The sequence below is a fragment of the Epinephelus fuscoguttatus genome, linkage group LG2, assembly GCF_011397635.1.
Source record: "Epinephelus fuscoguttatus linkage group LG2, E.fuscoguttatus.final_Chr_v1".
Taxonomy (NCBI): domain Eukaryota; kingdom Metazoa; phylum Chordata; class Actinopteri; order Perciformes; family Serranidae; genus Epinephelus; species Epinephelus fuscoguttatus.
In genome coordinates, this window is record NC_064753.1 from 12,090,549 (window position 1) to 12,234,348 (window position 143,800).

At 40.7% G+C, this 143,800-nt stretch overlaps 7 protein-coding genes, 3 non-coding genes and 3 pseudogenes across 11 annotated transcripts; 6 read left to right on the plus strand and 7 right to left on the minus strand.

The window, feature by feature from the left end:
• Positions 1-8,725: 8,725 nt before the first annotated feature.
• On the minus strand, positions 8,726-41,616 carry LOC125881395 (solute carrier organic anion transporter family member 3A1-like). Its single transcript, XM_049564531.1, has 10 exons — positions 40,656-41,616; positions 35,794-36,253; positions 19,266-19,364; positions 18,102-18,371; positions 17,780-17,944; positions 17,425-17,623; positions 17,118-17,253; positions 16,751-16,923; positions 14,517-14,581; positions 8,726-14,242 (listed from the first exon to the last, which is right to left on the minus strand). The coding sequence occupies exons 1-10, from the start codon at positions 40,812-40,814 to the stop codon at positions 13,866-13,868; spliced, it is 2,103 nt and encodes a 700-aa protein (XP_049420488.1). The 5' UTR covers positions 40,815-41,616; the 3' UTR covers positions 8,726-13,865.
• A 4,950-nt stretch (positions 41,617-46,566) lies between these two features.
• LOC125881427 (high choriolytic enzyme 2-like) lies at positions 46,567-47,349 on the plus strand (annotated as a pseudogene).
• A 2,529-nt stretch (positions 47,350-49,878) lies between these two features.
• On the plus strand, positions 49,879-50,663 carry LOC125881474 (high choriolytic enzyme 2-like). Its single transcript, XM_049564540.1, is given in 2 exon segments — positions 49,879-50,218; positions 50,221-50,663. Coding segments are annotated over 2 exon segments (783 nt in total).
• Positions 50,664-53,640: 2,977 nt separating this feature from the next.
• LOC125881443 (high choriolytic enzyme 2-like) lies at positions 53,641-54,426 on the plus strand. The gene has a single exon (XM_049564533.1). It carries the CDS (start codon positions 53,641-53,643, stop codon positions 54,424-54,426), a length of 786 nt encoding a protein of 261 aa, XP_049420490.1.
• A 2,544-nt stretch (positions 54,427-56,970) lies between these two features.
• Positions 56,971-57,751, plus strand: LOC125881478 (high choriolytic enzyme 1-like; annotated as a pseudogene).
• A 2,520-nt stretch (positions 57,752-60,271) lies between these two features.
• Positions 60,272-61,053, plus strand: LOC125881485 (high choriolytic enzyme 2-like; annotated as a pseudogene).
• Positions 61,054-63,582: 2,529 nt separating this feature from the next.
• LOC125881459 (high choriolytic enzyme 2-like) lies at positions 63,583-64,368 on the plus strand. The gene has a single exon (XM_049564534.1). It carries the CDS (start codon positions 63,583-63,585, stop codon positions 64,366-64,368), a length of 786 nt encoding a protein of 261 aa, XP_049420491.1.
• Positions 64,369-79,761: 15,393 nt separating this feature from the next.
• On the minus strand, positions 79,762-85,727 carry LOC125881411 (gonadotropin-releasing hormone II receptor-like). Its single transcript, XM_049564532.1, has 4 exons — positions 85,488-85,727; positions 84,387-84,982; positions 82,321-82,525; positions 79,762-81,757 (listed from the first exon to the last, which is right to left on the minus strand). Exons 2-4 carry the CDS (start codon positions 84,933-84,935, stop codon positions 81,318-81,320), a joined length of 1,194 nt encoding a protein of 397 aa, XP_049420489.1. The 5' UTR covers positions 84,936-84,982; positions 85,488-85,727; the 3' UTR covers positions 79,762-81,317.
• Positions 85,728-106,377: 20,650 nt separating this feature from the next.
• On the minus strand, positions 106,378-106,451 carry trnat-agu (transfer RNA threonine (anticodon AGU)). The gene has a single exon. It is a non-coding gene; the product is annotated as a tRNA-Thr (tRNA).
• Positions 106,452-107,100: 649 nt separating this feature from the next.
• Positions 107,101-107,174, minus strand: trnat-agu (transfer RNA threonine (anticodon AGU)). The gene has a single exon. It is a non-coding gene; the product is annotated as a tRNA-Thr (tRNA).
• A 639-nt stretch (positions 107,175-107,813) lies between these two features.
• On the minus strand, positions 107,814-107,887 carry trnat-cgu (transfer RNA threonine (anticodon CGU)). Its single transcript has one exon. It is a non-coding gene; the product is annotated as a tRNA-Thr (tRNA).
• Positions 107,888-109,648: 1,761 nt separating this feature from the next.
• Positions 109,649-116,515, minus strand: glo1 (glyoxalase 1). Its single transcript, XM_049564572.1, has 6 exons — positions 116,372-116,515; positions 111,759-111,841; positions 111,422-111,562; positions 111,263-111,330; positions 110,809-110,898; positions 109,649-110,097 (listed from the first exon to the last, which is right to left on the minus strand). Exons 1-6 carry the CDS (start codon positions 116,438-116,440, stop codon positions 110,006-110,008), a joined length of 543 nt encoding a protein of 180 aa, XP_049420529.1. The 5' UTR covers positions 116,441-116,515; the 3' UTR covers positions 109,649-110,005.
• A 1,795-nt stretch (positions 116,516-118,310) lies between these two features.
• eprs1 (glutamyl-prolyl-tRNA synthetase 1) lies at positions 118,311-143,397 on the minus strand. Of its 2 annotated transcripts, XM_049564526.1 has the most exons (35): positions 143,216-143,397; positions 140,559-140,643; positions 140,305-140,404; positions 140,065-140,221; positions 139,829-139,965; positions 139,173-139,267; positions 138,945-139,071; positions 138,561-138,753; positions 138,286-138,457; positions 137,937-138,170; positions 137,647-137,731; positions 136,386-136,445; positions 130,871-130,981; positions 129,892-130,028; positions 129,590-129,797; positions 129,377-129,489; positions 129,151-129,268; positions 128,004-128,189; positions 127,749-127,916; positions 127,215-127,445; positions 125,701-125,925; positions 125,324-125,554; positions 124,985-125,247; positions 122,974-123,025; positions 122,627-122,836; positions 122,401-122,473; positions 122,141-122,220; positions 121,854-121,955; positions 121,482-121,637; positions 121,047-121,244; positions 120,623-120,796; positions 120,263-120,423; positions 119,774-119,852; positions 119,623-119,687; positions 118,311-119,402 (listed from the first exon to the last, which is right to left on the minus strand). In XM_049564526.1, the coding sequence occupies exons 1-35, from the start codon at positions 143,256-143,258 to the stop codon at positions 119,252-119,254; spliced, it is 4,980 nt and encodes a 1,659-aa protein (XP_049420483.1). In that variant the 5' UTR covers positions 143,259-143,397; the 3' UTR covers positions 118,311-119,251. The 2 variants fall into 2 exon arrangements, with proteins under 2 accessions (XP_049420483.1, XP_049420485.1); XM_049564528.1 differs by lacking the exon at positions 127,215-127,445.
• Between the last annotated feature and the right edge of the window lie 403 nt (positions 143,398-143,800).

The following is a 143,800-nucleotide window of genomic DNA, read 5'->3' on the forward strand; positions in this document are numbered from 1 at the left end:
CTTACATGTTCAGTACTTCCCAAACACATGCTTTTCACTGAAACCATAATATTTAAAACATTTAAACAGTTTCAAGATGAGTAGCACACCTAGACAATTGCATCAATCAGTTCAATGGAATACACAAGCCGAGTTTAAACACACCGCCCAGGTGCACAATTTATAATCAGAAGTGTTTCAAATAGTAAGGTTTTAGACAGAAAATGTTTGGGATGTACCGAGTCTACAACTGGATAAATGAGACTTGGATTATACTGCACAAGTTGTTTGAGAGTCAACAGATGTTGTTGTCAAACGTGGTTTCCATTAACTACAATCATCAAGACTTTTCCTTGTTTTGGATTCTTCGTTCAGCATGGAGGCATGCCTGAAAAATGTTTTCTAATGATCTCACTGTAACAAGGGATGAGTGGGCCTAATTGATATACACATTTTGTGGGAAAAGTATTCCTTTAATTCATTTATGATATTACTGTTAATCGTGTGGGTGGGGTTCTAGCAAAGATAATCTCTTTGACCCAGCAGACATAAATTACATTTGTCTAAATAACTTGGCAATGATGTCATTCTCCTTATGGGTTAAGAGGATTATGACACCCACACAGGTGCTTTCATTGACCCTGGCTGATGACACCTCTAGTCAGGTGGACATTGGATGGAGCAATTCTGGAATTTATATGATGTCACTAAATTAATCATTATTACTGACATTTCTGTCTCTCATCCACTTCAGTGTCCAGCTGGCTGCAACAGATTCATAGGTCAGAGTTTACCTTTGTTCTAATTTGATTGAGCAGATACAAAAACTGAGTGGTTGAAATTATTCTAGCATCTTTAATCATTTTATTTAGTATATTATTACACTACCACACACTTTCATACATTGTGTACAGTCTGTGATTGTTTTTCAAGGCTGAGTGCAGTTAAATGTCTTTGAATGGAAATGTAATGCAACCATTCCTCAAAGGAATACTCCCCCTCCTAAAGGACCATTTGTTACCTTGAATTTGTGAGGGAAACTTTGTTTTTCTTGCATGCATTCAGGCAATAAAGAATCCAAAACTGAGGATTCCTGATGACATAAAATCATGAGCCCCATTTCCACCGAGCAGTACGTTTTTTTTTTTCCGTTTCCATTTTGAAGTTGTGGATGGTACCAGTGCCCATTTTTGGTAGCCCCTCTGTTGGGGTACATAGCACACAGATCTGGTACTAAAAGGTGGAGCTGTGAACAATGCAGTCCGCTGTTCAGGGCTGAGTTGTGGCTGGTTTTGAGGCCACTGTTCATAATGTGGAGAGTCTTACATATATCAGTAAACTATAACTATAAAATGAAAAGATGTTTTGCTGCCTCTTGCAACAGCTGTAGTCTGAGAAAAAAAAAATTAATTCACTGAGCTGACTGCCGGCGACTTTTAAGGTGGAACGTTTACTTATAATGTAACTCAATGCATGAGCTGACGACGTGAATCCATCAGCATACCTTAAATTTCAATATGACAACTTTGACCATTACTTAGGGCGGCACGGTGGTGTGGTGGTTAGCACTGTCGTCTCACAGCAAGAGGGTTGCTAGTTCGATCCCAGGTGTGGGAGCCCTTCTGTGCATGTTCTCCCCGTGTCAGCGTGGGTTCTCTCCGGGCACTCCGGCTTCCTCCCACAGTCCAAAGACATGCAGATTGGGGCCTAGGTTAATTGATAACTCTAAATTGTCCGTAGGTGTGAATGTGAGCGTGAATGGTTGTCTGTCTCTATGTGTCAGCCCTGCGATAGTCTGGCGACCTGTCCAGGGTGCACCCTGCCTCTCGCCCGATGTCAGCTAGGATAGGCTCCAGCCCCCCCACGACCCTCAAGAGGATGAAGCAGTTAGAAAATGAATGAATGAATAAGTTTTTATTGTCTCTCATGGATGACATAGATAGTAATGAGTGTATCTTCAGTCATTTAAAAATATATATCAGTTTCGACCGGATTATGTTAACTGCATATATTCTAATCCTCACCAAAAAAAAGCACTGCGGAGTGACATTCCTGTGGGCTCCAGCCGGCTGCGCTTGCTTGAGGAGGACTGAATTCACAAACCCACTATTTCTGAATATCCCACGGAGAGAGAGTCTCACTGCAACCTGTTGTATTATGTTCTGACAATGTCTATGTGCAACCTCATTTTGCGGACAATAAAGGAGGAGCAGATGTTCCATCTGTGTCACCAGTGATGAGGAAATACAGCGAGTGCTGGATGGAGCAGCGCGTGACAACAACCCCGCCCACATTTAAGGGTACTGTTTGTGGTGAAAAGAATAAGGTCTAGGTACCATGTCTGAAGGGTTACTTCTGGTTCCCAAGGAACCATACCGAAAGTCTTTGGTGGAAACAGGGCTATAGGGGTGCTCATTTAACAACAACAAAACTGTATTAAAACATTGGTTTACAAATTGTTACACAACTCATGCAGTATAATGCAAGTCTCATTTATCCAGCTGTACATTCACAATAACATCATAACGTCATTTTACCTGCTGAACACGAGAGCTGTTGATCTACCGCCGCACTGATTCATCTTATCATGTTCAAAGATCTGACTTTGGCTGCTGAACAGTAAACAGAGCAGGTAGATTGTCTCCTTGTTTTTAACCTTGTCAGCCACTGAAACAAAGCTGGAATCTCTCAGGTTGCTCAGCAGGGTCAGAAAGGCAACAAGAAGTTCCACCTTGGCCACTGCTTCACCTGTGACCGCTGGACCTTCTCCCACCTGTCATTAACCCCAGACCACTGACCTCTGACTCTGCTGCCGCATTCACCATGAGGTGAATTACATGCTTGAGAGACACTGTGCGACGGGTCAGTGTGCAATGATAGCGCAATGCTAACAAACAGAACCATCCTGACAAAGTGCAGGGATCCTCATTAGGACTTGTACAAAGCCCTACTTAACCTTTGACCTCACTCGGACCAGAACTCATTATCTGGCACAAGATTAACCCACATAGCTGAGTCAATTATTAAAATACATACAGAACAACTCTAAGTAGAAGTGAGACAATCTGTAGACTGAAATCATGTTTGTACATATAGATACATAAACATGACAGACTTGTGTTGCCTCCTGTCTCTAATAAAGCATCAGCAGTAATTAAAATGTTTTTCTGTGTTAACAGTTTGTTAAACTTTTTTTCCTATCCAATAGTGTGTTGTATTTTTTTACTGATACAGTGGAGGAAATGTGTTAACGTTTTTTTCATTACACATTTCCGATACAGCTGTTTACATAAAAGTTGCATGCAGTAATGTGGAATGAAAGGAAAAGAGTACTAAACATGCCAACTGCGATGTATTTAATAATTGGTGGAGAAGCAGTTGTTTGCAATGCCAGCTTTTAAGATGTTTCCTGTATGCGGAAATGGGTCTCACAGTGTTCAGATGGGATTTCTGGTCCATTTTTCCACACAAACAGTCTTTAAATCTTGCATCTAAGATTCTGTGGGGCCCACTGGTGAATCTTAATGTCTTGGATTTTATCCTGCTGAAGTTCCATATGTGTCTCATCCTCACCGTTCTGGTGGATGGCAACAGATTCTTTTCAAGAACTTCCCAGTACATGGCTCCATTTACATGGCTCCATAATCTGCATTCTGCTGGTGCAGTGAGAAGAGAGACAAACCCATACCATAATGCTTCTACCTCCATACTACACTGTGAGTGTGGTGATTTTAAGATCATAAGCAGAGCCACTTCTCTGCCAAACATGACATGTTATTTGCAGAGAAGCACCTTTCAAAATGTTGTGTAACAAACTTAGAACAAGCTTTTGGGCAACAATACTGTGTGCCATGTTTGGAGGAGAAATGTCTCTGCATCTGACCTTAAAAATAATGGAGATGGGAGCATTATGGTATGGGGCTTTTATCTGCTGTGCTTACAGTGTGGACCACATTAGCGTCACCATTCACCTACATTATTTTATACAGCCAAAATTGCTTTTAAATACATTAATTATTACCTCAGAAAAAGTGATATTACAAAGGTGACAGCTACGTTTAAAATTACAACTTTTACAATTATGTGAAGGGGTATCTGCTGTTAAAATTAGCTTGACACCTCATTACTGTCGATGCGGATATACTGTTGTCATAACTGTTGTTTGGTAGCTTAGCTTGCTTAGTAGCTAAATACTGACTTAAGCAAGATAGATGATTTAGTAACAGAAATTACAAATAAACATTACAAAATTTGAATTATGCAGGTATTGAACTCAAATAATTACTTTGGGCAAAATTATTCAGATCTGTTTTATGAAAAAAAATCATAATAATTATTTTATTTTATACATGTAATTTTTGAGCAACCTAATAAAGTGTGGTTCCAATGGCCGGTGCATCTAAGGGGTTAACAGAGTGTTTCAACAATTGCTAAGTGTCATTTACTCCAGTGATTTTTCCTCCCTGGTTGGTGAGCAGCAGTGGAACTCTTTAAGTGTGACTGTAAGGGCTGAGGTCATGATTTGGTGCTTCCAGGAAGTTTCTGTGTCCTTGATCTGTTGGTCTGTGGCCACTGCGGGGAGGTGATGCTGGGAAGTTGTGATGTACTTGCTGTTACATTGGTTCAGACGGCTGTGTGAAGGCCAGGAGGGACGCAGACAGTTGGAGGCTTGTCTGAATGGCACGGAATCTCAAATCTCTTTCTCAGTGATTTTCAAGGTCAGGTGGCCAAAATGACTGCAATTCAGAGAGACTGTCACTTTACATCTGTCTGCATTTGGGAAACAGTTATTTTTTCAAGAGGATGGGAGGCAAGCTGCGTAAGAGCAGGTGTTATAAATGAAAATTTGAGTAAAATGTTTTTAATTTGGCATTTAAAGGATGAAATGGTGAGAATTTGCAAGCACTTTTCTTTGCACCGCCCTCGTAGCAGTGACTTGCTTTCACATTTTCACAGGCAAAAACACAACAAAGACACAAACCCTCCCTCTCACTTTCCTACCAAAGGACTAAATGTCATTCAAAGCAAATACACTTTTTTTGTCCTTCACAGAAGCACATTTCCTCAGACTGAGAACACTGCCCTGTATTTTGATTGATCATGTATTTGTATCTATTCATAGAGGCCAGATTCATCATTCCAATTTGTCAAGTTGCTGCAGTGGTGAGTTAATTATGTGCAGGAGAGCCAGAAAAAGAGGACAGCCTCCTGTATAGACTCATCTGAGGTTTCTCTGCCTCACCTCGGCTCCAAACGAGCAGCCAAAGCTTCACCGGGCTACAGGAGCTGCTTGGCACCATGGGTAATTAGTGTGATGAATGCTTTAGTGGAACAAATAGTGTCAGTCGCCTGTCTCGCTCATCGTGTGGCTGTGCTGTCGTAGCTCAGAGGCTGTGGGCTCATCAGGGTAATGGATGATTCTGCAACAGGACCATCCCTCAACCAACAGCACCGCTACTACTGAGCAGGAAACACTGAGGTTTACAGGTTTGTTTGTTTTTTACCCAGCTGAAATGGTGCTTCTTACTTTCCTAAAGGCATCTGGTTATGGATGTCAAATGCATGTTTGGAAGGTTACTGACAACCAGTGACAGTTTAGTTAGGAAATATGTGATGAAAATGTACCTTTTCAGCCTTGAACATATAAAATGCAAAGGGATGATGTGAGACGTTATTATAAACATGTTTTTATCATTTTTTTCCACACAGCCTCTCAGGACTGCATATATGGATATGCAAACATGCTCATACTAATCCTCTGTGGGATTCTTTTCCATGCCTGGGGTGTAGAGCCGGTGCTGCTGAAATGATGGATCACATTATTAGATTAGAGGAGAGCAAGGACAGCCAGCAGCTGGATTTGCAATTCACAGCCTCTTTTGTATATGGACTTTTTCTGCATGAAAGGGATAATTGGGCCGTTGTCACTGAGTCAGAGATTGTTTTTTAACAATGCAGGGAACCTTGCAATAAATTAGGTCAGCTGTCGGAGCCATGTCACAAGACAAGGCATTAGTCCAATATGTAGAATAATCCTTTTGCATACAATGTGAAGAGGAATATATCATCATTTATTCACGGCGAGGCAAGTCCAGATATCCTCATTCCTCCAACAAATGAAGGGCATATGGTGATTTTGTCTTGTGGATGAACCTGAGGGCAGTGGCAGCCATGAAGGTCTGGCTCTTTGAGCTGTCATTTCAGTACCAGCTAATGGCCTGTGCTTACTCTGTGCCTTGACTTTTCAACCCAGTGTGACAGCGAATAATATGCGGCACATAAGGCTGAATTGTCAGCCATGTCATCCATGTAGCGGAAGCTGAATAGGTTGACTGTCACAGACAGGTAATCCATAGCTATATCAGTAAAAAAAAAAAAAAAAAAAACCTAAAACACAAGTTCAGTGAATTGTTTGATAGCAGCCAGACCTACGGCTAACAGAGCGTGAAAGACAGGCGAGGTCGTGGAAAGGTTACTTGTGGGTCCAGGAGGTGAGACTTTGGGGATGTGGACACGTCAGTTCAGCAGAGTCCTCGGGTCAATGTGAAGACAAGTGGAAGACACATTTCTCTGTCAGCACGCAGAGAGCCCGCACGGGTTCAGGCTTTCGTCGTGAAGTCCCAAGTCATTGAGTCAATAGCCAAGGAACATGACACAACCTCTCACAGTCACTCGGCATCAAGCGGAACAGGGAATGGCATGCTTTCCATTTCACTGCACCGTGGCCCCGGCAAGACCCCGTCTGCACTCGAGAAACAGGAGAGCTCTCAGCCCCGGCTCTCGCACAAAAGCAACGCACCGACCTGGCCCCGAACACGTACATCGCTCCCTCAAAGCTGCGGTACAAGGTGATCCACCGGTCAATCCATAACCCCGGTTATTATCTCCACTGCTGCTCCGTAGCGCAGCAGGGAGGCCTGGGGATAACCACAGGGCTTGGATGACAGGAAATTAGATCATGGCAAAGCACAAGCACATTTCAATTAAACTGATGTCAGGATTTATCTTCTTCTGTCATTGCGTTTAGACGAGAGAATAAAATGTGACCTTTCACCCAATCTGAACAGGCATTCACCAAATGGATACAGCCCTTTATCACAAGCATGGCTCCACATGTCACACAGCGAACTATGTCATATTGTCCCGGCATGGAAAAATAAAACACAATGAGTATCTTTTATCTTCCATATCATCATCTCATACAGGGGTTCCAAACCTTTTCGCTTGAGACTTTTGTAGCCAATAAATTACTGCTAATGACTCCATGCCATGTCACAATGTGCATTATATACAATATACAAGCTGTGAGCCCTTGAGAGCTTTAGAAGGTGAATATATCAGTTTTCTTACAAGATAAAATTAATAATACAATTATATAGAAATATACATTAAAATCTCAAATTATAACAAATTGTACTTTTTTGTCTGGTTAATCATCTAATGACCCATCATATTTATGATGTAAACCCCTGTGTCAGGTTGCATTCCCCAACAGTGGGTGTAACAGAGCCCCTGACTGAAAACAGGCATTTATTTTGGTACAAATGTTAATGCCTGCCCCCAGGATGACAGGATGAATTGTGATAAAATTGGTAAAACCTGAAGATTTCATCTGGCACAAGCCAAAATTTTAATTTGTGCAATAACTTGGTTTATGAACAAATACCTGCAAAACTAATGACATTCCCATGTCAGCTGTACTTTGTGTTTAGTGCTTAGCAGCAAATGTTAGCATGCTAACATGCTGAACTAAAGGCCCTGACACACCAAGCCTATGGTTGGCCATCAGTCAATGTCGGGCCATCAGTGAACATCTGTTGGCCCTAGTTTTGGCGCTGTGTCCCGCACTGTTGGCACTAGTTCGCCCTTGTTGGCTTCTTTTTTGACTGATTCAGCATATTGAATCATGTCAGAAATGGCAGAGCCCATCAGTGAATGAAATCACTCTGATTGGCAGTTCAACTCAGTGGATGAGACGTGAAAAGGAAGTGAGGAAAGCAAACAAAAGATTAAAGTCAAGAGAGCATGAGATTGTTTGTAGTATTGATTGCCGCTGCATGGTAAATATCATTTGTCCTTTCAGCATCAAGTTGTGTTGTTAATATGCTAACTAGTTAAGTAGTGTCTTGAATCTGTCCTGTTGGTCTTCTGGTTTCCCTTTCTGAATGACAAATACAGATTACAGCTGCCTGCTGGTTTGGAGAGTTATTTCCTCTCACACAGGCACAGAACATTGTGGTAGCTGGATGTTGGCTGTAGTCTTTGCTGTGTGTTCATCTGCAACTTTTTGGCAGAGACACAAGCGGCATGAGGTGAAGCAACACTCAAACTTTGTTGCCACTAGTTCTTTGATATTGGTTTGTTGTAGCGTGTGTGGGCCTTAAGACGATGAACATAAACATATCTACACAACTAACTATTGTGGGATATATAAATTATCTGGTGAAAATATTTCTTTCTGGTGTCGAGGTGCAGGTGTTAGATGGATGAACAGTGGATGTGATTCTGGCAAATGAATATGAAAAGTGATATTTCAATGGTGTGAAAACCCCCTCACAGTGGCAGTGAGATCTGAATAACCAGGATATCATCATGGGTTTGTTGATAGTTGTTAGGCAGAAAATGTCATATTAAAAACAAAAATAGTATATTTAATATATTTACAATAAACATACAATCATGTAATCTTTTTCAAGAAATATACAGAACATAAAGCTTTTAAATATAAATTCATATAATCTAAAGAAAAAAAGAAAAGAAATTCAAAGAAGCAATAGAGCGTATCTAAAAATCTTCAGTGATGCTTTGAAAATATAGGTGATATTTTCTTATTTCAATGCCCTTTTCTTTTCAGAGGTCCCCTGCAAAGAGCCATGAAATTCACACATTGAATACCACCCACAATGTAAGCAAACACATCACTCTAAAACCGTCACTAACATGGTTAGCACATGGTTTCACTTTAATCAAAGGCAACATGCTGCCCAAAGGCTCAAACCAAAGGATTATCTATCTGCATACGAAGAGTTTGCTTCCAAAATAACAGCCATCATTTACAAAAAGTGACTATCTGTAAGAAATAATTAAGAGCAACAAAAACAAATGATGGGCCTATTTACAAGATAACTGTCCGTTAATGTCAAAATGTCTCTTAAATGATAAATCTCAGGACTATTTTTTCCCCAGAAATTGTGTATTTTGGTAGTAAACTCTTCATATGTTCATACTTCTAAAGATCCGCTATAAAAGTCAACCTGCTGTTACCACAAGGCAAGGTCATCAAAAGAGAAGAATGAGAAAAATAGGATGTAAAAAAACATTTATGCTCCAAAGTTATTTTCTCATCACAAGGCAAAACAGTCCTGTCGCCGCAGGTGAATACAAGGTCAAGCAAGCGCTGTCACACTTGCCAGCACATTAGACAGACCTAGAATATGTTGGCTTCTTCTTTGCGAGTGTTGAATGTTACAGTGCACGGGTTGATATGGCACAACATCAGGAAGTCTCAGAGTAGAGCTTAATATCCAGGCACAGGTGCAGGACTGCTATCAGTGAAGTTTGGCTGACTTTCTACGGTCAACCTTATCTACTGTACAATGTCAGGCTATAGCTCAACATTGGTGCCACTTATTTCAAGCAAAGTATTGTTTTTATTTGGACCAAAGCAACAAACAGTTATCAGCTTTGCCACTGATGGAAAGAGAGATTAATCTAAATTAGACAATACCTTCACTAGTAGAAAAGTTCTACATATTAACAGTTATTACATCCTAAATTATACTGTTTTCTAGACCCATATATAATATTTTATAGGCAATATGTTTTTGGGACACTTCTGTATGATATGGTGAAAGTAAGTGGAGGGATATCACAGAAAGGCTACATACAGCTGGAGGATCTGCTCTGAGCTCCAGCGTGGTGAGACAAAGTTCTCTGCAGGACATTACAGAACACTTCTATGGTGTCACTTTGGCACTTGTATGGCACTATTATGTACAGAGGAGTCAGCACTATGACACACTGGACATCACAGATATCAAAGACAGCGCCACCTGTTGGGGGTTACTGAGGAGGAGATAGTGGCCAGCTGGTAAAGTTAGTTAACACTCTCCTCCCCGTTAGAAGCTTCCTTTTTAATAGTTTGTACATCTTCGCATGATGCTGTCCTCAATGTCCTGCTAGGAGCCAATCTTCCCATCAGGGACGGTCAGATTTTGAGTTTAGAAACATTTTCAAACCCGACCTAATCAGTACCCAAAAATTCTTCCATTTTAAGGATCGAAGTCTCACTGATGTGCTAAAATCTGTGTTTATACTCTCTTAGTTCATGTTAAACCAACCAGACACATCAGTCTGGTCTGGCTCTGTGGTGAATATAGGTCCATTCTTTATCTCCGACATTCTCTAACAACTGTCTGTTTCCCCATCTGATATAATATTCTCTTTATTATTTATGATGCTGAGGCATCATCAATGTATACTTTAAATCTTATACTATTCGTTCACTGAAGTGCTAAACTAAATACATCATATGAACAGTGTGGATCCAAAATGAGCTCCACTATTTGCAAAAAATGTACTCATAAAACATGAGCGGCAGCATAAAATGAGACTGAAACATGGAACTTTAACTTAAAAGAACACTTCAACATTTTAGGGCTTTTGCTTATTTGCTTTCTTAGTGAGAGTTAGGTTAGATGATTGATACCACGTCCATGTCTGTACGGTAAATATAAAGCTACAACCGGCAGGTGGTTAGCTTAGCTTAGCCTAGCTTAGCACAAGGGAAGCTAGCCTGGCTTTGGTAACAAAATCCACCTTTAAGCACCTCTAAAGATAATCTATGAACACCTTATATCTTATTTGTTCAACCTGTAGAAAATTTTTATCTAGTCAGATCCAACTTTCACTCATCCACAACTCCACTGTCTTGTCTGAATAAATTCACTTGTGGCTCCGAAAATCCAAGATGGTGAAGGCCAAAATGCCAAACTCAAGTTTTCAAAACTGGAGTCCACAATCCAATGGATGACATCACAGTGGCTACATCCATTATTTTCATACAGACTATGAGATGTATATGTGATAAAATTCAATTGTCTTAGGGTGAACTGACTCCCTGGATTCTCATCACCACCAGTCTAATTTAAAAAAAAATACACACACGTAGCAGGTGGATTCTTCTTTACACCAGGACAGAGCCATGCTAGCTGTTTCTGTTTGGCCCTGTCTCCAGTCTTTATGCTAAGCTAAGCTAACCAGCCTCTGGCTCTAGCTTCATATTTGCCATACAAACATGAGAGACGTATCAAGCTTCTTGTCTAACTCTTGGCCAGAAAGTGAATAAGCTTATTTCCCAAAATGTTGAACTGCTCATTTAACCTCCATCTCTAAACATCAAAGGGATGAACTCTATTGCAATGGTGAGTGGCTGGACAAAGGTCCATATTTTTGATGCAAAACATATTAAATACTTACAAAGTAAGCCAGAAAAAAAAAAAAATATTCTCTATATAAACTGGATATGTCAGAAATCAGAATCCCATTGAATTCCCAAACACAAAATTATCATTTGGAAAAAAAAAAAAAATCTGTGTTCAGACAATCACTGCAGTGTGAGTGATTATGAGTCAGCTGAGGTTTGCTAAAAATCGTCAACATCACAATGCAGTATGCATTATAAAGCTTTTCCATGGTCTAAAATAGAATTTGGAGGCCACTGGTGTTAAATGTATATTTAACCATTACCATGGCAACCAAACCACAGAGCCTGTGCAGCTTAGTGACATACTGAATTCTTCTTTTTTATCATTGCATGCATTACTAGCATGCTTTTAAATGAACTAATTGTGGCCGAACACTGTGCGTCATGCTATGCTGTGTCTGCTGACAGCTAGCCCACCACAATCATCATGTCTCAGTGCCTTGACTTGGCGTTCTACTTAAATGCCTTCACACCCCACAGTGTGTTTGCTCATGTGAGCTTTGCTGCTGTTACTGACTCTGTTGGTGAAGGCCTCCTCCCCCACAGCCTCCACCTGCTTTGGCCTGACTACACACACGTACCCTGGAGAGTCTTATTTGCAATGTTCCCTGCTTGTTCTTTATCATGTTGCTGTGTGTTCCATGCATTACTGCTGCAGGGGGCGTCCCCAGGAGTGGAATTACACCACCAAGTCAAACTGTATTTCTGTCTCAATGCGCCATTGACGTGAGTGTTCCTGGCAGAATTATAATGGTGGTATAGTCAAATCAGAGGTTAGAGAGACAGTCATGTAACTGAAATGTTACAGGTTCAGTTACTGAATCAGCTCATATGTGTCTTGTCCAACTATTCATAGATGGGCCACCAAACTTGTTTATCCTCTTTAAAAGTCTATTGTTTTTTAGATCATCAGCTTAACATTAAGGACTTTTTTAAAATATACTTTTGGACATTGCACCTAATTTCTATAAATGTCAAAGAGAAAAGACTGAATATCAACAAATATAATGAAGTAAAAAACAAAACAGTTCTGCGACTCTGAAACAGGAAATCTGTGTCAGAATCTCGTCCAGCATTCGTAGCAAAACTCCACACTATGACACACTAAAGGGATAATTATTATATACTGGCTCAACACTCTACCGTCAACAAATGTTCTAAAATGCCCTCAAGAATGGGCCAATTACATTAAAAGCTACTGCTCCTTATTTTTAAAATCTGAGCAACATGTATGACTCAAACTTAAGAGTTTGGTTCCAAAATGGGAAAATATCCATCCTCTGAGGCACAGTGACCGCTGCTCTGGCAGAGTGACTGGTGGCACAAAATGAAAAATAAAACCAGTTTCTATCGCAGATATTGTTGTAATCTACACTCAAGTTTCATTTTTATAGGATATTGAACAATACATGTTTTAAAACTGTATCTTCCATTAATTTTCCACTGCTCACTGTATAATGATTAAAGAAAACACAGGTATTCTGTCATAGGTTAGAAATTAATTGGTTTGGTTTTGGGATAGATTGGTTTATATTTTTTCTACATATTTTATATTGTGACTCCGTATGTTCAGAGGCTTTAATGGTGCAGCCAGGAAATCAAGACCTCTGGGGTGGTGATGCAACATGTTGCTCACTACCTTACTTTTTATTATTAGATAAATTACTGGGATTATGCCTGATCCTGTAATATTTCTTGTTGCTGATTTGTTAGTTTTCCTTTGCTTCTTGTGTAATGTGCCTAAACAGGCCTCTGTAGTCAATGTCAGTCTGTTTTTCCCTATTTATTGTGTTAAAGTTATACAACTGAGAGAGGGGACATAAAAGTCTGTTAATAGGTCTCCAGCAGGATTACCTACAGTATGTTTGTCTGGAAAAATGCTCCAACCATGAGATCAAATATGCATCCATGAACAAGAGAAACTACCATGTTAACCGTCATCTTATCTATCTGGTCTGGACCTGAGAAGTACTTCCTTCTAAAGGAAAATAAACTGTCTAATAACGTTAATGAAAAACCAACACTTCAGATTTCTGCTTCTCAAAGAGCTCCGGTCTCCTAATAAATCCAAACATAAAGTGACTGCATTTTGAACTGTTAACACAGTTCAACTAAAGAGAATCATATCAGGGGATGATTGTTTCTTTGCTGCTAATCTCTGTTTGCTGACAAATAGGAAATGTAAGGAAATGTAAAAAAAAAAAAAAGTGCAGTGTGGATATGGAGCATTTGGGAAGCATCTCTTCAATTATTTTTCACTATGTCTGATGTTTTGGGAGAGAAGAAGATAAGACCCTTACTGAGAACATTCTTCTAAACTGATACGACACCAAAGATCACATCAGATCAGTTGCACATTAACAGCCTGGGCTCCAATCTGCAGTCCTGGTGCAGACCACCACTATAAAACTGACTCCATGTTGTCACACATCTCGTGGTCCTCCAGGTTGTATATGAACTTTGTCCTGTTGGCTGGGTTCTGAGTGATCTCCTTGCCCAGATTGTCCAGAGTCACATTGGAGGCGAAGAGTTCGGTGGGTGTGAGGTAACCCTCGCTGTTCTTGATGTATTTCCTGTAGTTCTTTCTCAAACACTGCCATGTGGTGGTGTACAGGATGAAGGCTGACGACTTGAGGACGATGGCGATGCTGACATACAGATGCCTGTAGGCCACGTTGTCGTAGAGCATGCAGGCTCCCTTCTCGCCGCAGACAGAGCTCCAGAACAGACAGGTGGAGTCGATGCCCATGCCAAAGATCAGAGGGGGGGGGATGAAGCCTGGAGCAGCGGGGGACAGACAGCAGGTCAGAAGTTCCAAAAGTATACCAGTTCAAGTTTAGTTTCCCTTTGTATCCACACAGACAGATGGGGCTCATTTCAACCAAGGTGAAAAATTGCTCTGACATTTACATCACAGAGCAAAACTACAGGCCAACAGTGGACATGTCACGCACAAACACAGCAGTGTGAGACTTATTACAGAATGTGTACATGAAGATTTTTTTCTTCTGTGGCTATGACAGTTAAGTTTACAAAAAGTTATATGTCTTACCTATCAGTCTCAGGAGCAGGAACAGAACTCCTAGGGCATACGATTTTAGCTCTGGACTCACAGTCCTAAAAACAAAGACAGAATTGGCATTAATGCTTTGTACTGGTCAGCTGAATACTTAGTTGCAGCACATAGGCAGTTCAATCTGGTGTATTAAATTGATTACTGTGACTTGGGCCATTACTGCTTTCAAATATGATAACATAATTCACACCAAAGTAGTTGCTGTGATCTGGGAACATGGCAAGAAAGCAACAAGGAGGATTGATAGTAACAAGTAGATAGATTGTAAACAGTTGACAGTTTATCTACCTCTTTATTTGGAGGTAAGATAGAAAGTGAGCACATCCAGAAAGTTGGTGATTTTTCCTCATCTCACAGGAAAACTGCACACAACTACTGCAAAGACAGAAGTTGTGTACAACAGACACTTTGGCATCTTTGCCATTTACTACAAACCTGGGTGTTTGATCAGTTTGACATTTTAGGGAAATATCTTTGTTTGCTTTCTTTTCATGAGTTAGATGAATAGATTGATATGGATCTCATAACTGTACAATAAACATGAAGATACAGCCAGCAGCCAAATTTTTTACAGAAGCATTAACATCCAAATATACTCAAAGTGCCAAAGTAAAAGAATTAATTATGCAGATGGCCCATTTCATAATCATATTAATGATACCACTGAATTATAGGTAGTGATGCATTAATGTGTTCATCACTTTAATTTTGCAGCTGATGAAGATGCGGACGATTTTATTTGCTTTATACACTGCTGGGTATCTTAAGGCAGTGGTTCTAAAGTGGTGTGCTGTGCTGCCAGTCCAGGTGGGCTGTGGGATTTTGTGAAAACCACACATTATTATTGCAATATTCAACTGGGCCGATACAAAAAGTGATGAATGGATTTTTAATTGACTGTACCACTGTGTTGTTCCTCATAAAGAGGCAAACCCTAGGTAAAAAAAAAAGTAATGTAATTTCATTTAAAAAAACATTCACCGGGAACCTATTTGTCGCCTTTCAGGCGTGGGAATTATAAGTGTGTGACACATCAAAAGCCCTGACTGGCAGCCAGCATGGGGGATGATAGCATTTAAGAGGGGTAAGCTGTGAGAGGGACAATGGATTGCTTTATTTGAAGGAGCAAATTAAAACAAAGCACCAGTGAAGACGATCTACCACCGAAAGAAAAGAGGAAAAAAAAAAAAACTACCTGTCTTATGTCATGATAAGAACAATGATACGGTATAGGAGCTACTGTGCACAGATGTAAAAACAGGTGTGCCTGAAGATTTGAGCTTGCCCTTTGGTGTGCCTTGGGTTAAAAAAAAAAAAAACATTAAAAACCACTGTCTTAAATGAACAGTGTATAGGATTTAGTGGCATCTAGTGGTGAGGACTGCAGATTGCAACCAGCTGAAACTTTATGTGCCAAGCATGAACTCCCAGTTAGTATTCCTATACTGTTGTCTGTTCAGGAGGTTTTTCCTGGGAGCTGAATTTTCAGCAGAGGTTTCTTCTTCTCCAAAACAGACCATGTGATCAAAACCAGTAAAAACACTGAATAAAGCAGTTTCATGTTAAAATAACTGTGTTTTTCTTATGCTCGCATCATGGAGGGTCTGCTAACTATGGTGACGGATGCGAAAATATGAAAACACAAATGGCCCCATCTAGAGCCAGTGACCGGGTTGTTTGTTGTGGGCTACTGAAACATGGCAGTGTGACTTTGCAATCTCCATGGATGACAACATACTTCCTATGTCGATATAAACGTCTCATTCTAAGGTGGCAAAAACACAATGATTCTTGTTTTCAGGTGATTATACACTCAAGAAAACATACTTATTATATTATATTCCATTTCTGCCAATATATCCTCCTAAATCCTACGTACTGGACCTTTAACCTATAATTATATATTATCATTTATTAGTTGAGTTATATTTTTTATCAAGTTGCTAAAGCTGCAAAGTAAGTAGTTACTAAATGTATCAAATAAATGGAGGAAAAAGTACGATATAACTTAGAGTATAAAGTAGGACAAAATGAAAATATTCAAGTAAAGTAAAAGTAGCTTGAAACTGTACTTAAGTACAGTACTTGGGTATAAGTTCTTCTTACTCCTCACATGACTGAAGTGATTCCATCATTTTGCCATTGAGCTGCCATATATGTCAACAGCTCCCTCTTGTGGGCGGTCTACATACAGCACCAGGCCTCCTTACCTGATAAGGATGATTACAGAGGGTGTCTGGGCCATAGCCCCGATCATGCTGCACACACAGATAACACACAGGAAGGTGAGGAAGGCCTGCTGACAGCCTGGACTGGGACACTTCCCCGGTAAAGCCACCGCGTCTTCACTGGTGCTGGATATACACGTGCAGCTGGTCAGGTTCTGACACAAAGACGAGACATGAGATCAAAATATTGTTATTCCAGAGTGAATATGGAGATCTAAAGCAGGACGGCTGCACTGTATGTCTGTATGCACATAAACACTTATAGTTTCTGCCATTTAGTTTGAGCTCTCTGGTGTCAAAGGTCACCATGATACAACTCGCTTCAGTCAGTGTTAACGTCTCCACTCACTGGTTTGGTGCAGCCAGCAAAGCAGGCTGAGAGGTAGGTGACTCCATTGGAACCACAGACAGGGCTCACTGATGCTGTGTAGCAGTTACAGTTATTGATGCACGCTGACTCAGGTCGCTGCCAGGAATGCAACGTCCTATGGAAGAGGTCAAAGGTCACGTTATAAAGGTCATACAGTGTATACTGTTTGGAAATGACAACAGGACAACTGTTAAAAGGACAATATTTTAGGCATTGAGTATGTCTGTAGTGCAAGTCATGCATTACTAGAAACTATTCCTAGAAATCAGTTGCTTTCCCTGCTTACTCGTTGCCGTAGGCTACAGTAACCCCAGCGACAGGTCCAGTGTCACAGCCCAAGAAGAGAAACGAGACGTAGCAGGCAGTGGACACAAGGTTGACCAGCATGGCCATGCGGACAGCGCCCAGAGCTGACAGGTTCAGCTTCTTCACCAGCAGCCCCCCGAGGAAGATACCCAGACAGGCACAGGGGATGGCTGTCATACCTGAAGAAGGAAAAGACCATTATTATTTCTCAAAGAAGCTTACTAGAATTTTCCTCAATAGAGGCGTCTGCACTGCATATATCTTTTTTTTTTTTTTTTTTTTTTTTTAATAAAACAATTTGATTTTAAAGCACTTTGAGACAATGATCCGCCTACCTAGCAGCTGATTGGCTGAGGAGGTGGTAAGGTTGAACTGCTGCTCCAGGTATTTTCCCAGGAAGGCAGCAAAGCCAGCAACAACAGCAATCTCCATACAGGCTGCCAGCGTAATGCAGCTGAACACCGGATTGGAGAGAAGGTGTCTGGTTACCCGCGGGATTACTGTGAGAAGAAAAGAGGTAGAAAGAGAGAAAAGATCAGAGAAAAGGGATAAAAGGGACATAAAAAATCATTTCTGAGATTTTTTAATAACCTAATCTTATGTTTTATTTTGAAATCTCTCCTTTCCTCAGTATCTTCTCCCCCCCATGCTCCTTACCTCTCAGGTGCTCACAAACTGAGAGCCCGCTGTTTATATCAAAGCCATGAATGGCTCCGTTGGGTTTAGAGCCCTGGTACTCCAGGGTCAGTGAAGAAGGCAGCATGGCCTGCTCACTCTCCCCTCCACCGTCCATGTCCTGCTCATCCAGTGCCTGGGGGAAGCCGAACATGAAAAGGGCCGACAGGAAGAGTAAGGCACCGCAGAGGAGGAAGCCACCCCACCACGCCCCGATCCAGCGAGGGTCATCTGGGGTGATGTCCAGCTTACCTGCACAGGAAGTAGGGGAATTTACCACAATGGATGCATTCAGGTGAAGTAAATTCTGGCTGTTAATTTTTTAGTTTCTCTGTTGTGGTATTCTTAAAGGTCCAGTGTGTGGGATTTAGGGGGATATATTAAGCAGAAATGGAATATATCATAATAAGTATGTTTTCTTTAGTGTATAATCACCTTAAAATAAGAATTGTTTACCACTACATAAGGAGCAGGTCCCTGTCTAAGAAGATCACCATGTTGCACCACCATGTTTCTACAGTAGCCCAGAACGTACAAACAAAACACTGGCTTCAGAAAGGGCCATTTTCATTTTCACGTCTGCTACCATAGAGCCATAGCAGCCCCCCCACAACAGGAGCCAAAAACACAGATTTTGTGAAGCTGCTCTGTTTGTCTGTGTTTCTGTTGTTTTGAATCACCAGGTCCATTTGTTTTTGAGAGGAAGGGATCTCTGTGGATAATCCAGCTCCCAGTAAAATCCTCCTGAACTGCTGGATCTGAAGTTATCAGACAAAAAAGGTGAGCACACATTCGCAGGTGTTTAGATTCATCTCTAATGTGCCACACAGCGCCAGAGAAACACTGATTTGTAACATGAAACTGCTTTAGTCTGCATTTTTACTGCTTTTTGAAGAAAAGGAGACCTCTGCAGATAATTCGGCTCCTGGTACAAATTTCCTGAACAATGAACACTGAAGGAATCCTAACTGGGAGAAGATTCAGCTGGTTAAAGTCTACAACCCTCACTGCTAGACACTCTAAATTTCACACACTGGACTTTTAATTTTCCAGTAAGGTCAATACAAATATAACTATTGCAATACAAATGAACAAAATTCAAGGATGCATCAGAAGAAATACAGAGAAAAGCAGCAGCCAACTCACTGGTGTCGATGAAGACAGCATCAACGTAGACTTTGGTACAGACAGAACCTAAGATGAAGCCACAGGCCGGGCCGAACACTAATGTTGAAAATAAAATACCTGCCAGACAAAGGGAGAGACAGAGAGAAAAAGACAGCATTAAAATAGTCAGTCGGTTAAAATGAAACAGTAGTATACTGAAGTATTTCATTTGGTTTATTTATGCTTAGCTTAGTTGTTAAGTGATAGGAATATTGCAGGAATAAAAATCTACCCTCTGTCCATCAACCAGACACTAGAAGCCAAGAAATAAGCTTCAGGGTGAATGCAGTAAGTGCATTTCACCTGCTCTTTCAGCAGAGGGCAGCACTGTATCAAGACTGTAAAGTGTCTCTCACTGAGGCCCTTTTATTAAATATGTGGACATGGACATTAAACATGGAGCTTCCTACCACACTTCTGTTGATTTGTCCACTGACTGACAATAAAATGTATTCTATTCAAGGAAAGATTAAGTACTGAATGCATGCCAAGGGACTTTAAATTTCATCAGATGTCTCCCACTGACAGATTTATTCACTGTCACTGTAATATGCAGCTCATAGGTTGCACAGCGTAATTGATCTAAGACTAGATTAACCAGCAGGATCATAAATAATGAAGCAGGAAATGGATTCTTAGTGTAAGAGCAGCGGGAAGCCACTGATGCAGGAGCTCTGGTTGATTTCCTTTTAAAAGCAGTGCGGCCCTGCTTTGGCCCACAGGCTGAGAGGTTTCCAGTAAGCAACAGCAGACTGTGTGGGACTCTGTGTGTGTGTGTGTGTGTGTGTGTGTGTGTGTGTGTGTGTGTGTGTGCGTGCAGCAATGAAACTCAGTTATCCATGCTGGTGGTAAATGGAACAATAGAAGTGAGCTCCAGTAGCCTGACTACTAATAAAAGAGCCCAGAGCAGAAGTGGCTGCTCCCCACTGACACAATGAGAGGGACAGTCAATTTTTCTGTGAGGGATGTAATGATTAGTGCTGTGCTTATCACCAGTGATAAATCTGAGAGTGAAATGGGGGCTTCATTTTTTCATGGTGCTATCAATGTATTTCTAAAGATAAAATCTCCATAATATAAGTCAAAGAAAAAATGTTTCAACCAGCCTTTTTGATTTCTGGTCTATAGCACAAAAACACATTTTGTCCATACTTCTTTTTAAAATATTTTGAGGCATTTTTATTCCCTTATACAAGACACACAGTGGGAAGGTGACAGTAAATGACGAGAGAGAAAGATGAGCAATACTTGAACCACCGACACTGCAATTCATGACGAGTGCCTTGAATACTCAGACCGGCACAGAGCCACATTCATAATTCTTTTGACAGATTTGGGGTCTTATAGGGGCACAGATGCCCAAATGTCTATAATAAGCAACACATCTCACTCCAGTCAGAAGCCTCAGTCCTAACCACAGAACACTTACATCTGTAGTCATTTAGTAAAGATTTCACAATATCATAGATTAAGAAAGTGTTTCTCGATTCAAGGATTTATTTTTGTCTTTATACAATATAGGAATACACAAGGAAATGTAGTTGTAGCTCCCTCCATGCTACACACATGGAAAATTTATTAACAGAAGATCAAAATACTTCAATTAGAATAAAATATATATATACTAAAATACAATAGAGAAACTATATTACTATATAAAGGTAGCATAAATAGAATTACTGCCTTGCGGTTGTATGTCCCCATAAACCAGTCAAGTTGCAGGTACAGTTTACATCCATGTCTATCCAGACACATGTGGTGTTTTGTTTTTTAAGTGTTTTTGCAGAACATTATGATGTCACAGTGAAGCTGACCTTTGACCTTTCGGATATACTATGACATCATCACTTGATAATTTTATCCTAATAGACATTTGTGGGAAATCTTGTCATAATAAACTTAAGAACTCTTGAGTTATGGCCAAAAACATGCTTTCTGAGGTCACAGTCACCTCTGACCACCAATTTCAAATCATTTCATCCTTGAATCCACGTGGATGTTTGTGCCAAATTTTGAAGAATTTTCCATAAAGTGTTTCTAAGATACTATGTTCACAAGAAGTCACAGTGACCTTAAACTTAGACCTTTGACCACCACAATCTAATCAGTTCATGTTTGACTAAGTGGACGTTTGTGCAAAATTTAAGTAAATACCCCCAAGGTCTTCTTGAGATATTGCTTTCACAAGAATGGGAACAGACTTATGGGCAACCCAAAAACATAATGTCTCCGGTAAATTATATTTACAAGGAATTTATAGTTTCATGTATATAAAATTTGCACTTAACACAAAGTACAGGTTTTGGTCATAAATCCAACTATGGGACAACTTTTAAAAATTGGGGCTAGAAAAACAGTGATTATAATACTTCCTTTGGACGGTACAGTCTGTACAAAACTCCATAACAATTCATCCAGTAGTTGTTGAGATATTGCAGTGTGGAACAAAGAGGTGGACCAGCTGACTGAGCTGACAGAGCCACGCCGCCAGTTAGTGTGGCTAAGCATGTACAGTATGTACAGCTCATAATGGAGGAGCCTATGGGCCTGATATGAACAATGTCAGTATTTCTTTGTAAGTGTAAGGCGAGAGTGTGACTCAGAGAAAAACTGAAGACATACTGTAGAAGTACTGACAATAGTTTTTACAGAATAATAGTAGATACTGACACGAAAGGTACAGAGCTGGGGGAAAAGACAATTCTTAAAATTACTGAGTAGATCAAAATCAAAAATAATTACATAGTATACTTTACATATGATGCACATTATGTTATGCTGCTGCACACAGATACATTAAACTGTGACTCCAGACTGTGGTCCACTCTGACCACCAGTCATCCCCCCCCCCCCCCACTCTCTCTCTGACTTTCTCTGTTGGTAAGATGCATTATGTTCATTTCAGCAGAGTCACAGATGCCAGAAGGACTGATGTCAGGTGACAGAGGAGGTCTGGGGTTACAGCAGGGACAGCTGAACCGCCCACCAATGAACAACCTCCCATCTCCTGCTCTGCCGTCCACTAGGATCAAATCACAGACAAATACAGGACAACACCGCTAATCCATAATGTATGTGATGCAGGGAGGCTGGCGCACATACACACACACACACACACACACACACACACACACACACACACACACACACACACACACACAGTGTTGGATCCCAGCCACTTTAAGTACACTATATAAAAGAAAAGCTCCATATTCCCTGAACTTCACTGTGGACACACCAGCTGCACTGTGTCCCCTACACATCAAAATAAGGTACAAGCCTGAAGTAGCCTTCAAAGTGAGACAACTGATGACAATAGCAGCAATAAGCATGATGACAGAGAATTACCAGTAAGCTTTGTTATGGCATGAGAACAGACAGGGAGCTCATAATCCTATAGCAACAGCTGCTAGACACCCATCAGGAGAAGCATTCAGGACTGATGCCAGTCTGTTGTTTGGACTCAACAGTTGGTATATCTAAGGCCATTTCCTTGGAGACAAGACTGGAGAGTCACAGCAGTAAAAGAATGGATGTCGTGAGGTACTGGAGCTTTAACTATACAGTAAAGCTTTTATTACAGTATAGTAAAAACTGAAACAGTATTTGAGTATTTTTTTAGATCCACATATCTGAAAGCAAGTGTGCTCAACTTTTGCACATTCCTGCACAGAGCTGTACAGCTCCTCCACTTCAAAAATAGATGTATTTTTATTAATTGTTTTTATTTTCCATATTTTCTATTGTACATTTTTCTATTCTATATTATGTCTCACGACTTTTGCACTGTGTTTACTGTCATGTACCAAAACACCACTATGTGCAGACCTACTAGACAATATAACTGTTTCTGAATCTGAACTGAAAGACAAATTGCATACTGAATAATAAAGTTATGTAAAATTATAGCAATTCGAGTAGTTTTCATTTTTAAAATACAGTCGATATGGACTGGTCTGACAGAATTTAAGAAATAATGGCACAAAAAAAAAGGCAGAGGACTCTGAGTTTAGTTTCTTTGCATAAAAGGTTGATTAATTTAATAGACTGTGACATTTTTTCCATGAAAACCTATTCTCATAATTTTGAGATGATAATCTTGTTGATTCAGAAAAACAGGTAAAAAAAAAAAAAGATTTTCTCAAGTGAATGACCTACACTTCCATACCAACACACACGTTTAATAAGAAAAACGGCAACACTTGTGCAAGAAGCTGAGTATGGAACGCCTAAATATGAATTTAAGACTCCCTTTCTAAAACAACTAAACACTACAGGGTGCAGTTTGGGAAAAATATACATTATTAAATGAAGTTCATCATTAAATAACAGTCTTGTCTAGTCTTGTCTTACTTGACTCGCCTATGATAAAACCCTCTCTTTTAAAATAAAGTACAGTATATACAATACAGTTGTTTTAAAAAATGGTAATCCTATCTTAAATCCAAATCCTTAACTTGTGATTGCAAACAGCAGTAACTAAATGCCACAGATGTTTTATGCATGTGTGTATTTTTTCTCAGAACTATTTTTTTTTTTTTAGCTCAAATCTTCATAGCCAAAATAATACAAGAAAAAAAAATGTTACAAAAGGTACTTGCAAAAGGTTTAAAAGGGCAGAGAAGAATGTTGGCTGACATGGGGGAATTAAATCTGACACCCATCTCAAACACACGCTGTGGGCTGTTTCAGCGGTACATGCTCTGCTCTGGAGATGCTCTGCTCGGTGAAATATTTCCAGAAAAAACTTTAATGGATTTCCATTGTTTCTATGCAAAAAAACAGACTGTGTTCTGTATCCTTCTTGACACTATTTTCTACCTGCTGTGTCTGAGGGCTGCAGCTATAAACACAGGCACAAGATAAAGTACAATAATACTAGTAATGCTGGACAACAAACCAACAGGAGATACGTTTAATTTTATTCCTTTCACAGTAACTTTGTGTCACATGAAGCAAATGACTGAAAGAATGAACTGTAAGAGAAATGCACAACTCACAGGCTCATTTATCAAAGCACAGACACTGAGGAAAGGCTTAGAGCTTTAGTGATGACTTAGATATCCATGTAAAACTCTGGCAGCTTGTCTGACCCAGCCATTTGGAAATGGCAGGTAGAGACACTCCACTTCAGCTGAGAGCTTGTAGCGGATCTGACAGCTCCTCCTCCTCCTGTGAGATTGTATAGCTAAGTGATTTAATAGGATGTAAAATACAGATGGAAATTTGGCCAGAACCTGACATGGGTAGGAGTAAATAATGCCACAGAAAACTTTTAGCTCTGTGGTTTTAAATGGTCATTCAGTTTGTGGTATAATCTATTGTGACAGATCACATGATACTATACACACAAAACATAAGAAACCCATTTGCATTACATTGAAATCCAAGCAGATACAATCCAAATATCTTACAATGCAGTCATATACAACATCAGCACAAACTCCAGCCTCAAAAATATCACAGTTACATCAACAACTCTTGGACACAATGTCAACAACACTTAAAGGTTTCACAGTTTTATTGTTTATACAGGACTTTTGCACTGGATTACATTACAATCGGGGCATAGCCAGCATTTTGGAAAGACTGGGGTTATAATTTCCCCCCAGTGCATCCCCCTCCCTCATAATCACAAAATACTAATTTTCACCATGGCTTATTTTCATTATTTGTATTTTTATGACATTTTTCATATTTTATATGTTAATTTGTTTGATCAGGTATATTTTTTGTAAATTTTATTTCCTATTCATTTCTAAATGTTGTAATACTGTTTCAAAGCCTTTAATTTCGTTAAATTTTCCCTCCTGGGATTGATCCATCTTGTCATATGTCTTGCTCTCTAACCTAATTTTCTTCACTGAGTCTAAAAATACTGCAATCAGCCTCAAAAAGACAATCATGTGTATGTTTTTAATTATAGAAGGTACAGTAAACTCCCCAGAGGGAGTTACATCCCTCAAAGTCCTAGAAAAATACTGAGGACATAATCTTAGTGTCCTTGATTGGCAGCTACAGACCTGATTACAATACATATGTGGCTCTATTTGCTGAGGACTGTTTTTAAACCCAGATAATGTAACACATAATGTAAATAGCTGTGCCAAACTGATTTGTATAAGGTTCCTTTGTAATAATAATACAAATCAATATAATGCTCTGCTTTAAGATGGTATTCACTTGGTCATTTTTACTGTAACTATTGATACATTTAATCTAATGATAACAGAGGCGATGGAAATCAGTAATGGTGGTTCTGCACCCGTGCTGTAATGAATGCAGCAGAGGCAAGGTCATACTGTATGAGACCGGCCTCCCCTACCTGGTCACACTGCCAGCACATGAATAATTTCTCACTCAGACTCACATTATGGCATGGTTCAATCACTGGCACTTTGTATCTTGGCAAAGGTGCTCCTAAAAGGTGCACGTATAAAACAACCTGGGCCGGTCTGAACAGACAGTGTGTGCTGAGTCAGCATCCATTCCTTCCTCTGCTGTCCTACGGTGGAAGAGTAATAACTCCACTGGAGTAAAAACATTTTGCTGCAGTGGACTCTTAGCCTTCACAGCGCTTCATTACACGCATTATAGCGATGAATAGGGGCTAAGATATGAGGCAGGAAGAGAGAAGCTGACCCAGCGGCTGCAGAGCTGGACCCCTCTGGCTCTCGCTGCTCTTTTATCTTGCTGTACTATAGGTTACTGTACTTTAAAGTCCTGTACTGTATTGCTGCTGCCATTTAGCACTCTGCTGCAGACCTTAAACATTCCTGTTGTGCTCCAGCCTAGTGTGAGGTACTTTGGGAAGGTTTTACTGGGATCTGCTGAACAGAAAGTCATATGTTGGTTTGTCAAAGATTTCATCAGCTTTACAATGTCCTTAAATCCAATGCTGAAACACGTATGTTTATCTGACTAACTAGCAGCATGCTAACACAATGACAATGCTAACATGCTTATGTCTGGCAAGTACGTTCACTATTTTCACCAAGTTAGTAAAGCATGTTTGCATGCCAACACTTGCTAACTAGTTTTGGAAGTATTGGTCTTAATAAAAGCATTGCACGAAATATAAAATGCTGTGATGATGGTGCTAGAAGAAAAGTTAAGGGATCACCAAAGTCATTACAATTCATCCTGAGGGGAATATGAATGTGTGTACCAAATGTCAAGGCAATCATACCAACGTTGCGACATTTCACACAAAATCACAAATGCGACCACACGGCGATGTTCGAGGAAAAGTCAGGGGATGACCAACATAAGTAGGATTCATCCTCTGGGGACCATGAATGTCTGCAGAAAATTTCATGGCAACCCATCAGATGACAAGCTATAGGGCAGCACTGAGAGGCATGCTGCTATCATGGCTAACAATCAGTGTGTTTAAATGTTAAAGGAACCTGCATTTATATTGCACCTTTCTAGTCATCCGACCACTCAAAGCGCTTTTTACACTATGAGTCACATTCACCCATTCACACACTGGTGGCTGAGACTACCATGCAAGGTGCCACCTGCTACTCAGTTTTAACACAGTCACACACCGACGGAACAGCCATCGGGAGCAATTTGGGGTTCAGTATCTTGCTCCTCCACTCTGCATGTCGAAGTATCCTTCGACATAGAGAATGGAGGAGCCGGGGATTGAACTGCTAATCTTCCAATTGGTAGACGACCTGCTCTACCTCTGAGCCATAGCCAATTCATTTGGACCTCACAGGGCAATTTCAAGGAGAAAATTTGCTTCTCTGACACAGCGGACAATGGAAACAGAGAAAACCTGGAGGCATTTGAGTAGCGTGTTGAGTCTACACCCTGTAGTGTCACCATGGTGCTTACAATGACTGACTGTATGTTGTAAAGCCAAACACTTAGATATTCCATTAGCGAGATACAAACATTTACACATACCACATACTGAGCTTCATTAGGATGTTAAGCAGAAACTATCTGGGGCTACATCAATGTATAAAAAGGCAATACTGTAACAGAACATCTGCTTCTCTGTCGGAGGCTCTGTGAGGAATACAATGGATAGGAAGATTGGTTGCCTCCGTTTGGGGTATCCGTCAAGCAGTAGACAGCAATCAATAATCTAATTACAATCTGGCTCAGACATTATACTGTAGTCAACAGAGCTCAGGAGCAGGTGAGTTGCTCTATGGGAATGCCATTCTCAGGTCACGTAAGCCAAGGGTCGAGACTTAAAATAGCCACGGACATACTGTAACCTATGTGGATGGATAAACATCAGCAAGGTAACATTATATCTGTGCTCATGTTAGCATGCTGACTTTAGCATTTAGATCAAAGCACTGCTGCTGTGCCTCTGTACAGCCTCATAGAACCACCAGCATGGCTGTAGACTCTGGACACTCTTCATCACACAGATCCCACTCTTTATTGCTTGTGCTGCAGTGTATCACTGCTGCATTACTACCATTTTGATTAAATCTATGGTTGTTTCCCTCTCATCTACCAGAAGGCACAATTATCCGATGGCCAGCTAACTGAGAAAACAGTTTCTGTTTTGTTTCACCAGCCTGCTGCCTGATCTGTTGCTCACAACGATTAGGACAAACACACACACACACACACACAGAAGGACTGGACACTAATCATTTGAGAGAGAACAGGCTGCAGCACTGACACAGAACAGATACAGGACAGGTGTACGCTGGGGGACATGTGCCATGACAACTGGGAAGTGTTTCCTGGTTTGCTCTTGAGTATTCCCACTGTCCTTAATCTCTCATTCAGGCAGTATTGATCCATGTGGGGTGAAGATGTGGCCACAATACAGCAGCCGCTCCTTCTATCATCTGGTTTGTTAGCGAGCCCGTGGAGAGCTGCTGCTTTAATATTTAATCATTTGGTTAGATGTTTGCTAAACAACTCCTAACTGCTTCTCTGTCACGCTGCATTATTCAGTGGCTTTCATACAACGTTACTGTGTCTTCACACGTCAGGCTCGTCAAACAGCGGCCTTGAGACGGGGAGAGGGAAGGGGCAGAAATACTAAGCAGCACATAACGTTCAGTACTGTGTAAAGACTGGGCTCTATGCAATTACAGAGCCACAACAGACGATGCAGCAGTCACACTGTAGGAGGTAACCATGGCAATCAATATGCTGGGATTGTAAGAGAGAGAAAAAAAAAAAAACGGAGAACAGAGAGGGGGTGGTGTAAAGGAAAAAATAATAGCCTATCTGTAAGTGTCAAAGGAAGAAGCTTGGGGGATGCTGTGAAAGAGACAATTCCTTATGGACTGGCAAATGTCACTGTGCTCTGAGCCAGGATGTAGAATAGTGGCCACCATACCAAATCACAGTCAGGATTTCAGTTCAAAATGCAATGTATGCAAATGTTCTCACTGACCGACATCTGAAGAGTGTTGAAAAAAAAACAACAAAGCAACAAATGGTGTTTTTTTTTTTAAGGATTGCAGTTAAGAGATGTCCTCGGCTGACTGACTGGACTGTCAGATCGAGTCCATCACAGGGCTAACATAAACAGACACACACAATCGGACTTACAGGCAGTTCTGACCCTTAAAGTCGAACTGAAATCACGGTAAGTCTTTCCTTTTGCTGTCAAAAATAATACTTTTAAATTGTTATATATGTGGCAATGTTGGTCATCTCGATTTGAGGGATCACCGTGAAATTTTCTTCACACATTCATGGCGCCGAGAAGAAAACTTTGGTCATCCCTTGCCCTTTTCCCTTGCACAACCAGCAGGTTTACATTTGTGTATTTGAATGAACTGTCCTGAAAGTTTCCCTGAGGATTACGAGCGTAACATTTTAGTTTGTCCACTATCTTAGTCTATGACCAAATACCTACAAAGCTAATTCAATTCCTGTCAATATCACCTTATACTTCCCATTTAGCATAAACTAATTTCAATATGTCTCAAGAGACAGCAGGACGTGTGATTTACAAATTTAGAAGGACTACATATTATAGCTTAAGAAAAAAAAACATTAAAAAAAGAATTTTAACTTTAATTTCAGATTCATCTAGAATTCAAGTTTGTAAAATTCAAACCCTCGATCTTGATAAGGCAACATTGATATTTTAGTTTTTTTTTATAAAGGGTGTACATAGGGAATTTTAGAGGTATTAGTTTCTTTTATCAGAATCTGTAAGGTGCAGTGAATTCCTTTCAATGTTCTGAAATTGCAAAGAAATATCAAGTGTAATGTGTAACATCTGGTATGAGTTGGCCTCTAGCCAAGCCGGGGGGTAGGGTGGGTTGTTGGGTTCTGTGCTAGCCTTGTTTGCTCTCCTTCCTCTCCTCCATCCTCTGTCCATCCCTCCTTCCCTCCCTCCTCCCTCATCTCCTCCACTCTGAGCGCTGCTGACAGAGACTGTACAGATCAAAGCATGTACAGAACAAACCGCAGGCCTTCTCACCCTGCAAGTGGTCTGCACTGAAACGCAAACGGGGACACCTAGCCAAGGACTAGCACATAAGCCTGAGAGGACAAGCAACTAGCCACATGGTAGCCAACAATACTGTATTTTTATCTTCAGTTAGTGCATTTGTTCCTCCCGTAGGGGCAACCTAATGAGGACTGAAGGAGAGGGTCTTACAGAATAACATCAACTACAGTATTGCTTTGACATATTGCTGCATCAGCTCTGAAGGGGTTAATGTAATGGTGATTCTACTGGTGTACATTATCATACAATAATTCAATGTCATACTCAGCTGTAAAACTTGCAACTGAGTATAAACCACAACAACAAGAGATGCATGGATTTGGAATTTCAGGGTTGATAACACCGACCAGTGATAACTGACACAAAACCATCACATTGTTTTTGCATTTGTAAAAATGTGAAGAGGACAATAACGGTAACTTTTTAGATTGACCAGTGTATTTTCTCACTGGCAGTGCATTTTTTTGTAAATAAACTGTTATCCAACCACAGTTGTATGTTATGTGCAAGTTTTTGCAGTCTGGTATCACTTGAATCAGAGCTTTTGTAAGAAATAACTCCACATTATCAGATTTCATTACTGGCTGAAATTCATTATTGACACAATATAAATGCAATCATTCTTACATTTTATTTTAGTACTGTAATAATTTTTCTCTTGTCCCTTGTTTCATTCTCTCCCCAGATGGAGCTGTGCTACTAGCAGGTTGCTGAGCGGTGAGACGAACAGGAATGGCACATAGCCTCAGTGCCTGTCTCTGTACTGTTGCCTTGGTAACTTTGGCAGACAAGCTGTAATGTGTGTGATGTCGACCTCTCGGTTTCTGCTGTAAGTATAACTGCAGTCATCTGCTGCTGGCCACTCAACACTTGCCGAAGTTGGGACTGAAGTGTTTTGCTCAAGGGCGCTTCTGTGAGAGAGGGCAGGATCAGGCCCACAATTTTCCCGTCAACCACGACCAGTACAGGAAATATCAGATCTTGAATTATTCGTCAGTAGTCTTCTGTTCAGAGAACTGCTTCACTAACCTAAAACACACAGTCCCTTTGTTGCGTAATGCCCATAGCATAAATCACACACTGAATACTTAGCAACATGGTGGTGTTACCATTCAGCACAGACGATAAAATAGCTTCAGCATCGATGGACTCATGCATCCCCTCACATATAACTAACATGTTTAATAGCCAGGAAAGTTTCCATCCACTGGCTAGACTCATTATCAGGGCAGGGCAAAACTACGTCAATACTGTGCAGTGCACTGTCATAGAAACATGTTGCTGGACTGGCCTCATCTACTATAATAACAAACAGAAAGAGAAGGGTATCTATCTTTTTTAAAATAAAGAAATAAAATCCACACTTGTTGTTTGACACTTAGAATGCATTTCTTTTTCTGTCTATATTAGATCAGCAGAAATATTAATACATAATCTGTCATGTGAGATGTTTATGTGCATTACAGTGGCACCATGACACATGAAAATGTATATTTATTGTAGCTATTAAAGATATTGCTTGTTAATCTGGATAGAAAACTATGAATAAATGCAGTGTCACCAAACCTGAGTCTGTGAGTCAGATTAACCGTAACAACACACACACACACACACACACACACACACACACACACACACACACACACACTATGACACACAGTATGTCTTGATGTTGGCCAGAGGAGAGGACAGGCTAGCCAGAAATTACTGTTGTTAGTGACCAAAATGGCCACTTCCTCATCCTGATTCAATCAGGCAGGCAGTTACTTTGTATCATTTCAGCCTCCGTTCATTCTTCAGACAAGGTTAACTTAAAATCATTTAAAAAATGTTAGGAATTGTAAAGGAATCTGTTCCATCAATAATCTATGTGCCACAGTTTCTGGTTCATTAAAATTAACAGACAAAAAAATCTGAGTGGTTGGTATGAGCAGCAGTCCATGCACAAAGACGTCACATTACCAGACACTGCAGTTCCTTGAATGGCCAACTGAGGCTGGCTCCAAAAGTGAGTCACTCCCCAAAGACCCCCATGTAACAATGCTGAACTTAACAGCAGAAATAAACATGTTTACAGCCTGGCTCAAACAAACAAACAAAAAGGTTTTGGTCTCTATGGCTAATTCTCCCGTTCATGACAACTGTTCAAGAGGTGAATTTTTATATGACTCACCTGTTTGAATTTTATTGAGACTAAAGATGTATGCATGACTAAGGTGGGCTGCTTTGAATGAAAAGCTGTCTGGGAAGCATCACCACAGTCTGTGAGTCAGATCCGCCCTCTCATCCAAATATGGTCACTTCTGGCTCCAAAAAAACAATATGACAACAGTCATACTGCCAGACTTGAGGCTTCAAAATGGGAGTCCACAAACCAATGGGTGACATGACTGTGGCTACCTCCATTATTTCTATGGTAGGCATTCAGATATTAAGGAGCACATCAGCAGCAGCAACATTGGCATGAGAGCTTAGTTGGGGTCAATATTATTACATAAAGAGTTGTTTTCAGCTCTATTTCAGCACATTGTATCATAGGAGGTGAAGCTGTTGTGTAGTTGTACACATTGCGATGTGCAGTGAAAAGAATTAAACGTGTAAAAAAGTAAAATCTAGTCAAGCTTGTGGTACCTTTAAGCATCTGTCGTATATTCTGGTGTCTCTTTCAATTTATTGTAATGTGACTGTGACCATACTTGTATATCCATTACACTGCACATGAACTAAAGCCCCAAACCTGCCTCAGCTCCCACATACTGTATGTGCACATGTCATGAACCATTTGTCTAACTTGTCATAACTAATTATGATTAAGTGAGGACTGTATCAGTAATAAGATTTTGTTTAATATAATATTGTGATCTTGTACTTCTAAAATGAGCCTCTGTGTTAATTAAGGAGAGCTGATGATTTAGCGCACACGTGAATGATTCATGTCACAGTCATGTTTCAATTATGCCAACACAATCATCCCATTTACTCTGATAGATATTGTGATTGTAGAAGTTTTATTATGCCATTAGCCTTTGTTTCTTATTACTTCCAGCCAACTGGAATGCAAGTCAGCCGAACACAGCAGCATGGACGATCAAGCTGTTGCTAGTTGTCGCTTAGTTAAGAGATCATGGATTATTGTTTTCTGTTGTTTTTATTGCCAGGACTGGTTCTAAATGATATTCTTCAGTGATTATTAGTTGTAAATTTTAGCTTAGCCAGAGTTTTGTATGTCACAATAAATATTATTTTCTGCATCATTTATCCCACCCGTATTTATCCCACTCCATCTTCTAGTGTGGAGGGACAGACATCTGGTGTCATTGAGTGCACCGGCATTTCACCCAGCACCATATTCAACAGCCTTTGACAACATGCCAAATTTGATTTTAAAAAACAGTATATTATAGCCTTGTGGGTGCCTCAGGCTTAGGTAACTGGCCAAACATCCATCCATCCATCCATCCATCCATCCATTTTCATCCACTTATTCAGAGCCGGGTCACGGGGGCAGCAGGCCAAGCAAAGCACCCCAGACGTCCCTCTCCCCAGCAATGCTTTCCAGCTCCTCCTGGGGGACCCAAAGGCATTCCCAGGCCAGATGACATATGTAATCCCTCCAGCGTGTTCTGGGTCTGCCCCAGGGCCTCCTACCAGTGGGACGTGCTCAAAACACCTCCAGTGGGAGGTGCCCAGGAGGCATCCTGATCAGATGCCAGAACCACCTCAACTGACCCCTTTCGACATGAAGGAGCAGCGGCTCTACTCTGAGCTCCATCCGCATGTCTGAGCCCAGCAACCCCACGGAGGAAACTCATTTCGCCACTTGTATCCATGATGTCATTCTTTGGGTCACTACCCAGAGCTCATGACCATAGGTGAGGGTTGGGACGTAGATGGACCAATAAATCAAAATCTTCACCACAACGGTCCGGCGCAGCACCTGGACCACTGCAGAAGCCGCACCAACCACCAATCCATCTCAAGCTCCATTCTACCCTCACTTGTGAACGAACAAACATCATTAAAGAAGTAGTTTCACATTTTGGGGAGTACACTTATTGTTTCAAACTGGTTTATCCTGAGTCCCAACAAATATCTGTAAAATGATAAAAATGTCCAGGTTTTCAACATTCACCACAATAAAAGTAATGGCAATAAGATTATACTTGTTTTCAGCACTTACAAATGTTTATTATGTTCTGTCCCACTAATTATAATCTAACCTAATATATAAACATAAACAATGCACCACGCGTCTGAGTTCAATACTGATTCATCTGTCAGTCAATATTGTCACAGCTGCTGCTATGACACTTGCGGCTCTTTGTGACAGAGCCTGTCAGCAGTACATTAACGGTTATCGTGCCAAAGATAAAGTCAGTCTTTTTTTAAAGACCCCCAGGAGTCTAATTTTTTCTTCACAGTGTACGTGACAACAAAAATGCTGCATTCTGCCCACACTGCATCAGTACTTTTCTGGTTGCGCACAATGGAAATGCTGATATAAAATATCATATTGAGACGGTAAGTCTCAAGTGGTAAGTGGTTGCTACAAGCAGGAAGTGGTACCATTGCAAATGCGGATGGAGAAAAAGAACCGGATACAGTGTTGGAGGGGATCCCTGTTCATTCCTATGAAAGTTCATAAGAGGCGCATAAAGCAAAAAAAAGTTAGACCTCTCAGCTGTAAAATTACCCAGATCTTGCACATCAATTTCCACTGGCCAAGCCGACTACTTCCAGTTTAGTGCTCCACTAACTTCAGATTATTTACAATTATTTTATCGTGTTGCCCTTTATATCTTATTGGACCACATGGATCAAATTCTAAAAGTGAAACTAGTCATTTTTTGGGGGGTTGTAATGCTCATTAAAATGTATCCACTGATTTATAGATGTCTCTTTCCCAATGTAAGTCTATAGGTAAAAGTCTTTCTGGGCCCAGTGGCATCACATGATGACCTGCTGTTCGACCACTTTGAAAACTGGCTTCAAAGCTCATTACACTTCCTAAAGGCCTGGTTGCAACCTAACATCACTTCATAAGGGCAAACGTCAGTGACAGCCATTAGCAACGGACAGCTCAGGAGGAGATCTTTGCCTACCATCTGGTGAAAAACAACCAAAGCTTTTGATCCATGGAGTGTACAGCTGGTCTTGTGTGTTACAGTGTTGTTATACAGTTTTCAAATAAATTATGCTTTGGGAGACAAAACATCATTTGTCTTTTGCTGAGGCGAGTTGAAAGGTTAACTCAGTAGATGTGCTAACCACTGAAAAAATTATCCCCCATCATGATACAAACACCTATGGTGCTTGCATAAGCACATACATGTGCACACGCATAACATGCAATACACTTAAGGATCCCAGTTTGGGGAGTTGAAAATATTGTCACTATATTCTTTAATCTTTACATAAGCAGATATCTAAAAAAGACAAGTTGTTGTTTTACAGGGAGTTATGTGCTGGAGTGATACTAGCTGTTGCTGCTTCTGGTCTTTATGCTAAGCTAATTGCCTGCTGGCTCTGACTTCATATTTATTGTTAAGACATAAGAGTGGTATCGATCTCCTCATCCTGCTCTCAGCAAGAAAGCCATTCAGCATTTTTCCTGAAATATGGAACTATTTCTTCAAGTACATCGGCAGCAATTTCGTGGACTGTTCATGACCTTGTGAAATTAAAGCTGTTTTAGTCACTGATTCTGAAATAGTTTAAGTCTGTTGCTTGTTTCCTGTCTACATATTGTTGAAATGGGTTTATAGCTCAGCAACCACCTCTCTGCAACATATTATCATGTCATAATTGTTTCTGTAGCTTTCATAGTGTTTGATGAAGCTTTAAATCAGCAAGGTACATACCGTAGATCACAGCTAAGGTGATGGGAGTTACAGAGCAAAAAGGGTTTTGGTTTACTAAAGCTAATGATTCAGTAGGTTGATGATTCAGTGTCAAAAATGAGTGTTTCATGTACTGAACACCTCTGAACAATATAAACACACACACAGTTCATATGTTTCAGGTGCAAAGTGTGTCTGTGCTATTCACCTATATACAGCGAGGAGTCCTTCCTGTGGACATGGTCATCGATGTAGGACACTCCCAGAGGCTGGACAGGTGTGGCTCCAATGCCCAGCAGAACCTGGGCTCCGATCAGCAGAAGGTACATCATGTTGGTGTTGGCTCTGTTGCCACATTTAAACCCAGAGTCTCGGTTTTCTGACCTGGAAATGTTGGAGCAGACATCCCTGCCGTCCTCAGCGTGCCACGAGTCCCCGGCCTCGTACTCATACTGATGAGTCAGGAACTCTGGCAGGGCTGACAGCAATGCCCCCAACGCCATGACAATCCCGCCGCAGCCAATAAGACGGGGTCTGTGGGCCTTGGCGCCAAAGTAGCTGACAAACAGGATGAGGGCCAGGTTGCCGATTTCGAAGCTGCTGGCAATAACGCCCACATCTGCACTCTGGAGGTTGAAGCGTCTCTCCAGAGTGGTCAGAACACTTACCTGGCAGAGAGAGATGGAGAGAAAGAGAGGGCAAGTGTTACAGCGTTTTCACAACTAGCAGCCATTTGGGACTGCCAATGACATCATAGCCAACAAACTAACTTTTAATGCAGCTTTATGTATGATTAATTTTATATTCAGCAAATAATAATGTATAATTTCTACACTTTTATTTATTTTACCAGCCTGTCAGAAGTTTATAACATATATTTTGCCATCCATTTAAATATATGTGTCAAACAATAAGGCAGGGCATCGAAACAGCCTTCTGCCACCAACAATAGAAACCTGTTGATGACACACAGTAGCTGAGCTGCTCTGCTTACAACATCTTCATCCCCACACTCTGTCCTCCTCCTCCTCCACCTAAAACAACCCTGAGGCTAGCCTGATGCCAACAAGGGAAAAAGGGACATGTGCATGTGTGTGGCTTTAGGCGAGAAACCTCACGCAGCTGTTCTAATTATGAAACAGACACAAACACATCATACCGGCTGTGTTCTGGGTGTGTATAAGTGATGAAGATGCATCATATGTGCACCTGACCATTTACATGACTGACAGGAAGTGGTTGGTTAGAAGTTATTCTAAAGTTTTATTAATCATTCATCCACAGCAAAAGGTACAGTATAAGCCCCAAGACTTTTTGAAGCAATTCCAGATAAAAAGGAGAATGTAATCATGACTATGCAGGTGAAATCAGACAGATCATGAATAAGATCCATTCATCCTTTTTCTGTGTTGCTTCACCTGTTTTTCTTACACAAAACTCCATTACAATATAGGACAACTTCTTGTTGTCTTGTTTATTACAGATTATTTGTCATTATCACTTCATCTGCAGATTAACTGATGGATTGTTTATTCTATCAAATGTCAGAAAATTGTTTAATGTGAACATCACTAAAGCCCAAGATGATGACTTTAAAGGGACAATTCACCCCCTAATCAAAAGTACATGTTTTCCTCTTACCTGTAGTGCTATTTATCAATCTAGATTGTTTTGGTGTGTGTTGTTGAGTGTTGGAACCTTTTCTTGAAAATAATGGAACTTGCTGGCACTTAGCTTGTGGTGCTCCAAGTGCCAAAAAATACATTTGAAAAACTCAACAGCAATATCTCTTTAAAGAAATCATGATGTGGTTACTCAAGATAATCCACAGACCTTGTTGTGAGCGGTTTCATGTAGGAACTATTTTCTCTCTACCAATCTACACATGTCAAACATATCACTGTGTAGAAGAAAGCATGTGTTTATTTATTCATGGATGAGAGGCTTCTGCTCGTGACAGCGCTAGATGCAAACATTAATGGCATCTTGCTCAGTTGAGCTGTAACGTTAGCTAGCTCAGTAATACCGTTGGCTGGTATAGTTCAGTAGAAAGAAAATTGCTCCTACATAAACTGCCCAAATCAAGGTCTGTGAATTATCTGGGGTAACCGGGTCATGGTCTCTGGAAAGAGACATTGCTGTTGAGTTTTTCAAATGTATTTTTATGGCTTTTTGAGCACCACAGGCCAAGTGCCATCTAGTGCCATTATATTCAAGCGAAGGCAGACATCTCTACTGCCGATATCTCCAACAATCAGCAACTGACACCAAAACAATCTAGACTGATAAATAACACTACACGTAAGAGGAAAGATATGTATTTTTGATTTTAAGGTGAACTGTCCCTTTAAAATACCTCCCTGCAACAGTCCAGAAACAGCCCCAAGGACATTCAATTTACTTTTACATGAAACAAAGAAAAGCTTCAGCAATAAGGTCAAAACTAAGTACTGTTTGGCATTTGGGCTTTAAAAATTACTTTTTAATCAATCAACAGTTGATAACAAATAGTTTTAATATTCATCGACTGATCAGTTAACGAGGATCATTTCTACTATGTTAGGGTCCAGCTGAAAAATGTATTTTATTTAATCGTTCCTTTCTAAGGGTATTCTGGTAGAAGAGGACTGCTTCTGGGTAAATCAGTACTAGAAATCCTTTCTTATTAAAAAGATGTGATGATATTTATGCTTAAGGAGAAATAACTACCATGCCCTCAGTCTAGTCATGCATTACTGGGCCTGTCCTTAGTGAAATGCCACCAGAGGTGTCTGAACAGCAGTCCAAACAGCTAGACAACTGACACCCCTTCCCCTCTTTCCAAAAAAAGGATGAAATCTGTAATTCCCTTCTAAAACAGGAAGACAGCTGTGACAGGTCTGTTGTTTCAACTGTGGAACACTAACCCAGTTCTGTCACCTTACAGCACATGTGTGGGACTGACAGACAAGACGGTCCAGCTGACAGCCTGACAATTAGTAAAGATTACTTTACATTAACTGAACATTCACATTGTTTCCACTGTTCACTTACAGTTACTATAGAGCTGTAATTTATGCTTCCCTGGCTCTCAGGCTGGGAGGACACAGTTCAGAGGTCACTGAGTCTGAACAACAGTGTTGAGATTTACTCTTGTGATCCTGGAGGATTTATGTGCAGCCTCATACTGGCTGCTGATGGAGAACAGCTGCTTTACACCTTTTATGTTCCACATTTAGACATTTTAGTCCAATCCAGTCAAATGTTTACAGACAATACCAACTGATGTAGAGCTTTAGAGAACACAGAAAAGCTGCCCATTTCAGTTTGATGAATATAGACTAAGCCATGGAAAGCTGTTACGCAGGTGCTGCTGTGTTGACAGTGATGATCTTCAGTTATTATTGCTTTGTCCTCTTCCAAAGTTTGACTGTAATTTACTTGTAAAAGACAATGTGCTATTGAGCAGAGAAAATAAACCCACACTGTGAGCCAAAAAAGAGGCTGAATTAAAAAGTGACAGAGAATAAAAGATGATGACAAACAATATTTTGTACAGGGAAGGATCAGCAGTGTTTCTCCAGTGCTTTTGTCTGCAGCGGGATTTGCTAAAGGTGCACTTTTGGTTTGGGATGCTGGTTTAAAAGGAGGAAGCTCCACTGCAGTCTTCAAGGTAAACACTAATGCACTTTAAATTTGTGACTGGTGCAAAACACATTAAAACCAACTCAGTTGTGTTTCTGCCAAGCTGCGGTCTTTGCCAAACACCAGACATCATGGAGGAACTTTTTTTGGCATGTTCTTCTTTTTCTAAACAAAGCCTCTTTTTCAACATGTCCACTGGGAAATGTGACTGTGTACAGTGTGACTGGATCTGGGGGATCAACTCATGTTGTTACAATACAGTTTAGGCCTTTTGTTGTTTTTCTCATCCAAACCAGCAAGTAAAAGCTGCACAGATATAAACGCCAGATCTAATGAGAAACAAGAAACTGTCCTGTGACCTTGCCTCTTTTTAGAATGCCCTCCTGGACTGTATTAACACGACAGTGAATGAAGATGAATACGTTTTCAGCTAAGTGTTCTGTCCCTTGTGAAGAACAAAATGAAGCATCAACCTGCATGTGCAAATATTTATAGTATCAAAACCCTGCAGACACCTTTCATCAGGCAAATAATAACCCTGATCAAAGTGGCATCTTTCATATTAATACAGATTTACAGTAAGTGGTTGGGCCAACTCTTATAATGTAGGTAGACCACACAATCCCATTAACTGCTGTGGTTGGCTTTGGCCACATTAGCTATCATTACACACATAATATTTCAAAAATACAGCATCACTTAACAATTTTTTTAGTACAGGGTTTTTGTTTACTGTCAGAGAAGATGCTTCACCTCTGCATCAGTGATTATGCATCATTTTTTTAGTCATTTATATTTTCTTTTGGCTCCTAAACTCATCAAGTGCTTATCTCTTATGATGACATCAATCTGTGGATATCACTGCATAACATAAACTGTCACTGGGAATGTAGTGTGAATGGGTATAAAATCAAAGGTAGCTTTTCTGAAAATATAGGCTATTGTCGCTTTTGTTGTGGTGATCACGTCATCTTCTAGGCCTATATCCTCCAGTGTCAAAGGCCTCCTGCATCACTGAGGCACGCGGGCGCAGGATGTAGCAGCAGCGCCGGCAGGTTGGATGGACCTCCTGACCAGTGTTTCGTAACGTGCTCTCCAACAGACCATCCATATACGCATATAAAATTCTCCAACAACAACGTGGAGCCTACGGCCGCTGTGACGCGCATTGTGTCATGCAGATGGTGCATAGGCCTGATGGATAATACGCAGCAAGTCATCAATCAGCGAAAGCACCGCGTCCCATGGTTGCTGGAGGATGTGATTATTCCAATGTGATCAGAATAATATGATTATTAACCGCATCAGCAGAAGCGCCGCATCGTTACTCACTGTCTGCCTGTGCCGGTTTGAAGGGCGCTGCGTTAACCCGATGTTACCTGAGGTATATACACACAGAGACGACAGCAGCACTGTGTCTGTGGTGACTGTTGTGTTGAAACTCACCAGATAAGCGCCCACGGTGCCCTGTGCCAACATGAGCGCACATTCCGACACCAGGAAAATCTTAATGTTGGAAAAACACGAGGTCTTCTTCTGGTTGTCATCCTGCTCCGGGTCGTCGGTGCTGCTCCGCTCTGTGCAGATCTGGTTTTTAACCTGCATCCTTCGGCTCAGGCTCCGGTCGGGTTGGACGGCATGAAACTGAACGGGTCCGGTCCGGCGGAGAGCATCTGGTTATAATGACGAGCTGCACTGCAGAAGAAGTGCGAATCTCTTGTCAATAGCCCGTCTAGGCTGGAATATACAGCGAGAAATACTGCTGTCCACTCAGCATTACGCACAGTCCGTCAGCGACCTCTCTTCACCGCCTGTCCAGCCAGTGCGTATCGGCTACATCATATTTAAATACGTAGACTACGCATGTATATGTATGACGGCTCCTAATACCCGACGTAGAACTACAGGACGCTGTTTCCCCACATCCGGGATGTTACATCTCCACCCAGCACCGGTGCCGACTGGATTTGGTTCCTCAGCCCGGTTCCGAACCGCAGCTCTGCGTCCTTCAGGCGGTGTTATGATGCTCCTCCTCCTCCTCCCATCCGTAGACCAAAAGAACGACGAGGGAGGTCTAATCTCTCTGTCTCTCTCTCTCTGATCCTTCCCCTCTGTGTCAACGTGTTTCCTCACATCATCATTTTACCTGTGCAGACTTTCAGCTTAATCATTGCCACAAAAAAACGCAACATTTCATCAGAGCTCACTGAAGGATCCTCATAAACACACACTGACTGATCAGCTGGGAGGAAAATGACACAGCACATCTTCACTTGTCAATAACACGTGTTCACACAACAAAAAACCACATCAGTGTAAGATGGGCTCACAGTTAAAGGTGCACCTACATCAGACACCATCTTTTCACTAGACCGGAGCAGTATTTTGATCTAGCTTTCAAAATGAAGATCCTGGCCCTCGGGTCACTGAATTCACATTATCCAATGGTACCACACTGGCAATAATTCAGACTCCTGTTTTCTATTTTATTCTCACTGTAATGTAATTTGCCAGAAGGTCATCACCACTGTCCTTTCTGATTCTTCAGTGTCTGGTGGGATGCAGTGAGACACTGAACCCCACAGCCTCTGTGGAGCTGCTGAGTGCTGCAGGAGTACTGGACTGTGGTTGTGTTGGGCAGCTTTGTAGTGTGAATGTACAGTGGAAAATTACTGTGAAGCTGATGGATGTCGATGAAGATGCTCATTCACCAAGGTCATGGTAGAAGTAGGAAGTCAGAGGCAATATCAGAGATGATGGTCATTTCCGATGGAACTTTACGCTGCATACTTTACCTAAGGCCTATCTTTACATTTACAATTTTACAAAATTGAAAAAAGGTTTTGTTTTCATGAGGCAGGAGCAAGAAAAGAAAAGGGGTTAGGCAGCCCATTGTATTTGAGTTAATTTTTCCCAAGGTTACAGCAGTGTAGCATCAAATGACCCTGTGCGGCACCACATGATGCCTGTCTCTTGATGACAGTGTCTCATTAGGGCAAACATGAAGCATGGAATCACCCCATTATGGCACAGCAGTTAAAGAGTAAGGTTAGCATTTTTCAACCTTGACCATATTTTATCATGTCTTTGAGCCAAAGTGAGAGCAACAATTTTTAAAACTGGTCCAGCTTTGAAGGACAGATCTGCAGTGGTGTAACAGGCTGCAGTGTAAGTACTTGGGGCATGTTTGCGCCATCAATTTACATCCATTTCAAGTGCTTTTTGTGCCACCGACAGGCTCAGATTAATATTCTAATTGTCTGTTATTTTATGGACAGCATCCCTACAGAGGTTAACATTTTTGTTAAAGAGTAAGATACTCTTTGTTTAACTGGAAACAGCCCTGAAGTCACTTTTGTCAAATCCACCAGACTCCATTGAAAATAAAGTTAATTTTAGCAAGTATAGAGCCAGTATATTTTCTAACTGGAGACTAACTATGGGGATTAAGGGTTTATTTCAGCCACACCAGTGCTGGTGATTGTTGGAACACTGAATAGAAGAACCGAGACAGCTTTTGTGAGTTTAATTTTGTTTCCGTTGACTTTGAATGAAGAGTGTTTTACAATGATAAAACTGCTGTTTATTTAAACAGAGTCTGGTGAGTTAGCAATAGTGATAGCAATTTCTGGGTTGTTTCTGTTTTAATAAAAGAGATCTTACTCTTTATCAAAGAGGTTTATCTCTGCAGCGTCCTTTCCATAATGTTGTTAGACACTGAGAGTACTAATCTGAACTTGTCAGTGGCAAAAACAAGCACTTTAAGTGGCCTTAAATTGACGGTGTGACCCTGAATGTTGACACTGAAGCCTGTTTCGCAGCTGCCGGCTGCAGCACTCTCATTCAGCACTGGACCAATTTAAAAAACTGCTGTTCCCATTAGTCATAAAATCATGGGAAATTGGGTCCAGGCTGAAATATATCAAATTTACCCTTTAAATAAGGGTCTCAATATGGGCACTAGCAAATAGTGTATGGGCAGCCCCTCGCCCTTTTCCTGCACACGCCATGCTATGTTATGTTTTGGTAGTTTTACCTTAGGTAATCTATCTTCCTATCTTCATGCCTGGATGGAGTCTACTCAGCTGGCTCAGGATGGTTAAAAATTCAACACTTGCCACATAAGAACTCTATTACACACATCAGTAGCCCACTGTTGTACTGCTGTAGATGTTCTACATGGAAACATTCAAGGCGAATCACTGTGGTATCATTTTGGACAAATGCTCAGGGACCATTATTATGTAGGCCATATTTATTTGATGATGTTCAATGTGTATTTTAAGTTTTAATTGACTATATTTTGACAGTTGAGGTGGTATGATTCTCTTCCTTAGAGTGATTAAATGATGAGAAGGTGGTGTGTGTCATGTTAAAGGGCATATTCAAACATTAGAGTTAAAAACTCTTATGAGAGTTAAATTGTGAGCTCTGTAGCCGCTATGCCGGCCAAAAGGTAACAACTACCATGATGCTTTTGTCCAGAAATGACTGTGCTTCCTTAAAAGGAAAAATGTCACAGGACTGGTATTGCTGGTGCAGTGTAGACTATCCAGCTACCAGTCAAGCAGATGTAATGTAACTCTCCATTGTGCTATTTAAAGTTAATGCCTTCGGGAAATCCGGATATTATGGTTGAATTACACCAGCAGCAACATCAAAGGGCTTCTGTCTGTAACACTCCCATCAGCTGTACTGTGATCTCGAGTTTTATGTCACCAAAAGGAATATAGAATGTGTTTTAATTTACTTAATCATAATAAATGCAAACATTCACTTTGAGTGCAAGCAATAATTCTCTTTTCTTTTCCTAAAATAAAAAAGATATCCAAGTGCTTGTCTGGTTTGTGATGGATGATGATGGAGTTCATCCACACTGAAGCTGGCCATGCAGAAGAAATGAAAATGACAGCAAAGTGGCAGAACAGAGTGCCACAGAGACAGTAGTAAAAAAACACACACCGCAAAAAATCCTCTATCATAACCGTGAAATAAGAGAGCGCTGAGTGCCAAGGTCACTTACCACTCACCCCACAGCTTTTGGCTAACAATATCCCTCGGACCATTCAGATGCTCTATCAGGACCAATTCAATAGCATCTGAAGCAGCACAATCTATCAGGCAAACTGTGGACTCAGCAGGAAGAGCGTCCATTTCTCATGGAGTCACTCAGAGAACCTAGGGTGATTTAAGATCAACCACAGTGCCTGCTGATGCAGTGCAAGCCAACTGAAGACATTATTTTAGGATGCCTCTTAATCACAAGGTCCACACAAAGAGGAGTGCATTCATGCGTTTATCCTGTAACAAACAAATAAATTACCAGAACACAAATAAAAATGATATCAGAGTTTATATCTAAAGCTAAAACCTTTGTAGGTTGTGTTCTCACAAACTAGTGGGTTTTTCTGTTGTTTTGGAATATGATCTGGTATATATTATATGTCTTTTTTGTGATTGTTGAATATCTGCACAAAACAGTGGCTCGAGGAATGCCTGAAACAAACAACTTGCTAAAGCTGTGATGAATATAAATGCATTTCTCTTCTTTTCTTTCCCCGACATCTGGCTAATTGTCCAAACAAGTGGGGAAATTATTTTACCCCTATGTAAATATTATCCCCAAACTAGCAATGTTAAGTAATCCATAAGGAAAAGAATCATAAGATGAAGAAAACCTGTGAATTCAAAGCATGGTTAAAGCACCTCTGTGAGCTGTAGAACATGGTGTTGACATACACTGTGTGTTTGACTGTGACTTTCTGACCGTTGGCTGCCCACATGTCAGTGATAAAGCAACTTAAGGTCATTCTATTTTTGACCTTACTGGACATTTCAATAATTAAAGGCATCTTTTCAATGACTTGTGTGAGTTGGCAGATTTCAGATTTACGACAGAATTTTTTTGCTGAACCAGTTCTGAGATGTTTCAAACAGCTGAATGATTCCTCATGCAAGTAGTTGGCTGTAAAACAACTCCCAGGAGATCTGTAGCCGAAAGCTTTGTTTTGAACTGCAGAGCCCACGTTATTACAATATCTCCAATTTATCAAAATTACACACTAGCCAAGTAATGTCATATGTCAAACAAGTTAATATAAGGGCCCAAGCAACAGTTATTTTCATTATGGCGTAATCTGCTGACTATTTTGTCCATTGTCAGATAATAGTGGAAAATACCAATTACAATTTCTTAAAGACTAAGATGATGTGAAATTACTTGTTTTGCTCAACTGAAAAAGCTTGAAAATATTGTTTTTTTAAGACATAAACTGTTATTAAAGGAGTTGCTGAGTCTTTTTAGATTATTCAGTCAGTCCACTGATAAATAATTGAGTATTTGTTTCAGTTTTATATAGATTAGTGATAGATATAAATTAAAGGCTCAATCAGTGATCCAAATGTAAACAAAAGAACAGACTCACTCTTGAAAACCTAAATCCAAGATATGAACACTAAATTATTCAGTGATTGGCCAGCTTAAAGGTCTGCATTGTCTACCACTTAGGTCCAGACTAAAATGTCTCAGCAATTATTGGATGGTTTGCCATGAAAGAGCTGGCATACATTCATGGTCCCCAGACTTTCCCCCTACAGTACCACATTAGTGAAATGTCTCAAGTATTATTAAAGGGATAGCCACAACATTTAGTGCACACATTAATGGATGAATCCAAATAACTTTAGTTAACTCCCCTTACTTTTTATTAGCAAATATTAGCATGCTAACACACAAAACTAAGATAGTAAACATTGTTAATATTTGATATGCTACACATCAGCTTATTGACATATATTAACATTATTATTGTTAGCATGCTAAATGTTGCACAGCTGTGCCTGAGCACAGTCTAACAAAGCCACCATCATAGCTTTTGACCCACAGTCTTGTATTTTACATTTCATGGTTTGATTGAATACAGGCAACAAGTAGGCTACACTATTTAATTATACATACAGGCAAATGGAATGGAAGAGATATCGAAATAGTTAAGAGTCTTAAAGAGGCTAACACATACATATACACATACACGATTAAGCTTGAATTAACGTTTGATAAACACAATGGGAATCCTTAATGGTTGAAGACAATGTGAGATGTTTAGTTCAACATGTTCCACCTAATGACCACAGATAACAAACCATGTTTAAAAAGTAGGTTTGTCTGTGGAGTCCTCCCTTCAGAGGTTTGTTCAGGCCTAGCAGTGTAGACCCCAACCCATAATCCTCCTGCAGACACACCTGTAGAGGAGAGTATAAAGACCCTGGACTGAACTGAGTCAGACATCAATCTTCAAGGAGTCTCTCCACAGCAGCTCTCCACAGAAGCTCCACAGCCTCCAGACCGACCCTGAAGATGACTCTCTCTGCCAGCCTGCTGCTGCTGCTGCTGCTTGGCCTCTCTCAGGCACTTCCTCTCCAGCAGGAAGGAGGAGAAGAAGAAGTCCCAGACACCGTGGACATCACCACCAGGATTCTGACCACCAACAACGGCACCAATGAGATGCTGCTGGAAGGAGACCTGCTGCTTCCCACAACCAGAAATGCCATGACGTGCTGGTACAATAGCTGCCTGTGGAAGAAAGCCTCCAACGGCATGGTGATGATCCCCTTCACCGTGAGCAGTGAGTTCAGCAGCTGGGAGAGGCAGAAGATCGACTACGCCATGAATGCCTTCCACAGCAGCACCTGCCTCCGCTTCGTCCCCCGTCAGAGCGAGTACGACTACATCAGCATTGAGAACAAAGCCGGATGTTTCTCCGCTCTGGGCAGAGCAGGAGGCAAACAGGTGCTCTCTCAACAGGCAGGGCTGCCTCTACCACGGCATCATCCAGCACGAGATCAACCACGCTCTGGGCTTCCAGCACGAACAGACCAGGAGCGACCGCGACAACTACGTCAGGATCAACTGGGAGAACATCAACCCGCAGATGGCCTACAACTTCTACAAGCAGGCCACCAACAACCTCAACACTCCCTACGACTACTCCTCCATCATGCACTATGGAAGAACAGCCTTCACCATCCAGTACGGGAAGGACACCATCACCCCATCCCCGACCCCAACGTCCAGATCGGCCAGAGGCAGGGCCTGTCCTACTGGGACATCGCAAGGATCAACGCACTCTATAGCTGCTAATAACAATGCTGATGCTAAATGCAACTAATGCCCACTTTCTCTGTTTCTTTTTTCTATAATTGATCAAAAACTACTGTAACCTACAGAATCAACTTTAAAGTCAACTTTTAGCATGATCTTTAAAATGATCAGAAAACAGAATGTATGATGGGTCACATGCCTAAATTATCTGTAATAAAACTAATGCAAAATGACTGATTGCTGACTAGTTATTTGTCTTTATTTGTCTGCCTGCGAAAGAATTCAAATGCACATATTAGTACAAACATGTACAGTAGCCACTGAGTAATGGGATTGGTTGCTCAATGAATGCAGCAGGAATCTCTTTCACATTGATTTCAAGGGAGTGACACAAAAGCCAACCATTGAAACAATGAAAAAATCGCCCCCAAAAATGCCCTTAGTAAGACAAATCAACAACAATGTTCGACACTCTGTAAAAATGTATGCTCAAAATAGTGATAATAATGTAAAGAATTATTTGGAAAAATATCCCAAGAGGCTAAAAAGCATTAATGTAAAGTACACGTGTTTTGAAACAGAATTTTAACATTTGTAATCAATTCTGGGATGTGATACTGTGTATACATGTATACGGTATATTCTATACTGAACCAGCTCTGAGATGAAATATACAGCTAAATGATTCTTAATGAAAGTAGTGGACTCTCCGATGATGTAGCACAGGGCTATTCAGTCACAAACTCATCTGGGCTGGATTTTAAAATCAGCTATTTTAGATTGGTCAGACATTTTCAGCAGCCTATCTAAAACCCCCCCTTTTTTTTTCCTTTTTAGCTTTTAATGATCACAAGATTAAACAAATGTAAATTAATGCAGTAAAAATATCAATTTTTATTGTTTTACTTTTGAAATAAAAATATATTTTGGTCATATATCTCACACAGGCACATCACAAGGTGCAGAAACAGAATAAAAAAGAGCTATCAATGCACACACTCCTTCTCTACCAGCATCTCCCTCTCTCACTCACTCACTCACTCACTCACTCACTCACTCACACACACACACACACACACACACATACACACACACCTCACCTCACCTCACCTGATGATGTTTTCCATTAAGGTCAAGAGGTCAAGGATAAGTGTTTAGGAAAAGACATGGGATGTATTTTTTGTCTATTTGACTGCAGCCCAGAGGTTTTGATAATACACTAATTGTGGTCGGTACAACGTTGCTTTGGGAAAGCGTTGATTTATGAAAGATATGATTGGCAGTGTCGCTAAAATGATCTGGAGGCCTTCATCCTGCCCATTCAGTACAGCGTATGTGTTACTCAACAGAGATGAAAAGGAAGTGAGATGGCTCACTTGTTTGCTAAGTCACACAGGGTGCAGGCTTCAGTACCAGATGATGAAATGACAGTGTGAGTCTGTCCACCACTTCGTTCCAGACTGATATATCTCAACAGCTATTGGATGGATTCCCATGAAATTTTGTACAGCCATTCATGGCCCCCAGAGGATCAGTTGACTTTGGTGGTCCTACAACATTTCCTCTAGAGTCACCATGAGGTTGACATCTATGATTTTATGTGAAAAGTCTCAACAATGATAGGATGAATTGCCATGAAATTTGGCACAGATGTTGATGGTTCCCTCATGATAATACAATTCACTTTCATGATCCTTTGTCTTTTCATCTAGTGCCACCATCATGCCAAATTTTGATGATTCCAGTCCTTTGGTGTGTGACCAAATACCTTCAAAACTAATGACATTCCCATCAGCCTCAGCTGGACTTTATGTTTATTGCTAATTAGCAAAGTGTAGCATGCTAACATGCTAAACTATGATTATATACATAAAACACATAAGCCAAGAGCTGAATAGGATAGCTTCTTTTGTTTCTTTTGTTCTGATCGTATGCTAACCTCACATCAGTTATCCTGACACTGCTACAAAAGGTATTTTCTTGGTTGTAGCAGTGTATTTATGATGTCTGTATGTCTTTGATTTGACTTGTAATGACCCTGAAAAGAGACAGTATGATGTTTGTGGCACATTGTGTCACCTGTGTGACAGATCAATGGAGGGGAGCTAATAATCAGATGCTGTATATATCTGCTCAGAGTACATTATCCGTTCCCATCAAAATAATGTATTTGTATTTGTTTACCCCACTATGTATCAATTCAGCTGTGTTAAACAAATATGAAAAGTATGTTTCCGATTAAGTTTGGTTTCATGAAGAGACTCTAATGAGGTCTTTTTGGTTGAACACATTGTAAAGTGTTCATATTAACAAGGTTCAACCACAAACCACCCAGTAATCCGGAGATAACCAACCATGTTTAAAAAGTAGGTTTGTCCGTGGAGTCCTCCCTTCAGAGGTTTGTTCAGGCCTAGCAGTGTAGACCCCAACCCATAATCCTCCTGCAGACACACCTGTAGAGGAGAGTATAAAGACCCTGGACTGAACTGAGTCAGACATCAACCTTCAAGGAGTCTCTCCACAGCAGCTCTCCACAGAAGCTCCACAGCCTCCAGACCGACCCTGAAGATGACTCTCTCTGCCAGCCTGCTGCTGCTGCTGCTGCTCGGCCTCTCTCAGGCACTTCCTCTCCAGCAGGAAGGAGGAGAAGAAGAAGTCCCAGACACCGTGGACATCACCACCAGGATTCTGACCACCAACAACGGCACCAATGAGATGCTGCTGGAAGGAGACCTGCTGCTTCCCACAACCAGAAACGCCATGACGTGCTGGTACAATAGCTGCCTGTGGAAGAAAGCCTCCAACGGCATGGTGATGATCCCCTTCACCGTGAGCAGTGAGTTCAGCAGCTGGGAGAGACAGATGATTGACAATGCCATGAATGCCTTCCACAGCAGCACCTGCCTCCGCCCGTCCCCCGTCAGAGCGAGTACGACTACATCAGCATTGAGAACAAAGCCGGATGTTTCTCCGCTCTGGGCAGAGCAGGAGGCAAACAGGTGCTCTCTCTCAACAGGCAGGGCTGCCTCTACCACGGCATCATCCAGCACGAGATCAACCATGCTCTGGGCTTCCAGCACGAACAGACCAGGAGCGACCGCGACAACTACGTCAGGATCAACTGGGAGAACATCAACCCGCAGATGGCCTACAACTTCTACAAGCAGTCCACCAACAACCTCAACACTCCCTACGACTACTCCTCCATCATGCACTATGGAAGAACAGCCTTCACCATCCAGTACGGGAAGGACACCATCACCCCCATCCCCGACCCCAACGTCCAGATCGGCCAGAGGCAGGGCCTGTCCTACTGGGACATCGCAAGGATCAACGCACTCTATAGCTGCTAATAACAATGCTGATGCTAAATGCAACTAATGCCCACTTTCTCCGTTTCTTTTTTCTATAATTGATCAAAAACTACTGTAACCTACAGAATCAACTTTAAAGTCAACTTTTAGCATGATCTTTAAAATGATCAGAAAACAGAATGTATGATGGGTCACATGCCTAAATTATCTGTAATAAAACTAATGCAAAATGACTGATTGCTGACTAGTTATTTGTCTTTATTTGTCTGCCTGCGAAAGAATTCAAATGCACATATTAGTACAAACATGTACAGTAGCCACTGAGTAATGGGATTGGTTGCTCAATGAATGCAGCAGGAATCTCTTTCACATTGATTTCAAGGGAGTGACACAAAAGCCAACCATTGAAACAATGAAAAATCGCCCAAAACTGCCCTTAGTAAGACAAATCAACAACAATGTTCGACACTCTGTAAAAATGTATGCTCAAAATAGTGATAATAATGTAAAGAATTATTTGGAAAAATATCCCAAGAGGCTAAAAAGCATTAATGTAAAGTACACGTGTTTTTAAGACACATTAGAATTGAAACAGAATTTTAACATTTGTAATCAATTCTGGGATGTGATACTGTGTATGCATGTATACGGTATATTCTATACTGAACCAGCTCTGAGATGAAATATACAGCTAAATGATTCTTAATGAAAGTAGTGGACTCTCCGATGATGTAGCACAGGGCTATTCAGTCACAAACTCATCTGGGCTGGATTTTAAAATCAGCTATTTTAGATTGGTCAGACATTTTCAGCAGCCTATGTAAAACCCTTTTTTTTCTTTTTAGCTTCTCGTGATCACAAGATTAAGCAAATGTAAATTAATGCCAAAACAATTATCAATTTTTATTGTTTCACTTTTGAAATAAAAAATATATTTTGGTCATATATCTCACACTGGCACATCACAAGGTGCAGAAACAGAATAAAAAAGAGCTATCAATGCACAGAGCAATGACAAGTGGCAATAACAGTAACCAATAACACTCTCTCTCTCTCTCTCTCTCTCTCTCTCTCTCTCACACACACACACACACACACATACACACACACACACACACACACTATGATGTTTTCCACTGAGGTCAAAAGGTCAAGCAAAACTGTTTAGGAAAATACATAGAATGTACTGTTTGACTATTCCACGGCAACCCAAAGACTTACTTCAGCTTGTCAATATCCAGTATAGGCTTCTATTAAAGGGGAACTTCACTCATTTTCAACATTCATACATGATATTCCGATGGTCTAAGACAGTCCAAAAATATCTTTAAAAATGAAAAACTCTCCAAAATAAAATAAAAAAGTAGAGTGCTACAACTCAACATTGTGATGTCATAGGCCATAAAGTCTGGTGCTGCTCTATAGTCTGTGAATTGTAAAACGGTGTTCTAGATGACACTATGAGCACCCAGCGGACTGATCTGAGTATATGGGTACATTTTCTGTTTCAGAACAGAGAACACTACAATAGAGTGAATCTCATTTGGGTAAAAAAAAAAAGAAATCAAATATTCTGTGGGTTCACAAAATCCGTTTCCCATTCATTGTCTATGGAGAAGCTTCAAACTTTATACCCTATGACATCATAAGTTTGAGACTTACTTCTCTGGTTTCTGGCTTTGAGAGAGAGCAGCTCATGTTCACATATAGCCTATTCATTGAACTTTCCTGGGCCATGGAAATAACATATAGGAATTCTTCGTTTAGGTGGTGTTCGTCTTTAAGTCACACAGGGTGCAGGCTTCAGTACCGGATGATGAGATGACAGTGTGAGTCTGTGCACCACTTTGCAGACTGAACTATCTCAACAGCTATTGGATGGATTGCCATGCAATTTTGTACAGCCATTCATGGCCCCATGAGGATCAGTTGACTTTGGTGGTCCTACAACATTTCCTCTAGAGTCACCATGAGGTTGACATCTATGATTTTATGTGAAATGATGGAACAACCATTGGACGGATTGCCATGAAATTTGGCACAAACGTTTATGGTCCTCTCATGATAATGGTCTTCACTTTCCTTATTCTCTGACTTTTCATCTAGTGCCACCATCATGCCAAAATTGTGTTAAGTCCAGTACTTCGGTTTATGACCAAATACCCTCAAAACTAATGACATTCCCATCAGCCTCAGCTGGACTTTATGTTTATTGCTACTTAGCAAATTGTAGCATGCTAACATGCTAAACTATGATTATATACTGTACATGGACCACATAAGCACATATGATAGTTTACTTTTTTTCTATTATTCTAATCTTATGCTGACTTTACATCAGTTATCCTGACACTGCAATAAAGGGTATTTTCTTGGTTGTAGCAGTGTATTTATGATGTCTGTGTGTCTTTGATTTGACTTGGTAATGACCCTGAAAAGCGACAGTATGATGTTAGTGGCAAATTGTCACCTGTGTGACAGATCAATGGAGGGGAGCTAATAATCAGATGCTGTTTATATCTGTTTCGAATAGGCTACATTATCTGTTTCCATCAGAATAATGTATTTGTATTTGTTAACCTCCTTACTTAGCAATTCAGTTCTTTTGAACAGATATCAAAAGTAAGTGTCAGAGGGACATACACTGTACATGCCTTTGCTTAAATTAAGTTTGGTTCAACAAGGAGACTCCAATGAGGTCTTTTGGGTTGAACACCATGTGAAGTGTTCATCTTAACAAGTTTCAACCAAAACCATTGACTAAAGCTTTGTTCATCCACCTAATGTCCAAAAATAACCAACCATGTTTAAAAAGTAGGTTTGTCTGTGGAGTCGTCCCTTCAGAGGTTTGTTCAGGCCTAGCAGTGTAGACCCCAACCCATAATCCTCCTGCAGACACACCTGTAGAGGAGAGTATAAAGACCCTGGACTGAACTGAGTCAGACATCAACCTTCAAGGAGTCTCTCCACAGCAGCTCTCCACAGAAGCTCCACAGCCTCCAGACCGACCCTGAAGATGACTCTCTCTGCCAGCCTGCTGCTGCTGCTGCTGCTCGGCCTCTCTCAGGCACTTCCTCTCCAGGAGGAAGGAGGAGAAGAAGAAGTCCCAGACACCGTGGACATCACCACCAGGATTCTGACCACCAACAATGGCACCAATGAGATGCTGCTGGAAGGAGACCTGCTGCTTCCCACAACCAGAAACGCCATGACGTGCTGGTACAATAGCTGCCTGTGGAAGAAAGCCTCCAACGGCATGGTGATGATCCCCTTCACCGTGAGCAGTGAGTTCAGCAGCTGGGAGAGACAGATGATTGACAATGCCATGAATGCCTTCCACAGCAGCACCTGCCTCCGCTTCGTCCCCCGTCAGAGCGAGTACGACTACATCAGCATTGAGAACAAAGCCGGATGTTTCTCCGCTCTGGGCAGAGCAGGAGGCAAACAGGTGCTCTCTCTCAACAGGCAGGGCTGCCTCTACCACGGCATCATCCAGCACGAGATCAACCACGCTCTGGGCTTCCAGCACGAACAGACCAGGAGCGACCGCGACTACTACGTCAGGATCAACTGGGAGAACATCAACCCGCAGATGGCCTACAACTTCTACAAGCAGGCCACCAACAACCTCAACACTCCCTACGACTACTCCTCCATCATGCACTATGGAAGAACAGCCTTCACCATCCAGTACGGGAAGGACACCATCACCCCCATCCCCGACCCCAACGTCCAGATCGGCCAGAGGCAGGGCCTGTCCTACTGGGACATCGCAAGGATCAACGCACTCTATAGCTGCTAATAACAATGCTGATGCTAAATGCAACTAATGCTCACTTTCTCTGTTTCTTTTTTCTATAATTGATCAAAAACTACTGTAACCTACAGAATCAACTTTAAAGTCAACTTTTAGCATGATCTTTAAAATGATCAGAAAACAGAATGTATGATGGGTCACATGCCTAAATTATCTGTAATAAAACTAATGCAAAATGACTGATTGCTGACTAGTTATTTGTCTTTATTTGTCTGCCTGCGAAAGAATTCAAATGCACATATTAGTACAAACATGTACAGTAGTCACTGAGTAATGGGATTGGTTGCTCAATGAATGCAGCAGGAATCTCTTTCACATTGATTTCAAGGGAGTGACACAAAAGCCAACCATTGAAACAATGAAAAAAATCGCCCCCAAAAATGCCCTTAGTAAGACAAATCAACAACAATGTTCGACATTCTGTAAAAATGTATGCTCAAAATAGTGATAATAATGTAAAGAATTATTTGGAAAAATATCCCAAGAGGCTAAAAAGCATTAATGTAAAGTACACGTGTTTTTAAGACACATTAGAATTGAAACAGAATTTTAACATTTGTAATCAATCTGGGATGTGATACTGTGTATACATGTATACGGTATATTCTATACTGAACCAGCTCTGAGATGAAATATACAGCTAAATGATTCTTAATGAAAGTAGTGGACTCTCCGATGATGTAGCACAGGGCTATTCAGTCACAAACTCATCTGGGCTGGATTTTAAAATCAGCTATTTTAGATTGGTCAGACATTTTCAGCAGCCTATCTAAAACCCTTTTTTTTTCCTTTTTAGCTTTTAATGATCACAAGATTAAACAAATGTAAATTAATGCAGTAAAAATATCAATTTTTATTGTTTTACTTTTGAAATAAAAATATATTTTGGTCATATATCTCACACAGGCACATCACAAGGTGCAGAAACAGAATAAAAAAGAGCTATCAATGCACACACTCCTTCTCTACCAGCATCTCCCTCTCTCACTCACTCACTCACTCACACACACACACACACACACACACACACACACACACACACACACATACACACACACCTCACCTCACCTCACCTGATGATGTTTTCCATTAAGGTCAAGAGGTCAAGGATAAGTGTTTAGGAAAAGACATGGGATGTATTTTTTGTCTATTTGACTGCAGCCCAGAGGTTTTGATAATACACTAATTGTGGTCGGTACAACGTTGCTTTGGGAAACGTTGATTTATGAAAGATATGATTGGCAGTGTCGCTAAAATGATCTGGAGGCCTTCATCCTGCCCATTCAGTACAGCGTATGTGTTACTCAACAGAGATGAAAAGGAAGTGAGATGGCTCACTTGTTTGCTAAGTCACACAGGGTGCAGGCTTCAGTACCAGATGATGAGATGACAGTGTGAGTCTGTCCACCACTTCGTTCCAGACTGATATATCTCAACAGCTATTGGATGGATTCCCATGAAATTTTGTACAGCCATTCATGGCCCCCAGAGGATCAGTTGACTTTGGTGGTCCTACAACATTTCCTCTAGAGTCACCATGAGGTTGACATCTATGATTTTATGTGAAAAGTCTCAACAATGATAGGATGAATTGCCATGAAATTTGGCACAGATGTTGATGGTTCCCTCATGATAATACAATTCACTTTCATGATCCTTTGTCTTTTCATCTAGTGCCACCATCATGCCAAATTTTGATGATTCCAGTCCTTTGGTGTGTGACCAAATACCTTCAAAACTAATGACATTCCCATCAGCCTCAGCTGGACTTTATGTTTATTGCTAATTAGCAAAGTGTAGCATGCTAACATGCTAAACTATGATTATATACATAAAACACATAAGCCAAGAGCTGAATAGGATAGCTTCTTTTGTTTCTTTTGTTCTGATCGTATGCTAACCTCACATCAGTTATCCTGACACTGCTACAAAAAAGGTATTTTCTTGGTTGTAGCAGTGTATTTATGATGTCTGTATGTCTTTGATTTGACTTGGTAATGACCCTGAAAAGAGACAGTATGATGTTTGTGGCACATTGTGTCACCTGTGTGACAGATCAATGGAGGGGAGCTAATAATCAGATGCTGTATATATCTGCTCAGAGTACATTATCCGTTCCCATCAAAATAATGTATTTGTATTTGTTTACCCCACTATGTATCAATTCAGCTGTGTTAAACAAATATGAAAATGCGTTCGATTAAGTTTGGTTTCATGAGGAGACTCTAATGAGGTCTTTTTGGTTGAACACATTGTAAAGTGTTCATCTTAACAAGGTTCAACCACAAACCACCCAGTAATCCGGAGATAACCAACCATGTTTAAAAAGTAGGTTTGTCCGTGGAGTCCTCCTTCAGAGGTTTGTTCAGGCCTAGCAGTGTAGACCCCAACCCATAATCCTCCTGCAGACACACCTGTAGAGGAGAGTATAAAGACCCTGGACTGAAATGAGTCAGACATCAACCTTCAAGGAGTCTCTCCACAGCAGCTCTCCACAGAAGCTCCACAGCCTCCAGACCGACCCTGAAGATGACTCTCTCTGCCAGCCTGCTGCTGCTGCTGCTCGGCCTCTCTCAGGCACTTCCTCTCCAGCAGGAAGGAGGAGAAGAAGAAGTCCCAGACACCGTGGACATCACCACCAGGATTCTGACCACCAACAACGGCACCAATGAGATGCTGCTGGAAGGAGACCTGCTGCTTCCCACAACCAGAAATGCCATGACGTGCTGGTACAATAGCTGCCTGTGGAAGAAAGCCTCCAACGGCATGGTGATGATCCCCTTCACCGTGAGCAGTGAGTTCAGCAGCTGGGAGAGGCAGAAGATCGACTACGCCATGAATGCCTTCCACAGCAGCACCTGCCTCCGCTTCGTCCCCCGTCAGAGCGAGTACGACTACATCAGCATTGAGAACAAAGCCGGATGTTTCTCCGCTCTGGGCAGAGCAGGAGGCAAACAGGTGCTCTCTCAACCAGCAGGGCTGCCTCTACCACGGCATCATCCAGCACGAGATCAACCACGCTCTGGGCTTCCAGCACGAACAGACCAGGAGCGACCGCGACTACTACGTCAGGATCAACTGGGAGAACATCAACCCGCAGATGGCCTACAACTTTTACAAGCAGTCCACCAACAACCTGAACACTCCCTACGACTACTCCTCCATCATGCACTATGGAAGAACAGCCTTCACCATCCAGTACGGGAAGGACACCATCACCCCCATCCCCGACCCCAACGTCCAGATCGGCCAGAGGCAGGGCCTGTCCTACTGGGACATCGCAAGGATCAACGCACTCTATAGCTGCTAATAACAATGCTGATGCTAAATGCAACTAATGCCCACTTTCTCTGTTTCTTTTTTCTATAAGTGATCAAAACTACTGTAACCTACAGAATCAACTTTAAAGTCAACTTTTAGCATGATCTTTAAAATGATCAGAAAACAGAATGTATGATGGGTCACATGCCTAAATTATCTGTAATAAAACTAATGCAAAATGACTGATTGCTGACTAGTTATTTGTCTTTATTTGTCTGCCTGAAAGAATTCAAATGCACATATTAGTACAAACATGTACAGTAGTCACTGAGTAATGGGATTGGTTGCTCAATGAATGCAGCAGGAATCTCTTTCACATTGATTTCAAGGGAGTGACACAAAAGCCAACCATTGAAACAATGAAAAAATCGCCCCCAAAAATGCCCTTAGTAAGACAAATCAACAACAATGTTCGACATTCTGTAAAAATGTATGCTCAAAATAGTGATAATAATGTAAAGAATTATTTGGAAAAATATCCCAAGAGGCTAAAAAGCATTAATGTAAAGTACACGTGTTTTTAAGACACATTAGAATTGAAACAGAATTTTAACATTTGTAATCAATTCTGGGATGTGATACTGTGTATACATGTATACGGTATATTCTATACTGAACCAGCTCTGAGATGAAATATACAGCTAAATGATTCTTAATGAAAGTAGTGGACTCTCCGATGATGTAGCACAGGGCTATTCAGTCACAAACTCATCTGGGCTGGATTTTAAAATCAGCTATTTTAGATTGGTCAGACATTTTCAGCAGCCTATCTAAAACCCTTTTTTTTTTTCCTTTTTAGCTTTTAATGATCACAAGATTAAACAAATGTAAATTAATGCAGTAAAAATATCAATTGTTATTGTTTTACTTTTGAAATAAAAATATATTTTGGTCATATATCTCACACAGGCACATCACAAGGTGCAGAAACAGAATAAAAAAGAGCTATCAATGCACACACTCCTTCTCTACCAGCATCTCCCTCTCTCACTCACTCACTCACTCACTCACTCACACACACACATACATACACACCTCACCTCACCTGATGATGTTTTCCACTGAGGTCAAGAGGTCAAGGATAAGTGTTTAGGAAAAGACACGGGATGTATTTTTTGTCTATTTGACTGCAGCTCAGAGGTTTTGATAATACACTAATTGTGGTCGGTACAACGTTGCTTTGGGAAACGTTGATTTATGAAAGATATGATTGGCAGTGTCGCTAAAATGATCTGGAGGCTTTCATCCTGCCCATTCAGTACAGCGTGTGTGTTACTCAACAGAGATGAAAAGGAAGTGAGATGGCTCACTTGTTTGCTAAGTCACACAGGGTGCAGGCTTCAGTACCAGATGATGAGATGACAGTGTGAGTCTGTCCACCACTTCGTTCCAGACTGATATATCTCAACAGCTATTGGATGGATTGCCATGCAATTTTGTACAGCCATTCATGGCCCCCAGAGGATCAGTTGACTTTGGTGGTCCTACAACATTTCCTCTAGAGTCACCATGAGGTTGACATCTATGATTTTATGTGAAATGACGGAACAACCATTGGACGGATTGCCATGAAATTTGGCACAGATGTTGATGGTTCCCTCATGATAATACAATTCACTTTCATGATCCTTTGTCTTTTCATCTAGTGCCACCATCATGCCAAATTTTGATGATTCCAATCCTTTGGTGTGTGACCAAATACCTTCAAAACTAATGACATTCCCATCAGCCTCAGCTGGACTTTATGTTTATTGCCAATTAGCAAAGTGTAGCATGCTAACATGCTAAACTATGATTATATACATAAAACACATAAGCCAAGAGCTGAATAGGATAGCTTCTTTTGTTTCTTTTGTTCTGATCTTATGCTAACCTCACATCAGTTATCCTGACACTGCTACAAAAAAGGTATTTTCTTGGTTGTAGCAGTGTATTTATGATGTCTGTGTGTGTGTCTTTGATTTGACTTGGTAATGACCCTGAAAAGAGACAGTATGATGTTTGTGGCACATTGTGTCACCTGTGTGACAGATCAATGGAGGGGAGCTAATAATCAGATGCTGTATATATCTGCTCAGAGTACATTATCCGTTCCCATCAAAATAATGTATTTGTATTTGTTTACCCCACTATGTATCAATTCAGCTGTGTTAAACAAATATGAAAAGTATGTTTCCGATTAGGTTTGGTTTCATGAGGAGACTCTAATGAGGTCTTTTTGGTTGAACACATTGTAAAGTGTTCATCTTAACAAGTTTCAACCACAAACCACCCAGTAATCCGGAGATAACCAACCATGTTTAAAAAGTAGGTTTGTCCGTGGAGTCCTCCCTTCAGAGGTTTGTTCAGGCCTAGCAGTGTAGACCCCAACCCATAATCCTCCTGCAGACACACCTGTAGAGGAGAGTATAAAGACCCTGGACTGAACTGAGTCAGACATCAACCTTCAAGGAGTCTCTCCACAGCAGCTCTCCACAGAAGCTCCACAGCCTCCAGACCGACCCTGAAGATGACTCTCTCTGCCAGCCTGCTGCTGCTGCTGCTGCTCGGCCTCTCTCAGGCACTTCCTCTCCAGCAGGAAGGAGGAGAAGAAGAAGTCCCAGACACCGTGGACATCACCACCAGGATTCTGACCACCAACAACGGCACCAATGAGATGCTGCTGGAAGGAGACCTGCTGCTTCCCACAACCAGAAACGCCATGACATGCTAGTACAATAGCTGCCTGTGGAAGAAAGCCTCCAACGGCATGGTGATGATCCCCTTCACCGTGAGCAGTGAGTTCAGCAGCTGGGAGAGGCAGAAGATCGACTACGCCATGAATGCCTTCCACAGCAGCACCTGCCTCGCCGTCCCCGTCAGGCGAGCGATCGACTACATCAGCATTGAGAACAAAGCCGGATGTTTCTCCGCTCTGGGCAGAGCAGGAGGCAAACAGGTGCTCTCTCAACAGGCAGGGCTGCCTCTACCACGGCATCATCCAGCACGAGATCAACCACGCTCTGGGCTTCCAGCACGAACAGACCAGGAGCGACCGCGACAACTACGTCCAGGATCAACTGGGAGAACATCAACCCGCAGATGGCCTACAACTTCTACAAGCAGGCCACCAACAACCTCAACACTCCCTACGACTACTCCTCCATCATGCACTATGGAAGAACAGCCTTCACCATCCAGTACGGGAAGGACACCATCACCCCCATCCCCGACCCCAACGTCCAGATCGGCCAGAGGCAGGGCCTGTCCTACTGGGACATCGCAAGGATCAACGCACTCTATAGCTGCTAATAACAATGCTGATGCTAAATGCAACTAATGCCCACTTTCTCTGTTTCTTTTTTCGAGAACAAATCAAAAACTACTGTAACCTACAGAATCAACTTTAAAGTCAACTTTTAGCATGATCTTTAAAATGATCAGAAAACAGAATGTATGATGGGTCACATGCCTAAATTATCTGTAATAAAACTAATGCAAAATGACTGATTGCTGACTAGTTATTTGTCTTTATTTGTCTGCTCAGAAAGAATTCAAATGCACATATTAGTACAAACATGTACAGTAGTCACTGAGTAATGGGATTGGTTGCTCAATGAATGCAGCAGGAATCTCTTTCACATTGATTTCAAGGAGTGACACAAAGCCAACCATTGAAACAATGAAAAATCGCCCCAAAAATGCCCTTAGTAAGACAAATCAACAACAATGTTCGACACTCTGTAAAAATGTATGCTCAAAATAGTGATAATAATGTAAAGAATTATTTGGAAAAATATCCCAAGAGGCTAAAAAGCATTAATGTAAAGTACACGTGTTTTTAAGACACATTAGAATTGAAACAGAATTTTAACATTTGTAATCAATTCTGGGATGTGATACTGTGTATACATGTACGGTATATTCTATACTGAACCAGCTCTGAGATGAAATATACAGCTAAATGATTCTTAATGAAAGTAGTGGACTCTCCGATGATGTAGCACAGGGCTATTCAGTCACAAACTCATCTGGGCTGGATTTTAAAATCAGCTATTTTAGATTGGTCAGACATTTTCAGCAGCCTATCTAAAACCCTTTTTTTTTTTTCCTTTTTAGCTTTTAATGATCACAAGATTAAACAAATGTAAATTAATGCAGTAAAAATATCAATTTTTATTGTTTTACTTTTGAAATAAAAATATATTTTGGTCATATATCTCACACTGGCACATCACAAGGTGCAGAAACAGAATAAAAAAGAGCTATCAATGCACACACTCCTTACCAGCATCTCCCTCTCTCACTCACTCACTCACTCACTCACTCACACACACACACACACACACACACACATACACACACACCTCACCTCACCTCACCTGATGATGTTTTCCATTAAGGTCAAGAGGTCAAGGATAAGTGTTTAGGAAAAGACATGGGATGTATTTTTTGTCTATTTGACTGCAGCTCAGAGGTTTTGATAATACACTAATTGTGGTCGGTACAACGTTGCTTTGGGAAACGTTGATTTATGAAAGATATGATTGGCAGTGTCGCTAAAATGATCTGGAGGCTTTCATCCTGCCCATTCAGTACAGCGTATGTGTTACTCAACAGAGATGAAAAGGAAGTGAGATGGCTCACTTGTTTGCTAAGTCACACAGGGTGCAGGCTTCAGTACCAGATGATGAGATGACAGTGTGAGTCTGTCCACCACTTCGTTCCAGACTGATATATCTCAACAGCTATTGGATGGATTGCCATGCAAATTTTGTACAGCCATTCATGGCCCCAGAGGATCAGTTGACTTTGGTGGTCCTACAACATTTCCTCTAGAGTCACCATGAGGTTGACATCTATGATTTTATGTGAAAAGTCTCAACAATGATAGGATGAATTGCCATGAAATTTGGCACAGATGTTGATGGTTCCCTCATGATAATACAATTCACTTTCATGATCCTTTGTCTTTTCATCTAGTGCCACCATCATGCCAAATTTTGATGATTCCAGTCCTTTGGTGTGTGACCAAATACCTTCAAAACTAATGACATTCCCATCAGCCTCAGCTGGACTTTATGTTTATTGCTAATTAGCAAAGTGTAGCATGCTAACATGCTAAACTATGATTATATACATAAAACACATAAGCCAAGAGCTGAATAGGATAGCTTCTTTTGTTTCTTTTGTTCTGATCGTATGCTAACCTCACATCAGTTATCCTGACACTGCTACAAAAAAGGTATTTTCTTGGTTGTAGCAGTGTATTTATGATGTCTGTATGTCTTTGATTTGACTTGGTAATGATCCTGAAAAGAGACAGCATGATGTTTGTGGCACATTGTGTCACCTGTGTGACAGATCAATGGAGGGGAGCTAATAATCAGATGCTGTATATATCTGCTCAGAGTACATTATCCGTTCCCATCAAAATAATGTATCTGTATTTGTTTACCTCACTATGTATCAATTCAGCTGTGTTAAACAAATATGAAAAGTATGTTTCCGATTAGGTTTGGTTTCATGAGGAGACTCTAATGAGGTCTTTTTGGTTGAACACATTGTAAAGTGTTCATCTTAACAAGGTTCAACCACAAACCACCCAGTAATCCGGAGATAACCAACCATGTTTAAAAAGTAGGTTTGTCCGTGAGTCCTCCCTTCAGAGGTTTGTTCAGGCCTAGCAGTGTAGACCCCAACCCATAATCCTCCTGCAGACACACCTGTAGAGGAGAGTATAAAGACCCTGGACTGAACTGAGTCAGACATCAACCTTCAAGGAGTCTCTCCACAGCAGCTCTCCACAGAAGCTCCACAGCCTCCAGACCGACCCTGAAGATGACTCTCTCTGCCAGCCTGCTGCTGCTGCTGCTGCTCGGCCTCTCTCAGGCACTTCCTCTCCAGGAGGAAGGAGGAGAAGAAGAAGTCCCAGACACCGTGGACATCACCACCAGGATTCTGACCACCAACAACGGCACCAATGAGATGCTGCTGGAAGGAGACCTGCTGCTTCCCACAACCAGAAACGCCATGACGTGCTGGTACAATAGCTGCCTGTGGAAGAAAGCCTCCAACGGCATGGTGATGATCCCCTTCACCGTGAGCAGTGAGTTCAGCAGCTGGGAGAGGCAGAAGATCGACTACGCCATGAATGCCTTCCACAGCAGCACCTGCCTCCGCTTCGTCCCCCGTCAGAGCGAGTACGACTACATCAGCATTGAGAACAAAGCCGGATGTTTCTCCGCTCTGGGCAGAGCAGGAGGCAAACAGGTGCTCTCTCTCAACAAGCAGGGCTGCCTCTACCACGGCATCATCCAGCACGAGATCAACCATGCTCTGGGCTTCCAGCACGAACAGACCAGGAGCGACCGCGACAACTACGTCAGGATCAACTGGGAGAACATCAACCCGCAGATGGCCTACAACTTCTACAAGCAGGCCACCAACAACCTGAACACTCCCTACGACTACTCCTCCATCATGCACTATGGAAGAACAGCCTTCACCATCCAGTACGGGAAGGACACCATCACCCCCATCCCCGACCCCAACGTCCAGATCGGCCAGAGGCAGGGCCTGTCCTACTGGGACATCGCAAGGATCAACGCACTCTATAGCTGCTAATAACAATGTATCGGATCGAATGTTGTAATTTTGAAAAACAAATGAATGGCAAATTTTACACATTCACTTTTTTCCAGTTGGCTGTAATGATCTTAAACTACTGTAGTTTTGCTTCTGTTACTATATTCTTGTAATATTCTGTAATAAAATCAGTGCAAAATGATTCATTCTAATTTTGATTTTCTTTTAAATGTATTTCTGTGCAATTATACCCACATTAGTACATGTAGCCTATGCAAATCTAGGTTGGGCCTCACAAACCCCAATAGAACAAAACAGGCAGCTGGCACTGCATCTAAAGGTGTAAACTCCTGTAAATTAACAGGAACACTAACAGTCTTTCAGAAAGACATCTGAGAAGCTGTTCCTTTTTTTAGCTCCACAGTGAAACAGGTGTTCAGATCCTATAGCCCAGTGGGGGTGTGATGTGTGTGGGTGGGTGAAGGTGGGGGGCTACATCTGCTGTTTAAAAGCATGTGACAATAGATATCAGCTTTAAAGATTGTATTTACAGAATTATTCTATTGTTTCCAATGATGTTTGAGTTATTGCTCACTTCGGGTTTCCTTTGGTTCATGCTGCACTTTGGATGAACTGTGGTGTTATAACAGATTTGTTTTTTTTACCCTTTACCCCAGTGAGAGGCAGCCATTGCATGTTCATCCCATCTGTTTTCATCTTCCCGTGGCATCTCTCACCTCGGCTGCCTGCCTGCCAACCATCTCTGCCATGAAGTGAGGACATTTCCTACAGGCTCCACAATGCATATGGAAGACCCTCCTCTAACACAGCAGACAGGCAGAAAGCTGCCGCTCTGTTCTACAAATAAATGTCCCTCACTGGAAATATCTGTGCAACAGCATAATGCACACAGCGGAAAAATGCTCATCACTTCAGCAGCATCATATTTTCTAACCATGACAGGGGGTGTCTGGTCAGAACATGAGACGTCACAGTCTTCATGGGTTTAAATAAATATGTGTAATAAAACAGACTATGCCATTGTCAAAATAATATCCAATTTTCCACCAAAACCAGCAAAGGAAGCAGAACAGAAACCTGTCAGCAGTGAATTGATCATTATAAATGCCAACATGATGTGGGAGAAGTATGGCCCTTTTATTGTTATTGTAGCAGCTCCAGATCTTAAATATAAAATGCTTTTATTTGTATTTGCATTTTAAGGACTGTTCTGTAGTGCCCTCTGGAGGTCACTGAAGTTAGTGTCATTAAGGATTCAATTCATCTCCATTAGCTACTGCTTACAATTGAGAGGAGGCTGGAGTCATCAGACAAATGACAAGAGCCAGGGAACACTCTGCTCTGATTGACAGTCAATCACAGGAATGAATGATGAATCCAACAAAGAATCCAAAACTGGAGAAAATTCTTGATGAACAGGGGTCATAGTGTTCCACATCTGACAAGTGACAACAGTAAAACTATATCAAAACATCCATTTACAAACTCTCACACAACTTGTGCAGAATAATCCATGTCTGATTTATCCAGTCTATGCTCAGTACTTCCCAGACAGTCCCTCCTGAGGGGGAAATGAACTGACAGAAAAACTTATCTGTGCTCACCTGAAAGCCAGACTCCATTGACAAAAACAGTAATTTTACCTTGCTGAACATGGAAGCTGCTGGTCTACCACTGCCTCAATCATTAGTTTGTTTGTGTTATTGTGTGAATTTGCTGAATCTGAACTAACCCTTTAAAGCTCTAAAGTCACACAGTAACACAAATAATCTAACTGACTGAGGCAGTGGTAGACCAGCAGCACCTGTGTTCAGTGAGGTAAAATTACTGTTTTGGAGTAGTACAATGGAGTCTGGCTTTAAAGAGAGCACAGATAAGTTTCACTTTTAGTTCTGTTCCCTGTCGGAAAAGACCTTTTGTGAAATACTGAGCATACAGTTGAATAAATGAGACATGAATTACACTGCACAAGTTGTGGTGAGTTTGTAAACAAATGTTTCAATATAGTTTTGCTGTTGTTAAATCCGATCGACCTTTTACTTCAATTCATCAAGATTGTTCTCCATTTTTGGATTCATTCTTCCATTCAGTGTGGAGGCATGCAAGAAAACAATTTTTTACTCATGAATTCAACATAACTTGGGGTCTTCCAGGGGTGAAGTATTCCCTTAACTACATTATATTCTGTTGCATCATTTAATCTATAACATGGACTTATATTTCAAAAACTGATTTTGTTTGTAAAATCTTAATCTCAAAAGTAACTACAGCCGTCAAGTAAATGTAGTAGAGTCAAAAGCACAATATTTACCTCTAAATTGTTGAAAAGTATGAAGTAGAAGTAAATGGAAATACATACTGTATGTCAATTGCATGTGCCTTTAAATTTCAAAATTAACACTATATATTGACAGCACTGAGTGTCAACCAGTACCAACAACAACAACAACAACAACAACAACAACAATCCTCACAATGCACATTAAAAAAAATTACATTTGTCCATTTTTTGTTGTTTGTTTTTAAACCACTTAAATGCATACAGTTTCAAATGTGGTAATTAAGAGTTCTCCATATGTTGCAAACCTTAAGGGTGATCATATCTGGTATTAAACACTGGTAATAGTGTTCAATGTTGTTGTTTTCATTTGGGGCAGTGATGGCTTCCACAGCAGCAGCACCACCACCACTGCTAGCATTTAAAGACTTATATGCATTTATACCATAATAGCCTAAATGCTAAACACAAACAGTCTTTTGCACAAAACACATTTTGACATGTCACAGTAGGAAAAGGACTGGTGTAAATATAATACATTTATTGGTGGTTAAATTCCATTTCGTCACACTGTCATGGCTGAGTGAGACACTTGAATAGAACGGAGCCATTGTTAATGTTATCAGTCACATCTGTGCTTTTCCCACAATGACAAGTTACAATGTCCTTTGTGAAAAAGGCTTGTTGTTTTAACATTGAGGCTTCTATGAGACAAATATATTGAAACCCTGGCCTTTAGTAAATGTTGTGCTGTACAGTATGCTGACTTTGTGCCACTAGATGGCAGAAAAGCACTTTGTTTATGTTACTCTAACAATGTCCTAGTAGACTATAAATGCGCTGCACTCCACCAGTCTTTTAATGTCCACGCTGTATTTCTCATTAGTGCAAAGTGCCTGCATTGATTCCACTGTCTTTTTTCCTCTCCTGTGTCTACTACTACCTCCTTCTTATTTGGCAAAATGCCTCCAGATATCATTAAAGTTTCATTTTGTCTTGTCATATCCTTGTGTCGAGATGACAGGAGGTCACAGATTCAACCTCCCTGAGGGACTGTAGATGGAAATGCGAAACTCATCCCTTTCATCCCTCAACATATACAGTACTATATCATGAAAATATTGTGCCTTCACAGGTAAAGATGACTGGTTTTACTGAGCATTGACCAGATGTCACTAGGCAAACTGTCTCTTCATAGTGTTAACGTGTACATGAGCTGACATCTCATATACATGTTAACAAGACGTTATATACATATATAGCTCATAGGGAGGCTTAGGGGATGGTGGATGATGTAACACCTTGTTAAGATGGCTACCAAGCTGCACACCACTGTTCGAGACTAACAAACAACACTGATTGCTTTTTAGTGAGACATATCTGGCTGTGATTGTGCCACCACAAAACATGCAAACCATGCTGTGAAAACATGATCTATTCCCAACCATAACTAAGTTGTTATGTGCCTAGCGCACCATAACGACAGGGTTTTTTAAACACAAAGAACCGTAAAATTTCAGTATATCCATAGTACAACAACGTACAAATGGTTTGCAGAAATGTGAAATGCCAACATTTATTCTGATAATTGGGTTGCCAGAATTTCAGTTACCAAAACGTCCTCTCTAACCTTTAGCATACAAACCTCCATAAAAACCAGCCCCAGAACACTAATTTCCCCTCATCACACATCTTTGTGCTCTCAGGGTTGACATTTTGTGTTAGCATGGTGTGACATCTCATTATTGAGGCTTTTTAAAAGTTTCTTTTGTTCCTACACACATAGTTGTTTCATCTTTGGATAGAGATGGAACGGTGATAAGGAAAATGTAAGGTGCAGAGAATTCACTGGCAGCAATGTTATATGTAGCTCCTGCCTCATACAAACCTTTCAGGAACATCACACACACACACACACACACACACACACACACACACACACACACACAAGCACAAGCACAGAGAAGTTCTTCATTTTAAAATCCTCTGGTGAAGACACTGAGTAAAGCTGTTTCAACTTAAAATGAAATAATCAGTGTTTTGTTCATTGTGGAGGGGCTGCTGACTATGGTGGTTGATGCAAACATGCAAAACGCTAATACCCCATCCAAAGCCAGTGGTTGGTTTGTTTGTGTTTTTTGGGCTTCTGCAGAAATATGGCAGACTCCATGGACAAGGACCTGCTGCCTCTGTAGATATAAACGACTTATTCTAAGGTAACAAAAAACACAGTGATTCTTATTTTCTGGTGATTTTACACTAAAGCAAAAATACTTATTATAATATATTCCATTTCTGCCAATATAACCCTTTAAATCCTACACACTGGACCTCTAATTACTGTAAACTGTTTGCAATTTATTGTTGTCCTTACAACCTAGGCTAATTGGTGACAATTTTGAAAGTAACTACAGCCACCTAACATTATTCAGTAACTGCCATGTAACGTGACACAGTGGCTCAAATGTAATACCAAAAATATCACTGTGCAACACACAGGATGCCAATCATTTTTCCTAGGATGGCAAAGGTATGACCTGTGCTACTTTCCCTCTGATTGTACTTGTTGCCTTCCTTGGTTGGGTTGGTTAGGTTTAGGCATGAGAAGTCAGGTTGGTTAGAGCAGTGGTTCCAAACTGGTGGGTAGTGGTCTAAAAGTGGGTCTTAAGTCCATCCTGAATGGACTGCAAGTGACTGGCAAACGTGTCAAGTTTGTAAAAAAAAAAAAAAAAACACATTATGTAAAAGTACAGTGAATTCCAGCACAGAGCTTTTATTTTGAAGTGCCGCTTCCTGGTGTAGCATGAGTAAATAAAGGACAGCTACTTAATAGAGACAGCAATCTAGTTTGACAGCATGGCCAAACACAAGTATGATGCTGAATGTATTAATTTGTGTGGACCTTGAACTAATGACTAAGGAGAAATCTGTACCCCCTGCAGTAGCTCAGTCCATAGGGACTTGAGTTGGGAACCAGAGGGATGCCTGTTCAAGTCCCCATCCAGACCAAATATGGAGCATGGACTGGTGGCTGGAGAGGTGCCAGTTCACCAACTGGGCACTGCCGAGGTGCACTTGAGCAAGACCTCAAGCACCCCAATCGTTCACTCTGACATCTCTCCACTTTGTGCATGTATAGGTCCTGTTTGTGCATGTGTGTGTCTTTTGGACCTGTGTGTAATTGACAAGCAAGAGTGAAAACATTGAATTTCTCCTCAGGGGGATTAATAAAGTATATAAAATTAAAAATTAAAAAATTTAAAAAAAAGACTGGACCTGGGTTAGAGTAAGAATATCAGGGTCAGCCAATCAGAGCAGGAGTAACGCAGTGCAGGGCAGGTCATGTATTCACCATCTTTGGGGGGAAAAAACTTGCAAACAGGACACACCTCTTTTATGATTTTCTTAAATAACAGTCATACAGTGTGACCCAGTGGCCCTCTTTAGACATTGTATTAAAATGCGCCTCATAACCAGATTGTATCGAGATATGGTTTAATCTGATTTCATTTACAGCTGGTATTGATATGTGTCCACATTGAGATCCAACTGAGATCCAATCACTCTGTCCAGCTCAGAAAATCGAACGTTACTACTCGTTTGCGCAGGTCAAATAAAAAACAGAACATCCATGAAGTTGCACTATTGTATTGACTTTTTCTTGCTTTTCAAAGCAGAGGAAGAAGCCATTCTCAACAAATGCTGTTTCAATGTGCAGCTGCTTTTATTTCAGCTTTGGTCAGAGCCACCACTGTCCAGAGGACAATTTGGATGCAGGAAGTCAAGACTGGTGGGAGAGGACAGTGATGGTGACCTTTATGGATGAAGACTGGGTGTCAAATCTCTCTCTCTCTCTCTCTCTCTCTCTCTCTCTCTCTCTCTCTATATATATATATATGTATATATATTCATAAGCTTTCTTGCTTGTAGCTTAGCTCACTAACTTAACTCGGCTGATATGTCACTAGTTTGGAACAGATACATACAATTACATATTTGCTGTGTGTGAATTGAAAACACAATTGCATTACATTTTTGTTTGAATTGGTCACAATGCATCCCATACCACTGAGGTGGTATGGCCGATGAGATCACAATCCATTCTCAATGTATTTTGGGTGGTTGAAATGTTACACCAATTCACTGGACACACAGGACACACTTCCTAATATGGGGTTTTAATACTTAATTACCAGCTGCAACAGTGAGGCTGGTGTTGTTTTTTTTTTTTTTTACCTTGTGAGCTCTATGCTTGTGAGTCTGTGTGTGTGTGTGTGTGTGTGTGTGTGTGTGTGTGTGTGTGTGTGTGTGTGTGTGTGTGTGTGTGTGTGTGTGTGTGTGTGTGTGTGTGTGTGATCCTGGCAAATGTGGTCCTGGTGACACCCAGCGGGAACTACCCTAGAAGTTCAACGTGATATTGTCAAAACTGTGCAAGGTGCAGCCATGACACTTAACAGGTGTGTAGTTGAGATCATCTTGACTGAATCAACATTAAGTCACATGAGAAGCAGAGTACTCTGAACATCTCCAGGTTGACTTTGCAGCAGGAGCCAAAGTGCAGTCGAGTCCCTGATAGTGTTTACATATTTGAAAAGGTCACTGTAGATGTGCTAAATGCCACCTTGACATGACAAAACAAGTTACTAATGATTTAAGCTCCCTGCATCTCTAAAATCAGGACTGGGCTGTGCCCTCAATGACTTTCAGCTATCTCTGCACTTTATCTGCGCCAATGTTTGACTGAAAAAATTGGATTAGTCCATAGAGAGAGAATGTCAAGTCTTCAATCCAACAAATCTGCCATTACCTGAAACTGGCCTTTAAAATGCCAAAAGATTTTGTTCCAATATGAGATTTTCCCTTTTTGGGATAAAAGAGTGCACCTTTGCTGGCACAAGTCAAGCTAAATCTTTGTCGACTCTTTCCTGTGAATTTAAAGCTACTGAAAGGTAATTCAAGGTGATATGTCCAAAACAGAACTGTGGAACCATATAAAACTGCACAAAAAATCCCAGTAATAACTTAGTGATGCGGTGGTGTACACTTTAAGCAGACAGAGAAATGAGGCATTTTGCTCTGCTGCTACAAAATATGGGCTCACATAACTCCGCCAGGCTCATTCAAGAGTCTTACTACACAAAGCAGAAATGCAATTTGACATACTGAACAGTATTAAGTGCTTTCAGTAACCCCTGAAAAAGACAGGAAGTAAAGAGAACAGAAATCATCACTTTATTGTGTTGCATATACTGGTGCTCCTATAATAGTGTGTATACGATACGAGCATCAGGGCTGTCAACAGTGACAGACAAGATTTAACTCCATGTGGAGATACAAACTCCCACAGCCTCTAACTGCTAGTTAAATATGTATTCTATTGGCCACAAAATTCATGAGGCTTACAACAGGCCAGAGAATGTATTCAGGCTAATAATATCTCAGGCAGAGACATCATCTGACTCCGTGGATGAGCAGCGGTAATTCTACCAGAGGCTGACAAATCCAACCCAGAGCAGTTGGCTGATTCAGCACCATAGAACAGCACGCTTTTAAATTGATGCTGTAAGAAAAGTACAATTTACACAGAGCCACTGGTCTGTAACACTGGACTGTCCTCGAGTGGCTGTATATACTCTACATACCTTGTACATCTGTGTGGGTTTCATGTCCGGACACTGAATTGGCAGCTGCAATGAGGCAAACACAAAACGTACGTTTTTTTGGATTCAGCAGCTGCCTTTTCGTGAGCTACAGGTACATGCATCTGTTCAGTGAGCGGCACGACTGGATACATGTTGAAGGGAGGCCTGCATGATGATGCACACATGAGACGATGTGCTCGCTTCTCACTAGAGGAGCTGTAATAGGAGTGGACAGGCCTGGGAAGGATCAGTGAGCAGTGAATGAGTTGGCATTCTCCAGCTGAGAAGAGATAAGAAAATAGGTCCAAAACAATATAAGCACTAACAGTCATCAAGTACACTCTCAGTCTTAGCTGAAAATAGGATTAGACTGAAAACAGCTCCAGTATCAGTGATATAGACGCAGGTGACCAATTAAATTAAAATAGCATACTCTGCTGTTTTGTTTTATGCTTTCATGATGCCAATGGCTGTTCAGTCTTTTAGTTTGTCGGGACAGTGTAACATCATTGCCCTTGACCAGATGTGCTGACTGCTCTGGTAATGGGGACATAGCTTCAGGGTCTCCAGAGGACTCAGTGGGACTGGTTACAAGATGACGAACATCAGTGATAAAATGTTCTGGTCCCCTTAGAAACTCTGAAGACAGAGAGTAGTTGTGCACACATCCAATCCTGTTTTTGGTCAGGTGCTGGATAATAGGGGTCCATGCAGAAAGAAGAAAATCTGCACACTGAATTAGAGCTCCCAGTTTACTTTATTAACTAAAATGCAGTGTTTCGACCCAAATGGTCTTCCTGAGGCAACTTCAAAAGAATGAAATGGCAGGTGGCAGGTATATATATAGGCTAAGAGCCAGGTGACATCCCACCCATGTCATCTGTCAATCAAACAATCAGACAGTTGTTCAGGTGAGCCATATATAGGCATATAATGGCTACTATGCACGAAGGATTTGCGTATCAATAAGTGCGAAGAATACAGATATACAAAATATATAAATTGTTATTGGGGAAACACACAATACAAAAGAGACAATTTAACTATTAGAAAAAAACTATTAGAAAATACTCTTTTAGAATTTTATAACCCTAACCCAGTGTGCGGATTTTCTTCTTCTTTCTAATCTAATTCTATTCTAATAATCATTTAATTAAAGTTACAGTTTGAAATTTGTGGGAAAATACTCCTATGTGCTTTCTTAAAGAGAGTTAAATGTGAAGATTCACACCAATCTCTGTCTGTGCATTAAGTATGAAACTAGAGTCAGAGGGCAATTATCTTAGCTTAGCTTAGCTTTGTTTAGCTTAGCTTAGCAGCTCCTTAGCTGGAATAAGGGGACACATCTAGCATGGCTCTGTCCAAAGTAGAAAAAAATTTGCCTCCTTCCACCTCTAAAGAACACTAATTAATGTGTGAAATCTGAATTGTTTAATCAGTACACTTACAATAGTGTAAAACAACAATTTGTGTTGTACAGATAACGGAGACTCCATCCTGGGCAGATAAACTTGATATTTGTTACCTCCCCTTAAACCACAAAATCTTTATTTTTACATCTGTTTTTTGGGGGGGTGGTTGTTGTTTTTTTACGGCTTAAACGAACACAATGAAACATGTCTATCAGTGAGCTTTAGTTTTTTTTAACTTTACAGAGAGCAGGGTTAGGTGTTTACCCCTGTTTTCAGTCTTGATCCTACTATATGTTTAGATATACCAGCTGCTGGCTGTAAAGCACACGTGTGATATCCATTTTCTCAGCTAGATGTTGACAAGAAAGCGAATCAGTGTTTTTTTTTCCAAAATCAACTATTTATTTAAGTTAAACAGTAAACCTATGAAGCAAGTTTGAAAAAGGGCTTTTGTTTAGGAATTGTGCGAGATATAAATAAATTGTATGTGATCAAGGTTAAAACAAATAGACTAACACATTTTGTTGATATAATGCAAGAAATAATTTGCAATAAAAGAGAGGAATCCAGCAGGCATGCTTCACAGGCGTCGGAGCCAACCAGACCATTGTGCAAATTACTCAGCACTTTTGGACACAGCTGTTTTGATCAAGTAGAACTAGACAGTTATCTCTGGGATTCGAGTATGGTACTGTAGTGGGGTATAGCACCTGACACAGTCAAGTAGCGCTTGTGAACGCACCTCCAGACTCCACTCTGCAGTAACCACTTCCCTTAATCACAGCCAGCCTATATAAGGGGCGAGTGAGCACATGCTTTTTCTTTTTGGCTGCTGGTTCCTGTGTGAGGTGGCTGCTGTTTGCTGTACTGGTAGGTAAGGGAGCCCATTTCAGTTTAGTTGTCACGTTTTATTTTCCCTGTACTTTTATTTAAAACCCCCCTTTTTCTCTCAGTAAGGCTGAAGGTAGCAGTGGTGTCTGAGCCCCCCCCCCTGCTGTAGTGATCCGGTAATCCAGGTGGTAAGTAGGGTTGTGCTTTTAATCTTTCAAAGGCAGTGTTGTGAACCTTAATTAATTTCATTTTTCACTTTATTATAGGCGAGGACTAACATTTACCTCTTCCCTCACCCGTCCTTTTCCAAGCGTGTCAGACAACCTTCATTGGCCTTCACGTAACGTAATAATGCAAAAGGCCCTCTCAAGAGCCAGTGTATGTTTGTCCATTCTGGGCTACTGTAGAAACATGGCAGAGTGGCATGGCCTACTACTCTGCAGACAAAACCTGCTTCCCATGTAGATATGAAGGGCTCATTCTAAGCTAACAAAAACATAACAATTCGGGACTTGAGTCATAAGACTTGACTCGCATCAGACTTAAGTAGCAAATTTGGACGTGAGACTTGCTTGACTAACATTAAAAGACTCAACTTGACTTTGACTTGGTATTCATGACTTTAGACTTGACTTAGGTAAGATGACTCAAACGGACTTGACTTATTGAATATATCACTTTCTGAGACACTGAGAAGTTATACTTTGTTGTTGAACCATGCTTTGGATGATCACTAATGCAATTTGTGCAAACCTGGCAACCTGCTAGGACGTGGCCAACCATAACAGGTAAATGCACGTGGCAGCTATCATGGAGGTGCTAGTCCAAAAGTAATAGAATTCGGATTCAGTGATTATGTTGTTAATGACGGTAGTAAGAAGAGAAAAACAGCATTGTGACCAAGACAACATTCAATGTCATCTGTAACTAGAAAATATACAATAAGGTACATGAATATGTCATTTTAGCTAACGTATTAGCTTATTGGTTGGTTGAACGTTAGCTAAAAAGCTGGAATGTTTGACCAGATCTTCAGTGTCATATGACTTGTGATTTGCTTGACTTGAGCAATTATTCGACTTGTCTTGCTTGACTTCGACTTGCTTGATACTCACTCGAGTAACTTGGGACTTGCTTAAGACTTGCACGTGTGTGACTTACTTCCTCCCCCCTCATATCCAAACCCTAATCCGCGGCTCTATTAGATCGACCGTTTGAGTTATACTAGGCCTGACTGAAAGGATTTAACTGCTGTCTGTTTAGAGGTTTGCTCAGCTCTGGTTCTTTGCCTCTGACAGACACATAGATCACTGTGCAGCCAGTGAGTCCCACAGGTGAGGCTTAGGGAGAACACCAAAGCGTATTGGTCACTGTTGTGTGTCCCTCTTATCAGAGAGCAGTGAAGAGAAGAGACAAAAAGATTGGCTGCCCTTTTTTAAGTGACCACATGAGATTTCTGGTAAGGTCATGGCAGAAGTCACATGCTGGTCAGAAGCCAAATCTGACTGGTGATATACAGACTGTCCAAATCAAAAAATAAGGAGAATAAGAAATTTTATGAAATAAGCAAAGGTGCCTACTACCTAAAAGGCCAAGGGAAAATCTGTGGGGGAAAACATTTAACATAGAGTTAGTCCAAGGGAAACTAACTTCAACTTTTGACATGATTTGTTCATCTAACTGTTATGCAAACACACCAAATAGCTAAACTGTTGAATCTTAAGGTTTATTGCATTAGGCTTATCCTAAATCTTACCTTAACTTGCTTTTGAGACATTCACCTTGTGGCGTATGGGGAGTGTAACATGCTTTGATTTGTGGCCCTGTCTCCTGCATGGCCACTGCAATTCATCTCTTGTGTGTTTGGGATTCGGGGTTCATTTAATTGAATTTTAAGAGTTTGAGCTGTTGAAGCCACCTGATGCCAGCTGGAGACATCAGTTGGTTACTTTTGTATCCAAAGAGTAAATTGGAGACATGATTATATCAGAATTTGTTTAACAGTTTTGCTAAATTAAATTCCTCACCAACACAGAATCTATATATATGTATATATACTGTATTGCCAATAATGTGGTATTAGGTAACATGCTAGCTCCATGCTAATCATTAGCTCCATCTCTTTGAGCTTTGTTCTTATATATAGTCTCACAGTGGAGACTTTTTTTTAGACTAAATTAAGTCATTTATGCTTAAACAAAATGCTAATATTTACCAATTAGCAATGCTCCACTACATCAACTTTTTATCAGCTTTTTCCTGATGTGCAGGTGAAATTAAAGGGGAACATCACCTAAATTAGAAACTCCAGTATGTTATCTCCATGGCCTAAGAAAGTTCAGTCGATTTTTGTGAACATGAGCTGCTCTCTCTCAAAGCCAGAAACCAGAGAAGTAAGTCTCAAACTTGTGATGTCATCACTTGTAAACTTTGGAGCTGCTCCATAGGGGGCCTGCTCTCACTCCAAAGTCGTCAAAATCCGACACTTGGGCAGTGACTTGCAGTGTAAGAAACCAACGAAAAAAGGCACCTTTTAACGTCGGCATGATACGTCGTTATAGTTTAATGGCGCCCAGTGGCATCAGGGGTAAATGTAGTGGGACAAGGACGAAAGTTAAGGCAGCAAAAGTCCGACTGGGACGGGTGGTGGGGGGATGGATGGGTCCGACAAACACCAACTTTCACCCGTGAGAGCAGTGTTCGCGTCCTGTAAGATTCTAAAGCCAAACCATGTTCTTTTTTTCCTAAACCCTACCGCTTGCTTTTGTTGCCTAAACCCAACCATGTGTGTTTGTTGTTGAAGGGAAAAAAAAACGTCAATTGGCAGTGTTGTACCGACATAGTGCGTTTATTTGGAAAGAGACTGTATGTAAATGTTAAATTTCCTGTAAAAAAGTAAGTGTATTTTGAAAGAAGACAATGCATGTAACAGGCAGAACTTGACCCGGTGTCCCAGAACGTCAACAACCAACACACTCAGGGTACCATGCACGTTATACGTGGACGTGGAAAGTCCATGATCCAAGGTCGGAGTGAGAATGTGTTGCCATAGACAATGAATAGCAGCCTGATTTTGTGAACTCACAGAGTGTTTGTTTTCTTTTTTATGCCCAAAGGAGCTTTATTCTATTGTAGTGTTCTCAGTGGTGAAACAGAAAATGTACACCCATACTCAGACCATCCCTCCGGGTGCTCTCAGTGTCATCAAGAACGTCTTTCCTATTTCATTTTCTATGAAGCCACTCCAGACTTTGCACTTGATGACATCACAAATTTGAATTGTAGCACTCTAGCTTTTGGGTTTGGGAGAGAGTTGTTCATGTTAACTGATATTTTTTGAGTGTCTTAGACAATAGGAATAACATGTATGAATTCTGAAAATGGGCATAGTTCCCCCTTTAACATCTACAGTTTATCCAGAGAAATTGGATAATAAGCAGCAGTCAAATTGTTTACATCAGCCACTCAGTGGAGTCCAATAAGAAGTGGTGGCACTTGTGAAAGTAGCCTTTGCCTTTAAGAATTTCTTATATCACTGTAAGTTGCTTTAATAGTGCAGGCAATAGTACAAGTCACTCCTCCAGTAGCTGTCCTGCATTGTCTGCACATTATCACTGCAGGCAGTTGTTTCTTTAATGTTGCATACATAAAGAAAAAAAAAACAAAAAAACCCCCACTAAACCCATAATAAGCTTATTACCAGACCATTGCTTATGATGAATGAACATGAGCCTGATCTTTTCAAGCTTATTTTACTAGAGTGCAGTCTAAATGTCTTCACTGAAGACATTTTAATGTCACAGAGTATTAACAGCACAAGAGTAAATGATTAGCTGCTTCAGTTTCAGGGTCCTAGAACTGTACACACTGGCTTGCTGTCATGACTAACTGGGACACTATAACGAAGACCTCATTAATGTCATTCGTAACATTAAGCTTTTCATTCTATGACATGAGGTACATGCGATTCTTTGCTTTTGTCCAAGGGGAATGGACTGGATAATTCATGTGTAAAGCTTCTGTGGTAGCTGCAAATGAATGCTCTCAACCTCAGGAACGAGTTATTCAAGGTTTCCTAATATACATGCTGGCAGTGTGTAACTACATACACAACACGGGCAGCACCGCTGTGTTGCCTGGTAATCACTGTCTTGTATTTTTCATTTAGCCCTGTAGCTTTTTCAGGATGCCGGTGAATGTATATTGGATATGGCAAAAGATGTTTGTTAACCCTTAGATAAGATGGACAGCCTCAAGCACGACCACACACACAAAGACACATCGAAGTGATGGATATTTTGTATTTTCAGACTTATTCTATACATTATTACACAGTATTACAGTACAGTATATTTACAGTGTCAAGGTTGTTTTGTCCAACCTATTCACCAGAAAACATGTTGGGAATGTACATTTCTACAAACTACAGAAACATTGCATTTGCACGTAATCATGTAACAGATATGTTGAAACTTTATGTGTCAACAGCACTGTGCTTAACCTGTGGTTGGGTTTAAGCACACACATCACTTGGTTAAGGTTAGAAAAATGTCATGTTATGGCTTAAATATCTGGTTTTTGGAGCACAAAAAGCAGCATTGTCTGGGTAAAATACAACCACTTTTCATGACAATATCCCTGCTGGAAAAACAGCTAAGGCTTACTAAAAAACACCCACATTTGGGGGTTGAAAAGCCACAATAAATACAGCAGTGATTAACTAAATCACAGCCAGTTCAGTTATTTGATGGTCCATGGTGGTCTAGGTGATACACCATCCACCATCTCCTAAACCTCTCAAGACAAAATCAGATCATATTCTACACCCTTTTAGAAACGTTTATATGTATGAAATGTACAAATGTACAATACCTTTGCAGAAACATACAATGCCAACATTTTCCTCTCGCAAGTGAGCTGGTTTTTGTCATCATATTGTGCTCTCAGTGCTGAAATGGCAAGGTCGGTGATGAATGAGTAAATGAATAAATATTTTATTTTCATGTCTGATCATTTACATGACACATCCCTCTCAGTATTATTCGCACACATTAACCAATTACAAACCAAACATTATGGTATGTTAAGCCACCATCATCCAGCAGCACAATACATAAAAATAATCATCTGGCAAAAAAAGACATAAACCTCCCATAACCAACGCTTCGAGAGATATCCCACATAAATAAATAAATAAATAAATAAATAAATAAATAAATAAATAAATACAACAAACAAACAGCCCCATGAGTATGAGTCACAATACATAGATCCAAACAAGACAAGATCTGCATCGACATGAATCAGTGCCAAACAGCATCAAACACTACTTGATCCAGTTCAGAGACCAACAGACTGCAGTCCATACAAAACAGAGTCAGAGTGATCCATCATTATTACTTTTGTCCTCCTATCCCAAGCCCTTAAAAGATAGTCAGAGAATGCAAAAACATTATCAAAGAGATATTAAATTAAAGCCATATTATCTATGGCTATCAAATGTAAATCAGGAATAAACTTTTTTAAACAATATTTGTCGTTAATCATGATGGACAGTATAGAATGAAATAAATTTCCACCTCTCACTATATTCTTTGTGAATATAGTGCGGTAATTGAGGAGTAATCTCTGACTTTTAGGCAAATTGCACTTGACATATTTTTCACATTTAAAATCTTCCTTAAATAAACAGGAAGTTCTCAGTATTAACTTCTACCACATTTCCTCTACCTATGATTGTGTGCATTTAGCCTGGACTCAGTATTTAACCTCTTCTGCCTCCACGTTTGCTTTTTAAATAATTTCATTTCACTGCTAAACCAGCAGCCTGGACCACCCACTCATCATGTTGGCCTTCCTTCTTACTTCACAGGCGTCCCACCCCATGTCTTAAATTAAAAAAACAAAAAAACAATCAAATTGCCCATTTCTGGACACGTTCATTTATTTTTAAAACTTCTGTAACCCCTTATTACAGTTTGGAATATGTAGAATAAGTTACATCTCAGCATTTTTGTTCTCCCTGTGACACCTCCCAGTGCCCTATTGCATAGTCTGCTGTAAAGCATGGGTCATGTAAAAAAGGACATGTTTTCATCTTGGAAAATTAACTCAAATTGTTTCTCATGAACACAAAACATAAAACTACTCTATGCTCAAAAAATGCATAACTTCTGTTTTTGTTTTTAAAATTGATTCAAAGTCTCAACTCTTTGCACCATTCAGCAACATGTCAGCATTGTTTGTAGAGCTCCCTCATTTTCTGAGAGCAAAATAATATCATCAGCATAAAGAAGAATGCACATTATACCCCTTTCCCCAGCTGTTTTACCTCTCTTGCCAGATCCTTAGTAAAGACAGTAAATAATGTTAGCAATAGATCATTGCCTTGTTAAACACCAGAGGGAAATCCATTCTGTAATACATTCATTCACTTTTACACAACCAATAGGGTTGCTGTATGAGCCGTTAACAGCTTGGTAGAATTTTACATTAACCCCTGTTTGGTAAAGCTTATAATTCCAGGAATTTATGGTCAAATGCCTTTTGAAAATCAATAAAACATGCTTATTATATTTTAATCTGTTTCTATCCACTGTTGATATTGTATAAATGTGACCTATACAGGCTCTTTCCTTTTCTAAAACCATTTTGCCCCACCTTTCGTACACTGTATTGCTCTAAAAACTGTACAAGTCTATTATTTAAAATGGGGAGAAACAATTTATATACAGCGTTCACTAGACTAATGCCCAAACAATTTAATGGCAACTTTAGGTTGTCCTCCTCCTCCACTGAACACAGTCAGAGACCTGCCCTCGAGGATTCTGCCTCAGCCTGTTCACAGCCGCTGTCTTTTTCACCAGTGGTTATCCCTCTTTTAGAGGGCAAAGCAGTAGCAGTACATTTCGCTATCACCACGTTAGTTTCCAAGTCTGACATCACTATGGCTTTGCGATAGCAACTCCTCAGCCCCTTGCGGAAGCGTACAGTGAACAGGCCGTAGATGACAGGGTCCAGGCAGGCATTGAAAAGTCCAAAGATGAACAAGATGTGGGTGAGGGAGTGAGAGACTTTTCCCTCCAGGTCATCTGGGAAGAACCAGTACCACAAACCCAGCAGATAGTACGGGGTCCAGCAGACTATGAAGCTGATCACTATGACGATGCTCATTTTCAGAGTTCTCATTCTAGCTTTGGGGATGTTATTCTTTGAGCAGCGAAGATGTGGCTCGTCTGAGGACACTGGAGGAAGGAAAGGAAGTCAGTTACTAACGGACACATAAGAGGTGAACGTGCAACAAAATTACTTAAATAAATATCAAATTGAAGTCTTCTTCTGATCAATTCATCTGTAGGTGTTTTCGTACTGTGGAAGCTTTTGTCATAGTTCTTAGAAACACCCATTTTGCTGTGTCTGTACTGCAAGAATTAGGTATGAGCGTGGTTCTTAGAACGCCACTTTGTGGGACTTTTTTAGTGCCAATTTCAGTGGGTATTCCTCCAGCACAAGAGGAACCATGAGTGACCTAAATGTATGGTGATTAGTCCACACATTTTTAAAAACGTGACGATGGAAGTACAATGAAATTTTGACTGATCAAAGCAAAAGTGACGTTGCTTTACCAGCTGCTAACCTGCTTACATCATTTCAGCATTCTTATTGGCGGTGAAAATGCAATCAGAATATGTAGTTCTAGGGGGAACTCCCCAGTAGTTAGTTCCTCTCAGCGAGTCCCCACAACTGTTTAGCCTGGAAACACCTTATGTTCTGACCAACCAAACACCAGGCTCAGCTGTGAACTTACAGTTCTTTTTTGTCATCCGTTTGGAGATCTGGATGAAGATTCTGGTGTAGCAGATGATCATTATGACCAGCGGCAGCAGGAAGAGGCAGGAGAAGGTGAACATGTTGTAGGCTGTTTCCTGCCAGTGAGTGACAAAGCTCCCCCTGGTGGTGCACTGAGTAAAGTTTGCTGGATACGTGATGGTCACATTATGAAAAATGAACATCTGTGGAATTAAAAATGTAAATAGTATTACGAAAGCATTTTGCTGTCATCAGCTAGGGAAGATTTTTTGCCTGAGACATGCAGCAAGGTGACATATTCATATCACTAATTTTATCCTACCAACAGTCCAAAAGACAAATACTGTATACACCCAGCAGCCACATTATTGGGTACACCTGTTCTTTAACTGCCAATTAACACAAATAGCTCATCAGCCAATCACGTGGCAATGCATTAGTGTGGCAATGCTTTAGTCATGTAGACATGGTCAAGACAATCTGCTGATGTTCAATCTGAGCATCAGAATGGGGAAGAAAGGTGATTTTAGTGAGTTTGAACCATAGACTGTAGGTTTGAATGTGACATGGTTGTTGGTGCCAGACAGGCTGGTCTGAGTAATTACTGGGATTTCACCACAACCATCTCTAGGGTTTACAGAGGATGGTCCTAAAAAGAGGAAATATCCAGTGAGCCAAAATGCCTCGTTGATGCCAGAGGTCAGAGGAGAATGGCCAGACTGGTTCAAGATGATAGAAAGTAACTCAAATAACAATATAATAATATATAATAATATTTTCTTTGCACACTTTGGGCCCGTTAGTACCAACTGAGCATTTTTTGAACACCACAGCCTAACTGAGTATTGTTGCTGACCGTGTCCATCCCTTTATGACCACAGTGTACCCATCTTCTGATGGCTACTTCCAGCAGGATCACACACCATGTCACAAAGCTCATATCATCTCAAACTGGTTTCTTGAACATGACAATGAGTTCACTGTACTCCAATGGCCTCCACAGTCACCAGATCTCAATCCAATAGAGCACCTTTGGGATGTGGTGGAGCTGGAGATTTGCATCACGGATGTGCAGCCGACAAATCTGCAGCAACTGTGTGATGTCATCATGTCAATATGGACCAAAAATCTCTGAGGAATGTTTCCAGCATCTTGTTGAATCTATGACACCAAGAATTAAAAAGGGCGTCCAACCCTGGACTAGCAAGGTGTACCTAATAAAGTGGCCAGTGAGTGCATGTAGTTGAATATTCGACATGACAAATAAAGACATTAAATCCTCCTCTTCCTTCAAAAATGACCAAAATAATTGCAGATGCATTTGTAATCATTCCACCTCTGATCTTATTAAATTTTTGCTTTGTCTGGATATTGAATCACCAATTTAAAAACACTGGTAATGAACATTTCAGAATGTTGCCCTTTTGCAGAGTTGTACAACATCAACATCCTGTTTGGTGATTGGATTTAGCTGTATTGCCACACGTCTGCTTTTTTTTTTTTTTTTTTTTCACAACATGATTAACAGTGTCACATGCTAGGCTGCCATATGTCTCGCTGTTTACCATGAAGCATTTATGCTGCCAGGATTAGGGATTCTCGTTTTTGTGTTACTAAATGATAGAGCCACTAATCCCTAACACCGAGACCCTGTGGGCCCCCCTGAATCATGCAGCAGGTTTTCTGCTTATGCATCGCCACATTTTATGTAAATGTACAGATTTATGTAACTGCAGAGAATGATGATGCATGTATAAGAATGTATTTTGAGTACATGTAAAGCCAGATTTAAATTTCATCTAACGTGTGGTTTGCCTTCAATTCAGTGCCTCTGTGAGACTGAGATAATGCATTCAGATCCAATAATCTGCAGATATAAAGACCTATAGCCTGCTCACTGTGATACTGTGTGGAGTATGGAGCAACACAAAAGAGAGATCAGCTCACAGCCCATGCAGGACTTCTCTTTGAATCAATTGCTTCCAAGTGGTGAGTCAATGTGTGTAACAGAACCAAACCAGCTACAATCACCTGTCTCGTCAAACCAGTGTTACTTGGCCTTACCTGAGGGATTGAGAACAAGACGCTCATAGACCACGCCACCATCAGCATGATTCTATTCCTTTTGCGGGCCATGCTAATGGCCAGAGGGTTGAGGATAGCCGACTGTCTGTCCAGACTTATCACTACCGTCACAAAGGCACAGGAGTACATGGCCTGCAGCTTGAGGAACATCAGGAATCTGCAGGCCAGGTCGCCAGCCAGCCACTGAACCGTGATGTTCCACACTGCATCCACTGGCATTACGATGAAGGTGACCAAGAGATCGGCCGCAGTCAGATTGATTATCAGCACTCGGACATGGGATTTGCGCTTGTGGCTGTTGACTGCCCACAGCACAGCCAGATTGCAGAAAGTGGAGATGCCACACAGGATGAATGTTACGATCACTCTGACTTTGGCAGCTGTAGAAAAGGTAGGCAGTCGTGGCACCCTGTCCACTGATGTCCAGTTACAGAGATGAGGCAGCCAGTCACAGCTGGCATTGAGGTCAAATCCTGAGCTCTGCTGATACATGAGGACTGCAGGATCACAGCAGGAGGAGGCGTTCATTTTCTGACCCTCACCAAGGAGTCAGCACTTGATAAGCTCCATGGAGCCTAGAGGGGCCAAAGGGAGATAAAGCAAAAGTGTACACATAAGCCCTTTGCAAAAAGTTGTTGGAAATAATTATCTGCATGGATTTGCATAAGAAGACTAAAAAATATATATAGTTCTTTGAGCAATACAGTGGCTGACAGAGGGGGAGCAGTGTACTGTGTAGGTCACATCTCTCTGTTGCTCACTGATGTGGAAAGATGATATTCTTTAATAAACCACATTATGCCCACTGACCAAAAAGAGGTAACTGTTTTGGTATTTGTAATAGACAAACTTCTCCATAGCAGCATTAGTCTACAGAAGTCTTTGAGTGGTGAAACTGAAATTAATAAAAGCTTACAAATGAATATTATGTTATTATCTTGGATTATAGTTTGATGTCAAAAATACTTAAAAACAACAAACAATGGTAATAAATACTACATCTTCTTTTGCATAACATTAATAGAAAAAAATATATGTTTAATAATATATAAATACAAGAATCATCTACAACATACTCACATGTATGTAATGGTTGTCGTGGAGTGATGTATTTCCCACATCAGATAGCGATGAAATAAAGTGAAATCCTCTCTATGAAAGTCCCAGACCCTGCTGCGGCTCCATCTCCCTGCTTGACTCCTTATGGTGATTGCAGCACTGAGTTTCTGAGTATTCCCCAGGCTCTCCTCTCAGTTTCATCTCACTGGACCCCTCAGGAGTTTTAGAGACGCAGTTTGCTCTCCCCTCTCTGTGCGCGTCCGTCGCTCCGTGGGCGCGGCTTTAAGAGCGTCTCCACATCCCAGCAGCGTCAGTTCAATGAACCCTGAACACCGCAGCCCCTATCAGCATCACCAAAGGTGCTCTTATTAAATGCATCAATTAGAGGTGCCAAGGTGATCCTTACAGAGGAGTGGACAAAATTCCAAGAATATCTATATAAAATAAAAGAATGCAGTCTGAGCTTACAACCATTGGTTAGTTTTTGCTGACGCTTTTCTATGTTGCATGAGAAGGCATGCGTCATATTACCATGCTTCTTACTTTGTCCACCCCTGTATTATTTAGTAGGTGTGATGAATCCATCAGTAGCATTTTCTCATATGATACACAATGTTCTTGTTTTGCTTGTCAAAGCAGCAGGAACACTTTTACATCTTCCAGTCTTCCATCAAGATACATGCCCCATCAGCAGCAGCTCCCAAACAGCAAATAAAGGGAAGAATATGGAGAGAAATTGGTCCTCCTTCGGCTGCTGTGAGAATTAACATAACACACTGAGTCTACAACTCAGAGCATTAAGGAATTATTATTATTATTATTATTATCATTATTAATAATAATAATATGATATAGGAAGAAGATAAGATAAGACTTTAATAATCCCACACTGGAAATTCATTACAGCAGCCCAGCAACACATTACAGCATCAAAAATAATTATTCTATTTTTAATTGATTATTTTAATTTTATTTTAGCGTAATTTTATAAATCTTTTATTCATATTGATTATATAATTTATCAATATTATTATTATTATTATTTTATTGTATTTTTTTATAATAGTAGTAAGCCCTCTAGTAGTAGCCTAGTGAAATCACAGTAAATCACATTTGTTCTCTCATTCTAAACATAATATTGAGTTATACAGATTATCTTATTTGCCCAGATTTTGAGTAAGGTTAAGGTAAAGTGTTCTTATTGTGCTCAAGCATTTATGATTTGGGTGAACTAGGCCTTTACATAGGCTTACACCACCATGGATCACATCACTGGGCTACTATAGTAATATGTGTTGTTTGTTGGAGTCAGAGGAGATTTCAGCCCAGCCCTGCAGTTTCCCTCTGCTCTATGTAAATTTTTGTTGTTTTGTTTTTAGCATCTTTTAGCTTACTGTTTTGGATGTCCAGCCCACAGCTTTACTGTTTTGGTTCACTCTCACGCCAGGGCCACACTGCCTGCGAAGTGCAGAGCACCGAAATTCTCGCGCGCGCCAGAGAACCTCTGTTCACATCAGACACGCATTTCTCCACGCCATCGACAAGCGATTCTGCTCCCAGCTGTTGTTTTTCACTGCCTGGCTTGACATTTGCTCGCGGCTCATGCAGAAAATACACCAGACGCCAAACTGATCGCTGCAAATCGAGAGCCTGCCGTGGAGCTCCCCGGCATGGCACGGCCAGTGTGGATGACACAGTCGGTTAACATGGGCGCCGAAAGGAAACTGCCTTCACTTCTCAGCGCTTCGAGGTTATTCGCGGCGCCTCCACTGGCAGTGTGGCCCTGGCGTCACGGCTCTCGTCGGTTCCAGACAAGCCAGGCAGCTGTTTCAGCAAATATATCTACTAAAACCAGGGTAAGCTGGTCCAGCACCAAACAGCAGACAGAGAAAAGTGACTATTAACTAGGAACACGGTGGACCATTTAGCAGAGCCGCATTTTTTTCTCAGGCGTTGGAGGAGACCAAAGGCGGAACTAAAAAGAGAGTGAATGTTGCAGGGCACCAGAAAGATGTTCAGCTGAATGCTGTTCCATGCCTGCTGAATGTAGGCATCTGTCAATGAACAAGTTTGCCATATAAACTTGAGAGAAAAGTTTGACATTTTGGCAACTACACTTATACTTTTTTTTAACTGAGTTGGATGAGAAGGTCAAACCACTTGTGTATCTGTCTGTTAAATATAAGCTACCGGCAGCAGCCAATTGTCTTAGCCTCACATAAAGACTGGAAATGGGAAAATAGCTGGCCAGCAGTTAGCTGTCCAAAGATAAAATCTACCTACCAGCATCTCTAAGGCTCACAAATCAACACATCACTGTAAATCTAACTTGTTTAATCCATAGAAAAGCCAGAATGTAAAAATGTATAGTGTTCTGTCAGTGTCAGTGTTGTGTTTATTGTTTGTTTCTGCTGCTCAAGTGGCCACAAAAGTTAATGCTGCTTCCAACAAATGTAAACTTAAATGTGGATGTAGCCTATGATGAAAACAAAATTACACCCTTATACGGTTCATTTCTGGGGTGACATTTGCTATGTACTTGACCACAACTTCTGTGACACTAGAGATATCAAATTTGACATTTAACTGAGTGTATCAGTGGCCGAGTTATATGTTATGGATATGCATGCATAACTACAGACAGGAAAAGGTCACCACTGAGTATGTTTTGTTTCCAGACGTACACTGCGTACACCCCACACTGCGTACACCCCACATTCCCAGTCCTCAACACTTCATTATAGAAATGAAAACACCCTGCATACTTTTGACAGCATATTATTTAACACTCACACACTCTACTCTCGCATAATCCATGCTCTTTATATAAGATAACAAAAGAGGGCTTATGTGTGCTTCCCTTATAACCACTTGAGAAAAAAAAGGACAAAAAATAGAAAATATACTTAGTGGAAGATATACCTGAGAACACCACAGTCGGAAGTAAAGATTTGGTAACAGTTTAATAAAATGACAAGTGCTGACTTAATCAGGCCACAGTTGTTTAGACATGGTTACAAATGTATAACTTATAAAGCTGAAAGGTCTACTATGCAATATAGGCCTACTTGTAAACACACTCACAAGTGAAAGTAAAAGCCAACCCCAGATTTAGTCTCGTTTTTTGCCTCACTGTATTTGTGGCTTTTTCTGGCACTGTGTTTCATGGATGACAACTGGTTACAGTCTGGCACCTGGTTGATACCTTTCTTAAGTCCTGACCAGAGTTGGGTATAACGCGTTACAAATTAAGTTAGAAAGTAACGCCTTAGAGTACTTTGATTACTTTTTGCAGTAACGAGTAACCTAACGCGTTAGTTTGCTGTTTGAGTAATCAAATACTTAAGTACATTTTCAATCAAGACATCAGTTACTTCCGTTACTTTTAGAATGCTGGTCCTTCAGCTCCGAATCAGCAACGGCTGTTTGGGTCTAATAACGGAGATAAAACCTAATAGTCTGAAAGAAGCCATGGAGCTCGTGGCTCGCTACGTGGTCAGAGAAATGCTGCTCATGTCCTATTTTTATTACTTTCACTATTATTTGAGTCACTGCCAGAACTGTGTCTGTTCATGTGCCAGCCGACATGTTGTTGTAGTCACCTAAAAGCGTCAGCAGATGGCAGGAGCTACATTTGAAGCGCCATACGTAAACTATCAAGCTACTGTATCTTCCACAGGAAGTTCTGACAAATGTTTCAGAATAAAAGCCTATTTAGAAAATGGAGGGATTCTCTCAGTCGAGGTTATAAGGCGCTTTTAATTTGAAACAAGTGTTGAGTTTGAAATGACGGTGCGACGTGTTAACTTTACAAAGACAACGGAGCGGATAAAAAGTAAATATATAAACACACAGAGGGATTAATAAATAACGGACTGTCTATAATGTAGTTTGTTTCAAATGAAGCTGGGAGCCTCTGCAGTTGTGGTGAGTAAAAGCCGCTATTTGTTAATGTTATTACTTTATGTCCGACCGTGAGGATGTACCATTGTTTGCTAGCTTGATGCTAATGACAGTAAGGTTAACCCAGCGGGTTGACAAAGTGCCTCTGCTGTTTCACACCATCATTTCCCCCTTTTACTCTGTGTGGTAACATCCCTAGAGGAAATATTAAAAATGCTGGGGTGTTGTTGTCATACACTTGTCTACGGCAGCAGATCATTCTGTGTTTCTACTGGTCAAAGTGACGGCTGTGATGGGAGAATTGGATCTCAGTGAAGGGCAAGTGGTCCATAACTTTAATTTTGGAGACAAAAAAATGTAGGTTTAGCGCCCTGTGGTCCATTGCCCAATAGGAAGTGTAGAATACTCAAAAGTACTTTAAAAGTGCTTGAGTTACTTTTCTCAGGGACTAACGTTGGAAGTATTTTTAAAGTAACTGAGTTACTTTACTCAGAGAGTAACGCAGTAAAGTAACTGGTTACTTTTTTAAAAAGTAACGCAGTAATGTACTTTGATTACTTTTAAAGTAACCCTTACCCAACACTGGTCCTGACCTCAACTGAGTGCTGTGGTGGTACACACCTATAAACGCTGTGAACACAGAAAATAAAAAGAAAATGCAGGCAAAGGACAGAGTCTCTGCAGATACATACACTGCCACACACTTCTAGTGGGTCATACAGTAAGTGATGGTTGAGAGGGTTTTTCTTCCGTATGGTACCGAACACTGTTTTTAAGGTGAAGTTCTGCATAGTATATCTTTAAGTCCGATATGAACCACATACTTTGTTGTTTCTTGGTTTAGATAAAAGAAATAACTGCAATAAGGAGTTAGATTAATCCAATGAATGAAATGCATATTTGGACATATGTAGTTTTTTTCCCCTTTCCACTTCATTTTTTTCCCACAAAATCCGATTCTATTCATGGTGGTTACTGAGCCAGTACAAACCCCAGTGCTGGGGATCTAATCTCAGAAAGCCATGACACCCTGCCAGATCAGCAAACTTGCTGTTGCTGCCTTAGCACAGCTTAGATTCAGTGCTGGTGCTGGCCAACAGCCCACTGTGACCTCTGGTGCTGGGATTTACTCTGGCTGAATTTGTACTGATACTGAAGGTAACTAAAGCTAACTGATGGTCATTTACTGTACTGGAGCTGTAGCTTGCTATCCTCCCGGCAAAGTAGTCCATAATGGCAGGGAGAGAGGCAGAAGGACCACAGGGTGTTGTAGCTAGCTAATCTTTGACTCATTTGTGGTTTGATAAACAGAGAGAGAAAGAGCGGGGCAAGGTAAGGCTGCACTGCACAATCAATGAAATTTTTTTTTAAAAAAGAAGAAAAAAAATCAATGTTGATGCTGTAGCAGGCTGCCACAAATAAATCGATGTTTGGGAAACACTGCACTTGCAGTATTAATAATGAGTTACAGAAATAATGTTGAGAAAGGGAGGTAGGAGGAATCAGTTATTTCATATAATCACTACAAACTGGATGGACAAGGTTCATAATTAATTACTTTTTTGTGTTATGTTGGACATGGGCTGGAGCCGTGCAGAAGAGGAAAAACACACATTGATGGTATGTCATTGCCATACATCTCAGCTGCAAACTCTATTCTTTCTATAGCTGTGGATTATCAGCAGCCTAGCTGTTCAAAGTGATGGAGCAGCTGATTGGTGCCGCTTGTTGGTTTATGCAGATGTCAGAGTCTGGGCTACTGTCCAAACAGACCATGACCTTCCCACTTCCACAGACATCGGACTCATTTTCATGTTAATCCCCAGCGATTGTGGTGCTTGTACTGAGGCTCAGTATTATTCATTCATTGCTTTTCTGTGATCTTGCTGAAATCCTTTCCCTTCCACAACCAACACACATTACTGAACCTGCAGACAACAGAATGTTTAACCCTTTTGCTTCCTGGACTCAAAAAACAGGAGACCTGTTAAGTGTCCTTCTACCTCATACTGATATTACGTTTTAGCAGCACAGTGGTGTTTTGAGCTAAACACTAACAACAGCATGCTAAGATGCTCACAATGACAGACATGTTGCAGGGAGATGGTTTACCCAGTTCACCATCTTACTTTGGTGTGTTACATTTGGACAAGTTGAAAATCTGATCAATGATGTAAAGTTTAGGTTGTGAGGGAGACACAAATGTGTGCACCAAATTTCATAGTAGTTCACCTGTTGAGACCTTTCACTCAAACCTACAAGTGTCAGCCTCGAGGTGACACTTGAGGAAAAAGTCAGTAGAAAAACAAAATCATTAGGATTCATTAGAACATGTTATTCAGCTTGGCATTTAGTTCAAGTCATAAGATTTGGAAACCAGTTTGAGCTGAGTAAATGCTTAGTAATGGTCTAGGCAATCTGTGGCCACACTGCAGGCATTTGTAATACTGACCTACATGTTGGCCAGATGGGATTTAACAGGCTAAAAGAAGCTGGCAGGCCAGTCAGCTGATAACCAAAGTCCTGATACTACATCACAGGAATAGGGGCCAGATGTGTACCCACAGTACCTGTCTATGGTAAAATGGTAAATGTACTGCACTGGTATAGCACCTTTCTAGTCTTCTGAGCACTCAAAGCGCTTTTTACATGATGTCACATTCATCCATTCACACAATGGTGGCCGAGCCTACCGTACATGGTGCACTCTGCTACTCAGTTACCACTGACAAGCTGTCAGATGGAGTGGCCATCAGGAGCAATTTGGGGTTCAGTATCTAGCCCAAGGATGCTTTGATATGCAGATCGCCAATATTCTGATTAGTGGACCACCCACTCACCTATTAGCCGCTTGACTGTTGCAGCTAGAGTAGATGTGCATTAAAGGATAACTTTGACTTTAACATTAACTTCATCTAACCAAATTTGAGGTATAGTGCAACATAAAATAACATGTTTTCATAGCAATCTCTGTGTCTCTGGGGGCTGCTTAGAAACTTGCTGTTCTTCCACGAACCAGTGACGGCACTGATGCTCAGAAGAACTACAAGTTATTTCGGCTTATATTTCTAGTCTTCACCTGTGGGTATCCAGGGGGCGGGCTCTACATGCATCCAAAAACAAATCTTCCTTCTTGTTACACATCGCAAACTAGCTGCACGTTTACCAAAACAACAACATTTAGTATGATTGCAGAGGATTATGGATGAGGATATTTGTCTCGCCGAAGGAGGAAATGCAGTGGGGAGCAGCTGAGGTTGCAACTAAGCTGTACAAGAGGGCACCACCCGTGGGGGACACTCCAGCACCTGAGCTGCTGAGAGCAAACACAGACTGGTGATGCCTTTGACAGAAACTGAATAATTCTGCTGTACTGAGTTTCAGCAGAGACAGTTTTTGTCAGATGCTGTTGCCAACTACAAACCAGAGAGAGCTCGTGTGCATTACTATGCATGAAAGTTTCACTCCTTACTTGGACAGGTGTGCTGGAGACTGTGGTTGGACTGCCTGTTTTTCTATACATTTTCTATGGTTTCTGCCTCCAATGAATGAGTGAGAGCCCCTGCTCCACCATAAGCTCAGAGAGAGTGGGGAAATACAGCGTGTAGAGAATTTCATATCGGTGAACTAATGATTTGTTGCGGCTAAACCAGAGTTAGTGATTTTTGGAACGGTGGACTAACAAACCATGATGGTTTTAGTGAGTTTTATTTTGTTTGAACGAGGTGCTTGAATGTATCGGCCATCGCTGGTTGTTGGGCTAACTGTGGCTGGTTGGAAAATCACTTGTTCAGGATCGCGAAGATAAACTTTTGACTTAATTTAGAATTTTTGTAAACGAAGCTATGTTTGTGACACCCACGCCCATGTGGTGAGCAGGTTTGGGGAGTATTTGGGGGTTGAGCATCAGGAGCTCAGGCGCAATGCATCCTCGTACATGTAGGCATTACAATAACTGTTGTGTAAGAAGGAATACTCAGAAAAACACATTCTGTCAATAAAGCAAACACTGAGGAATTGACTGCAGTACCTTTAACGCTGATTGGATGTCTACTTAGATTGAAGCAAATTCCTCCTTTAAGAGGTAGTTCCACTGATTGATATTAGCTGGTGGCTTACTGACCAATGTCCATGGAAAATACTGCAGCAGCATTAATGCAGTTTTTTACCAGAGAGCAGTGAAGTAACAATTCACCTTCATAAATGCTGAAAACCTGTCCTGATCCAATAAATTAACACATCACTAATTGAGCGCTTCATTATCTGTGGACAGGCTGTTCCTGAGTTGAAGGTCTCCTGAATCAGTTTTATCTGATGATGTTAAATTCAACCTGCTGGAGCAGAGTCAACCTTGACAAGACGCTGCATACTCAGCATTAACAGATGTGCTTTGGACTGCAGTGTGATCATATTGACGAGATGGCTGGCCAGGATCTTAGGCCATCTAAGGCCAAGGTATCTTAGCTTATCACAGGTATTCTGTCTGTGGATGTGAGGAGAACTGCAGGTCAGTTCTGCTGTTTTCAGATTCTTCAGGTTTGTTTGGTGCTTTTGCAAAAGATCTGCCCCTACAATCAGTCTTGTTCCAGTGACCCATGACCTTTGACTACTTCTTGTTGCTCATGATGTTGGTGATTAGCAGAAAAGGAAGATTATTTTAAAGTTTTTAATGTTATGGTGTAGAATTTATTTCACACATAACAGCATTTAGAGAGAATTCATTTATTATCCATGAAGCATGGATATGAATAACGAAAGTCAAGCAAATGAGAGGTAAAAGTATTCAAAGGAAATTCAGAAAAATCCCACAAACATCCCAAATGCCTTTACAATAATTCAAAATGAATTGTACATGGTATATTGTATGTGTCTGAGCAAGGTAATTGTAGCAGAAGAGTAGTCAGAGAGGTAGAGGTGTTATTTCAGCACTAGTGCATGCTGCACTAATCACAAGAATAAGAACTACAGTAGTTTCTACTTTTACAGGTCAACCTAAACACATGTGATATAATGTAATGTAACTGCCCTGCAATAAACTGTGTATTTATTTACTGTATAAGACAAGTGTTGAGAACTCTAACTCATTTTAGAAGTTATTCACTGTTGAATGATCTGTTTCATATCAAAAGGTGTTTATAATACCTTGTCCCCATTGACATAAATAAACTAAGTATAAGCTCCATAACATTTGCAATAATTGTGTGGCTGTTGCATTTGATTGCATTAGATATTGCTACCCAGTAAGTACCCAGTAAACTTGAAACATATCATGTGTGTTAAAGGGAAAATTTCGGTTTATTTCAACCTGTCTCCTATCGTCCTAAATTTGTTTCAAGTGACTAGTGACATAAAAATAATAGTTATCATGTTAGCCGTTAGCCTAGATACAGCTGGCGCGCATAGTAGCATCAGACCTGTTAAAACGTAAGTGAACAGGCATACTTCAAGTGCAAAGTTAGTCCACTAAACAAGCTTTTTTTCCACAAAGACCACCTCATATCGTTAAGATAAATGTCAGAGAACATATAGAAAACAACATGTAAATGTGTTGTCTTACCTTACCTGCCATGTTTGTTTACATTTAGCTCTGCTTTCCAAAGCGCAGCCGAAATATTGTGAGAACAAGCAGCGATCTCATACCGTGCCTGAAATCTTGCGAGAACAGGCAGCAACAGCTGGAAGGCAGAACCGGACAGTAGCCTGAAAAGTTCATTCATTTATTTTATGAAAGATTTATAGAATAATGGCTGACTTTTTGCCAGACTTCGACTTTGTGGAGGAGGAATTTGATTTTGCAGAGTTTGATGGCCGCCCTTATTTATTTGAGCCAGAATACACTGAGGAAGAGCTTTGTGAAATTGAAGAACGGAAGAGGACAGAGAGAGAGGCACAACAGGTAGAGGACGAGAGAGGAGGAATGGCTGCTGCAAGGCTGAGTGGCTCTGGAGATTGGTGGTGTACCTGTGAATGCTGTACCCCAATGCCCACAGAAGAGGAATGCCTCTGTTGCAAGGAATGGGACCGGTTACAGCCTTATTTTCAAGGTCTGGATGTGACCGAGGACGAGACACCTGGAGTAGTATCCAGCTGGGCTTTATCTAGAGCTGGTGAGATATATTTCGGCTGCGCTTTGGAAAGCAGAGCTAAATGGTAAACAACAAAAATGGCACCACACCGGTAAGGTAAGACAACATGTTTACATGTCGTTTTCTTTAGTGGACTAACTTTGCACTTGAAGTATGCCCGTTCACTTACAGTACAGGCCAAAAGTTTGGACACACCTTCTCATTCAATGCGTTTTCTTTATTTTCATGACTATTTACATTGTAGATTCTCACTGAAGGCATCAAAACTATGAATGAACACGTGGAGCTATGTACTTAACAAAAAAAGGTGAAATAACTGAAAACATGTTTTATATTCTAGTTTCTTCAAAATAGCCACCCTTTGCTCTGATTACTGCTTTGCACACTCTTGGCATTCTCTCCATGAGCTTCAAGAGGTAGTCACCTGAAATGGTTTCCACTTCACAGGTGTGCCTTATCAGGGTTAATTAGTGGAATTTCTTGCTTTATCAATGGGGTTGGGACCATCAGTTGTGTTGTGCAGAAGTCAGGTTAATACACAGCCGACAGCCCTATTGGACAACTGTTAAAATTCATATTATGGCAAGAATCAATCAGCTAACTAAAGAAAAATGAGTGGCCATCATTACTTTAAGAAATGAAGGTCAGTCAGTCCGGAAAATTGCAAAAACTTTAAATGTGTCCCCAAGTGGAGTCGCAAAAACCATCAAGCGCTACAACCAAACTGGCACACATGAGGACTGACCCAGGAAAGGAAGACCAAGAGTCACCTCTGCTTCTGAGGATAAGTTCATCCGAGTCACCAGCCTCAGAAATCGCAAGTTAACAGCAGCTCAGATCAGAGACCAGATGAATGCCACACAGAGTTCTAGCAGCAGACCCATCTCTAGAACAACTGTTAAGAGGAGACTGCATGAATCAGGCCTTCATGGTCAAATAGCTGCTAGGAAACCACTGCTAAGGAGAGGCAACAAGCAGAAGAGATTTGTTTGGGCCAAGAAACACAAGGAATGGACATTAGACCAGTGGAAATCTGTGCTTTGGTCTGATGAGTCCAAATTTGAGATCTTTGGTTCCAACCGCCGTGTCTTTGTGAGGCGCAGAAAAGGTGAACGGATGGATTCCACATGCCTGGTTCCCACTGTGAAGCATGGAGGAGGAGGTGTGATGGTGTGGGGTGTTTTGCTGGTGACACTGTTGGGGATTTATTCAAAATTGAAGGCACACTGAACCAGCATGGCTACCACAGCATCCTGCAGCGACATGCCATCCCATCCGGTTTGCGTTTAGTTGGACGATCATTTATTTTTCAACAGGACAATGACCCCAAACACACCTCCAGGCTGTGTAAGGGCTATTTGACCAAGAAGGAGAGTGATGGAGTGCTGCGGCAGATGACCTGGCCTCCACAGTCACCGGACCTGAACCCAATGGAGATGGTTTGGGGTGAGCTGGACCGCAGAGTGAAGGCAAAGGGGCCAACAAGTGCTAAACACCTCTGGGAACTCCTTCAAGACTGTTGGAAAACCATTTCAGGTGACTACCTCTTGAAGCTCATGGAGAGAATGCCAAGAGTGTGCAAAGCAGTAATCAGAGCAAAGGGTGGCTATTTTGAAGAAACTAGAATATAAAACATGTTTTCAGTTATTTCACCTTTTTTGTTAAGTACATAACTCCACATGTGTTCATTCATAGTTTTGATGCCTTCAGTGAGAATCTACAATGTAAATAGTCATAAAAATAAAGAAAACGCATTGAATGAGAAGGTGTGTCCAAACTTTTGGCCTGTACTGTACGTTTTAACAGGTCTGATGCTACGGCTGTATCTAGGCTAATGGCTAACATGCTAACTATTATTTCTATGTCACTAGTCACTTGAAACAAATTTAGGACGAGGAGACAGGTTGAAATAAACCGAAATTTAAATGACAGCACTGGAAAACTTTGAGAAGCAAATTAAAATTTAAAGTTACACTTGAAAGCCTACCCCAAATTCACTTTATTCACTATTTTGAGTTTTTCACCACTGTGTCTATGATGAAGTCTGTAGTTTTTTCCATACATAGACCTTATAGATAGAGTCAAAGGTGACACCGTCCTTTGAAAGTCTACACTTTGCAAGGCTCTCTAACTGTTATGTATTGTGCATTACTGTATATTGTGTTGCATTGTGCTTTAATACTGGACAGTTTAACTGCAGGTCTAGACACCTGCTGGCAGTGTAAGCTGTTAGTAGTCTCTGATGGGCAGTCAGGGGTATAGAGTAGAGAAAAATGGCTTCTTCCCAGTGGCCTGCATTCTAAAAATATCTGGAGTTGCCCCCCTTCAAAATAGATCACAGATGATTTTTCTTTTCCTGATACATGGCAAAAAGTTGTGCCGAACTGTCTGTCATCTGCGCTCAACTGTGTAATGTAGCTGACTAAGTCAGAGCAGATGAGCGCCAAGTACCTACCACTTGATAACAGATAAAGCTAGTTAATACTTTACCAGTGGTTTGGATGGAGTGTTTCATTTTTTGATCAATTTTCAAATCTGTGCTAATTAAATAATATCTTGACTAGGATTTCTGCACTGCAAAAGGTCTGATTTATTCACGTGTATTGAGACAGGAAGTTTCCAGCTTGTTTATTTGCCTTTTATTATTTCTGCGGAAATACCACATTTCACATATTATGTGGGTTTTTATTCATGCAAACAGCATTGCATTAGTGATGGCGATGTTAAAGCAGGCAGCCCTGTTGAAATGGAGACGCAAATCCCTGCGACACCATTTATGGTCCCCGGTAAAGGATAAAGCCTACTGACAGGTGATCTCCTGACATGTATTCTAGCGCCATCATGAGGTTGATATTTGTATGAAGTTAGTGGATAGATTGCCATGATATTTAGTATACGTTCATCTTTCCCTTCAGGATGAATTTTAATAATTTTAGTGATCCTGACTTTTCATCGAGAGCCATCAGGTCAAATTTTTCATTTGTCCATTACTTTGGTTTATGATCAAATACCAGAAAAACTTAAGTCTTAGCCACGTTAGTGTTCTGACATTAGCCCACAAGGATTCATCAGTTCGACAGATTGAGGGCCGTCCCAGGCATTAATTTTCTGTTGATTGTACCCATCTTGGTGTCACATGAGAGATAATGATAAGGTCATATAGGAGTCATGTGACAGTCATCTACAGGAGTAAACTACGGTGTGAATGGGTTCAGATCACTGCGGGATATCTGGACAGCAATCATCAGTTCTGCCTGATTGCACAACTGATGAAGCCTCATATGAGATGCTGCATTGACTGGTGTGCTACAAATCTGATTGGACAGACTCTCAGTTACTCTTGAATTCAACAGTATGTCAGTTTTTCTACTACTCACTTTCATTACATGTGCATATTTCCCTTAATTTTCCACTAAAGTGGAAGCTGTTGAAGAAGCAGGTTAAGTCATCCCCTGCCTTACAATTATTTTATAATCTGAAGTTGTGTCAGTGCCTCAGCAGCAGGGTTACACTAATACTGTTTTAAGACAGAAGTCTGATACAGATTCCTTTGGACTGAAACTGCCAGTTGACAATATTTTGCACAGTGATCAGTATGTTTAAATATGACCACAGCAAGTATTCATTGTTATTTCAGAGAACTGTATCCTGGTCAGGGTGGAAAAGCCTCTGAAGCAGAATTTTATAAGAAGTATCTCCTCACTATTTAAATTGCTCCTGAAACCTGACACCTCTTAGCCTTCACAAGTGCATCAATATTTGGTGTGCAGTCATTTAGCCATCTAGTGGGCTGGCTTAGACCCTTTGGCGGGCCAGTGTGACACCCCTGATATATAGTCATTACAATTTAGAAGTAGTTTTTTTTATTTTTTTTTATACCTATAGTATATGCTAAATTCCAGAATCCATAATACTACATCAACACAAGAAGATAAGAGCACAAGAGTACATACTTTACATGAAAAGAAGATAGGCTGAGGACTGTAGACTGCATTTACTCCAGTGTCTCTAACAAATAATCCAGACAGTACTCTTTTCAGAGCCTTTCGTTGCATGTTTAAGTATAATGGTAACAGCCTTATTCATATCATATGCAGATATCATGACTATTGCAGACCCACTGTGCCTTGGTTATGAGTACCCTCTAGTGGTAAACAAAATCATACATGCAGATATAGAATGTTATTTTGGAGAGTTACAATACAGACCTGATTTTAGGAGAAAATATATATCAATGAGAACAGACAATTTTTTTTTGTTAAACTATAAAGGAGGATGTATGCTTTGCCAAAGAAAGAACTATACCACTGACATGCTGTTTTCATGATATATAGCATCACTACTCATATGGGGACACAATTACCCCTTAGAGTACTTCAGAATGAGATTAAAAATAAAAAAACAACAACCTTATTTACAAAAATATCAGTCATGCATAATTCCTAAAATAATTATGTTATAAAAATTGAAATAATAAATGTAAATGTTAGTTTGATAAACCACATTTCATATGCAGTAATTCTACCTTCATACACAGTCATATGCAGTTTTCTGGTAATGGGGGTACTTGGCTGAAAAAATATTTCAAAATAGGTACATTACTGAAATAAGTTTGAGACCTACCGATATATGATATACTGTATATTGTACTGTATATGTAGTGCATATATAGAGTGGATGCAGGGATTATGTTAATTTGTAGGTCGGCCTGGAAGTTTGCACAGCCTTGGTTCCCTGGACAAAAATCCTATGGGATTTTATAAAATTGTTGCAGAAAAGTTAGTTCAGCAAGATAATCATACCAAATAAATACCACTTTTGTGATTTTTGAAGTGTTAATGCAAGTGGCAGAAGTAAAATTTAACATTAGGCTATGAACAAACGTCGCCACCATGTAAAGCCATGTCCGGCGTGATGACCTTCTGTAGCCTCATTTAGCCACTTGTTAGCAACCGCTTTTTTTAAGACACATAAAAGCTTCAAAATTCATGACGTATTTTATGTTGTAGAATAAAACATGAAAGTCTCTTAAGTTTGTGTTAACCACATACCTTATTTCAGGCATCTTACCAAAAACCCATTGACTTTAAGATGAGAGAACCAGGAATGCTTAAACACTCACTCGTGCACCACTGTATTATAGGATACTATTAAAGATGCAAACGTTCCTGATGTTCTATGAAGTAAGTTCAAAATAATAACACCATCTCAATTCTAAGTAACCCTCAAGAATAAGTAATTTATTCAGGTTAGATCACTTACTTAAAGGTACACTCTATAATCCCAAAGCAAACAACACCAAAAGTCAAAAAACAGTATTTGAACCTGATGTTGGTCCCAAAGTGACTAACAGATCTTTCAAAAATAAGAAAAAATAGCACAAAACAGCAATTAGAATTAATCATTATGAATTGTTTCTGATAAGTGAAAAGGTTTGTTAACATCTCTCGCAAACAACTTCATTCTCTCAAGAGAATTCAGAGAGGAGAGATTCAACTCAAAGGTCAACATATTTGAGAGAACAATGCAGCAGTCGGCGTGAGCTTGAGTTTTCATTTGAGCTTGGCCTTGAGTGCAAAGGCATGAAATCAGTGCTTGGTTCTACGTGTGGTTTTAAAATAAATGAAATTGTCATTTTAGGCCTTCATTAAGCTTTTATAAGGATTTACTCACATAGGTCTTCATTCCTAAACAACAAACTAGGTAATGTGGCTGTGACTTCTGAACTAACCCACATGTTTCAAGGTAGAGAGAGCCACCCTCACCGTACAAATGATGAGGTGGACCTGCATGAACGTTTGAATCTAAGTCTTCTTTTTCTACTATTAGTCATTTGACTCAAAAAACTTTCATCCACATAAAATATTTCTTACATTCTTTAAGGATATCACAAAAGTTTAGTGAAAGAACATTCAGTTATGTGGACCTTATCTTCCTCCCATTCCTAATATTTTCCTCCATGGCCCATTCATCAAGCCATTCCACCAGTTATATTTCTTTTTATGGCTTTGACTCTCTACTCATTTTGCCTATATTTTAAATTTAAAGTACCAACAATGTTAGGGATTAACAAATAGCTCTTCTTCCAGCATTCACCATCTCATAATGCAGAGGAAGTTTCTTTCCTCGCTACAATTCATCATCTTCCAGTCTGTTTTTTTATGATCCAGGGCTCCGCAGTGCTGCAGCTGGGCAGGGCAGTGAGGAAGGTAGGAGCTCGTCACCGTATGTCCACTTAGCCACACCCAATGACCAGCCAGGAAACGCAGTCCAACCCACACCTACAGGAAACAATAGGAGCTCTTGGTATGTGAATACAATAAGGAAACAACTATGTAATTCTGCTCATTTGCGTCTGTTATATACAGGATGATGACATTCACACAATGTTGGCAGAATTGGAGAAAGAGAAAGAAAAACTGATGTTCTCAGTTAAGAGACTTTGCACATTGATTCAGGGTGATTACCCTGACTGCTAGTGACTGCTGTAGTCACACAATTTAAATTTTATTCCAATGTAACTGCCACTGATGAGAGCTTTGCAGATGTTTTTGCCACTTATGTAGCTCTTTTCTCCCAGTGGAAGATATTGTAGTCCTCAGAAATTCCTGATACCTCCGACCCGAATTACATCTGGCTAATGTGAATGGTTTTTCCTGACTCTGAAGCTCATTATTAAAGTCTGAACGCTATGATGTGAAAGCAGTATGGATCCAGGCAACCAGCAGAGACTCCAGGAGGTCAATGCGTACGACCAAGAAATAGTCCATCACATTACCGCCCCCCTTCACCATAATACCACAACTGCTTTACACTTTGAGACACCCCAGGTGAAAACATTTTTTTTTCATGCACTTCTCAATTTTGAAATTTTGCGCTGTTTTGCCTCCATAACATGTCTTCTTTCAAAATGTCAAAAATACACATACAGGTGTTTATCTTAGTCCAGATTTATGTTCTAGAAGTTTATACAAGAAGCACATGTTTCATTAGATAATGCTTCATTTGGATATTTAAACATAAAATTTCAAAAAAACGTATCGTCATGTAAGTAATCAACTGGGGAAGTTTAATGGTAATATCTAGTCTTGTTTTTTTGTCTACAAGTGAATTGACTTTTACAAAACATATCTTTTGAGGGTGTTTTCTAAAAATGATTTTTTTACTCATACTCTGACTTTCCAGTTTTAGTCATATTCTGACGGTTTTTACAGAGGGGTTTGTTCATATATCAGACATAGCTTGATTTATGTAACATTTACATGACATTTTTTTATGGCTTGTTGTCAGTATTTTCTAAAGTTATGGAGTAATAACACTAGATATTGTAGAATACTAGAATTGTAGAAACTTTTGACTCCACCATGACAGATTAGATTTTTGTTTTGGAAATGTATACAAATACACACATATTAGATCCATTTGCATGATAAAACTTATAATTTCAGAAAACTTGTAATGATAAAAAAAAAAGATTGTCTTAATATAAGAAACCAACTGGGGAAGTTTCATGGTGGTATCTATTAAACATTTTTACCATATTCACCTGACGTATCTCCCCTTGAATTTCTTTATAGATTAAACAAATGGATATAGTGTGTTAATTTGTGAGCTGGCAGATGGATTTTATTACCTTTGAACAGACCCAGGCTGTTTCCCCTTGATTCCAGTGTTTCTGCTAAGCTAAGCTAACTTACTGCTTTCAGAAAGAAAGCAAATTTCTCAAAATGTCAAACACTTCCATTAATGTGACACTTACAGTGACATCACTTGAACATGAATGCACACAAACTCTGCAGAAAAACACCAAACCTGATCAGAGGTTGCGTGTGCTCTTATCGTCTCTCTGTCAAATAGAATGTACTCTGCTTCTGGCAGGCTGGCAAGGTTGTACGGATATATGATATCTCCATTAGTGGAGTTCACCACCGGCAGCATTCTACAGTGCAGCACGGCCTCTTCCCATGTCTTCTTCTCCCGGACCAGAATCATCCTGTCATCCATGCACAGGAAAGGGTGAAGTTTTGCACAGTCATCACTCTCCCATTTTGAGCATGACTGATGCATCAAAGTACAGTGTTGACCACTGTCTGGTTCATCTACAACAGCAAAGGAGAGAGAGACTAAAACACCAGTTACATAGACATGACAGCAGTCTGATAAACCTAAGAATAGAGTCGTCCCCCCAAGTAACTTTACAAAACTCTACTTCTTAACTTTTACATTAGCTTGGACAGTTGAAATCATTACTTAAGTAACTGTGTGATTTTGTGACGTCATCATAATAAGCTAAATGAGCTTTATAGCTATGAGCTCATTAAGAGCTTATTCAAATATTTTCTTAAATGGTCCCCATTATGCTCACATAGAAGGACAACTCGTTTCACTGTACATCTCCTGGGCTCCTGAGATCTACATCATCAAGAGTCTACATTCATACTAGAGGCTCTATAAGGCTGTACAACAATGCTTCATGTTAAATACGAACATAAGCATGCTGACATCATCACAGTGCTGGTGTTTAGCTACTTGGTATAATGTGCACCATCTTAATTTAGTGTGTTAGCATGTTCATATTTGCTAATTAGCAGTAAACAGAGTGCAGCTGAGGCTGATAGGAATGTTTTGCAAACACTTTGGTCATAAAACTGTTAGAATATAGAGAATATGTTCTGCTGTGAATAAATGTTTGACCTGCTGATTTACCTAGGAGAGGAGTTAAGGGATCACCAAAGCTATTACATCCTGTGGGAAACATGAATGTCAATCCAACAGTTATTGAGATATTTTTTAGTCAAAACTACAAATGTGAACCTCATGATGGCACTAGAGGAAAAGCAGGGGATCATCAAAGTCATAGGGGTTCATCTTCTGGGAACCATGAATGTCTGTACAAAATATTGGTGTAATATATCTAATAGATGTTGAGATATTGCAATGGATAAGTGAAAACTTATTTGCTAAATAACTGTTGAAAGCACTAGAGGAGTCAGTTGACCACCAAGGTCGTTATGACTCATTATGTTACCATGTCTGTGCCAACTACTAAGGCAATGCACCCAATATTTGTGGAGACCATTTCACTAATAAAACAAAGATATCAACCATGGTGGCCCTAGAGGAGTCAGGGAAACCTCAGAAGTCAGAGGGATTTATCCTCGGGGGACCATGATTGTACGTTCCAAAGTTCAATCGGACACATAGTTAAGATATTTCAGTGTTAACCAAAGTAGTGCAATGACCAACTGACAAACCAACATGTCATCCATATGCAGCTGTGGCTAAGTAGTCCTACAATAAAATTTGATTGCGTCAATAGTAGATGAGGCAAAAGTTAACAGTGTTCTTTCATTATTGTCATTAAATCACATTTGAATCCCTCAAACTGTGAGTACACTTGGGAGTATATCAAAAGTAGTAAGTGTACACTGAAACTGGGCTTGAGAACAGCTCTAAGTACTCATTTTCCTTGGAACCCTGCTCACCATAATCCCAGATGAAGAACGTGGCTTCCTCGTATCCCCTCGACCATCTCCACCGACCGGAATTGTAATACAAACCAATCCAGCCTCCGTACAAGGCAAGCTTGTCAGTCTCCTCTTGGCTTCTGATGGTGACCAAGTCACTATAGTGTGTTCTGCAGTACTTCTGAGCACTGGACCAGGTAAGTGGATGAGAGATGTAGACAATCTGTGAAATGTTTATGGGACGATTTGCTGCACACGGAGGCGCAGAGAGGTCCAAGAAGACAAGGAGGATGATCAGAAAGCTTGGGAAGTTTCTCTTCATGTTGTCTTCAAAAAGGCTTCAAAGTAGAGAGTAAGTCACTTGAGCTGAGGATGAACTGTGTGCTATAAGAGATGGAATCCCTCTCATTATATTTGTCCATGAACATACGTTTCTCAGTATCCTTTATTAGCACAGGCCAAGATGAAAAGCTGGTAAGGTTCACAACCAACAACCAAGTCTGATTCTATTCTAACACTCACCATGAGTGATGGCACCAACAATGGGAGCTCAGTGTGGTCGATATCTGTTGAAAAGAGAAGGGATGCTCCTTTTTCAGTGATAGAGCTGATAAAAGGCTGTGCATCATGAGAGACTTTGCTGAAAAAGTTCTCCCCAGGTCACACATCACAGCGCTGATGCACCTGATTTCCGCCTGAACTGACCAATCAGAGCACCGCAAGAAAACGACTTGGATCCCAACAGTCTAAGTCGTTCACCTGGGCGTCTACTACACACACAAATTAAATCTTTGATCGTGTTTATCCTCAGCAGTCAAATATCTTCATTGATGCAAAGCAGAGCGAGACCAGGGAGTATTCTTGTGATCACAGTTCTAATCAACAAACAAATATAAGCATCTTACTGAATTTGCCTTTTACATTTACCTGTTGATTTGCACATTGTTTTGCAAGAAGCATAAACCCAGACTGACATGCTGAGATTTGATTAAATTAATTGGTCGAAATAACAAATTGTTTTATGACTACTGGACACATGACCATGGTTAGCACCATTTTGGCTGCATTTTGCATGTGGTTGCAAAAACTGGACCTGATGGTAAAGTGATATTTGTGTTCTTATTAAGAAAGCTACAAATTCTTGGGGGTTAGGTTAAAAGGGGAAGGCTGACTGATCAACACACCACAGAGACCTTCTGCCAGGGTTCAGGTGTTTAGCGTATTGATAGAGCAAAACTAGACTTCAAGATGAAAACTGTACATTTGTCTAATCTCTAGCGGGCTTCAGCAGTACATGTACATCAAGTTCAGAGTACTTCTACTGCAAGTTGTCTGGTGGATGTCCCCCACTACATGGATAGAATGAAAAGCAGTTGGCAAAGATCAGAAATTGGTCTTGTTGTCAGGGTTGCAAATTGAAGCTGAGCAACAGAGATCTGGAGGAGAACTGTCAGAAGGCACTGCTGGGATTTGAACCCAGGATCTCCTGTTTACTAGACAGGCGCTTTGACCAACTAAGCCACAGTGCCTGCATAGAGTTTACAGTTAAAAGCTATAACTCTGGTGAGACTTCTGGGATCAAGTAGTAGTAATAACAGTCTAAGGTGTATCAGACTGTTAGCTTTGTAATTGTGAGCATGCTTACATGACATGACAATAGCACTTAGCTCAAAGCTTCACACTGGTAGGTCTAGAAATGAAATATTGGCAGCATTTTCAATTGAATTCAAAACACTTTATTTGTCCCAGAGGAGCAATTCCAGGCCCTGAAGTAGACTGACTGCAGCAACAACAGCAACTTTAGGGCTGTTCATGTTTTATCAAAGCACAAAACCCCTTGGATGGTTCAGAAATAAAGTCATAATGTTCCTGGGTGAGCTCAAACATCCAGCCTTCAAGTTAAAAGCCAAAAGTGTTGACTGATCAACACACAACAGAGACAATTTTATCAGGGTTCAAGTGGTTAATACATTGATGGAGCCAAACTAGACTACAAGAAGAAAAATTATGTAGTAATATATGTGACCTCGAGTTGGCTTCAGCCATAAGCAGCTTACTCTGTGGTGTGCACAAGTCAAAGTGAGTTCTTCTGCAAGCAGTCTGGTAGATGCCCTTGACAACATGGACAGAAAAGCAGTTGGCAAAGGTCAAAACTTGACATGGTTGCATTAAGCTGGAAGGTACTGCTGGGATTTGAACCCAGGATCTGCTGTTTACTAGACAGGCGCTTTGACCAACTAAGCCACAGCATCTGGACACCAACTACACCTAAAATCTATTACTCTGACGACTTCTAAATATCAAAAAGTCAAAGCTGATCTGCATATTAGTGCTGTCATTGTGAGCATGAAAAATGACATTACCATTTAGCTCAAAGCTTCACAGAGTCTTGTTCTAATGCAGGCAACATTAAGGCCACAGATACTGGTCGGTTCAGGAAAGAAATACTTTGCATTAACAAATCCAGGTCCTGAAGCAGATGACTGAAGGAACAACAGAAACTTCAAGGTTGTTTATGTTTTATCAAGGCACAAAATCCTTGGATGGTTCTTAAATAAGGTCAGAAGTTTCTGGGTGCACTTGAACCTCCAGTCTTAAAACTCAAGGTGCTGACCGGTCACCGAAACACAGAGGCCTTTCTACCAGGGTTCAAGTGGTTAACAAACAGATGGACCCAAATTAGACTCAGTCTTCAAAGGTATGTCTTTCTGATGCCTTAGATTACCTTATCTCTGGTGGTCTTCAGCACCTCATGTACTTCAAGTGCACAGTACTTCTACTGCAAGTAGTTTGGTGGGTGTAAAGCAGGCAGCAAAGATCAGAAACTGGTCTCACTGGGAAGCTTACATATTGAAGACCAACAGCAGGAGTTTGGCACAAGAACGGTCAGAAGGCACCGCTGGGAGTTGAACCCAGGATCTCCTGTTTACGAGACAGGCGCTTTGACCAGCTAAGCCACGGTGCCTGCTCAAAGAGTACAGGTAAAAGATATTACTTTTACCTTTTACTTGTATACATGTATACAGCATATTCTGAAAATATGTCTCAAATGGGCTATTTCCCACCATATGCGACATGTTGCCATATTGCCTCTCATCTGTTTACGGTTGACTCTGCACATTGTCATACACAAATCAACCTGACAATACGCAAAGCTGGTGTAGAAGTGCATGCCTAAGAGAAGATCCCAGATTTCTGGTCTGAAGGAGAAACATACCTGCTTTCAAACATTATGAAAGACTGGGATATCAGTAGGTTTTTGAGTATATCCAAATATTGCAACACTGTACCATTACTGTAACAATTTCATTATACATAACTAAAGTCCATGACTTTTCCAGGGCGTTAAATGATTTTTCCATGACCCCGTCAATACTAGGAGCGTAAAGTCATCCGGCGGCTGGATTGGAACTTTTGCCAGGCTGGTGTTGGTTTGTGGGCTGTAAGTTGGACACCCTTGGCAGGTAACCTAAAGACCACAGATACTGGATTCAGTCAATATTTACTACGAAATATTTCTGGCATTTTCAGCAAATCCAGGCGAAGTAGTTCGACAACAGGAACAACTGTGACTTTCTAGTTTCCCAGCTTTATCAAAGCACAAAAAACCTTTGGAAAGTGCAGAAATAAAGTCAAGTGAGCTCGACCTGCTTTTTTACTAGGGTTCAATTTGTGATAAATTAACATGCAGAGAGCAACAGCAAATCAAAAAAACTTTGACTGCAAGTCGTCTGGTGGATATAAGGCAGATTCTACTTGATAGGTAGAAGCAAAGGTCAAAAACTGGTCTCAGTGCTTTAGGGATCAAGTTTGTCTGTTGACAGACAACGGCAGGTTGATTAATAACTGACACAGGCACTGCTGGGATTTGAACCCCCAATCTCCTGATTATAAGACAGGAGCTTTGATGAACTAAGCCATGTTGCCTGCATGCAGCTCGTGTAAAAAAAAAATGGCTTGAGAAATTATTTATCCGTCTCATACTTCACCAGAATTGCTGTGTGTTATCTTCAGATCTTGACAACTTATTTTATTATTTGGTTTGAAAATTCATCAAAATGTGAGCCCCCCCACAAGAGTGTGATTGTGTCTGAAATTTGATATTTTGTATTATAATAATAGATATATTATAAACTAATGTGCAATCAAATATACACAATGCCTCAAGCAACTAGACACTTTGACACGGAATGTAATTATTAATAAATATTTTGGGCATGAATGTTTCCTTTTTCCAGACCTGATTTTACCTATCAGTAGTATCAAAAAAGATGTCAGCTCAGTAGTGGACGAATAAAGTTTTGCTGATGGAGGTGGTATATTGTGAGAAGTTTAAAACTACTTTTTTGAAAAACAGTGATTGTGAGTGCTAATCATTTTAGATTTGACTTCTAAACATTAATTCTGTAAATGTTAAAAACTGTGAATCATATTTTTCCCCTTTATGACTTAACTGCGTCAGAAACACTTATTCATTAATTCAGTCATTGATTATCTGTCACTGCTTACCTCTTAAGGGTCAAGGGGTGGGGGCTGGAGCTCATCCCACTTGACAGTGGGCAAGAGGCAGGGTACACTCTGGACAGGACCAAAAACAAACTTAACAAAACAAAACAAAACAAAAAAAAACAGGTCACCTTATTGTGATGCCTCAGCATTGAGTGTTTGGTGAAAATACAGCTACTTTTTGCTTCATCTCTAAAAACAACAAGAAATCACAAATGCATTGTGTTAAAACGGTGGCTTTCACATTTATTACACAGTAATACCGCTTTATTTTAGCATCACTTTTTTTAAGACACATACAAACTGATGATGGCAATGAACCGCACATGCTACACAAAGTAGTTGCTATTCATGGCAAAAACTCAGGTATCTAATCTATTTGCTCATCAACTGTCCAATTTAAGTCCAGCCCATGCCAGGGCGCACTGATTGCCACTGCGCAAGTGATCCCCGCTCCATTTCCCCTCTCCAGCGCATGTTGCTGAATTCTCCGCTAAACCCCTATACTCATTCTCCCAGTGAAGCCACAGCAGGTCTGGCCCGTATGCACTGCAGCAGGTAGCATGTTGTCATAGTTTTAGGAGGTGATGGACACCATATTGTTAGGACTCAGAATCTCAATCCAGTAACCATCAGGGTCCTGAATGAAGGCCAAGCCTTTCATTTTACCTGAGAAGAAAATAAGAGAGGGGAAAGAGAAAGAATTGTTAACAGTGTATGAATAAACATAAAAACCACAAGTGTGTTCTAATCATGGTGCACTAATCATATGACTGAGGAAAAATGTATTTTATATGTATATAGCAGTGAGCAGACACCTTCTGTTATGTGATAATGGAAATTTATAGTCATAATATACATAAAAATAATCTTTTGTCACTTACATAGAAGGTGTAGAAGTACAAATACTTATGACTATCTGTTAGTTTGGGGTTAACAGACATCTGCAAGCAGCTAATGCCTTGCTTTAATACTCTTGGGGTGAAGTAGATGACACTGAAGTTGAGCAGTGTAGAAATGAACAACAGTCTTTAGATTTATTATAACATTAAACATTACTTCATCACTATTATATTTAAGCACTTACTGTCCATTTCCCCACTTTTAATTAGCAGTGACAATACAAATCATCATCTTTTGGAAATTGTATAGCAGAGAATTTGAATCAAGGATTTTCTTTCTTGAATAGACTGTTTCAACCCCAATTTCATTTTTAATTAGTTTCCATTTTGAGTGTAAAAGCCAGCTAAAAAAGGGAAGTGGAGAAGTAAATGTGAAAAGGTGAAAGAAAATATATTTAAAAAAGGCTTTTGAGCCTGTTAAGTTTTATCTGTTTAACCTGTCTGTGACCCTCATATTTGCAAAGACTTCACATCCTACCATCATCTGGCTTCTTGACAAATGTGACTCCTTGTTCTTCAAACAGTTTGCAGGCTGCATAGACATCAGGTACTGCAATTCCAATGTGTCCTGTCAAATGCCATGCAGACAAACAGGGACTGTTCATAATAAGTTTACACAGTTACATAGTTTGCTTTAGAGAGCTGATACATACACATATGTACATGCAGACATTTTCAAACAGTAGCAAACAAGAAGAAACATATCCTTAAAAATGTGATGCATGACAGTTAAAAGCAAAAAATATGCATTAGGAAGGAATAAATGATGAATGAATTTTTGAAACACTGTTCCTTGTATGCCTTTAAATGTGATTTTCTTTTGAGAAAAAGTCTTGAACTTGTAAATCTCTTTTTCAAAGACGATTTTTACATTTTTATATTAATTATTTTGGTCTTTTCTATTTGTTTGTGAAACAGGGGAGCGATCTTACCAAATCCACGTGGATCTGAGTTTCCATTGTGATAAGACTGGCTCTCATCAGATTCAGAGCCCCAGTTACTGAAAGACAGGAGAAGAAATACAAGAGGTAAGAGAGGAAATGAAGAGAAGAAAAGAGGAAAGACAGAAAGGTATATATTGTAGACCCTACTGTGTTAGCTCAATGGTGGCTCTTCTGGAAAAGGTCCAAGCCGTCTTTTCATTCACATCTGCAGGAATTTCCTTCTTGTCCTCGTAGCCCAAGAAGAAGAGAGAGAATCGCATGGAGGGGAAGTCAAACTTTTGCAGGAGCCTGGAAGATTTCGCACACAAGAGAGAAAACCCCACTCTAGTCATAAAGTCCAGTTTATGTATTGGAGACATTCTCAACAACATAGAGCCAAAAAAAGCTCCAGTAGTGTTTAGGGTTCATTGTGTCACTTTTTGAGCATTATTTGTTTCAAACAGAAATTAAGATTCATGCAACTGAAGCACACAATAATACTCACGTCATGCCGAGGATTCTGGTGTAAAAATCCAAGGATTTTACTGGATCTTTGACCCGCAGCATAGTCTGCTGCATCATGAAATCCTAAGACACAGAAACACAATAACACATTTAACACCTGAAGTCAAGTGATCAGCAGCACTATAAATCAATTAGATATTTTCTGACAACATTTTTTTCCTTCTCGATACTGATTCCAATACGTGAACTTGAATATCAGCCACCAGTACAATCCATTATTGCGTTAAATAGGGGGGTACAGAATAATTTTATAACTCAAGACAGCTCACTTTCAACAGGTCAGATAGTAATATTCATGTGGATGATGATGAAGAGGAGGAGGATGTGGACCGCACACAGAATGTTGAGGACAGAGGAGGAGGACAGAATTGGGGGACTGAGTTGTTGGGGACAGAGTTGTCTCATCTTTAAGCCGGCATTGGAGTAACTTACAGAACCAAAGCAATGTCTGTATAAACAAAACTTCCAGCAGGACAAGATTATAAGTGGCACGTGTGTAACGTTTTAACAATGCGTTATGTGCGCAACCCACCGTGGGAGATTCAAAAAATAGCTGGAAGCAGTTAGCAGCTAACTCAGAGAAAAAGAACAGAGGGTGAAAATGTCCACAAATTGGGAAAACAATGGTGTCCAGGAGCTCCTTAGCTTCCAAGCAGAGGACGAGATCAGCTGCCATAGAACAGAGACAGTGAATGATTTTTATTGCCATGTTAATGCCATTGTTATTGTTTATAAAGTGCTGTCGACGCATATGTTATGTCACACCCGTCACACCTCTTTTGACTCCGCAATGCCAGCATGCTGTCTAAAATCACACACTGGAGCAGCATGAAACCGGCATTGTTGCATTCTGTGTAAAAATGCAAAGGCGGCATGAAGAAGAGACCTTTCAGGAGCCCTAGCGCAATTTCTGGGTAAGAAGGAGTACTGCTGTATGGAATGGCTCTGTTAAACCCTTAGTGAAACATGGAGAAATACATACAGAAAATGAATGCCATAGAATCTTCTTTCAGCAGCAAAGAACAAGAACTGATTTCTAGGAAAATGCTGTTTAAAAAAATAAATAAATAAATAAAAATAAACTGACAATACATATGAGCATTAATGCTTAGAAGATTAGCGATGTAAGGTACAGGGATAGTTAAAGTTGTGAAATATGAAGCATAAATTATGTACTAGTGTTAGAAAGCTCAGAGAGGCCTTCACAACACATTTGCTGTCATCGGTTGGCTGTGCCTGAATCCCAGCAGAGGAAAATTTGTATCCTGGCACTCACTCGTGAAAAGGGATTTCAGCCAAACTACACCTCTGTGCAACCAAGCACAAATGAATGGTCATCACATCTGTGTGAGCTAAGCATCAGTCAGTGTTACCACACTGTGAGGATCAGGCGTGCTTTGATGAGTTACATTTACTTCCTCATTTTCTATGCAAAACATGCCATGACAGTCTGCTGTTGTCCTTAAATGTAGGCTATACTGCACCAGGGCCCACTTCACCAAAGGGATTTGTGAGTACCATCTCTATGCATAAGCAAATGGGGACAGCATTGCGTTTCACAAAGGATTATTGCTTGTAAATTGCAGGTAAATTTTAGAGTCCTGCAGGGATCTCTCAGGTCCATGGATGGTTCAGAAGTATAATGTGAATTTCAACAGGTGAAATGTGTTAAAACTAACATAAGAAGAAATTAACTCAGAAACCCCAGCTTGCATTTTGCAAATTTAACGAAACAGGCTCCTGGTTTTCACCCTGATCCTGATATTTTTTATTGTATGAGTGTTGGCGAACCAGACCACTACTCTGTGTGTGTTTCACAGCCATGCGTTATCTCTGGGGTTAGCCACTGTTCCCCCTTCCTGTGCCCTTCCTCCTACTGTGTCAAATTCAACAGTTTTAACAACACATCCATAGAAACTCCCCAAACACAGCAGCAGCATAATCCATTTCTACACTACATCGATATGTTCCAGCCAGCAGCCTTTTCACCGAAACACTAAATTCATTACTTCTGGTGGAGCTTATAAACTCAAAGAAGGTTGGCAGGATGAAACAGAAGCAGTGCATTTTGCCATATTATGGAAATCTGATTATGTGGAAAACTCTTAGCAAACAAACAGCAGAGAAGTGGATCATGATGCAAGAGGTCTGAAAACTTTCTCTGGATGTTTATTCAGTATTGTAAAGTTGCTTTTATTTTTTATATTCTAGCAAATGTGAACTTTGATCTGTTATTAAATTGGAAACATTCTCGAATGTCTTTAGCATAGCATTTAAAGGGATAGTTCAGATTTTTTGAAGTGGGGTTGCATGGGGTACTTATCCATAGACAACATGTTACATACAGTCAATGTCAGTCAGCATGCTCCCAATTTGAAGAAGCAGGCTGGAGGCTGACATGGAAGCTAAGCAAACTACTGCTGTGAGGAGGTCAGCAACAAAACATGTTTTAGCCACCTAAAAAAACAAACGAACAAAAAATCTATATTTGATTCAAGTGCTTTCTTCAAAGCCAGACTCCATTGAGAAAACCAGTAATTTAACTTTGCTGAAAACAGGAGCTGCTGGTCTACCCCTACCTCAAAAATGTTTTTGTTTGTGTTATTGTGTGACTTTGGCATTTAAAAAGATTAATTTGGATACACTTAAGTCACACAGTAACACAACCTAACTGATCGAAGCAGCAGTAGACCAGCATTTCCTGTATTCAGCGAGCTAAAATTACTGTTTTTGTTTACAGAGTCTGGTGACTTTGACGAGATGATGGAAGGGGAACTGACGCCGTTAACAGCTTCCTTGTTGGAATAGGCTGTCTGACAGAAAGGTAATGCAGTGAAAATACTCTCAATATAGCATACACTTAAAATGATAGTGATTGTTTTAGGTAGGACGTTTTTTTAGGTAGCTGAAAAAAGTTTTGCTGTTGACCCCCATTCAAAGCAGTACATTGTAGTGTTGCACGGTATACTGGTACCAACGTTAGACCGCGGTACTAAAACACCACGGACGGTACATATGATACCATAATGTTGGAGTACCGTAGTTCCACGGTACCTCACGGTACCACTACTGTGGGATAAGTTCAAAGTCAGATCGCAAGAGGTTGACTGTCCATGCGTCCATAATTTCCTCTTCGTTGGTGTCATGACTGCCCAGTAGTACCTGAACAGCCGTGCCGTGGCGGCACAGAGGTATGTGACTCGTCAGAGGAGAAACTAGCCGTTCACATTTCTCTTTTTGTGGCAGGTAACGGTCCACAAACCTCACCGCACTTAAGGGACTGTTCTTAACTTGTCAGAGGAAGAGGGTGGCTGGTTGATTTTTATTTTATTTTTTTATTTTATTTTGACCCCCCCGCCCCCATGTTAATCACTTATTGATGCTGTTTTTGAAGTATGAATAAGTCAATCAGTAATTTATTCCATTGAAATATTATTGATGTATTATAGAAAAGTGATTTATCTTTTTATAAATGACAAAAGGCACATCTGCCTGATTTTTGCTGTGGTATCGTGATACTACTCATAGCCGTGATACTTTCACTGGTATCGTACCGTGGGCCCCAATTTTGGTACCGTGACAACACTAGTACAGTGCTTAGCTCCCATGCCACACTCCAGCCTGCTTCTCATAACTTAGGGTGTGCCAACTTTCATCTACTATGTGTCATACAGTGACTATGGATGAGTATTCCACACAACCCCACTTGGGGAAAAAAAAAAAAAAAAAAAAAAATCCAAACTTTCCCTTTTATAGAAGTGAATGACAGCTAAAAGAAATTATTTAAAGAAACTGCTACATATGAACCTTTGTTTGACTTTTCTGAACAATGGCGTGACCTGTCCCTGCCAAGTATAGCTTGATTATATTACTGAGTATTAATTGTATACAATGTATTCTATCTAAATTAACAGAATAAGCTGCATACAGCACAGTTATGGGGAGTTGAATAGCTGGCAGTGAGGCCAATAATATCTATTGTCCAAAAAGTTTCTAATGTTCAACTTGTGGCTGCTGTTGTTAACCAGGTGATCAGGTTGTCTCCAGCAGCTCGTTCTTGCAACACTGCCCACGTTAGCCATTCCCAGTCCCGCCTGCTTTTCGCCACAGCACGCGAGGTGTTTCTGCTCCGGCCGCGCCTAAATATCAACTTTTCTTGTTAGTACGGACAGTTCTTGCGTTAAAATCTAACTCGTGCGCAAACTGTGATCAATGACATGTCAGCTTTTCCACAAAGTTTGTAATGAGTTTCTTTACACACGAAAAGTTCGCCGGGAGTTGACGTTAGCTAGCTTACAACTGCATGTAATAAAACCACCACACATTGGCATTTGTTAACGTTATTTTAAGTGTGTATGTCATTTCATTAGTCGCTATAAGCATTGTTAAACATGTCTGAGATAACCTAACCACTTGTCACCGGGTGGTCAGCGCACATTTTGTGAAGAGCCGTTGCTGTCCGATAATGGACGCAACGCTCATAGCTGGTTAACCTGTCAGGGAGTCGTTGGCCTGTCGGGTTGGCTAACGTTAGGTATGACACTGTCTGATATAACTTTTGTTCAACTTCGAGAGCGACAGTAAACATCTTACCTTAGTAATAGGGTCGCCATCTTTACAAGCTGCTGCCGCTGCATCGTCTGACAGACCTTTGTCACTCATTTTTGCTAACTAACTGTACGAAACAGGACTGCGGCTCAGCGAGGCGGACTGACAGGGAGTGGGACACAGCTGAGGGAATTTCAACTGAAACAACTTCCGGTTACAGCTTTCAAAATAAAATTTACTCTGACAAATCTGGATGTAGTGCTTATGGGACTAGTGAAGGATTGATACTTAAAAAACAAACAAACAAACAAACTAACTAAAAAAACAACAACCTTTACTCACAATTAAGACTGATTTATTATTGCAAATAGATAGAGAGGCCTATACTATCGAATTACATGCTGTTAACGCAACTATTCATTCCTGGATTACACTTCATTGGAAAAAAGGATAAATAAATCGAGGGTGATCATAATAATCTGTAAACCTTAACAATGTACAATGAGAGTGAGTCTGACAAGGCAAATAATATAATTTTTAGGTCAGCATTCAACACCCACCCTCAAACATCCAACCAATTAAGTAGGACTTTTGTCTCATCTTTTGAGCTTTCAAGGACCATCAGCATTTTGTCACATTGCCTCTGCTTCCTCCTGTTTTCAGACCATGTTTTTAAAAAGTATCCACTTTGTATAGTCTTATCAAAAGCTTGTTTCAGAGGTGCTACTGTGCTGTAGATAGTCCACGTACAGGTAGCTTTTAGAGTAGCCTATTTGTAACATTTCAACAGCTTATTAGTTGAGATTCACCAATTCAACAGTTTTACTTCATTTTATAGATGTTTAAATACCTATACAGTATATGACAATTCATGATGAACATACCTACATACTCTCAGAGTAACTTTGTTGAGTTTGAGCTATTAACTCAGCCTGTGCAGCATAGGCCACTGTGGCATAGGTGTTGAATGTCAACTAATAAGCTGTTGAAATGTTACAAATACTTTAATATCCTGAATGTCAGCTCCTCCCCTCAGGCAGACACAACCAGTTCAACAGCTCCTTCATCCCCCTGTCCATTGATGCCCTCAACACCACCTAGGCTGGAATGTGTCTATGCCTGCCTGCTTTTCTGGTCAGCACAGTATGGTTGTAATATGTGTGCCTTCTTCATGATGATGGATGAATGTATTTGTTGCTTTCTAACTGCTGTATTTTACAGGTACTGTTTAACTGTGTCGCACTGCAGACACTGTTAAGTCCAAGACAAATTCCCCTCCAGTACATTAAAGTCTACCCTATCCTATCTACTTAAAAGATATCTGCAGGTGGACTATCCATATTTTCATTATCATTATCGTATTTTATTAGCCGCATAACTGATGAATTGTCCTGAGTGTCTGCACTCAGGACAATATTACCCTCACCTTCTCCCTGCGTCTGTACTTTGACTCTGTGCACTTGAAGAACTAGTAAACACATCTACACGTGCCAATTATTTTATTTTGAAAACATAAACAGGAAGTGTCCATTTTTATCTCTTGACTAGATAAGGCTCAGTATTATGTAATTAAGGAAGCTTGCTGTAGAATGCATAATGCACGATAAATTGTCTTGCATATTACCCTACATATTTTGTTACAAGTTTAATAGGTAAAACCTGCACAATCTAATGCACCACAACAAACAACACTGTAATAGCTCATTTCCTTGTGACGCTCATTATGCTTAATTCAGTGTAATACAAAAAAGTGTTGTACTTTCGGAATAATGTTAATACTGTTTATTGAAAAGTGTATACTATTCTACTCCATTGCCTCATTAACATTGTAAATAGCCTTAGCCTTAATTTGATATGCACAATACTGACATTGTCCTCAACACATTAGTCCAGTACAAATAATCAATGACCAGCTCAGCGGGGCATGAACTCCCTAGTTTTACATGAGTCGTCTTTATCCAGGATAAAAAAAATAACACAGTAGTTTGCCATGGAAATAACTTTATTATAGACAAGTTGGAGACCTCTTTTCACAGGAGAGTAGTGACAGAAGACTACATTACTGATTATTAACCATATACAGTTCCTCACAGCTTTATGGCATGTTGCTCTGGTGGTGCTGAGGAATTAGTATTATTAAGCTGTTAATCATGAGCCAAGTACTGTAACCAGTTATACAGAGAGAGGGGGGCTGATAAAGCTGTGAGAATAACACCCCAAATACAAGCCTGAGTACCTGCAGAGTTCCTGAGACAGTCTGGCTACAAGAGAGGGGGACTGTTGGCAGGCAGAGAACACTTTTCCCAGACAGCAGTAGATGGTATGCTGCTCAGGATTTTCTTTCAGTGTTTTGTTAACAGTGGTTTTCCAGATTTCAAAGGGTGCAAACCTACTCAATTCATAAGTGCTGAAGCTTAAACAAAAATGAACTTAATCTGATTTTTTCCTTGATGGTGTTAAGTAGGTACTTATAAAAAAAATAGCAATTCTGAAAGGATAGGAAAAAATTAATGCTTGCCTAGTTTCTGGTGGTACTTCCCATTCTTTACAAACCACTGCTGGACAGCAAGTGCTCTTTTAGCATGGTCTTTAGAGAACAGTCAGCCATGTAGGAGAGAAACAGCATGACAACCATCTCCTCTTACAACGGAATTCTGAGTAAACAGTTTCTCTCACCTCCTCTTTCTTCTTGATGCATGATAAGAATGATAACATAAGATAAAAAAAACAAACAAAAACAACAAAACAAAACAGACACCCCCCCCCCCCCAAAAATTGTTAAATTCTAAATCCCACAGTCCAGTAACCTCCAAACCCTCATTACCCAACACACTCAAGAGATGAGAGGAAAAAGAAATAATGAGACAAAGTAGGAAAGCCCTTTTCTACTATGATGTTCATCCTTGTGATCCAGCCTACAGGTGTTTAGTAGCTACGTCCGAACAGGGTGTAGAACTGTGCAGGCTCCTTGCCGCTGACACACATCTGACCCGGCTGCAGCGTCTTCAGGGGGGAGAAGGGGATACAGAGGCTCTTGGCTCCCATGGACGGAGCTCCAGGCTCCAGGTCCTGGTCCCTACAGGAAAACAAAGGACAGGAATGTTTTTTACTGATTGAAATTAGCACATGCAAAGAAAATGAGGTAAAATTGGGCCGGAATAACTAACATTTAAAATTTTGCATTTTCCCAAAACCTGATGTAAACGGCACAAATTATGACAGTGCTTAACAAATAGCCCTGGCTGAAAATGCTGAATATGTGCAGTGTATATTTGATAGATACGTGTTGGACGTACTTGGCAGTGGTTTTCTTGATCCAGTCCTCGCACTCAATTTCTCCACAGAATGGGATCTGGACAATCTATCAAGCAAGATAAATGTATTATCAATGAACCACTCAGGTGAGGCAGGCATGGTTTTGTGCTGCATGTGGTTTGTGACACTCACCTTGCCCTGGTCCAACTCTTTCTGGAACTGTTCCATTGTGTCTACAGCCACCATGTTACTCTTCAGGTCATCGGACGCTCTGACACACACACACACATAACACACTTCAATCAATCCTCTTGTATGTCTATGGACACCATGTAAGCATCTCTTCATTGTGCATAATTGTATGGATTCTCATTTGTAGCAGGATCTGTCTCACACTCTGTGTACGTCATTTCTGACACAATGTTGCCCCCAGCTGGTTGGGAAACAGGATGATTTTAAACCTGCAACAACTGCCTTTTTGTCGATACTGATGCACATGGTGTTAAAATTAAAATCATTTGAGTGAGATTTAGAGCAGGTGTGACAGATAACGCTGCAGTTTTTCATAACAACAACAAAACATGCTTTTTCTGTAGTCAGTTGTACTTCAATGTTGCTGTGTCAAGTTGTGATAAAAAGCCCAGTGCCAGTTTAATCCTGCTGTGTATTGCTGCGTCTTACTTTTTATACAGGCTGTTCTGGATGTCCTCCAACATGGCGACAAGATTCTTCTCCACCTCATCTTCTGGAATTGTTACCTTTGCGCCTGAGTCTCTCCTCACTGCGACACACTGACGCTGCTGCATATCCTTAGGACCCACCTCCAGACGGATAGGAACTCCCTGGACAAGAGACACAGAAACAATAAAAACAGGAAGAGAAACAGATGCTGTCATAATTATCAGTGCCTTCACAACAATCTGGGCTGTTGTGGCTTGTTGACTTATATCTTTTTTTACTGTTTCCTATTGTTGAATTTATGTCTTTAGGTAAAACACTTCAGTAACTACTACTACCACTGCTATCGTCATTACTTCCGACCTTGAGTTCCCAGTGGTTGAACTTCCACCCTGGGGAGTAGTTGTCTCGGAGGTCAGTCTTCACCCTGATGTCAGCACCCAGCAGTCTCCTCAGGTATTTAGAGCACTGGGCCAACAGGGCCTCCTTCTCCTGCTCTGGCAGGGAGGCAGTGATCCCACATGGGATGATGACAACCTGGAAAAAAGAAGAGAAATTATAACCATATAGTGCTATATGTTTTTTGTTTCCAGCATGTCTAAGTTTATCACATGTTGGTTGTTTACTTTACTAAGGGAGATGTTCTTCAAAATTAGACAAAAGGCAGGTGTCTTGAGCTTAACGAGTGTGCCATTATGCATTTGTTAGTAAAAAAACAACAAAACATCCATCCATCCAGTATCTACTGTACTTCCATGTCTTTGTGTGAGATTGTTTGTGTATCTACCTGCAGGCAAGCCACCCTGGGTGGCAGTACGAGTCCCATGTTGTCTCCGTGGACCATGGTGAGGACACCGATGGTTCTGGTTGTGATTCCCCAGGAGTTCTGGAAAGCCAGCTGTTTCTCACCCGGCCTCTTTGGATCCTCAAACATGATCTCAAACATTTTGGCAAAGTTCTGTCCAAGATGGTGAGATGTGGCACCCTGAGGAAGCACAAAGCAATAGAGCATTGTATACTTTGTTCTAAAACATTAACTCTAATCAATCACTGTCTGACTGCATGTGGATTAAGTGTGAAATTATTATCATGAATCTTTGTCCGTTTCTCCACAATGATCAAAGTTTTATCTACTCTACTCCGAGATTTATGAATTAAACATATTGTGCTGGCCTCAGAGTGAAAGGAGGTCAAAATGAATTAATCCAGTATACTACAGTACCTGAATGGCTCGGCCGCTGGCTGAGATGAATGCCTCCACAGTAGTGGTGTAATCTCCTCCTGCAAACTTCTCCTTCTCCGTCTTCCTCCCCTTCACCACAGGGATCGCCATCAGCTCTTCATACACCCTGGCGTACAGATCAAGGATCTGAAGCACCTACAGAGACATTACACGTACAGCACACAAAGACTTTCAGTCATGTACAATACAGCATAGTTAAAATAATAACACTTATGTTGGTGCTTTGAATGTACTGCACAATTATGCATCTCAGCACTGGTACATGAAAAAGAGTTCTTGTGTAATTCATAAAACACAATGGGCAGAGGAATGCTTAGGGTAATTGTAAGGCAGTGTTGCCTGGACTATTACCTCCTCTGCTGCCTCCTCTTTGGTGGCAAAGGCTGTATGTCCCTCCTGCCACAGGAACTCTCTCGTTCTCAGGAAGGGCTGGGGGTGTTTGAACTCCCATCTCTGGAGGAGAAGCGGGGGAGAGAAAGAGGTGAGAACAGAGAAAAAGACTTCAGGGTGCCAGTCTTCTGTGTAGCAATTTCCTTTCAAGGAGACTGTTATCATGAAGTAAAGATGTACGAGTGAGAGGTGTGGAGTAGGAACTGCAGATGAAGATGGCACAGATGTGACAGTAGGAGGATACTGACCACAACATTACACCACTGGTTGAGTTTGATTGGCAGGTCTCTGTGGGACTGGACCCATTTAGCATAGGCAGGGTACATCACTGCAGAATAAAAAACAAAACAAAACACAGGTTATTACTGAACATGACAGAAAAGCAAAACTGCACCAACTGCTGCATTCAACACAAGATAAATGTTTGCTATTTAGATATTGTATTGGTTCACTGTATGTGTCTGCACTAATAGATGTAGTTTGGTCTCTAAAGAGCAGTGGTTCAGACCTGTCTCACTGGTGGGTCTGACAGCAATGGGCTCTGCAAGCTCAGTCTTTCCTGACCGCGTTACCCAGGCAACCTGACAAAGATTAAAAAAAAAAATAATAAAAAAAAATCATTACTATTAACCTTGTTCAGTCACGCTTTCATTATCCTCTCGTTTCAGCAAAGTGTACTTCTGGTATATCAGACTTTTCCCCTCTATTCTGTTATTTATTTTATGTCATTTTACCTCTGGAGCAAAGTCTGCAATGTGAGTTTTTTCCTTCTCCAGGGCGGCCTGAGAGACGAACATGGGGAAGTAGCAGTTCTCCACACCCATTTTCCTGATCTCCCGGTCGAAGAAGTCTTTAATGGCTTCCCAGATGGAGTAGGCCCAGGGTCGCAGCACGTAGCAGCCGCTAACATCATAGTACTCAATCATCTCTGCCTTAGTGATGACCTGTAGTGGAGGAGTAACATTACATTAAAAGGGGGATTAAAAATAAGTCAGAAAACACTGGCCTTTTTTTAAAGTTGTTTGTTTAAAATGGCTTTTCTGGAAGTAGAGAAAAGGGGACCTGTGTCTATTCAACTCACCTGAGAGTACCAGTCAGCAAGGTTCTCCTCTTTCTTGGCCTCCAAGCCCAACCTGTCAGGAGACAGACAAATGAGTTAGTGTGATGCAAAGCTGGAGATTAAGAGGTTCAAAATACTACAATACATATTACTTCAGAGTGCAGTATGTGATTCTGGAGAAAGATAGTTGGTTCAGTCACAAAACAGTTTGCTGCTCAGTTTTGAAAAACATGTCCCTCTGGTGCTCTTCAGTTTGGGGATCCAACTAGTTTAGAATTGTTAGAGAATTGTGCAGCACTTGAGAGGGTAATTATTTAAAAGCCTTTTATATTTTATGGCTATTAATCCTGATGAAGGCCTTAATGGCTGAAATGCCTAGGCATGTTTTCACTGCTAAATAGCAACTATCTTTCTCCAGAATTGCAAACTGAACCTTTAATGTGTTTATTTTGGTAATCACACAATTTAATGTATTATTTTGTTTGTAAGCACCACAGTTTAAGAAGTGGAGATGTTATTCTGGAACCAAAGTCTATCTGTTTTACTGTCTTAAAGTATTTTCCACTCATACTGTTTAATTTTCTTCTCACTGAGAGACCAATTTGTTAATTAAAGGCAGTGGTGATGAAGCACTGCCCAAATTAAGTAGCAGAGCAATGTGGAAACACATACACTGATGCGTCAGGCCATGCCTGACTGGTTAGTCTCGGTGCAGGTACAACATTACTCCTGAGTGCATCAACACACTTTTAACAAAACACACAGCCATTCACAGCCCAGCTAACCATGCCACTCAGAGCTCATGTCAGTAGCTGTAAAACAGAGATAGAGCTGCACCAGAAAGGCAAAATCTTAATCTCCATTACTGGGGCAATGTTATAATCATGATTTTTAGTATTTAACTGAGGAACAGAAATTTTTAATTGTACTTTTTGCATCTTTTGTCAGAACCCTCAGCAGGTCTTCAGAGTTTAAGGGTGCCCATTCTGTATTAACTGTAGATAGAAAAACATGCAGAATATAGATATGTATATATTTGTAGTGCAGCGCTATCACAGGTCAATCAGATTTCATCCTTGAGGCTGACAGCAGAACACAAGCACTAATCAAGCAGATGAAAAACACACCAATCATTTAAAACTCACCAACTCTGAATACAAAAAAATACAAAAACTCTTCAGTGGTTACGCTACAGTAGCAGAGGGCTGTGATTACAGGCGATCAATCTTCAGTGTCCAAGTGAGAAATCCAAGTATGTGCCTCTGTTGCCACAGTGTGTCACCACTCCAGTATTTGTTTAAAGACTAAAACTCACGGCATTGTAAGGTTTGAAACTATCCATCAACTGCCAGTTACCTCATGTTAAGTGGTATGTGGTAAAAGTTCAACACCTCCATACAAAAAAAAATGCATCTTGCTAAATAGGCATTACACTCAACTAAGTGTAATGTGCCCAAAACAGAAAAGACAGCTCAGTATGAGGCTTTTTATTGGCTCAGACATTCTGACTCCATTTCCTGTCAGTTTTAATCAAATCATTTTCAGGACAACCAACTGCGACAGCTATTGACCTTGCCATACATCTGTTCATCTAACTGCCAATAAATCCATACACTTTTCCTCAGTCTGCAGCACCACCCTCCAAATGTGGGATGAGGGAGAAATATTTTCACTCTAATAAGAGACACCAAAATAAAACTGAGAATCATGACAGGAGAGGTTAAATCAGCGCTGACAGAGAGAGACTGAAAGAAAGAGTTCAAAGTAGGAAAGTTGACTTCAGATGCAAAAAGTAAAATAACATTTTGTTCCTCAGTATTCTTAAAAGCATGTTTACAGTATTTATTGTAATAAGATTATCATCACTTTATCTGAAATCAGGAACAACATAACCTTATGGAGTCCCACTTCATACTACACATTGTGCTGACTGGTAACATTTAAACCACTACCAGATGAAGTAAAAGCTAGTTTATGATTGTCTGGATCTGCTTCTTAACCTCTCTCCTTGCATCTGTTTCCAATCTCTCACCGTGTTTGTTTCTTCGGTCCTTGACCCTCTCCTGCTCCTCCTGCTCCTCCTGAGCCCTGGCTTGCTTTGTCTCCTTTACCCTTCTTCCCTCCTCCCGGTCCTCCTCCCCCCTGTTTCTCAGACTTGTTCTCCCTCTCCTTGCGATTTTTGTCCTCTCCTCCAGTGGCTCCAGCAGCAGCCACTGGTTTGTAGTCCTGTCCAGTAAGGGTCTTGTACTTGCTCTTCAGGTCCAGGAGAGTCTTCACGGCTTCATCGACCTTATCCTGAAATGGAATGAAAGTTGTTTTTTCATATCTGGTACAAGCTGAAATTAACTCTACTCTGTGATTGGTTCCTTACCTTGGGGGCTTTCTCAGACTTCAGCTTCCTCACTAGCTCTCCCTGTTGGGCCACCTGTGAGAACAGTGCCTCAGCCTGCGGGGAAGAGTTGGACTGGGTCGAGGCCGGGCTGGACTGGGTCTGGGCGGGGCTAGCTGGGGCTTGTAATCCTGGTTTGTAATCCTGTCCGGTCTGCTGTTTGTACTCTGCCTTTAGAGCCAACAGCTGCTTCACCGCAGCATCTACCTGATCCTGATGAACAGCCACAAGAAGAGAACCACTCAGTCACAGCAATAGTGAAAGTTACAGAACTATTCAAAAACATAAAGACTCTGAAAACAGAAGAAACACTGCTAATAGATATGTAGCAGAATACGATACTGAATCTATAGACTCACCTTGGAAGCCTTCTCAGCCTTCAGTTTCCTGACCATTTCTCCCTGCTCAGCAACCTTCTCATAGAGGCCGGTGGCAGCATTGGCAGCATTGGCAGCAGGGGCAGCGGGGGCAGGGCTGGGGCTGTTCTGGACTGGGGCAGCTCCAGGCTTGTACTCCTGGCCTGTGACCTGTTTGTATTCTGCCTTCAAGGCAAGTAGCTGTTTCACTGCTGCGTCAATCTGGTCCTGCAGACACATGGGTAATGACACTGTGAATCAACTTAGAGCAGTTTTTTTAGTCCTGTTATGGGTAAACACTGTTCTCACAGCACATGTGCATTATTAACATTAGAAATAAAATATTCATATTGTGATAATGAAAATCTTGATACTGATTAATAAAATTCCTTGTTTAAGAATATAAGATTATAGCTGATTTTACGATCACTGACCAGGCTTAGCTTTTTATCATTACTGGTGTTGGGTCAGTCTCTTTTAAGAGGGTGTTAGACTAGCTGTCTTCAACTTGTGTTGTATTTCCCTATAGCACTATGTTAAATTTAGCATATAAATAAATCCAGAAACACCCCCTGCTGTAGGTATCTCGCTATGTTACTTCAAGGCAGCACAGACTACAGCCTCCCTAGATGAGACACAAGAAATCAAACCTGATATGATTCCTACCACTCTGACAAACTGTATTTTCTTGCAGAAGTTATTTTGACCTTAGAAACAATATGAAGTGATTTTCATTCTGCAGCTCAGTGGTCTTTTCCTGAAAACCTGGATTCACATATTTCCTTATAACATTAAGTATATCAATGACTAATAAAAATAAAAGCAAAAAACACTTCTTATTTTGTTCAGAATGTAACTCTTGACTGTGAAGGCTCATCACACCTTCGATTTCTCATAGACAGGTGCATAGGGGAAAATATCCAAAGGCAAGAGAAGAGAAAATTCCCACACACTGTCCTAAACTTGCAATAAATTTTATTTTAGAAATATGTCTCAGTCTGTGGAGGCTTTACCTGATCAAGGTCTAAGGACAGAGACGTTGCACTGCAAGTAAAGGACAGGGTGCAGGAATTCTTTTTTTCTTAGGTTCTCCTTCATGTCTGATTGGTGGTGATCAAACAACCCACCAACAGTCATCAGATTCTCATTCTAATGCCAATTCACCTTTCTCCAAGTTAGCTCTGCCCGCCTAAACCAGTGAGAAAGGCACAAAGAAAAAATAAATACTGTAATCTCTCATGTTTAATAACCCAAAACAGTTACAACTGTGGCGTAGTAGTAAAAATAGTAAGGTACGGATCGTGAAAGTAAGTCTTCTCAGTAGAATAATGGACTAATCCACTGTTAGCTTCTTGGTCATCTTAGAAATGTGCAGTAGGTTGGATTGTAATGGTGTCTGTATAAGTAATGAGGGAGACAGCATTACACTGAGATTCATAATTATGCTTTGGGCAGTTTATTTTTCAATTCTCTTCTATCACTACATCATTGTTGTCTGTGATGTTGCATCAGGATACCTTAGGGGCTTTTTCAGACTTCAGTTTCCTCACAACGTCCCCCTGTTGTGAAACACGCTCATAGAGGGCCGAGGAAGAGCAAGAGGAGGAAGGAGAGGAGACAGTGGTTGCAGAAGGAGCAGAGGAGGGAGGGGCGGAGGGGGCCATCCCAGGTTTGTAATCCTGACCAGTCAACTTTTTAAACTCCGCCTTGAGAGCGAGGAGCTGCTTCACCGCTTCATCGATCTGCTCCTGGTGCCATCAACAAACCAACTTGTTGTTGCATGTAGTTATTGATAACCTACTGGCATGCAAATGACGTGGGGACATGGGCAATGACTGGACAAATACTTTTGGACGCAAGCAGTGAAACACTGAACAAACGACTTTGGTCGTGAGAAATGACTGGACAACGAATGAGGACATGAGAAATGACTGGACAAATCACTCGGTACAATATTAATGAACGGACAGTGTGCTGACTGATGGATGTGGACATGAACAGTGACTGGACAAGCAGATGTGGACGGGGTTAGTACTTGGACAAATGAGTACCTTTGGTGCCTTCTCTGCCTTCAGTTTCCTGACCAGCTCACCCTGCTGGGAAACACGGGTGAATGGACAGGATGCGGAGTCTGACTGTGTGATGGGTGGGGCTTGCGTGGAGGTGGGAGGAGCCATGCCTGGCTTATAGTCAATACCTGTCTGCTGCTTAAACTGCGCCTGCGAGAGAGAGAAAGAAATTGTATAATTAAGAGTCTTCATTTTCAGTTTCATTTTATTTAGTGCTTCTCATCGCAGCTGACGTACCTTCAGAGAAAGCAGCTGCTGAACTGCCTTGTCTACTTCTTCTTTAGGAGCCTTGGCAGTCTTCAGCTCACGGACAGCGTCACCTTGTGCTACAATGCTTGAGAATAGGTCACCGGCTGAGGCAGAGGCAGGAGCAGGAGCTGGAGCTGGGGCAGAGGTTGAGGCAGCCTTGGCAGTGGTGGCAGGCTAAGACGAGAGGTAAGGCACATTTAAAGACTGAGAAGAAGAGCAAGAAACTGACCAGTTTATCCCAGATGACTGTGGTTCCTCTCAGCCTTCCTTGGAAACACTTGCCCCGTTCTCAATAAATAAAGACTAACTTCTCTTACAGTGCTGTGCATTTTGTTTTAATTTGAATATTTATTCTTTTGTTTACCTCCTCCCTGTTCCCACCCCAGGCCTGAACATCCTCATAGGAGGCTGAAAATTCCCTCCAATTCAGACTAGATCAGTCATTTAACAATAGCACTTAGTGGATTCTAAGGCTACATCCACATTAATACATTTTTAAGTTCTAAATGATGTTTTAAGATGAAAACAATCTCTGCACAAGTGTTTTAGCATAGTTTCAGATATAATCTCTGTCCACACTAACACACCTGAAAATGCACACCACATGAGCATTCACATACAATGAGCATGTGCATGCTGGTGTAAACAGGATGCAGACTGTCTACTCTGTGGTTTGTTGCTTAGTTACAGAAAATACTACAGAGTAACAACAGCAGTGGTGAAAAATAATACCAGAAATGTCTTCGCTTGAATTGACAACAGGGTTGAACTGTTACTGAAATTAACACGAGTGTAAGGCGGTCATGGTGGAGAAAAACACAGATTGGAAGTTGTCACAAAGCAAAAATGGCGACATATCTGCATCTATGGAAACGACGTGTCGACGAGGGATTGCTTTGGTCTGTGTAACGTAAATGTCGTCATCTACAGGTCCACAACATTCCACATGTTCCCCTATGCAGACATCTGTGTGCAGCCAATTTCTGTTGAACAACTTTCAACTAAGTGCTGCTGTTGTGTCATTTAAGAGGTCTTATACACTGACAGGTCTGATTTACAGATAAAATTAAGGATTAAGGTCACTGGTAGATAATCTAAAAACATCTGGATGGATGGTTTCTTCAAAAGCACTCACTTTGTTGTTGGAGGCCTGGCTCTTGCTCTTGTCCTTGGATCCAGCAGTCGGCATCTCCTTTGTGTGTCCGTCAGGAATGTAGAGCAGGACACAGGGACTCTCCTTACAGCTGTTAGGGCTGTAGATGGTAACCACAGACAGATAAAGACAGAGAGACAATCAACATGGTTAGATTCATGTATGTCAAGTATGCAAGTATGTAAACAAAATCGGTCCTTTCACTCACCTGACTGGCTCATAGGGCTGGTCACAGACGTAGAAGCCCCGCCTCTGGAGCTGGATGATGTCACCTTTTTTCAGATTCTTCAGACAGGGATCTCCAAGCATCTTCTCCTCCAACTGAGAAAGTAAGAATGAGACAATCAAACACAATTAAAGACTTGAGAATGACAAATAGAGTGCATGCTGTGAGATTTAGCACACCCACTGCAGAACAGACCTTGCTGTTTTTATTTATGTAATCCTTGAAGTCATCATCTTTGGTGATGACGGCTTTGGAGATGAGAGGCTGGTAGTTAATGCAGACGGTGGGCAATAGGGGTGCGCTGTTTGTTTCAGCCAGCCATGTGATCTTTGTTGTCTTCTTGAAGTCCGTGTTCTCCAGGTTCAGATGAGCTTCCATGGACACAACCTTACCATCAGCCCCCCTGAGCACCGAGAGAGGGAGCACATCATTACATTAATGCGACACCATGTGATCTCAGCAACAATAAGAAGTAGCTGAGCAATGATCTGACATACTTGTTGATCTTGGTGATGATGAGGTTGCCCCAGTTGATGAAGGTAACCATCTCTCCCTCTGAGAAGGTTTCAGCATCTGCTCCCTCGACCAGAACTCGAGGTCCATACCAAACCTGCTTCATGCCCACCTCTGCATTCTGAGTGGACACAGAAATGACTTCAGCACATGTACTAAGAGATAATTGTGGTACCAACAAGTAAGACAACAATGACTTGCAGACGTTCCAATTCCAATACTGCAGCATAGTGCACAATAACAGCTGCTGGACGAAACGGTTATCATGGGAAAAAATAGCCTCCCCACATTTTTTTTTTTTTTTGTGTAAATGCTGTGCTGCTTTGCAACTTCCAATCAGATCTCCTCCAGGCACAAACAGCACGTAGTACCTCACAAGTTTGAGGTTTGCTTATTACAATAGGGCCAGTACACATGCTGTATTTTTCACACCCTAAGTATCATTATTTTCAATGTAGACGCATGGAAGACATGCTAAAGAGTGAGAGCAACACTGTTACAATGTGCAAGTATTCCCAAGCATCAATTTTTCAGGGCATGATGGGTCGCCCTAAGATAAAGAAAACTATTGGAACATAGCAATTTACATGTCATGTGAAGAGGACCAACCAGTCACAGCTGGAAGATTATGTTTTCCTCCTTCCCTAAATATTGGTCTGTGATTAAATACGAAGAAGTTGATTATTTTAATGTCTGTCCCACAGACAATATTTCAACACACTTCCAAAACTACACCTGGAAGATTCTGAGCTCTGCACTCTAGATCTCTGTTAAGTAAGCCATGATACAGTGCTGGTAGTGGCTGCCTAGCAACCTCAGACACAACCTGCCTCAGCACTCTTGAAGCTGCACAGAGTTGTCACAAGGTTAGCACCCAGCGTCCCCCCCCTCATGTCTTCCAGGCAGTTAAAGATGCAGCATGTGTCCTAGCCGTTAAGTGTTTGTAAGAAAGAGCTCTCTGACCTTAGGGTGCTTGGCCACCTCTTTGACCTCCTCTTTAGCCTGTGAGACGGTGACAGGAACCACATAGGAGCTGGACAGAGCTGTGTACCTGGGAGCTACCGGGTCAATAACCTAACACACACAAACAAACAAAGACATAAACACACATACACACAAACAGGTCAGTAAAAGTAACAATAGAATAGAAGCTTTGTAACAGTCTTTACATACAAAATGCTGAGTAATGAAAGGACAAAGCAGAAAATGATGCAACTTAATGAAACAATGGTGCTCTGAAAACAAACCAAAAATCGATACAAAAATACCAGTCAGTGACAAATGAAGAAAGTGGGACACACAATGTGAGAAGAGAGCGGAGAAAGAAAAGCAGATTTCATGAATGAATCATGATCGTATGCAGGCGAGGGAAATTGGGAAAAAGCTTTTCTTCAGCTGCTGATTCAGTCACCATCCACTATCATTATTTTAAGAGCATTTTATTTTTTCTTAAGAGTGTTTAAGAGTCCAGATGATAGCGGAATGCTTTACAGGACAGACTATCTGAACAGAAACAGATCTACACCATCCCAGCAAGGGCAATGTTGTTCAGATAATACTAGAAGATCACAAAGAAGCATTGGTACATACTTATGAGCAAACCACTTTAACACAGTACAACAGAAGTAGACATTTTCAGTATGCAGGTCCCAGTGGGAACAGCAATAGTCCCTAAATCTAAAAATGATGGGATAGAGCCAGTTGAGAGGCTCAGTCTACTCAGACTATAAAAAACAGCCACACTTTAAGCTTACAAATACCTTTCACCACAAACAATCCCTTTAATTACCTTATCTATAGTCAATTAGGGAAATGAAGTGTGAAGCACTTTAACATCTCACACAAATGAAAGCCATAGTAAATTTGGTGGAATTAGTCAATAAATGAAGAAGAACAGTCTAAACTAATGGCTCAAAATGATGAAGGGAAAAGATGGAGAGGAACACAATAAGGGAGGAGGATGTAACAGTGGACATTAATGTCTTGCAAAAACTGAAACCCAAGATCTTTGATTTTATGCTTTTTCTGAGAAGGTCTGTCTGACTTTTTAAATATATCACTTTATGCAACTAGTCTGCTTTGTAGAATTTTTTTTTTTTTACCTGCATTTGGAAAAAAACCTTCTGGTAAAAGCTGCACATCTTAATACATGGGTTTAAAATCAGTTTAAAGGGACAGTTCACTCTGAAATCAAAAATACATATTATTCCTCTTACCTGTGGTGCTATTTATCAGTCTAGATTATTTTGGTGTGACTTGCTGAGTGTTGGAGAAATCGGCCATAGAGCTGTCTGCCCTCTCTCCAGAATAATGGACCTAGATGGCACTCGTGGTGCTCAAAGTGCTGAAAAAATACATAAAAAAAAAAACAAAACAAAAAACTCCACAACAATGTCTTTTTCCAGAAATCATGACCTGGTTACTCAAGATTATTTAATGACTTTGTGAGCAGTTTCATGTAGGAACTTTTTTCTGTCTATCAAACTACACCCACCGTGCATCTACTGCTAGCTCACCTAGCATCACTAAGCTAGCTAATGTTACAGGACAGCCAAGGAGGGTGCCATTAATGTTTACATCTTACTCTGACAAAAAGCACAAGCTTCTCACCCATTGGTAGATGCATGCTTCCTTCTGTGTAGTGATACAGTTTGTGGGTGTCGTTTGGCAGAAAGAAAATAGTTCTTACACAAAATTGCTCACAAGGTCTGTGGATTATCCTGAGAAACCAGGTCATGATTTCTGGAAGAGACATTGCTGTTGAGTTTTTCCAATGTATTTTTTTTGGCGCTTTAACGATCACAAGCAGAGTGCCATCTAGTGCCATTGCACTGGAGAGAAGGCAGACATCTCTATGGTCAATATCTCCAACACCCAACAAGTCACACCAAAACAATAAATTGATAAATACCACTACAGGTATGAGGAAAAATATGTTATTTATTTGGGACGGGAAAGTGTCCCTTCAACTGTCACAGAGGGGCTGCAAAGTAGAGTATCCTAACCACTTTACAGAATACTGTCTCACTGTAGTAGTCCAAATTATCCCAATAACTGGTTTGGTGTTGGGTATAGCATTTCCTGTCTTGACAAGCTACAGTGATATCCTGGTGTAATTTTACTTCTTTCTATGTACAATAGTTTTGACAAAAGCTAGGTTCCGTACAAATATGAACATAGACAACTGAACCACAAACATGTCTCTTCAAAAACTTCATTCTACCCCAACAGCTACAGTTTCCGTACAGATGCTCCCATTTATATTGTGGGCACGGAAGTCTTCAGAACCAAAGCAAGCACCGTTTACTTCAGGATTAATCACAATCAGTTTAAACCAGTAAGAGTGGTAAATGAGAAGTGATGAAAGCAACAAACAGGTAAAGAAAAAAAAAACACATGGTGTGCAAGACATTAACATCGATCCATCACCCTAATCACTGTGCCATGATAGATGAGCTTTCACATAGGGAGCCAATCCAGACTTGTAGAGAATCCAAACCAAAACAACTAGTTTACTGATCATGTCATTAAACCCTGTAATTTATCCTCCGACTGTATTGTCCTCCACTATTGGTAGAGACTCACAGTGTCTTTTTAAAGGACATGTCTCTCTGACGTCCTACTACCCAACTCTACTGCCTTTCCTTTTGAATGCTTTTTGTTCTTTGAACTCTGAACATCTGATTGGTTGGTAAAACAGTGAAGGCTGTTGGTGGATTTGCAGATAAACCAGCTCATGATAGAAGCAGGAAGGGAGTGGGTGAAAATGAGCAAAAGGAGGAGGATGAGGAGGAGGTGGAGGAGGAGGAGTACCTTCAGACAGCTAATTGGCAGCTTGGAAACAGAAGAGTGAGATGCTGTTTAATGTCAGATACAAGGAGGGAGGAAGAGAGAGGAAAGAGGTAGAGACACATTTACACAGAATGGAACGTTAACATAATTTCCCCTCGCCACTTTGTCCTCAAGACAACCGTTACACCTCCCTGTTTTTGATTGGTTCTTATATTACCACCTCTAACCACTTATGGCTTTTACTCTTGTATTGGGAGAGCATCATGCTAAACTCCATCTACGATGCTAGTCTGTTATGCAGCAACACAATCCACCACGCTAAGAATCCCAACCAACAAAATACAGAAACCAGATAAACAAAATATAGTATTTATTGTTTATAATCGGTACTTTCCTGTTACCCGACAATTTAAAATGGGACCACAGTATCAATGGCACAGAGATGCCAGCAGAAGACTTCTGAATCAATTATTAACATTACCTTAACATTGCAAGGGCTACTACTGCAATTGACTTAAGTAGCTCTGCCTGAAGACACCCTAGATTAAAAATGTCATCATCAGTGACTCAGCAGAAATTTGTTGTATTGTGCCAATATTACATCAAACCTCTTTCTGCTTCAGCTGAGAGTGGAGTGGGTAACAAAACATTAAATATTCAATCAAAGTCAGTAAAACTTCATTAAAGAAGCAGTGTGTAGGATTTAGTATCATATAGCGATGAGGGGTGCAGACAGATTCCCCATGTGCCAAATGTGAACTCCTGGTTAGGATTCCATAAGTGTTTATTGTTCAGGAAGTTTTAACCAGGAGCCAAGTTATCCTCAGAGGTCTCTTCCCCTCCAGAACAAATGGACCAGGTGATTTAAACTGGTAAAAACACTGAATAAAGCAGTTTCACATTAAAAAAAAAAAAAAAAAAAAAAAAAAGTTTCTGATAACTTTCGGCTTGTGGCAGAAAGGTCACTAGCCCAGCACCTGCTAATGGCTGCTCTTTTTTTTTTTCCTCTGAAAGCTTGATGTGTGCTCACCTTTTGTCTCCGATAACTTAAAATTCATTTGTATCTCGAGGGTTTAAATCTTACGCAGAATTATCTACAGAGGTGTCTTTCTCTCCAATAACTGACCTGATGATTCAAACTAGTAAAAACACTACATAAAGCATTTTCATGTTAAAAACCACTGTTTTTCTGACACTGTTTGGGTGCGTTGTCAAGGGGCTGCTAACTAAGGTGGCCTACACGAAAACATGAATGGCCTCACTAGAGCCAGTGTTTGATTTGTTCATCCTGGGCTACTGTAGAAAACATGGCGGTGCAACATGGTGGACTGCGTGGATGAGGACCCGCTCCCTATGTAGATATAAACAGTTCATTCTAAGCCCCTTAAATCCTAAATCCTACACACTGGACCTTTATTGCTTTAGCTTGTGTTTAACAGAGCATCATCTTAGGTAGAGAAAGGCGTAAGATGAAACAGGATTTAGGAACCATTAAGTGATACCACAGAGTAGAAATCACAACATCTGGTGTTTTTCATTTGGTTTGTTATTTTTGTATTATTCTGACTGACTGTCATTTAATAACATAAGTATAGCTGTGTTCCCTGAGCTCAGAGGCTTTAGCTAAATTATTGAACATCGAAAACAAACAGCTGTAAACATTTAAACATGAGCTGCTGTTATAGCAAATTTAAATATCGGCAAGTTGACGTGAGGAACTTTGGAGGCATGAAACTGTCTGAAGAGGGCAGGGGGGAGTAGGTTAGTTGAACATGCATATGAGGCCCAAGTGTGTTCCTGAATCTCAGCCTGACGCCAAATGTCATCTTTCAGTAGCTGTTGCGTCCTAAGGCTGGTCTCAAATCCCTTCTGATTGGTGGAGTTGAATACAGGCTCTGACATTAGCATAAGATGTTCTTTTAATTGAAATTAAAGTCTGAAACTCACTTTTCCCCCTAGCATCAGACATACATATACTGTGTCTGACTGTTTATGTACATTTCTAACTATTAGCTTCACACCTTCTACTTGACTCTGGGATGAAGCAGCGAGTGCCAGCAAGGAAAACCACACAGAGGAAGCAACACTGATGTCCAGACAGACTGAAATGAGGACAACAAAACATGAGTACAACCAAATGTGGGACATGAAATGAAGCAGCTGGTTTGGTTTATGAGGTTTTCAGTGTTACTGGGGGTGAAGTGGAGGGTGAGGGCAGGGTAATGAGGCAGGAAACCAGGCAGCAAATGAAAGCATTCAACAGAATGAGAATAGCAAAGCAGAAAGAAGCCATGCCAGCAGTGAACCCACAGGCAATTCTCTGAATATCTGTCGATCACAGGCGAGGTTTGTGTCATATTCGTTTTTAGTATCCCCTCTTTCTCTAACATACAAGCCATGTCAAACAAAATTAGTCCTTTCTCTTCAAAACTAGCATGTTATACAAGTATCAGTATATAAGTATCAGTATATCAAAATAGTCAGCAATTGAATCTTACTTGATAAAATTCAAGAGTGGTCTTCAGAGAAACCCTTTTAAATATTTTAAGTTATTCATATATCTTTACTATTACAACAATGCAGACCATGCTTTAATACAAGTGAAGCCAAATTCAGTGTCAGAATATTTCTATCACTTTTCAGTTCAGGTTCAGTCTCGCCTAGATAACAAAGGAGAAAAACATACCTTCTTATTGAAGGCCCAGATCTTGTCCCACTCCATGTTCACCACTGATCTTGATCCACCCTGGAAGGAGGCAAAGAAAAGACAAAGACATTTTTAACTGATACAAAAGTGACTTCCACTCCATGGATACAATACCATTATATTTGCAAATGTGAATTCTCTTAATTGGTAAGTTTGGGATTTTTGAACCCCATTTTATGTTTTTAAATCTAAGTGACAAATGGGACAGTTTTTGAATTTACGAAACAGGCTGCAATATCACCACTCGGGGAATGTTCCTACCATCAATTTACATAAACTAAAAGTACCTGTGTTTGCCACTGACATGCTGAGATTATTATCCTAAGTGTCTGACAACATAATGGAAAGCATCCCTACAGAGGTCAGCCTTTATGTTTAACCAGAAACAGACCTGAAAACTGCCATCACCAAGTCCACCAGACTCCATTTCAATAAACAGTATTTTTATCATCATAAAACACATGTCACCCAGAGTTAATAAAAGCAAAATAAAAGTCACAAAATCTGTCTTGTTTCATCTTTTCACTGTTCCAACAATGACGAACTTTAGTTTAACTTAATTAAACTCTAAATTCACCAAGTTAGATGTGACAATATGCTGGTTCTATGCATGCTAAAATGACTGTTTATTTAAATGGAGTCAGGTGGAATTGGTGATGGTAGTTTTCAGGTCTGTTTCTGGTTAAACAAAAGGGATTGTACTCTTGAACAAAATGGTCGAACTTTGTAGGGATCCTTTTGATAATTTTCAGACACTTAATCTATATATTAATCTGAGCCTATCAGTGGCAAACACAAGCACTTTCGGCGGACATTAATTGATGATATGAACATGCCCCAACATGAATACATTGAAACCTGTGTCGCTGCTGCCAGCTGCAGCACTCTGGCTCAATACTTCACCAGTATTAAATAAATATTGCCCTCATTAGTCACTTGTCACACAAAACAATAGGAAAATAGGGTCCAGGTTCAAATATACCAAAAAATACCCTTTAAGTACATGATTTTTTTAAACACTGTAACACATAATAGAGAAAACGAAAAAGGTAATGCACACATTTTAAGAACGCCTTATTAGTGCAGACTGTGGTATCATTTATGCAGTGTTTAAAAGTATACTAAACAATTTAAGCCAATGTGACAACAAATAATACAGTTGAATGTGCTTAATGCTTCGACTTGTATAATTTTCTTTGGTACAGAATTGAGAGAGTTGAGAATGTTATCTATCAGATACCTGGGCTGCTATGAACTGCTTCAGACCCTCAACGGTCATTCCTCTCCTCAGGACTCCTCTGACAGTGGGGAAGCGAGGGTCATCCCTGGAGGACATGAGAAAAGTCAACGGAGGGTAGAGATGGTAAAAAAAGTAAAGGTAAAGACAGGTGAGGGAGGGCATGGGTACTGCAGGACAGGGAGGAAGAGGAGGTTCAGAGAGACCACCAAGAAGCAGTAGAAGAAATAGACCTTTTACATCACGGATAGTCACATAAGTATCAGTCACCAGATAAATCAAACAACACCCACCATCCTTCAACGTATCCCTGGTCGACAAACCAGGTGAGCTTCCTCTTGGACAGCACTGTGTTGTTGAGGTTGAGTCGAGCGTACTCCCAGATGTAGGGCTTCCTGAGGCGCAGAGCGTTGATTATCCAGTAGAACTGTTCATCACGATCGTGGTACTCAGTGGTCCTAAGAGCATGGGTCACACCCTCCAAACTGTCCACGATGGGACAGGCGAAGTCGTATGTTGGGTAGACACTAGAGGAAAGGAGGGTGACAGTTTTGACAGTTAATGTTTGTAAAATATTTCAATATGCCCAAAATTTGATGCAAATACTGCAGATGTTAACGTGTACATATTTTAGTCAAATACTTGTAGGTGCTTCCTGTGCGAGGGTGAGGCATGGTCTTGCAGCGGTAGAGGGTGGGGTCTCTCATGCAGCCGTTGTTGGAGTTCATGTCGATCTTGGCTCTCATGCAGCAGCTCTGCCCCAACTCTGTCCCGGCTTTCATCTCTGACCACATCTTCATGTTCTGTTCCACCGCTACAGAAGAGAGAGATGAGATTCATGTTGTGGCTTCAGAAAGTTTAGAACGTTTCACTGCAGCTTCAACATTCACTGTGACTCATGAACGTGGCAGGCGTACTGTTATTTCTGCATTTGGACTCAGCGCGCTGCTCCCTCTCCTGCTTCATCTGCTCGGGAGGCGTGTTGTCGATGTAGGCCTTGCCCTCAGCGAGCAGCTGTTCGCCAAATCGCATGATGGTAGGAAAGTGGTCGCTGGTGTAGGTGAACTGGTCTGGATGGATCTGGAGCATGGCAACATCTTCCAGGATCACCTGGGAAGCAATACACACGTAGCAATGAGGAGACAAAAACACATTTTTGGCAGTGGTTTTCATCTAAATGTTGAAAAGCCTCTTAATTGAGTTACAAAACGTCATGAAATTAGCAATGTTTCTGGTTCTAATATAGAAATAACAAATAAACATACTTTTTCCCATTAACACTGAGAACTGGGTGTTTGTACCTTCTCAAAGTCCTCCTTTTCCTTCTCAGGGTTGGTGTCGTCGAAGCGCATGATGAGCTTGCCTTTAAATGTGACCTGGTAGTGCTGGTTGAGCAGAGCAGCCTTGGCGTGGCCGATGTGCAGGTATCTGGCCACACACACACACACACACACAGATTAATGGTTAAGAAAGGTATTAAATGACCATGCATGATCTGAACTTCTTCGAAACTCCAGCTGAAGCCTTACCCGCTGGCCTCAGGAGGGAATCGAACCACCACCTTGCCCATCTCAGCTCCTGGCAAATCCACAAATTTGCCGACGTCTTGCTTCTTCTCATCCGACTGCAGATCAGGGAAACAGTCAGGAATACATCAGGACAGCTGCATTTGTTTTGTACTTGGCTTTGTTATTTTTTCTCCCAAAGTGAGTTCCAGTGGGGTCGAACAAATGTTAGTTTTAATGAACTGATGATAAACATAATAATCAACCAATAAATCTGTAAAGATTGAGGTGTGGTTTTATCAATATAGTACTCATCAATTTAGTTTCCACTGGGGACTGGCATGAGACATTTTGAGTATTCATTTAGATGTCAGTATTCAGTCGACGTACAGAATATTTGCTGCCCAACCCCCCACATGTGAACATGACTTTTATCTTTTTTTTTTAATATATCAGCATTGGGTAAAATCTTATTTCATTATAGAGCTGCTTGCAGAGAACTGCTTCGCTCAGCGCTTCCTTGCCCTGCTGTTACTCACTCTATTTCATGATAAGTGATAGAGCTAACTGTTAGCATCACACGGCTAACATTACCTAATGGTTGTAAGAGGGTTTAACATTAGAGTTGAGTATAAACATTAAATCATAAATCAAGTGTTAATGTCTGAAATGACACTTACGTTGGATTTGCTCATCGGAGCTCTCTTACTGGCATACTTGTTGCCCACAGCAGTGAAGGGAACCTGCGTGCTCAGGAAAGAGAACCAGCGATTGACATGAGAGAAGGATTTGCCTTGGCTTGGCCATTCCCCATGACCTGCAGAGAAACAACCACACCTGTTTAGCCTCCACACTAAAATAGAAAAACAGAGAAAATGTCAGAAATCCAATCTGGTTGATCATGAATGGTACTGACCTTTGAGGGCAGCCCAGACAGAGAGGTCAGCCAGGGTGAGGGCATGTCCAACCAGGAAGGTCCGCAGGGAAAGGGCCTTATCCAGTTCACCCAGTGCTACGCTCAAACCAGGCTGACCACACAGACGGCGAGCACTGAACTCCAGCCAGTGGTCGACCTGCAGATACCAGGAAGCATCTCAAATGAGGAAAAGAGAACAGCAAACAGAACAGAAAATATTACACACACACAAACACACACCTCAGTCTGCTCCATCATGTTGGCTCCGTACAGGCCAAGAGCGGGAGCCACCCGGGCCAAGTACCGACTGATAGAGTTGGCATCATTGAACTGGATCGCACTGAGGTAAGGAGAGAGCACACAGAATAGAAATAAATCAGTAATAATATAAACACCAAAACTGTACATCTACTCTTATTACTTCACATATACATTCTCTACAGTACACTGGTTAAGCTCATTCAGCAATTTAATGAAACATTTATGTCACCTACTCTGAGACGTGAAGCCGGGTGTCTTTGCCTTCCTCCACCGACACCTGCACACTGCCCTTCACGTGCTCTGCTGTCAAAAGCGCTCCTGCAGGACAGAGGAGAAAATCCAGCCTTTGTTAGTGTTTGTTGTTTCACAGTGCAAACCAGCTTCAGTCAACTTTGTTTACAGAATCTAGGAGTTTTAGGTCAAAGGCAACTCGACTTGGTTTAAATTCCTAAATGTTTGGCCTCTAGTATAAAATAAGTATGCAGTCCATGACAATAATGTTCTGATCTTCACAAACCAGTTGAACTGGTCCTGTGATGTAGAACATGCACACTGCAGTATGTAATGTTACTCTGTTGCCTGCAATCGTTGTTGAAGACCTATTTCCTAAAACAGTGGTTTTTAACTTGTCAGTGCAAAAATGCTTATAATGCCATGGACTTCATACCAAGACCCAGGCTATACACAGCATCAGCTCACGGCACAACCAAAAGACCCTGCGGTTCTTTCTGCATAGAATATTCTCTGGGAATTAGAAAACGGGTATGAATCCCTAACTTGAGACTGTCTTGCACTGGGACCACTCAAGCCACGATACAGCAATCGATGGCTTGACAACGAATGTCAGTCATGGAAATAAAGTGGGTACCTCCACCCCCTGGGCACAGACCACACCCATCTTTGAACTCGGCCTTCAATTTGATCTCAACTACATGAATATTGCACAGTTGCTGTGTTATCACAATGACATAATCTGTCAACAGACAGACATGTAAACACCAGGCAATTAATTGCTACAATTAAGTAGATATACTTAATTAATCTCAGAAAGGAAATAAAATTTTCGTTCAATCTGTTTTCATATACACACAGGCCCTAAATACAGACACATGCACAAACGGGACTTATACATGCATTTAATGCAGAGATGTCAGAGTGCAGGGACTGCCTTGGAGCAGTTGGGGTTTTGGTGCCTTGCTCAAGCACAACTCGGGCAAACTGGCACCTCTCCTGCTACCAGTCTACGCTCCATATTTGGTCCAAACAGGGACTTGAACCAACAACCCTCTGTTTCGGCTTGGGAACCAGAGCCAAGTCATAAGTCCATATGAACTGAGCTACAGTTAAGCCTGAAATCTATTGAAGGTATCAGGTATCACCTAGATCACATTTTGTCATGACAGTAACCAAACACACAGATTCACAAAATGAAAACAATAGCAGCCAACCAAAACAAACAAGACACCATCGAACAGATAATAAAAATTTAAAGTTAGTGTTTTATGTAGTTCAAGCTTTTGAGTTTAGGATTTCACCTAATATGTGCCAATGATTGGCATGTAAGAAAACAGACAATGCAGGCCTATTTCAAGCAGATGATCTTGTTCCTCATATTCTCACCATTCCTGACATTCTGGTTGTCTCATGCACAGGTGTGGCCTACACTTTTACAATCAGCCATAAAGGTCTGATGGAGGAGCTGTAGAGATGGTTTAGCTTTTTGTGGGTTCATCTCTACAGAGGAAGACTGGGTTTGTGGGCACCACCCCAACCTCTGACCAAGGCTGCCCAGTATTACAGGAAGTGCTGATGCAAAGCAAATAAAACCGAAATCAGAGTGCAAGACATAGCAGTGCCCCTCCAATACTGCACGTTTCAGTATGCTTGCATCAGCCTGCTGTTTTCATTGCAGACACACGGGGCGCTGTTCAGCTGCTGTCACAGTTAGTCAATATAGTACAAAGCATTGAGACGCTAACCCTGGGAATTAAGTTTTATTCAGACTGAATTGAAAACGACACAATAAGCATATCACATATTAATAACATACGTCAGGTTATTGATACCGCAGAGCAACATGAAACGCTGCATGTCTAAACCTAAACCAGCCTAGCTCGTGACAGCGTGTCAACTCATCCACAGTGTATGATTTATCCATGTGTCATTTAAAAGGTAATGCAGACTTTATACATATCATGAAGCGGTGTTCACAGGTGGTGACAGTGGAAAAGTGAGAGGGTGAAATTTATTGTAGCTGCTGTCATTAAAAATGAATATTAACTAACTGCCCACATGTTGTAGTTCAAAGTGCCACGACGACAAGCTAGCTAACGTTAGCTAATACTAGCACTCTCACTAGCTAGCCGGTTAGCTAACTCCATGCACGCCCCGTTTGAACTTAAATGGACAAACTGTCCTACCAATTATAATAATATATAGGTCAACTTACAGACGCTGCTTATTAGAAAAATTAAATAAAATCAATTCTTCGTAGCTCTTTCCATTTTTTTCTATTACAAACATAGCTAATAGCTAATAAATTCGGCTGTTTCCATAAAATAATATTGGCACAAATGAAACAAAATATTAAACTTCTTTTCTTGTCTTTTATTGATTCTGTTGTCTTCATGTTCTTCCACATAAACCAAACCCAAATGACTGGCTGTAGGGTCTTTCATTTTCCTGGACACAGCTATCTATAGCTTTATTTTTGGCAAAGAGACATCAAAGGGGGAGTTTTTTCAGAGAGAGTAGTTTGTCTCATTTGTTGGGGTGACACGTAACAGTGCTAACAGCCAACTAGCCATCTGTCACAAAGTGCACACACACACACACACACACACGACTCATTGAAGAAGTATTTCTGCAGGGGTCACGGGCTGAAACTCACCTAGAGGCGGATTGCTTGTGTTGATGGTGAGGTTTAAAGCCATGCTGTGAAATCCGTCTCCCACAATGGTGGTGAAGCCTTTTTGTTGTTAAAGAAACCCAAGAGAAGACAGCCAAGACTACTCCACAACAAGCAGCACCCCGGCGGCACCAGAGCAGCACGGCGTAAAGAGAGACAGGATGAGACTTCTTTGTGTTATGACTGCTGATCAACAACTCATTAGCGCCACACTGCCACCTATTGTACAGGAGGGGGAACACACATATAAAATACAAGCTTTAACCATAGGCTCTAACCAAGAAGGTCTTGGGCTTTGCATGTTCTCAAAACAAACATCACGTACACTTTATGGTAAAACAACAACAACAACAACAACAACAACAACAACAACAACAACAACAACAACAAAAAACAAAACAAATGCAGAACTGCCTTGATATATATAAGATATTTAGCCTACGTTTTATTTTAAATTTCATAAATTTTATGAATTTGTTTCTGGATTCAGAAGTTAACCATAACCAAGTTATAGCACTGAATGAAGCACCCTTACATAATAATAACAATAACAATGACAATAATAAT

Excerpts from the sequence above, each read along its gene's own strand:
- LOC125881395 (XM_049564531.1), bottom strand. The coding sequence starts at position 40,814 with ATGCAGGTTAAAAACCAGATCTGCACAGAGCGGAGCAGCACCGACGAC. Across the intron at positions 19,365-35,793 it reads GGACTCCTCGCTGTATATAG|GTATTTTATTTTCAACATTA; the intron begins GTGAATAGCACA and ends TTTGTCTGGCAG. Across the intron at positions 14,243-14,516 it reads CCTGCTCCTGAGACTGATAG|GCTTCATCCCCCCCCCTCTG; the intron begins GTAAGACATATA and ends CCGCTGCTCCAG.
- LOC125881443 (XM_049564533.1), top strand. The coding sequence starts at position 53,641 with ATGACTCTCTCTGCCAGCCTGCTGCTGCTGCTGCTGCTCGGCCTCTCT.
- LOC125881459 (XM_049564534.1), top strand. The coding sequence starts at position 63,583 with ATGACTCTCTCTGCCAGCCTGCTGCTGCTGCTGCTGCTCGGCCTCTCT.
- LOC125881411 (XM_049564532.1), bottom strand. The coding sequence starts at position 84,935 with ATGAACGCCTCCTCCTGCTGTGATCCTGCAGTCCTCATGTATCAGCAG. Across the intron at positions 82,526-84,386 it reads TCTTGTTCTCAATCCCTCAG|ATGTTCATTTTTCATAATGT; the intron begins GTAAGGCCAAGT and ends TTAATTCCACAG. Across the intron at positions 81,758-82,320 it reads ACGGATGACAAAAAAGAACT|TGTCCTCAGACGAGCCACAT; the intron begins GTAAGTTCACAG and ends TCCTTCCTCCAG.
- glo1 (XM_049564572.1), bottom strand. The coding sequence starts at position 116,440 with ATGAGTGACAAAGGTCTGTCAGACGATGCAGCGGCAGCAGCTTGTAAA. Across the intron at positions 111,563-111,758 it reads ACCAGAATCCTCGGCATGAC|GCTCCTGCAAAAGTTTGACT; the intron begins GTGAGTATTATT and ends GAAATCTTCCAG. Across the intron at positions 111,331-111,421 it reads GCCACCATTGAGCTAACACA|TAACTGGGGCTCTGAATCTG; the intron begins GTAGGGTCTACA and ends CCTGTCTTTCAG.
- eprs1 (XM_049564526.1), bottom strand. The coding sequence starts at position 143,258 with ATGGCTTTAAACCTCACCATCAACACAAGCAATCCGCCTCTAG. Across the intron at positions 127,917-128,003 it reads AGCAGCTGCTTTCTCTGAAG|GCGCAGTTTAAGCAGCAGAC; the intron begins GTACGTCAGCTG and ends TCTCTCTCGCAG. Across the intron at positions 121,245-121,481 it reads CCAGCGGCCGAGCCATTCAG|GGTGCCACATCTCACCATCT; the intron begins GTACTGTAGTAT and ends GTGCTTCCTCAG.